General features: G+C 19.3%; 9 protein-coding genes and 1 long non-coding RNA gene across 15 annotated transcripts in view; 4 read left to right on the top strand and 6 right to left on the bottom strand.

Moving 5' to 3' along the window:
- LOC127290174 (tyrosine--tRNA ligase, cytoplasmic) overlaps positions 1 to 1,291 on the bottom strand; it is a 12,091-nt gene extending 10,800 nt beyond the window's left edge. Inside the window, exon 1 of one of the 2 annotated variants that reach the window (XM_051318603.1) lies at positions 1,179 to 1,291. Coding sequence is in view for 1 of the 2 variants with exons in the window: in XM_051318602.1 (XP_051174559.1) it covers positions 298 to 372 (75 nt within the window). In the remaining variant the exon portion in view is untranslated. Of the gene's footprint in view, positions 1 to 297; positions 388 to 1,178 lie in introns of those variants that run through there. The other variant, XM_051318602.1, reaches the window with a different exon arrangement.
- Positions 1,292 to 1,426: 135 nt separating this feature from the next.
- On the top strand, positions 1,427 to 13,760 carry LOC127290181 (uncharacterized). The gene is made up of 4 exons (XM_051318613.1): positions 1,427 to 1,701; positions 1,818 to 1,928; positions 12,507 to 12,681; positions 12,908 to 13,760. Exons 1-4 carry the CDS (start codon positions 1,694 to 1,696, stop codon positions 13,406 to 13,408), a joined length of 795 nt encoding a protein of 264 aa, XP_051174570.1. The 5' UTR covers positions 1,427 to 1,693; the 3' UTR covers positions 13,409 to 13,760.
- On the bottom strand, positions 13,652 to 24,558 carry LOC127290170 (activating signal cointegrator 1 complex subunit 2). The gene is made up of 13 exons (XM_051318596.1): positions 24,313 to 24,558; positions 23,619 to 23,696; positions 23,373 to 23,533; positions 22,618 to 23,002; positions 18,813 to 19,024; positions 18,263 to 18,448; positions 17,963 to 18,115; positions 17,384 to 17,654; positions 16,999 to 17,121; positions 16,586 to 16,707; positions 14,425 to 14,623; positions 14,032 to 14,227; positions 13,652 to 13,833 (listed from the first exon to the last, which is right to left on the bottom strand). Exons 1-13 carry the CDS (start codon positions 24,346 to 24,348, stop codon positions 13,694 to 13,696), a joined length of 2,262 nt encoding a protein of 753 aa, XP_051174553.1. The 5' UTR covers positions 24,349 to 24,558; the 3' UTR covers positions 13,652 to 13,693.
- An 88-nt stretch (positions 24,559 to 24,646) lies between these two features.
- Positions 24,647 to 28,086, top strand: LOC127290178 (repetitive organellar protein-like). Its single transcript, XM_051318607.1, has 2 exons — positions 24,647 to 25,938; positions 27,594 to 28,086. Exons 1-2 carry the CDS (start codon positions 24,784 to 24,786, stop codon positions 27,885 to 27,887), a joined length of 1,449 nt encoding a protein of 482 aa, XP_051174564.1. The 5' UTR covers positions 24,647 to 24,783; the 3' UTR covers positions 27,888 to 28,086.
- A 1,939-nt stretch (positions 28,087 to 30,025) lies between these two features.
- LOC127290166 (vacuolar protein sorting-associated protein 11 homolog) lies at positions 30,026 to 48,734 on the bottom strand. Its single transcript, XM_051318590.1, has 16 exons — positions 48,569 to 48,734; positions 48,367 to 48,435; positions 46,199 to 46,372; positions 45,571 to 45,767; positions 42,639 to 42,897; positions 42,140 to 42,294; positions 41,788 to 42,021; positions 41,191 to 41,491; positions 40,688 to 40,876; positions 36,052 to 36,171; positions 35,838 to 35,959; positions 35,215 to 35,427; positions 34,789 to 34,961; positions 34,154 to 34,451; positions 30,655 to 30,977; positions 30,026 to 30,560 (listed from the first exon to the last, which is right to left on the bottom strand). Exons 1-16 carry the CDS (start codon positions 48,581 to 48,583, stop codon positions 30,190 to 30,192), a joined length of 3,213 nt encoding a protein of 1,070 aa, XP_051174547.1. The 5' UTR covers positions 48,584 to 48,734; the 3' UTR covers positions 30,026 to 30,189.
- A 1,327-nt stretch (positions 48,735 to 50,061) lies between these two features.
- LOC127290160 (probable serine/threonine-protein kinase DDB_G0282963) lies at positions 50,062 to 85,640 on the bottom strand. Its single transcript, XM_051318576.1, has 10 exons — positions 85,477 to 85,640; positions 84,228 to 84,326; positions 80,244 to 80,833; positions 76,068 to 76,178; positions 63,562 to 67,649; positions 60,010 to 60,153; positions 58,962 to 59,575; positions 58,506 to 58,874; positions 56,868 to 57,082; positions 50,062 to 52,534 (listed from the first exon to the last, which is right to left on the bottom strand). The coding sequence occupies exons 2-10, from the start codon at positions 84,283 to 84,285 to the stop codon at positions 52,328 to 52,330; spliced, it is 6,396 nt and encodes a 2,131-aa protein (XP_051174533.1). The 5' UTR covers positions 84,286 to 84,326; positions 85,477 to 85,640; the 3' UTR covers positions 50,062 to 52,327.
- LOC127290189 (uncharacterized) lies at positions 68,636 to 75,621 on the top strand. The gene is made up of 3 exons (XR_007844269.1): positions 68,636 to 70,975; positions 73,409 to 73,980; positions 74,124 to 75,621. It is a non-coding gene; the product is annotated as an uncharacterized LOC127290189 (long non-coding RNA).
- On the top strand, positions 84,548 to 94,553 carry LOC127290179 (dynein axonemal assembly factor 3). 3 transcript variants are annotated; one of them, XM_051318610.1, is made up of 6 exons: positions 84,548 to 84,968; positions 89,755 to 89,944; positions 91,484 to 91,654; positions 93,082 to 93,261; positions 93,633 to 93,867; positions 94,133 to 94,553. In XM_051318610.1, the coding sequence occupies exons 1-6, from the start codon at positions 84,749 to 84,751 to the stop codon at positions 94,430 to 94,432; spliced, it is 1,296 nt and encodes a 431-aa protein (XP_051174567.1). In that variant the 5' UTR covers positions 84,548 to 84,748; the 3' UTR covers positions 94,433 to 94,553. The 3 variants fall into 3 exon arrangements, with proteins under 3 accessions (XP_051174567.1, XP_051174568.1, XP_051174565.1); XM_051318608.1 differs by lacking the exon at positions 84,548 to 84,968 and adding an exon at positions 88,627 to 89,017; XM_051318611.1 differs by lacking the exons at positions 84,548 to 84,968; positions 91,484 to 91,654 and adding an exon at positions 88,619 to 89,017.
- Positions 94,554 to 94,750: 197 nt separating this feature from the next.
- LOC127290167 (sushi, von Willebrand factor type A, EGF and pentraxin domain-containing protein 1-like) lies at positions 94,751 to 114,421 on the bottom strand. Of its 3 annotated transcripts, XM_051318591.1 has the most exons (18): positions 114,254 to 114,421; positions 112,650 to 112,814; positions 112,201 to 112,347; positions 111,473 to 111,637; positions 110,897 to 111,064; positions 105,986 to 106,150; positions 105,772 to 105,909; positions 105,535 to 105,696; positions 105,054 to 105,251; positions 102,094 to 102,291; positions 101,910 to 101,951; positions 101,564 to 101,701; positions 101,329 to 101,490; positions 100,885 to 101,043; positions 100,485 to 100,637; positions 99,975 to 100,133; positions 95,546 to 95,704; positions 94,751 to 94,959 (listed from the first exon to the last, which is right to left on the bottom strand). In XM_051318591.1, exons 1-18 carry the CDS (start codon positions 114,333 to 114,335, stop codon positions 94,880 to 94,882), a joined length of 2,640 nt encoding a protein of 879 aa, XP_051174548.1. In that variant the 5' UTR covers positions 114,336 to 114,421; the 3' UTR covers positions 94,751 to 94,879. The 3 variants fall into 3 exon arrangements, with proteins under 3 accessions (XP_051174548.1, XP_051174550.1, XP_051174549.1); XM_051318593.1 differs by lacking the exon at positions 102,094 to 102,291; XM_051318592.1 differs by lacking the exon at positions 112,201 to 112,347.
- Positions 114,422 to 119,239: 4,818 nt separating this feature from the next.
- On the bottom strand, positions 119,240 to 138,145 carry LOC127290062 (histone deacetylase complex subunit SAP130-A). Its single transcript, XM_051318446.1, has 10 exons — positions 137,969 to 138,145; positions 136,174 to 136,479; positions 133,141 to 133,373; positions 132,391 to 132,766; positions 131,560 to 131,763; positions 127,720 to 128,062; positions 127,434 to 127,580; positions 124,538 to 125,005; positions 123,952 to 124,145; positions 119,240 to 119,696 (listed from the first exon to the last, which is right to left on the bottom strand). The coding sequence occupies exons 2-10, from the start codon at positions 136,468 to 136,470 to the stop codon at positions 119,448 to 119,450; spliced, it is 2,511 nt and encodes an 836-aa protein (XP_051174403.1). The 5' UTR covers positions 136,471 to 136,479; positions 137,969 to 138,145; the 3' UTR covers positions 119,240 to 119,447.
- Between the last annotated feature and the right edge of the window lie 6,034 nt (positions 138,146 to 144,179).

The following is a 144,179-nucleotide window of genomic DNA, read 5'->3' as shown; positions in this document are numbered from 1 at the left end:
TTCAAAACAAACTAAAATTTAACTATTTTCAAAATTAATATTCAAAATCAAATAAAATTCAATTTTTTTTTCAAAATAACATAAAATTCAATTATTTTTTAAAAAATTGAAATTCAAAATCAATGAAAATTCAAATATTTTCAACAATTTCAATTTGAAAATCAACTAAAAATCATTTATTTTCCAAATGTGAATTGAAATTCAGTTATTTTCAAAATTTTATATTTTTATATATTTATATTTTTTCTAAATAAATAAAATAAATAAAATAAATAAATAAGTAATTTAAAAATTTACCTTCGTACAAAGTTTTTTATTTTCCGTTAAAAATTGACGAAAAATATTTTTTCTCACAATTCGTAAAAATAACATATTCTCAAAAAATTTAATATTAAATTTAATACAAATTAGAAATTACAAATTTTTAGTAATATATTTTTTAATTAATTTAATTTAATTAGTTAATTATATTTATTTTGACTAGAAAATATCCTTCCTCCAAAATTAATTATAAAAATTTGATACAATAATAAAAAGTAATAATAATAACAGTAATTATAATTAATAATAATAATAATAGTAATAATAATTAATAATAATAATAGTAATAATAATTAATATTAATAATAATAATAATAAAAATTATTATTTTATCATTAAGATAATTATCTATTAAAAGTAAATTCAAATTTAAATTGTCTTTAACGGAGATTTTTCTAGGAAAAAAAAGCGAAAAATACAAAAAAATAAAATAATTAAAAGTACATAAAGTTTAATTGTAAAAAATAAATTTGAACCTGCGGTGTTATTAAAAAAAAAAACAAAAAAAACTTTTCTAATTATTTCTATTTATCTTTCTATTAAAAACGCATTATTACTATTTCATAACAACAATTAGATATTTTAGACAAGTTTTAATATATATAAATATTTCTTTAAAACAATATATATTTATATATAATTAAAATCTGTCAGAAACATGTGTTACAATTTTAAAAAATGTCATCATCAATTTCTGTATAAAATTTAAAGAAAATATAGAATGAAAATTATATTTATATAATTATTTGTTTTTTTCGAAATTTTTAATAAAATTCACCAATATTCCATTAAAGACAATTTTCTTTTAGTATTTTTTTTTTTTTTTCATTAAAAAATATATATAAATAAAAACTAACCTCTTTATAACCTCTTGCTAGCTAGCTGATCGGAAGTTTGAGAAAACCGGAAACAAACCCTCGTGCCCTCTGGTTGAAATAATTTTTATTAACATCTGTCAAAAAAAAAAATAAACGTCAGAAAAAAAACAAGTATTTATTTTTTTTATTTTTACTTATACATTATATGAAAGTTAATTAAAATTGTTAAAAGTTTATTTATTTTTTGTTCTAGAATTTTGTCAATTTATCAAAAACGCAAAAAAAAGTGTTAATAGTATTTTTGTTGTTAAAATTTTTATAAATAATTGTATATCGTAATTTTGTATATAAATAATCGCTATGGCGGTAAATAAATATTTCGTATAAATAATAATAGAATTTAGTGTAAATAATAGTATTTTTCATTATATTTTAAACCAATTGTTATCAATTTACAAAAAAAATTTATTTAAACACTACGTGGATATTAAAAACAAAAAAAAAAAATTATATAATTTATTAGAAAAAAGTGAGGTTAGAATTTTAGTTTCACGATGACATGGTAAGTAAATTTTATTAATTTTTAAAAAAATAGAATCCGCCTTTCAAAATATTCGCCTTAGGTATATAAAAAAAATAATTACTGCTTTTTTTTAATTTTGGAAAATTAATTTAAAGGCGTCAAAAGAGAAATTATCTTTTATCCACTCAAAGACCGAGCAGTGCTTCTCCTCTTATTTCTGCGACAGATGACGCAGATTTGGATTTTTCAGTTCAAAAATTAATCTAGTAAGTTAACTATTTTAATTTTCATTAATTCGAAACAAAATTTCCTTTTTTTTTTTTTGACTATTTACGATAAGTAATATAATTTTTTTCCAGTGAAATATTTGTTTGTTTTTTTTTAATATAAATCAAAAATTATTTTGATACTCTTATAAAGTACTTTTTAAATTAAAAATAATTGAATTTCAGGAGAGTTATAATTGGAATTATTAAATTTCAAAAAATTTTGAAATAGGAAATTTTAGAAGTTTTTAAATTGAAATTTTGAAAAATAATTGAATTTTAATTGATTTTTAATTGAAATTTTGAAAAATAATTGAATTTTAGTTGATTTTGAATTGAAAATTTGAAAAATAATTGAATTTCAGTTTATTTTGAATTTAAATTTTTGAAAAAAATTGAACTTTAATTAATTCAGAATTTAAAAACTTTGAAAATAATTGAATTTCAATTAATTTGGAATTGAAAATTTTGGAAAATAATTGAATTTTAGGTAATTGTGAATTGAAATTTTGAAAAATAATTGCATTTTAGTTGATTTTGAATAGAAAATTTTTTAAATAATTGAATTTCAATTGTAACTTCGAAAATAATTGAATTCTAGTTTATTGTAAATTGAAATTTTTGCAAATAATAGAATTTTGGTTGAGTTTAAATTGAAAATTTTTAAAATAATTGAATTTTAGTTAAAATTTTAGAAAATAATTGAATTTCAATTAAAATTTTGGAAAATAATTAAATTTTAGATGATTTTGAATTGAAAATTTTGGAAAATAATTGAATTTTAGTTGTTTTTCAATTTGAATTTTGGAAAATAATTTAATTTTAATTGATTTTTAATTGAAATTTTGGAAAATAATTGAATTTTAGTTGAATTTAAATTGAAAATTTTAGTTTTTTTCAATTTTAAATTTTTGAAAATAATTGAATTTTTTCAATTGAAATTTTGAAAAATAATTGTATTTTAATTGATTTTTAATTGAAATTTTTGAAAATAATTGAATTTTAGTTAATTTTGAATTAAAATTTTGAATAATAATAGAATTTCATTTAACCCCTTCGTGCCCAGGCAAAACTGAGCATATAAAAAAACGAAACTAAAGTGGTTCCTATAGTTTTTGGGGTCGCTGATTACGAATCTGGTGTTAGTTTTTGAAAATTCAAAATGGCGGATCCAATATGGCGGACGAAAAATCAAAATTGTTCGGATTCGCTTAAAAATGGTCACTCGGGGATTTTCGTGGTCGCTGATTACGAATCCGATATTAGTTTCTCAAAATTCAAAATGGCGGATCCAATATGGCGGACGAAAAAATTAAAATTGTTCGGATTTGCTTGAAAATTGTCACTCGATTTTCGGGGTCGCTGATTACGAATCCGATACTAGTTTTTCAAAATTCAAAATGGCGGATCCAATATGGCGGACGAAAAATCAAAATTGTTCGGATTCGCTTGAAAATGGTCACTGGGGGGTTTTCGGGGTCGCTGATTACGAATTTGGTATTAGTTTCTCAAAATTCAAAATGGCGGATCCAATATGGCGGATGAAAAATCAAAATTGTTTGGATTCGCATGAAAATGGTTACTCGGGGGTTTTCGGGGTCGCTGATTACGAAGCCGATATTAGTTTTTCAAAATGACGGATGCAATGTGATTGACGTATTTTTAAAAGTTATTAACAAAAAAAATCCAACGCACTTCTTGCGGAACCTCAAGGGTGGTGTGGAAGGCCGTTACAGACATAAAAAAATAAACTTCTATTGCTGTTATACTTTTAACTTATTTTAATTTGTTTAATTTAAATTAGTTTCAATCGATTGTTAACGATTATTAAAAATTGATCTGCAACATTGGAATTAAGACTCAATTTTTGAAAACTAATACCAAATTCGTAATCAGCGACCCCGAAAACCCCCCAGTGACCATTTTCAAACGAATCCGAACAATTTTGATTTTTCGTCCGCCATATTGGATCCGCCATTTTGAATTTTGAGAAACTAATACCAAATTCGTAATCAGCGACCCCGAAAACCCCCCAGTGACCATTTTCAAGCGAATCCGAACAATTTTGATTTTTCGTCCGCCATATTGGATCCGCCATTTTGAATTTTGAAAAACTAGTATCGGATTCGTAATCAGCGACCCCGAAAACCCCCGAGTGACAATTTTCAAGCAAATCCGAACAATTTTAATTTTTTCGTCCGCCATATTGGATCCGCCATTTTGAATTTTCAAAAACTAACACCGGATTCGTATTCAGCGACCCCAAAAACCCCCGAGTGACCATTTTCAAGCGAATCCGAACAATTTTAATTTTTTCGTCCGCCATATTGGATCCGCCATTTTGAATTTTCAAAAACTAACACCGGATTCGTATTCAGCGACCCCAAAAACCCCCGAGTGACCATTTTCAAGCGAATCCGAACAATTTTGATTTTTCGTCCGCCATATTGGATCCGCCATTTTGAATTTTGAAAAACTAGTATCGGATTCGTAATCAGCGACCCCGAAAACCCCCGAGTGACAATTTTCAAGCAAATCCGAACAATTTTAATTTTTTCGTCCGCCATATTGGATCCGCCATTTTGAATTTTCAAAAACTAACACCGGATTCGTATTCAGCGACCCCAAAAACCCCCGAGTAACCAGTTTCAAGCGAATCTAAAATGTTTTAAAAATTCGTCATTTTTCATAATTATTTATATTTTTTTCTGAACAATATAAATTTTTAAACAAAATGTGAGTTCCATTTTTTGAAAGCTCTATCCTTCCTGAAAAAAATGCACCAAGTTTGAATAAAAAATATTTAATCTGTTTAGAGTTCTGGAGGTTTTTGTAGGTGGGACATATATGTCCCATGGGCACGAAAGGGTTAATTTTGGATATTAATTTTGGAAAATAATTGAATTTTATTTGATTTTGAATTGAAATTTAGGAAAATAATTGAATTTTAGTTGATTTTGAATTAAAAATTTTGTAAATAATTGAATTTTAATTGAAATATTGGATAATAATTTAATTTAAATTCATTTTTGATTGAAAATTTGGAAAATTAATTTTGAATAGAAAATTTTGGAAAATAATTGAATTTAAGTTGATTTCAAATTGAAATTTTTTAAAATAATTGAATTTCAATTGAAATTTTAGAAAATAATTGAATTTCAGTTCATTTTGAATTAAAAATTTTGGGAAATAATTGAATTTTAATTAAAATTTTGGATAATAATTTAATTTAAATTCATTTTTGATTGATTTGATTTCAAATTGCAAATTTTTGGAAAATAATTGAATTTCAATTGAACTTTTTGGAAAATAATTGAATTTTAGTTGATTTTGAATTGAAATTTTTGAAAATAATTGAATTTTATTTTTTTTAAATAATTGAATTTTTGTTGATTTTGAATTGAAATTTTGGAAAATAATTGATTTTGAATTGAAAATTTTGGGAAATAATTGAATTTTAATTGAAATTTTGGAAAATAATTGATTTTAAATTGAAAATTTTGGAAAATAATTGAATTTCAATTAAAATTTTTCAAAATAATTGAATTTTAATTGTATTTGAAATGAAATTTTGGAAAAGAATTGAATTTTAATTAAAATTTTGGAAAATAATTAAATTTTAGATGATTTTGAATTGAAAATTTTGGAAAATAATTGAATTTTAGTTGTTTTTCAATTTGAATTTTGGAAAATAATTTAATTTTAATTGATTTTTAATTGAAATTTTGGAAAATAATTGAATTTTAGTTGAATTTAAATTGAAAATTTTAGTTTTTTTCAATTTTAAATTTTGGAAAATAATTGAATTTTTTCAATTGAAATTTTGAAAAATAATTGTATTTTAATTGATTTTTAATTGAAATTTTTGAAAATAATTGAATTTTAGTTAATTTTGAATTAAAATTTTGAATAATAATAGAATTTCATTTAATTTTGGATATTAATTTTGGAAAATAATTGAATTTTATTTGATTTTGAATTGAAATTTAGGAAAATAATTGAATTTTAGTTGATTTTGAATTAAAAATTTTGTAAATAATTGAATTTTAATTGAAATATTGGATAATAATTTAATTTAAATTCATTTTTGATTGAAAATTTGGAAAATTAATTTTGAATAGAAAATTTTGGAAAATAATTGAATTTAAGTTGATTTCAAATTGAAATTTTTTAAAATAATTGAATTTCAATTGAAATTTTAGAAAATAATTGAATTTCAGTTCATTTTGAATTAAAAATTTTGGGAAATAATTGAATTTTAATTAAAATTTTGGATAATAATTTAATTTAAATTCATTTTTGATTGATTTGATTTCAAATTGCAAATTTTTGGAAAATAATTGAATTTCAATTGAACTTTTTGGAAAATAATTGAATTTTAGTTGATTTTGAATTGAAATTTTTGAAAATAATTGAATTTTATTTTTTTTAAATAATTGAATTTTTGTTGATTTTGAATTGAAATTTTGGAAAATAATTGATTTTGAATTGAAAATTTTGGGAAATAATTGAATTTTAATTGAAATTTTGGAAAATAATTGATTTTAAATTGAAAATTTTGGAAAATAATTGAATTTCAATTAAAATTTTTCAAAATAATTGAATTTTAATTGTATTTGAAATGAAATTTTGGAAAAGAATTGAATTTTAATTAAAATTTTGGAAAATAATTAAATTTTAGATGATTTTGAATTGAAAATTTTGGAAAATAATTGAATTTTAGTTGTTTTTCAATTTGAATTTTGGAAAATAATTTAATTTTAATTGATTTTTAATTGAAATTTTGGAAAATAATTGAATTTTAGTTGAATTTAAATTGAAAATTTTAGTTTTTTTCAATTTTAAATTTTGGAAAATAATTGAATTTTTTCAATTGAAATTTTGAAAAATAATTGTATTTTAATTGATTTTTAATTGAAATTTTTGAAAATAATTGAATTTTAGTTAATTTTGAATTAAAATTTTGAATAATAATAGAATTTCATTTAATTTTGGATATTAATTTTGGAAAATAATTGAATTTTATTTGATTTTGAATTGAAATTTAGGAAAATAATTGAATTTTAGTTGATTTTGAATTAAAAATTTTGTAAATAATTGAATTTTAATTGAAATATTGGATAATAATTTAATTTAAATTCATTTTTGATTGAAAATTTGGAAAATTAATTTTGAATAGAAAATTTTGGAAAATAATTGAATTTAAGTTGATTTCAAATTGAAATTTTTTAAAATAATTGAATTTCAATTGAAATTTTAGAAAATAATTGAATTTCAGTTCATTTTGAATTAAAAATTTTGGGAAATAATTGAATTTTAATTAAAATTTTGGATAATAATTTAATTTAAATTCATTTTTGATTGATTTGATTTCAAATTGCAAATTTTTGGAAAATAATTGAATTTCAATTGAACTTTTTGGAAAATAATTGAATTTTAGTTGATTTTGAATTGAAATTTTTGAAAATAATTGAATTTTATTTTTTTTAAATAATTGAATTTTTGTTGATTTTGAATTGAAATTTTGGAAAATAATTGATTTTGAATTGAAAATTTTGGGAAATAATTGAATTTTAATTGAAATTTTGGAAAATAATTGATTTTAAATTGAAAATTTTGGAAAATAATTGAATTTCAATTAAAATTTTTCAAAATAATTGAATTTTAATTGTATTTGAAATGAAATTTTGGAAAAGAATTGAATTTTAATTAAAATTTTGGAAAATAATTAAATTTTAGATGATTTTGAATTGAAAATTTTGGAAAATAATTGAATTTTAGTTGTTTTTCAATTTGAATTTTGGAAAATAATTTAATTTTAATTGATTTTTAATTGAAATTTTGGAAAATAATTGAATTTTAGTTGAATTTAAATTGAAAATTTTAGTTTTTTTCAATTTTAAATTTTGGAAAATAATTGAATTTTTTCAATTGAAATTTTGAAAAATAATTGTATTTTAATTGATTTTTAATTGAAATTTTTGAAAATAATTGAATTTTTGTGAATTTTAAATAGAAAATTTTTTTGGAAAATAATTGAATTTTAGTAGATTTTGAATTGATATTATGGAAAATAATTGAAATTAGTTTATTTGAAATTGAAATTTTTAAAAAATAATTGAAATTCAATTAAAATTTTGGAAAATAATTGAATTTTAGTTGATTTTGAATTGAAATTTTTGAAAATAATTGAATTTTAGTTAATTTTGAATTAAAATTTTGAATAATAATAGAATTTCATTTAATTTTGGATATTAATTTTGGAAAATAATTGAATTTTATTTGATTTTGAATTGAAATTTAGGAAAATAATTGAATTTTAGTTGATTTTGAATTAAAAATTTTGTAAATAATTGAATTTTAATTGAAATATTGGATAATAATTTAATTTAAATTCATTTTTGATTGAAAATTTGGAAAATTAATTTTGAATAGAAAATTTTGGAAAATAATTGAATTTAAGTTGATTTCAAATTGAAATTTTTTAAAATAATTGAATTTCAATTGAAATTTTAGAAAATAATTGAATTTCAGTTCATTTTGAATTAAAAATTTTGGGAAATAATTGAATTTTAATTAAAATTTTGGATAATAATTTAATTTAAATTCATTTTTGATTGATTTGATTTCAAATTGCAAATTTTTGGAAAATAATTGAATTTCAATTGAACTTTTTGGAAAATAATTGAATTTTAGTTGATTTTGAATTGAAATTTTTGAAAATAATTGAATTTTATTTTTTTTAAATAATTGAATTTTTGTTGATTTTGAATTGAAATTTTGGAAAATAATTGATTTTGAATTGAAAATTTTGGGAAATAATTGAATTTTAATTGAAATTTTGGAAAATAATTGATTTTAAATTGAAAATTTTGGAAAATAATTGAATTTCAATTAAAATTTTTCAAAATAATTGAATTTTAATTGTATTTGAAATGAAATTTTGGAAAAGAATTGAATTTTAATTAAAATTTTGGAAAATAATTAAATTTTAGATGATTTTGAATTGAAAATTTTGGAAAATAATTGAATTTTAGTTGTTTTTCAATTTGAATTTTGGAAAATAATTTAATTTTAATTGATTTTTAATTGAAATTTTGGAAAATAATTGAATTTTAGTTGAATTTAAATTGAAAATTTTAGTTTTTTTCAATTTTAAATTTTGGAAAATAATTGAATTTTTTCAATTGAAATTTTGAAAAATAATTGTATTTTAATTGATTTTTAATTGAAATTTTTGAAAATAATTGAATTTTAGTTAATTTTGAATTAAAATTTTGAATAATAATAGAATTTCATTTAATTTTGGATATTAATTTTGGAAAATAATTGAATTTTATTTGATTTTGAATTGAAATTTAGGAAAATAATTGAATTTTAGTTGATTTTGAATTAAAAATTTTGTAAATAATTGAATTTTAATTGAAATATTGGATAATAATTTAATTTAAATTCATTTTTGATTGAAAATTTGGAAAATTAATTTTGAATAGAAAATTTTGGAAAATAATTGAATTTAAGTTGATTTCAAATTGAAATTTTTTAAAATAATTGAATTTCAATTGAAATTTTAGAAAATAATTGAATTTCAGTTCATTTTGAATTAAAAATTTTGGGAAATAATTGAATTTTAATTAAAATTTTGGATAATAATTTAATTTAAATTCATTTTTGATTGATTTGATTTCAAATTGCAAATTTTTGGAAAATAATTGAATTTCAATTGAACTTTTTGGAAAATAATTGAATTTTAGTTGATTTTGAATTGAAATTTTTGAAAATAATTGAATTTTATTTTTTTTAAATAATTGAATTTTTGTTGATTTTGAATTGAAATTTTGGAAAATAATTGATTTTGAATTGAAAATTTTGGGAAATAATTGAATTTTAATTGAAATTTTGGAAAATAATTGATTTTAAATTGAAAATTTTGGAAAATAATTGAATTTCAATTAAAATTTTTCAAAATAATTGAATTTTAATTGTATTTGAAATGAAATTTTGGAAAAGAATTGAATTTTAATTAAAATTTTGGAAAATAATTAAATTTTAGATGATTTTGAATTGAAAATTTTGGAAAATAATTGAATTTTAGTTGTTTTTCAATTTGAATTTTGGAAAATAATTGAATTTTAATTGAAATTTTGGAAAATAATTGAATTTTAGTTGAATTTAAATTGAAAATTTTAGTTTTTTTCAATTTTAAATTTTGGAAAATAATTGAATTTTTTCAATTGAAATTTTGAAAAATAATTGTATTTTAATTGATTTTTAATTGAAATTTTTGAAAATAATTGAATTTTTGTGAATTTTAAATAGAAAATTTTTTTGGAAAATAATTGAATTTTAGTAGATTTTGAATTGATATTATGGAAAATAATTGAAATTAGTTTATTTGAAATTGAAATTTTTAAAAAATAATTGAAATTCAATTAAAATTTTGGAAAATAATTGAATTTTAGTTGATTTTGAATTGAAATTTTTGAAAATAATTGAATTTTATTTTTTTTAAATAATTGAATTTTTGTTGATTTTGAATTGAAATTTTGGAAAATAATTGATTTTGAATTGAAAATTTTGGGAAATAATTGAATTTTAATTGAAATTTTGGAAAATAATTGATTTTAAATTGAAAATTTTGGAAAATAATTGAATTTCAATTAAAATTTTTCAAAATAATTGAATTTTAATTGTATTTGAAATGAAATTTTGGAAAAGAATTGAATTTTAATTAAAATTTTGGAAAATAATTAAATTTTAGATGATTTTGAATTGAAAATTTTGGAAAATAATTGAATTTTAGTTGTTTTTCAATTTGAATTTTGGAAAATAATTGAATTTTAATTGAAATTTTGGAAAATAATTGAATTTTAGTTGAATTTAAATTGAAAATTTTAGTTTTTTTCAATTTTAAATTTTGGAAAATAATTGAATTTTTTCAATTGAAATTTTGAAAAATAATTGTATTTTAATTGATTTTTAATTGAAATTTTTGAAAATAATTGAATTTTTGTGAATTTTAAATAGAAAATTTTTTTGGAAAATAATTGAATTTTAGTAGATTTTGAATTGATATTATGGAAAATAATTGAAATTAGTTTATTTGAAATTGAAATTTTTAAAAAATAATTGAAATTCAATTAAAATTTTGGAAAATAATTGAATTTTAGTTGATTTTGAATTGAAATTTTTGAAAATAATTGAATTTTATTTTTTTTAAATAATTGAATTTTTGTTGATTTTGAATTGAAATTTTGGAAAATAATTGATTTTGAATTGAAAATTTTGGGAAATAATTGAATTTTAATTGAAATTTTGGAAAATAATTGATTTTAAATTGAAAATTTTGGAAAATAATTGAATTTCAATTAAAATTTTTCAAAATAATTGAATTTTAATTGTATTTGAAATGAAATTTTGGAAAAGAATTGAATTTTAATTAAAATTTTGGAAAATAATTAAATTTTAGATGATTTTGAATTGAAAATTTTGGAAAATAATTGAATTTTAGTTGTTTTTCAATTTGAATTTTGGAAAATAATTGAAATTGAATTGTTTATTTGAAATTGAAATTTTTTTAAAATAATTGAAATTCAATTAAAATATTGGAAAATAATTGAACTTAAAAAAAATTTTAGATTGTAAATTTTAGAAATAATTGAATTTCAATTGTTATTAAATTCAAATTTTAAAAAATAATTTGTATTTTAATTGAAATTTTTTTAAATAATTGAATTTGTGTATTGAGTTTCATTAAAATTATTAAAAATAATAATTTAATTTCGAAAAAATTGAAAATTTTCTTAATTTTATTTTTTTTTTTTTTCCTAATAATATAAATAAAATTTCTAAATTTTAATTGAAATTTTTGAAAATAATTGAATTTTAGTTCAATTTGAAATGAATTTTTTTTTTTTTGAAAATAATTCAATAATAATTAAAAATCTTCGAAAATTTAATTTGTTTCTAAAATTTCCTATCTCAAATTTTTTTTGAAATTTAATAATTCCTATTATAACTCTCCTGAAATTCAATTTATTTTTAATTTATTCTTCCGAAAATTCAAATATCTGAAACCATTTTTCGCTTAAAAATATTTCAAATTATTGTATTTTTGTCCTCAATTTCTAATAAATTTTTTTATTGAAATCATCAAAATTTTTTAATTAAAAATCCCTTGAAATTCAATTAATTTCAAAAATCTCAGGTGTAAATCTTTGAAAATTCAATTACTTTTAAAAAATGTTATCTAAAAATATTTCATATATATATATATATATATTTTTTTTTTGAGTTCTGTAAAATTTAATTATTGTTTGAAAATTAACGAAATTTTTGGAAATTCAAATATTTCTAAAAAAAAAAAATTAACTTTAACTCTTCCAAAATTATTATTATTAAAAAAAAAATTGTATTTAAAAATCTGTAAAACTTTTTTTATTAAAATAAAAAAAATCGACTTTTTTTTTAAATATAAATCGACTAAAACGAGTTTTTTTTGTGCCGAGGCCTGTAATATTAAAAATAAAAATAAATACAAATTAATATAAAAAAAAAAAAATAAAAATTTCTTTTTAGCATTGAAGATATTGTGAGAAAAATGATTAAAGAGATGAAAAATTATTTATCAGCAATTGAAAATCTCGACAATGCCGATCGTCATTTAACAACAAATTTAAGTAGTTACGATCTTGTTCACGTAAGCGACGATTTTCGAAAAATAGTCCAAGATTATCATTCCGTCACTACTGATGTAATTTTTAATTTTTATTATATTTTTTTCTCAACATAAAATGCAAAAATAAATTCTAAAAATCAATATTGTTAGAATTTTTGATTTAAGTCGAATTTTATTTATTATTATTTTAATAATAATCAAAATTCTACGAAAAATTCTAAAAAATTAAAAAAAAAATTTTTAGAACTTATTTATTGTTTTGGATTTTATTTGAGAAAAATATCTTCTTTTCTTTTTACAGATTGGCAAAAGTGTACAAAAAATGATACCACTCTGCAAGGAAACATTTATTGAACCTTTGAAAAAATTACGCGAAGAATTTTCAATAATTGCCGGTGAATTAGCAAAACGTGAGGAATTAGTGACAAATTGGAAGGCATGTTATTTACGTTTAAAAAAAACCCAAGAGAAAAAAGATAAAACAGCAAGTTATATTGCCCGTTTAGAGAAGGATAAAGATTTAGTTGAATTTGCAGGAAAAAAATTAAAATCATTTCACAATGAATTACAAATGGAATTGAAATCATTTTTAAATAAACGTCTCAATTATATTCGTCCATCAATTCATGCATTAATAATGATACAACTTGATCATTATGGTAGTATGACAAATGCATTTAAACAACCAAATTCTATTTTAACAATGACAGAGACAAAAATTTCCAATGATGATGAATTTCAACAATTAATAACAATGCAAGTTAATCGAATAAAAGCATTGACTATCGTTAAAGATCATTAATTCTAAGAAAAATTTTTTTAAATGAAATTTAAATTTAAAATTTATATTTTAAATTGAATTTTTAATTTATTTATTGAAATAAATAAATTAGTTTAAAAAATTTTTTTTTTTTTTTTTATTACATTAGAAAAAAAAATTCTCTATTTGTACAAAAAAAAAATTAATTTTTATATTTGGATTTTCAACTGAAATTACTAGATTTCTAGAAAAAAAAATTTTTGTGCTAATTGTATACTGTTCGTGTTTGTTTGTTTGTTTGTTTTTTTTTTTTTTCTTTTTTTTTTCTTACGAGGGAATCATTCCCTGTCTTCGTTTCCATTGTGAACCAACTCGACGATTATGATTTGCTCGTGTTGATTTATTTGTATTTTTATGATCTCGATTTATAACGACATTCTTCTCTTGTCCTTGTCCCTTTGCATTCCCTAAACAAATAAAATTTTTTTATTTTATCGCCAAATAATAATTATATATTTTCAATAAAATAATAAATAAACTAAAAATAAATGCTGTTAATTTTCTTTTCTACTCAATACTTAATAATAAATAAAAAAAAAATTTGTGATTTTAATAGAAAAATTGCATAAAAAAAGAAAATGAATTATTTATAAATAAAAACTAACCAACGACATCTTTTTGTTGTGAACCACCTCTTCCGCCGCGTTTTGAAAAATATCGTTGTTCAGCTTTTGCTCGTAATTCGGCAGGATTTTGAACAAAATAATCACGACTTGTTTGCGCTTCCGTTAATTCTTCATTTTCATCATCATCATCATCATCTTCGTAAATCTCATCATCTCTTCCCTTTCTAAGTAATACCTATTTAAAAAAAAAACATTTTTTTTTTTTAATATTAAATTAAGAAAATAAATATTATTATTATTTTATTATTTAATATTAGAACAATAAACGAATAATAAATAAAAATACAAAAAAATTTCTCTAATTATAGAAAAAATAAATTAAATAATTTAAAAAAAAAAAAAAAGAAATAATAATTGAGAAAAAAAAAATACTCTTGGTGTTGTAAAAGGACGATCCATTTCTAAAGTATCATCCTGTGCTGTTTCGCCAATATCATGACTATCGTAAGTATCGTCATATTCATCGTCGTATTCATAAGAAACAAGATTATATTTACTGTAAATGTGATTGACTTTTTTTATATCATTTTTGTCATTTAACATTTCATTTACATCTTTATATTTATCTTTTCTGAAACATAAAAGAAATAAAAATTAATTCAATTTTTTTTATTTTTTTAAATCTCGTCTTTATATTTATTTTTCCTGAAAAAAAAAAGAAAAGAAATTTAAATTTAATTTATTAATTATTATTATATATAATAATAAAATGCTTGGTCTGTCCTTCTGTCCTAACTTGAAGTTGGCCTTTTCTGATTTCACGTGTTTTTTTTTTTTTTTTTTTAATTGTAATCTTATGCCGTGTCAAATTTGGACAATTCTTTTTCTCATTTTTGCCAAAGTTGTATAATTGTGTTTCCAAATTTCGGAATAAGTTTCTTTAAAATTCCAAATTCGAAAATTCAATTCACGAAGCTCAAGTACACAACGTTTACCAACGAAATTTTTTTAAAACTTGTATATTCATTCAAAAATTGTATACAAATAGAAAAAATTTATGATGAGAAAAAAGATGCGCCAGGAAATTTCGTACAAGATAGTAATTTGAAAAAAATTTATTTTTCAAAATTAATTTTTAAGGTACCAGGGGCAAACGAATATCTATTAAATATTAATTATAAAAACACAGGCCTCGAATCAACTTAAAGACACAAAAAAGTCGTTTTAGTCGATTTATATTCCCAAAAAAAAGTGGATTTTTTTTTTATTTTAACAAAAATATTTCACAGATTTTTAAATAAAAATTATTTTTTTTTAATAATTATCCATTTCGAAGGGTTAAAGTTGAAATTTTTAGAAATAATTAAATTTCAAAAGATATATTGTTAATTTTCAAACAATTATTAAATTTTACAGAACTAAAAATAATTTATCAAACAAATTTTTGGAAAACATTTTTTAAATTTAATTGAATTTTCAAAGATTTAAAATTGAGATTTTTGAAATTAATTGAAACTTTAAGTGATTTTTAATTAAAATTTTAGATGATTTCACTAAAAATTTATTAGAAAATGCGGACAAAATACAATAATTTGAAAATCATTTTTAATTGAAAAATGGTTTCAGATAGTTGAATTTTCAAAGAATATTATTAAAATACTTAAAAATAATTGAATTTCCTTAGAGTTATAATTAAAATTATTAAATTTCAAAAAAAAATTTCGATGGAAAATTTTAGAAATAATTAAATTTTAGACGCCTTTAAATTCAAATTATTGAAAATTCAATTAATTTTGAATTCAAATTTTTGAGAATAATGAAATTTTATTTGATTTCAAATTGAAAATTTTGGAAAATAATTGAATTTTAATTGAAATTTTAGAAAATAATTGAATTTTAGTTAATTTTCAATTAAAAATTTTGGAAAATAATTAAATTTTATTTCATTTTAAATTGAAAACTTGGTAAATAATTAAATTTTAAATTGAAAATTTTTGATAATTATTGGATTTTTAATTGATTTTGAATTAAAATTTCGGATAATAATTGAATTTTAGTTTATTTTGAATTGAAATTTTCAAAAAATAATTCAATTTTATTGTGATATTTTTTTTCTTTTAAATTATAAACAATTGTTAAATTTCATAAAAAATTTTAATTGAAAAATAATTTTGATATAATTGAATTTGTGATGTATTTCATTAAAATTATTAAAAATAATTAATTTAGTGAAAAATCATTTTAGTTGAAAATTTGTTAAATAATTGAATTGAAAAAGATCTGAAGAAGATATAAATTTTATACTAAAAAAATGTATTTTATTTACATTTTTTTTTCAAATGTAAAAAAAATGTCGCATTTTATTAAAATAAGTCGATAAAAGTCGTATTTTTTTTGAAAAAAGTCGGAAAAAGTCGTATAATTCGAGGCCTGTAAACATATAATTTTCATTATTATCATTTAATATGTAATAATATTCTAATAAATTAAATTATTATTGATAATATTAATCTTTAATTTCTTTATATAATAAACAATTAAATACTCAATTTGGCGCGTTTAATTTTGCTAGTTAATATATTAAAATTAATACCTCTTTCCTCTGTGAATTCTTGACATGTCGATTTTATCATTTGTCATAATATCGAATTCATCATTATCGAAAACATTCAGTCTTTGTGCTCCAAATGCTGAATCAACAGCGGCCGCGGCTTCCTAAAAATTTAATTAGAATTAGAATTTTAATTAGAAGTAATTAACGAATTTTCGAATTTTCAAATTAAAACTTAAAAGAATTAGAATTTCGATTATTTCCATAATTTCAAATTTTCTATCAAAAAATTCATTTTTTTTTTTAATTTTATTTTTAATTCAACAAAAAAATTCAATTTAGAAAATTTTTTAATGCGAATAAGTAAAAAAAAAAAGAAGGGGGAGAAATTTGTTTACGAATTTAAAGAAATAAATTAATTAAAATTATTCAAAGAAATAAATTAAATTAAATACCTCAGGATCGGGTGGAATGTAAGGTAAAGAGAAATCTAATTCTTTCAAATCCGACGGAAGTGTTTCTTCTAAAACTGCATTTATCACTCTTGTACTGTCGTAATTATAATGTTTTAAACATCTCTAAAAAAAAAACATGTACATAATTAATTTATAATAATTATATTTTGTTTTATGATATTTATAATCTAAATTTATATTATATTTTTATTTTTAATTGTTGTAATATGTTCTATTCTATTTATTTCTATTCTATTCTATTCTATTCTATTCTATTTATTTCTATTCTATTCTATTCTATTTCTATTCTATTCTATTTATGTTATAAAATTATAATTTTATATTTCCATTGGATTTAGAAATTGAAAAAAAAAAAAATTCTCACCTCAATAAAACCATCACCCAAATGACAGAGAATTTCTTTTACTTCAGACATAAGACGAACTAATTCTTCTTCGTTTGGTTTAATTTTTTCCTGTTCTCTCGAATCGAAATTTTCAATTTCCAATTGTTGTTGCTGATGTTGTTGTTGTTGTTGTGGAGGATTAATTCCCGAACAACTCGCCACAGCATCTTTATAACTATTATTTACACTTTTCTCATCGACAATTGTCGCATGAATTGAATTTAAAATAAAATCACATTTTATTGTATCTCTGAATATATAAATTTATTTAAGGAAAATAAATTTTTCGATTTCATTGTATAAATTAATAATTTATTTAAAAATTTTAATTACTAATTTATTTAAAACTTTTAATTATTAATTTATTTAAAAATTTTAATTAATAATTTATTGAAAACTTTAATTAATAATTTATTTAATAATTTAATTGATAATTTATTGAAAACTTTAATTAATAATTTATTTAATAATTTAATTGATAATTTATCAAACTAAATTCTCAAAAAAAAAAAAATTATTTCTTTCTTTTTTTCTCTTCACCAAAAAAAAAAAGGATACACTTCGGGGCAAATTTGTGAAAGAATTTCCAAATCAACATCAATTGGATAAAATCGATGATAGTCGGTTATAAATTCTTTTTCTGATATTGCATTAGTCACGTGATCCAAATAATTTTCCACACGTTTTTTCATATCAATTTCTAATTCAATTCTAATCGATACGAAAAAAAAGAGAATTATAATATAAAATTATTTCTAATAAATATACTATTTAATATTTAATTATTTTCGAATGATTGTTTTTTTTTTTTTTTTTTTTTTTTGGTAATTTTAAATAATAATAAAAAAAAATACTCACCCTGTTTCGAGAATATCGGCAATATTTTTATAAATAATTATTCGATAGAGTTTTAAAAGTTCAACTCTACTAACATCAAGCCTGTGTTTTAGTTCAATATATTTTATCATTTTATCCTCTCGCATTGCAAGTGAATCCAATTTTTCGTACATTTTTGGAATTGTATTTGAATAAACCGTTACAATTCTAAAATTAAAAGCAAAATAAAAATTATAAGAAATAGAATTTGACAATTTTTTATTTTTTAATTCTGTTTAGATTGTAAAATAAAACAAAATAAAATTCAAAATATTTCAATAATTAAGATTCTTTTTTGTCCCAAAAAAAAAAAAAAAAAAATTGCCATTAATTAGAATATTATTAAAATAATTCAAAATAATTAAGATTCTTTTTTGGCCCCCCAAAAAATTTGTTAATAGAATATTATTAAAATATTGCATTTTTTTAAATGTAAAATTTAATTTACTAATTTTTTTTTAGTAAAATTAAATTTTTTTTAACTACTAATTTTTTATTTAAATTTTTTTTTTTTTTCTTTTTTTTTACATACTTGGTCATAAAATTAGACGTTTGAAAAAGTTCCGTTGCCGGTGGATAATTTTCCAAAAAAATTGTCAAATTCGAAGAAACATCCAAAATATGAACTATCAAATCTTCGAGAATTGTTAGAGAAATTTCTTTTGATTGTTTTTTTACTCCTTCCGTCAATAAAATTACATCGTTTGGCGTTTCTTCAAATCTTCTTTCGAGATTTGAAAAAACCTGAAATATAGAAAAATAAAATATTTTCAAAAATTATTTTATTAAATTAATAAATATTTATTAATCAAAGTGTCTAAAAACTGCTAGGAAAAATATTCTCTAAATTTTCCCTGACCTAAATTACACTAAAAAAATTTTTTATTTTCATTAAATAAAATTTATTTTGATACAATTAAATCATTTACCAGTCTATTATCCATTAATTTAATATTTATTTGAAACAGATAAATAATGTTTTGTAAAAAATCAAATATTTAAGTGAAATAAATAAACAAATTTGGGAACGTACAAATATTTTCAATATTTAATTTAAAAGAATTTTTACGACGTTAAATTTTAAATTATCAAATTTTTATTTAGTAAAATTATATAAAGCAGATTTTCTAGTATATTGAATTTCAAATTAATACAATTTCAAATTTAACGGAATTTATGTCAAGAAAAATTGCATAAAGAAACAATTTTTTTTTAACAGAATTGTTATTTTTAGTAAATTTTGATTTATCAAAATATTTACTTAATAGAATTGTCATTGAATAAATCCACAATTAACAGAATTTCTATTTAACAAAATTTTTAATTAACTAAAGTTTTTATTGAAGAAAATTTTAATTCTAACTAATTCCTGTTTAACAGAATTCTCATTTAAGAAAAATTTTTTTCTCTTTTTTTTTTTGTTAATTTTTATAGACATAAATTTCGTTAAAATTGAAATTATATTAATTTAAAATTTTTAAAAAAAGGATCAGAAAAAGAGTTCAGCTTTATAATAGTTCTGCTAAATAGAAATTAAATCGAATTTTAGTTAAATGTAATTTGAAAATTTTGCAATAATACAAATTCCACTTTATACAATTTTCAAAAAATAAAAAATTCGATAATTTAATATTCGACGCCGTGAAAAATTTTTATAAATTAAATGTCGGTATTAGCATTAAATAATAAATTTCAATTCAAAATCAACTAAAATTCAATGATTTTCAAAAAAAAAAAAAATTCATTTCAAATTCAACTAAAATTCAATTATTTTCAAAACAATTTCAATTAAAATTTGTAATTTTATTTATATTATTATAAAGAAGAAAAAAAAATAAAATAAAGAAAATTTTCAATTTTTTTCGAAATTAAATTATTATTTTTAATAATTTTAATGAAACTCAATACACAAATTCAATTATTTTAAATTATTTTTCAATTAAAATTTATATGAAATTTAATAATTGTTTATAATTTAAAGAAAAATTGGCAAATAAAAATTACTATAAATTTTTAATTCAAAATCACTTGAAATTTAATTATATACAAAAAAAATTTCAATTATTTTTAATGATTTTTATAATATTCTTCGAAAATTCAATTTTCTGAAAGCAATTTTTCAATTAAAAACTTTTGGAAAACAATATTTATTTTTATTATTTTTATTTTTTTATTTTTATGTGATTTCTAATAAATTCTTTATCACTAGAAATTTTACTTATAATTACTTTTTGAAATTTAACACAATCTTTTGAAATTCAATTATTTTCAAAAAATTTCAAATTAAAATGTTTTAAAAAATTAATTATTTCTAAAACTTTTCAATATAAAATTTTTTGAAATTCAATTATTTTCGAATTTTTCTATTTTAAATTAACTAAAATTGAAATTCAATTATTTTTAAAATTTTCCATCTAAAATTTTTTGAAATTCAATTATTTTAAAATTTTTCAATTTAAAGGAAACTAAAATTCAATTATTTTCCAAATTTTTCAATTCAAAATCAACTAAAATTCAATTATTTTGCAAAACTTTGATTGAAATTCAATTATTTTCATAATTTTCAATTCCAAATTAACAAAAATTAACTTATTTTCCAAAATGTCAACTAAAATTCAAATATTTTCAAAAATTTCAATTCAAATGAAATTCAATTATTTTTCAAAATTTTCAACTAAAATTCAATTATTTTTCAAATTTTCAATCCAAAATAAACTAAAATTCAATTATTTTCCAAAATTTCAATTCAAAATCTACTAAAATTCAATTATTTTCAAAGTTTTCTATTCAAAATTAACAAAAATTCAATTATTTTAAAAAATTTCAATTCAAAATCAACTAAATTAATTTTTAAATTTTTCTATTTAAAATTAACTAAAATTCAATTATTTTCCAAAATTTTAATTAAATTTCAATTATTTTTAAAAAATTTCAATTTTAAATAAACTAATTTCAATTATTTTCCAAAATTTCAATTCAAAATCTACTAAAATTCATTTATTTTCAAAATTTTCAATTCAAAATTAACAAAAATTGAATTATTTTAAAAAATTTCAATTCAAAATCTACTAAATTAATTTTTTAATTTTTCTATTTAAAATTAACTAAAATTCAATTATTTTCTAAAATTTTAAATGAAATTCAATTATTTTCTAAAATTTCAATTGAAATTCAATAATTTTTCAAATTTTTAATTCAAAGTCAACCAAAATTCAATTATTGTCTGAAATTTAACATTATCTTTTGAAATTCAATTATTTTTAAAATTTTCCATCTAAAATTTTTTGAAATTCAATTATTTAAAAAATTATCTATTTAAAATTAACTAAAATCCAATTATTTTCCAAATTTTCAATTCAAAATCAACTAAAATTCAATTATTTTGCAAAACTTCAATTGAAATTTAATTATTTTCAAAATTTTCAATTCCAAATTAATTAATGTTAAATTATTTTCAATGTTTTAAATTCTGAATTAATTAAAGTTCAATTTTTTTCAAAAAAAATTTTAATTCAAAATAAACTGAAATTCAATTATTTTTCAAAATTTTCAAATAAAATTAAATTATTTTTCAAATTTTCAATCCAAAATCAACTAAAATTCAATTATTTTCCAAAATTTCAATTAAAAAACAACTAAAATTCAATTATTTTCCAAAATTTCAATTTAAAAATTTCTAAAATTTCCCATTTGAAATTCTTTGAAATTTATTAATTCCAATTATAACCGTCCTGAAATTCAATTATTTTTAATTTAAAAAGTACTTTATAAGAGTTCTGCTATAAATAGAAATTAAATCGAAATTTAGTTAAATGTAAATTGAAAATTTTGCAATAATATAAATTTCACTTTATACAAATTTTCAAAAATAGAAATTCAATAATTTAATATTCGACGCCGTGAAAAATTTTTATAAATTAAATGTGAATATTAGCATTAAAATAATAAATTATTTGTATTAATGAATAATTTACTTTATTTGAAGTTGAAATCGCTAAAATAAAATTGTATCAAAATAATTTTTGATTTATATTAAAAAACTAAATATTTCACTGGAAAAAAATGAATTAATTGTTAAAAAATCATTTATTCGATTCAATAAATAGTAGTAAATAATTATTTACTTAATTAATGAATAATAATTTATTAATAAATAAAATAAATAAATAAAATTATTATATATTTATTAATTTATTAAATATTAATAAAATTATTATATATTTATTAAAATAATAATAATAATATAATAACAATAATAATAATAATAATAATAATAATAATATTTGTTTAAAAATAACATTATTTAAAAGAGAAAATTTTGCTTTTTTTTTCCTCACCTGAACGAAAAATGAAATGGCTCTTTTAAAATCATCCCGATAAAGTGGTTGAAGAATAAATAAAGTTTTTAATAATTTATCAATTGTTTTTTTATTCTCTCTGCCATATTGTTGACATAAATCGAGAATAATTGGTACTGTGAATATAAAATTATCGTACAATAAATTTCCATGATACAAACGTGTCATAAATTCCTCAGAACTTTCTTTATTTGTCACAAGTCTTGCAAATATTAGCAAAACATAATGTCGCAATTTATTTAATATTTCACGAACATCATGACTATTTGGAAAATCATCTAATGCATAATAAGGTGGTGCCTCTTGAAGAAATGATATTAACATTTCCATTATTGATGTATTGTGTATAATATTTGACCAAAATCTAAATAAAAAAAATAAATAAAAAAAAATTGTATTATTTTAATTAAATTCGATTTTTTGATTATTAGAAAATAAATTTATTTTAAAAATTCAAAAAAATTGTTATTAAAAAAAAAAACGAAAAATTATTAAATTCACACGAATTTAAGAAAAATAATTAAAATAATAATATTCAGAGAGTAAAAAAAAAAAGAAATTTATTTTTTATTCGAAAAATAATTAAACTAATAATATTTAGAGAGTAAAAAAAAAAAAGAAATTTATTTTTTTATTCAAAAAATAATAATTCTTTAAAAAATTTATTTTCTATTTATTTAAAAAAATTGTTTTTTTTTTTTTTTTACTTATTTATTTAAAATTAATAAATGTACCTAAAATACGGGAGTTTGAGTAACCAAATTAAATCATCAATAATATAATTAACAATTTCCATCCAATGTTCTTTGGCGCCGACAATTTCATGATCATTGGAATCATTGAAAATTGGCGCTTCATAGTATAAAAAATAACGATCCACAACCCATCGTTTATTCTATAAAATATATATTGTATTTATTTTTTCTTTTTAAAACTGAACTTTCTAAAATAGTTTTTAGAAAATTTTTTTTTTTTTTTACCAATGCCGATACAAGTTCTGGAATTCCTTCATTTTTTAATGTAAGCTGCAAATCCTCCAGTGGTTTGCACTCAGGATTCTTAAAAATTAATAAAATAATTCGTAAAAATAGAAACAAAAAAAAAAAAAAAAAAAAAAGAAAATCTTAATTCAAATTTTGCCAGGAAAAATTAAATTTTTTGAATTAAATTTCAAAAAAAAATTTATTACAAATATTAATTACAATAAACAAATAACAATTATATATATAATTTTTAGATTTTAAAAAGGAAATTTTCGTTAATTTTTAGTTTTTTTTTTTATTTATTTAATAATTCTTTAAAAATAGTGTTTCGAAAATATATAATTTATTTAAGTAGGGAAAATATTTTAAATTACCAATAATGTACATGGAGAAATAAATAAAATATAATTTAAATATACGATATTTAGCAAAATATATATGCGAAATATGACAACCTAACCTCAATTTTTCCATATTTCGTATATTGTCAAAACGATTCAATAAATTTATTATAGAAATTAATAATTACAAAATTCCGATTCTCGAAGAGTATTTACTTAAATTATCCTTCCCCCCTCGATAAATATTTATTCCAATTGTTTATTCGAACATAACCTCAATTTTTCGAATATTGAATATCGAATTTATATATATTAAATATATACATATATATTGAATAACAGACACTTACTTGAAAAAATCCAGGGCTCATTGAATCATTTTCCATAATTATATATATTTAATAAATATCACCTGTTAATAAAAAATACGATAATTTTCCCCGCACTAAATAAAAGACCGAAAACACATTTCGATCATCTTTTTTGGCACTTTTATATATATATATATTTTCGAAATCAAAAAAAAAAAATATTTTCCTACATAATTAAATTCTTCTTAATTTGAAAAAAAAAACACCAATAATTATATATTTAAATAATATAATAATAATTCCAGTAATTATAATCAGCTGTTTATTCTAGTTGTACAATATTCCAAAAGGGGGCCGAATTTTTTAAGGTTAGGTTCGTCAGTTGTTGTTTACGTTCGCGTCAGTGAAACTTTTTTTTAATCATTTTTTGCAAACAAACTTTAATTTTAAATTAAAAAAAAAAAATTACATTTCGTTAATTTAAAAAAAAATTCTTTTTTTTCTTTCGCAATGGCCGAGGGCGGGAAATTTATTATTCGTCCGAAAGTTCGATTTTGTCAATGGGAAAACGACGACGACGATGATAATGACAATCAGGAACTTGAATCTTATTTAAATAAACCGACAATTAAAAATATTGTGACAATTGAAAAACCTTATAAAATTATTGATGATAGAAAAATAAAATCAAGGGAAAATTCACCATTAGATGATAATTATTTAAATGATAATGAAAATTATAAAAATAGTGATAATAGTGAAAATTGTGAAAATTATGAAAATAGTTCGAAAATTTCTCAAAAAAATTCCATTCATGATGAATTTAATAATTATACACCATCTTTTGATGATTCTTCTTTTTCGTCATGGTTAAAAAGTGAAATTTCCCATAATCCAAAAATAATACAAGTCGATGTTCACGCTGAGGATTTAATTGAAAATAATCCACTTAATGATGATGAGAAAAATCCATTTTTCAATAAAAAAGAACATTTATTTCGCGATAATTTAAATTTAAGTGAAACAAAAATTTTTGACGAGGAAAAAAATGAAAATTCCAAATTTGAAATGAAAAATTTATCTAAAATTGAAGAAAATTCTTTATCATTGGATAAAATTTCAAATACACAATTATTAAAAATTCCCGAGAATTTGAAAATTAATGAAAAAAAATTAAAAACAAAACTTGATAAGAAACAATTAAATTCAATAAATCGTTTAACAAAAGTAAAATCGCCAAAAAAAAAAAATTTACCCGAATTAACGAAATTTTGCACAGCAAGACCATTGGGATTTATTCAAAGAAGTTCAAAAAAACCAATAAAAGTTGCGGGTATAATGCCATGTTTAAAGGCAAAAATTATGGCTAATGGAAAAATTTCGCCAATTAAAAAAAATGTTTTACGCAATATTCAAGTGAAGGGGAAAAAAAATTTAATTTCTAATAATAATAATAATAATTTACAAATGAAAAAGGAATTGAATTTTAATTTATTAAAAAAAAATGAGGAAATAATAATGGAACAAAATATAGAGAAATTATCGAAACCAAAATATAATTCAATTATGAATACAATTAATAAATTGAAACAAGTGCAAAAGGAAAATATTGTCACTGATGTTGAACATTTGCCGCCAATTTATAAGAGTTTAGTTAATGGAAAGGTGAATAAAAATTAATTTAATTTTCTTTTTAACATGAAATTTTTGTGTATATTTTGTCATTTATAATGAAAGTTTCAATTATTATTATTATTTTTTTTATTTATTTCTATTTTAATAATAATTTTAATTATTTTTTTTTTTAATTAAAAATTGTTTAGATTTAAAAAGTTTTTAATTTTTCAACATTCAAAAAAAGAAAATTTTATAGTTTTTATTTTTTATTTTCAAATTTTAAAATTTCAAATTAGAAAAATTCAAATTTTTAATTTTTAATTTTCAAATTTCAAAATTTCAAATAAGAAAAATTCAAATTTTTAATTTTTAAGATCCAAAAGTTCAAATTAGAAAAATTCAAATTTCAAAATTTCAAATTAGAAAAATTCAAATTTTATTTTTAACTTTCAAATTTCAAATTTCAAATTAGAAAATTTCAAAATTTCAAGTTAGAAAATTTCAAATTAGAAAAATTCAAATTTTATTTTTAACTTTACAAATTCAAATTTCAAATTAGAAAAATTCAAATCTTCAATTTTTAATTTTCAAATTTCAAATTAGAAAAATTCAAATTTTAAATTTCAAATTAAAAAAATTCAAATTTTATTTTTAACTTTCAAATTTCAAATTTCAAATTAAAAAAATTCAAATTTTTAATTTTCAAATTTCCAATTTCAAAATAAAAAAATTCAAATTTTATTTTTAACTTTCAAATTTCAAATTAAAAAAATTCAAATTTTATTTTTAACTTTCAAATTTCAAAATTTCAAATTAGAAAATTTCAAAATTCAAATTTTTAATTTTCAAATTTCCAATTTCAAATTTAAAAAATTTAAATTTTATTTTTAACTTTCAAATTTCAAATTTCAAATCAGAAAATTTCAATTTTAAAATCAGAAAATTTCAAATTTTTAATTTTGAAATTTCAAATTTTTAATTTTTAATTTTCAAATTTCAAATTAAAAAAATTCAAATTTTTAATTTTCAAATTTCAAATTAAAAAATTTAAAATTTAAAATTTGTAATTTTTAATTTTCAAATTTCAAATTTCAAATTAAAAAAATTTAAATTTTTAATTTTCAAATTTCAAATTTCAAATTAAAAAAATTCAAATTTTATTTTTAACTTTCAAATTTCAAATTAGAAAATTTCAAATTTTAAATTAGAAAAATTCAAATTATATTTTTTACTTTCAAATTTTAAATTTCAAATTAGAAAATTTCAAAATTTCAAATTAGAAAAATTCAAATTTTCAATTTTTAATTTTCAAATTTCAAATTAAAAAAATTCAAATTTTAAATTTCAATTTTTTAATTTTCAAATTTCAAATTAGAAAAATTCAAATTTTATTTTTAACTTTCAAATTTCTAATTTCAAATTAGAAAATTTCAAAATTTCAAAGTTTCAAGTTAGAAAATTTCAAATTAGAAAATTTCAAAATTTCAAATTAGAAAATTTCAAAATTTCAAATTAGAACAATTCAAATTTTTAATTTTCAAATTTCAAATTTGTAATTTTTAATTTCCAAATTTAAAATTTGTAATTTTTAATTTTCAAATTTAAAATTTTTAATTAAAAAATTTCAAATTAGAAAACAGAAGTAAATTGAAAGAAATTAATTTAAAAAAAAGGAGGAAATGAAAAAAAAATTTATTTTATAGGTCGCAAGTTCCTTGGATTTTCCGCCGGATGAGGCAATTTTCAAAAATTTAATAAATCTCTCAATAGACGAAACACAATTGCCAATGAGAATAACAAGAAGCAAAGATCCTGAACCACGACAACGTGATGCTGTGCCAAAATTATCCGATTTTTTTCAACCAAAATATGCCGATGAATATTGCACGGCAGTTTGTGCAAAACCAAGAAATCCCGAGCAATTTGAAAATTGGAATGCATTTCGTATTAGTGACAAAATTCGCAGTTGGAAATGGAATATGGACTTTGTTCATTAATGAAAAAAAAAAAAAAAAAAACATAAACAAAAAAATTAGCTCAACAAAAATTATCAAAGAAGAAAAAGTATTTTTTTTTTTTAAATAATCTCCTTTTTTTTTGCTAAATAATGTGTAAATTAAATTTTTTAAGATACTTTTCTTTTTTTTCTATAACTGTACAATTTTTTATAGTAAATTTTTCTAGAAAAAAAATAAATTGCGTTACTTTCTTTTTTGAAAAATAGATTTAGATATAATTATTTTTTTTTTTTAAGAAGAATTTTTAGATTTTGAATTCAAATTTAATAGATTTTCCGTTTTTTTTTTTTTTTTTTTTTTTTGAAGAATTTTTACTAAACGAAAATTTTGGCTATATCGAATTTTTAATTTAGTAAATTTTTAGCTAAGGAATTTTTGTTTCGCACAATTTTTGAAATTGACGAATCTCGATTTATTTATTTTTTTTTTTGATAATTGTATTTTATTATTATTTCTGAAATTTTTAATTTAAAACTCTTTCTAAACATTTAATAATTTCAATTATATTATTAAATCTATTAAAAATCAACTAAAATTCAATTATTTTCTAAAATATCAACTAAAATTAACTTATTTTCCAAATTTTCAATTGAAAATCAACTAAAATTAAATTATTTTCCAAAATTACAATTGAAATTCACTTATTTATTCAAATTTTCAATTCAAAATCAACTAAAATTCAATTTTTTTGCAAAACTTCAATTGAAATTTAATTATTTTCAAAATTTTCAATTCCAAATTAATAAAAATTAAATTATTTTAAAAGTTTTAAAATCTGAATTAATTAAAGTTCAATTTTTTTCAAAAATTTAAATTCAAAATAAACTGAAATTCAATTATTTTTCACAATTTTCAACTAAAATTCAATTATTTTCAAAATTTCAATTAAAAAGGTTTAAAAAATTAATTATTTCTAAAATTTTCCATCCACAATTTTTTAAAAATTTAATTATTTTCAAATTTTTCTATTTTAAATTAACTAAAATTAAAATTCAATTATTTTTAAAATTTTCCATTTAAAATTTTTTGAAATTCAATTTTTTAAAAATTTTTCTATTTAAAATTAACTAAAATTTAATTATTATCAAAATTTTCAATTGAAAATCAACTAAAATTCAATTATTGTCAAAAATTTAAATTCACAATAAACTACAATTCAATTATTTTAATTGTAGATGATTTTGAATAGAAATTTGGAAAAATAATTGAATTTTAGTTGATTTTGAATAGAAAATTTTTTAAATAATTGAATTTCAATTGTAACTTCGAAAATAATTGAATTCTAGTTTATTATAAATTGAATTTTTTGCAAATAATATAATTTTGGATGAGTTTAAATGGAAAATTTTTAAAATAATTGAATTTTTTGAATTGAAAATTTGGAAATAAATTGAATTTTAGTTAATTTTGATTTGAAATTTTGGAAAATAATTGATTTTGAATTAAAAATTTTGGAAATTAATTGAATTTCAATTAAAATTTTTCAAAATAATTGAATTTCAGTTTATTTTGAATTGAAAATTTTTGGAAATAATTGAATTTTAATTAAAATTTTGGATAATAATTTAATGTAAGTTCATTTACGATTGAAAATTTAAATAATTAATTTTGAATCGAAATTTTAGAAAATAATCGAATTTTATATCATTTTAAATTGAAAACTTGGTAAATAATTAAATTTTAAATTGAAAATTTTGGATAATTATTGGATTTTTAATTGATTTTGAATTGAAATTTTGGAAAATAATTGAATTTCAATTAATATTAAATTGAAACTTTGGAAAGTAATTGAATTTTAGTTGATTTTAAATTGCAAATTTTGGAAAATAATTGAATTTCAATTGAAATTTTTGGAAAATAATTGAATTTTAGTTGATTTTGAATTGAAATTTTGGAAAATAAATAAATTTTAGTTGATTTTCAATTGAAATTTTAGGAAAATAATTGATTTTAAATCGAAAATTTGGAAAATAATTTAATTTTAGTTGACTTTAAATTGAAAATTTAGGAAAATATTTGAATTTTAGTTGATTTTGAATTTCTATTAAAATACTTCAAAAAAAAATGAATTCTAATAAATAATAATAATAATTTAAAAATTCTAAAAAAGAAAATACTAAATTCATAATTTTTTTTTATAAGCTTTATACAATATTTCATATACATATTATTCATTAAAATATTTACAAATTAAAAAATATTTTTTTTTTAAAAGCTAAATACTAACCTATTAATAATAGTAATATATTACTATATATAGTATTTAAAAAAAAAAATCCCCTTAACTGGCAAATGGATTTAAATTTTTATCATAATCATCATCAATATCGTTTTTAAATGGATTTTTATCATCGCCATCATCTTCAGCGAAGGGATTTTTTGCCTCATCATAATCGTCATCTTTAAATGGATTATTTGATGGTATAAGCGGTGTTTTTGGTGGTATAAAATTTTTTTGAACTGGCGACAATTTTGGCGATGTACTATTCATTATTTTTGCCTCACGTATTTGTATTGGCGATGCTTTTAATGATGACGACATTCCACCACTTCCACTTATATTTGCCTCCAATGACGATGAATAAATATCCGGTTTTGTCATTGCACGTAAATAATCATTATTATCGACAATTCGTCGATTTTCTGATTTTACTGTTCAAGAAAAAAAAATCTTTTTATTTTCCCAAAAAAAAAAAAATTAAACAAGAATTTTTCATTTAAAAAAAAAAAGATTTCACACACATACCAAGTGTTGAATTTTTTCCCTCATTTAAACGTATTTTAGCCTCGGCTCCAGGTCCATAAATATCATAGGGATTTATTTTTTCTTCAACTAATTGAAAATTTGTTTTCTCATCTGCCGTAATGACGGTTAATTTTTTAAAAACACCACGTCCAAAATAATCGGCAACCAATGAAAATGGATCCTCAGCACGATCCAATAGACTGTGAAATGTCTCATGAAGATCGCGTGATTGCTCCTGAGCTTTTATTATATCCAACCATTTTTTATTGTCCGGCAAACAAGCTGGACATTCATTTTCATTCTCGGAGAAGCTTTGAAAGCAACTGTTTTTCAAAAAAAAAAAAAGAATTTTTTAATTAGAAATTTAAAGAATTTTATTAAAAATATTTTTTTTCAATTCTTATTAAATAAAATAAATTTGTGGCAAAAATTTGGTAAAAATTTAAATAAAAAAAGGAATTTTTAAAATTGACGAATCTCGATTCTTTTTTTTTTTTTGATAATTGTTTTTTATTGTTATTTCTGAAATTTTTAATTTAAAACTCTTGTTAAAAATTTAATAATTTCAATTATATTATTATATCTATTCAAAATCAACTAAAATTCAATTATTTTGAAATAATTCAATTGAAATTGAATTATTTTCCAAATTTCAATTGAAATTCAATTATTTAAAAAAAAAGTTAAATATCCAAAATTAACTAAAATTAAATTATTTTAAAAATTTTCAATTCAAAATAAACTTTAAATTCAATTATTTTCCAAAATTTCAATTCAAAATCAACTAAAATTTAATTATTTTCCAAAATTTTCAATTAAAATTCAATTATATTTAAATCATTTCTATTAAAAATTAATAATTTTACAAAAATTTTTTATGTTTTCAATTCAAAATCAACTTCGATTTAAATTCAATTATATTCAAATTTTCCATTCAAAATCATCTAAAATTTAATTATTTTCCAAAATTGTAATTTGAAATTCAATTACTTTCAAAATTTTCAATTTAAAATCAACTAATTTCAATTATTTTCAAAATATTCTATCCAAAATTAACAAAAATTCATTTATTTTCCAAAATTTCAATTCAAAATCAACTAAAATTCACTTATTTTCCAAATTTTCAATTCCAACTCAACTAAAATTCAATTATTTTCAAAATTTTCAATTCAAAATCAACTAAAATGTAATTATTTTCCAAAATTTTCAATTAAAATTCAATTATATTTAAATCATTTCTATTGAAATTTAATTAATTCAATTATTATTTAAATTTTCAATTCAAAATCAACTAAAATTCACTTATTTTCCAAATTTTCAATTCCAAATCAACTAAAATTCAATTATTTTCCAAATTTTCAATTCAAAATCAACTAAAATTCAATTATTTTCAAAAATTACAATTGAAATTCACTTATTTTTCCAATTTTTCAATTCAAAAACAACTAAAATTCAATTATTTTTCAAAATTTCCAACTAAAATTCAATTATTTTCAAAATTTTCGATTCCAAATTAATTAAAATTAAATTATTTTGAAAGTTTTAAATTCTGAATTAATTAAAGTTCAATTTTTTTCAAAAATTTCAATTAAAATTCAATTATTTTAAAAATTTTCAATTCAAAATCAACTAAAATTCATTTATTTTCCTAAATTTCAATTCAAAATCAACTAAAATTTAATTTTTTTCCAAAATTTAAATTGAAAATCAACTAAAATTCAATTATTTTCCAAAAATTTCAATTTAAAAGGTTTTAAAAATTAATTATTTTTAAAATTTTCCATCTAAAATTTTTTGAAATTCAATTATTTTAAAATTTTTCTATTTAGAATTAACTAAAATTCAATTATTTTCAAAATTTTTAATTCAAAATCAACTAAAATTCAATTATTGTCAAAAATTTCCATTCACAATAAACAATTTTGAATAGAAAATATTTTAAATAATTGAATTTAAATTGTAATTTCGAAAATAATTGAATTGTAGTTTATTATGAATTGAAATTTTTGTAAATAATAGAATTTTGGTTGAGTTTGAACTGAAAATTTATAAAATAATTGATTTCGAATTAAAATTTTTGATAATAATTTAATTTTAGTTGATTTTGAATTGAAATTTTGGAAAATAATTGAATTTTAGTTGAATTGAAAATTTTAAAAATAATTGAATTTTAGTTGTTTTTTAATTTGAATTTTGGAAAATAATTATATTTTAATTGATTTTTAATTGAAATTTTCGAAAATAATTGAATTTCAGTTTATTTTGAATTGAAATTTTAGAAAATAATTTATTTTGAATTGGAAATTTTGTTAAATAGTTGATTTTAAATTGAAGATTTTGGAAAATAATTGAATTATAGTTAATTTTCAATTAAAAATTTTGAAAATTATTAAATTTTAATTGAAAATAATTGAATTTTATTTAGTTTTAAATATAAATATTTGAAAATAATTGGATTTATAATTAAAAATTTTGAGAATAAATCAATTTTAGTCGATTTTGGATTTAAAATTTTGTAAATAATTGAACTTTAGTTGATTTTGGATTGAAAATTTTGAAAATAATTGAATTTTTTTTGATTTTCAATTGAAATTTTGAAAAATTGTTGAATTTTGGTTGAGTTTGAATTGAAAATTTTGGAAAATAATTGAATTTCAAATGAAATTCTGGAAAATAATTGAAATTTAGTTGAATTTCAATTGAAATTTTAGAAAATAATTGAATTTTAGTAGATTTTGAATTGAAAATTTTGTGAAATAATTGAATTTCAATTAAAACATTTTAAAATAATTGAATTTCAGTTAATTTTGAATTAAAAATTTGGGGAAATAATTGAATTTTAATTAAAATTTTGGAAAATAATTGAATTTTAATTGATTTTTAATTGAAATTTTGGAAAATAATTGAATTTTAGTTGAATTTGTATTGAAAATTTTAGTTTTTTTAAATTTAAAATTTTGTAATATAATTGAATTTTTTCAATTGAAATTTTGAATAATAATTGAATTTTAATTGATTTTTTAATGAAATTTTTGACAATAATTGAATTTGAATTGAATTTTAATTGAAAATTTTTAAATTTAATTTTAGTTTTTTCAATTTTAAATTTTGGAAAATAATTGAATTTTTTTCAATTGAAATTTTGAAAAATTGAATTTTAATTGATTTTTAATTGAAATTTTTGACAATAATTGAAGTTTAATTGATTTTGCATTGAAAATAATTGAATTTCAATTGTCATTTTGAAAAATAATTGAATTTTTGTTAATTTTGGATTGAAAATTTAGAAAATAATTGAATTTTAGTTTGAAATTATAATGAATTTTTTTTGAAAATAATTGAATTTTAGTTGAATTTGAATTGAAAATTTTGAAATTTAATTTTAGGTTTTTTCAATTTTAAATTTTGGAAAATAATTGAAATTTGTGGCAAAAATTTGGTAAAAATTCAAAAATTCAAAAAAAAAGGAAGGAAAATTTGATATTGATAAAATACAAACTGTTGATGATACGAATGCTGGCACATAAAATGAACGGATGGCAATTCAAGATCTTGATTACATGCGCTGCATCTTGAACTTTGAAATATAATTGTACTGCTTTTAATTTTGTCAATTTCCTGTTTTAATTCCTCAGTGTCGAGTCGATATTTTTCCGTTAATTTTGTATCGGCTTGAGTTTGTTCATGTTCAGTACGTAAAACACTGCTTAAATATGGACGAACATCGCCCAATGAACATGTCAACGATGTTGAAAGTGCATCGATAACCATCAATGGTGACATTAATTTTTCTTCAGCTAGAATAAATTTTAATTCAATTATTCAATTATTATTTAAAAATTAATTAACCCTCTTTCTTTTTTTTTTTTTTTTTTTTTTTGCATTGTCAATTATTTTTAGAAAAATAAAATATATTTTTAAAAAATAATATTCGATTTTTACTTTCAATATTTTTTTCATTTAAAAAAATTGATATTCAATTTTTATTTTCGATAAAATCGAAGAAAAGGTAATTAATCTTTTTTTTTAAACATAGCTATGGTTTTGGAAAAAACGAATATTTATTTTAAAAAAACATTTTAATTAAGAAAGAAAACAATTTTTAAATAATAATTTTTCTTTTATTTAACTTACCAATGTGTTCGAGAATATCGGCCAGTAATTTTGGAGGAGCTTTTTTATTTCTCGCCACACTCCATAAGGCTTGTACCCATAAATTTGGATCCTGACGACCAAATCTATTACAAGTTGATAAAACTTGTTCACTGTCACCTTCTCTCAAATGATATTGAAGCACTTCTTGATATCTAAGAATAATAATTATTTCAAACAAAAAAAAAAAGAAAAGAGGAAAATTCTTATTTATACGAATAATAATTCAAAAATAATTTCTTTTTTTTAAAATTGAATTCGTTAAAATAAAAATTAAAAATTAAAATTGTCTTCAATATAATAATAATAATAATATTTATAATAGTAATAATAATAATAATATTTATAATAGTAATAATAATAATAATAATAATAATAATAATAATAATAGTAATTTCAAAAACTTACAATTTTCGTTCCTCGTAGAGATAAAGTATTCCTCGTCGAAAATTATGTTGATGACAAAGAATTAAAATTTGATCCTTATCGTAGCAGGCATTTGAATTTTGCAATAAACGAACGACTTTTTGTTCATATTGTAATTTTGAAATTTCATCATTTAACGCTGACCATACGTGTAAATAATGTTCCACTAATGTATTATAAACAAGTGTGCTCCATCTATAATTTTTTTTTTTTTTTTTTTTTAGAAAATTAAATAATAAAATTTTTTTTTTTATTTTTTCGTAACTAAATTATCAAAATTTGCGAATAGTAAAATTTTTTCTATTTTTTCGTAACTAAATTATCATTATTATAATTTCTATTTTTATTTTTGTAACTTAATTATCAATTTACGAATAGTGAAAATTTCTCAATTTATTTTTTTGGTATTACAATTAACAATTTTCTAATAATGAAAATTTTACAATTTTTTTTTCTTTTCTTTTTTTTTTTGGTACTAAATTAATAATTTTTGAATAATAAAAATTTTCCAACTTTTTTCTTCTGTACTAAATTATCAATTTACGAATAATAATAATAATAATAATAATAATAATAATAATTATAAAAATTTTTTTGACACCAACTTGCCATCATTCTTGACCAAATGCTCCAAAAATTCAACAAGACGCTCGGAATTATTTAGAAAAAGATGAATAAAATCCTCTGGATTTGCTCTATCAACATGCTCCATGGAATCTATACTAATCTGAATAAAAAGAAAGAAAAAAAAACAGTATTTTTTAAAAAGAATTTTTTTTTTCTATTTTCAAAAAAAAATTTTCTCAAAATTAATAATACCTTGTCCTGAATTTTATTTGATGATTTATAATTAGTACAAAGGGATTTTAAAAATTGTGTCGCCTCATTTGGAACGTTATCAATTAAAATATTTCCATATTTTTTCATATTTAATTCGGCCTAAAATAGTAAATTTCAAAATTAATAATAAATAATAATAAAATATTAAAAATAATAAAAAAAAATATATAATTCTTCGGTATTCTTTGGTAAAAATAAAATAAAAACAATAATAATAACTAGCAAAATTAAAAGCGCGCCAAATTGAGTATTTAATTGTTTGTTATAAAGAAATTAAAGATTAATATTATCAAATAATAATTTAATTTATTAGAATATGAATAATAATAATTTATTAGAATAATTTATTAGAATATTATGATAATAATGAAAATTATATGTTTACAAGCCTCAAATTATACGACTTTTTCCGACTTTTTTCAAAAAAATACGACTTTTATCGACTTATTTTAATAAAATGCGACATTTTTTTTTGACATTTGAAAAAAAATGTAAATAAAATACATTTTTTTAGTATAAAATGTAGATCTTCTTCAGATCTTTTTCAAATTCAATTATTTAACACATTTTCAACTAAAATAATTCTTCACTAAATTAATTATTTTTTATAATTTTAATGAAATACATCACAAATTTAATTATATCAAAATTAATTTTCAATTAAAATTTTTTATGAAATTTAACAATTGTTTATAATTTAAAAACAAAAAAAAATATCACAATAAAATTGAATTATTTTTTGAAAAATTTCAATTCAAAATAAACTAAAATTCAATAATTACCCAAAATTTTAATTCAAAATCGATTAAAAATCCAATAATTATCCAAAATTTTCAATTTTACAATTTAATTATTTACCAAGTTTTCAATTTAAAATGAAATAAAATTCAATTATTTTCTAAAATTTCTATTCAAAATTAATTATCCAAAGTTTCAATCAAAAATGAACTTAAATTTAATTATTATCCAAAATTTTAATTAAAATTCAATTATTTCCCCAAATTTTTAATTCAAAATTAACTGAAATTCAATTATTTTAAAATGTTTTAATTGAAATTCAATTATTTTCCTAAATTTTTAATTCAAATAAAATTTCATTATTCTCAAAAATTTGAATTCAAAATTAATTGAATTTTCAATAATTTGAATTTAAAAGCATCTAAAATTTAATTAATTTCCATAATTTTCAATTAAAATTCAATTATTTTCAAATTTTTTCTATTTAAAATTAATTAAAATTGAATTATTTTTTAATAATTCAATTGAAAATTAACTTCAATTAAAATTCAATTCCAAATATACTAAAATTCAATTATTTTCCAAAATTATCAATTAAATTTAAATTATTTTCAAAATTTCAATTAAAATTCAATTAAATTTGCAATTTAAAATCAACTAAAATTGAATTATTTTCAAAATTATCAATTTAAAATCAATTATTTTCCTAAATTTTCAATCAAAAATGAACTTAAATTATTATCCAAAATTTCAATTAAAATTCAATTATTTCCAAAAATTTTCAATTCAACATGAACTGAAATTCAATTATTTTGTAAAATTTTAATTGAAATTCAATTATTTTCCAAAATATTTTATTCAAAATTAACTGAAATTCAATTATTTTAAAAAGTTTTAATTAAAATTGAAATAATTTTGCAAAATTTTTAATTTAAAATCATTTATTTTAAAAATTTTCAATTTAAAATCAACTAAAATTCAACTATTTTCCTAAATTTCAATTCAAAATAAAATAAAATTCAATTATTTTCCAAAATTTCAATTCAAAATCAATTAAAAATCCAATAATTATCCAAAATTTTTAATTTAAAATTTAATTATATACCAAGTTTTCAATTTAAAATGAAATAAAACTCGATTATTATCTAAAATTTCGATTTAAAATTAATTATTTAAATTTTCAATCAAAAATGAACTTAAATTTAATTATTATCCAAAATTTTAATTAAAATTCAATTATTTCCCCAAATTTTTAATTCAAAATTAACTGAAATTCAATTATTTTAAAATGTTTTAATTGAAATTCAATTATTTTCCTAAATTTTTAATTCAAAATCAATTATTTTCCAAAATTTCAATTCAAAATTAACTAAAATTCAATTATTTTCTAAAATTTCAATTAAAATTCAATTATTTTAAAAATTTTCAATTCAAAATCAACTAAAATTCATTTATTTTCCTAAATTTCAATTCAAAATCAACTAAAATTTAATTTTTTTCCAAAATTTAAATTGAAAATCAACTAAAATTCAATTATTTTCCAAAAATTTCAATTGAAATTAAATTATTTTCCTAAATTTGCAATTTAAAATCAACTAAAATTCAATTACTTTCCAAAGTTTCAATTTAATATTAATTGAAATTCATTTATTTTCCAAAATTTCAATTCAAAATCAATTAAAATTCAATTATTTTCAAAATTATCAATTTAAAATCAATTATTTTCCTAAATTTTCAATCAAAAATGAACTTAAATTATTATCCAAAATTTCAATTAAAATTCAATTATTTCCAAAAATTTTCAATTCAACATGAACTGAAATTCAATTATTTTGTAAAATTTTAATTGAAATTCAATTATTTTCCAAAATATTTTATTCAAAATTAACTGAAATTCAATTATTTTAAAAAGTTTTAATTAAAATTGAAATAATTTTGCAAAATTTTTAATTTAAAATCATTTATTTTAAAAATTTTCAATTTAAAATCAACTAAAATTCAACTATTTTCCTAAATTTCAATTCAAAATAAAATAAAATTCAATTATTTTCCAAAATTTCAATTCAAAATCAATTAAAAATCCAATAATTATCCAAAATTTTTAATTTCAAATTTAATTATATACCAAGTTTGCAATTTAAAATGAAATAAAATTCGATTATTTTCTAAAATTTCGATTTAAAATTAATTATTTAAATTTTCAATCAAAAATGAACTTAAATTTAATTATTATCCAAAATTTTAATTAAAATTCAATTATTTCCCTAAATTTTTAATTCAAAATTAACTGAAATTCAATTATTTTAAAATGTTTTAATTGAAATTCAATTATTTTCCTAAATTTTTAATTCAAAATCAATTATTTTCCAAAATTTCAATTCAAAATTAACTAAAATTCAATTTTTTTCTAAAATTTCAATTAAAATTCAATTATTTTAAAAATTTTCAATTCAAAATCAACTAAAATTCATTTATTTTCCTAAATTTCAATTCAAAATCAACTAAAATTTAATTTTTTTCCAAAATTTAAATTGAAAATCAACTAAAATTCAATTATTTTCCAAAAATTTCAATTGAAATTAAATTATTTTCCAAAATTTGCAATTTAAAATCAACTAAAATTCAATTACTTTCCAAAGTTTCAATTTAATATTAATTGAAATTCATTTATTTTCCAAAATTTCAATTCAAAATCAATTAAAATTCAATTATTTTGATAAATTTTAATTGAAATTCAATTATTTTCTAAAATTTCTATTCAAAATTAATTATCCAAATTTTCAATAAAAAATGAACTTCAATTAAATTATTATCCAAAATTTTAATTAAAATTCAATTAATTCCCAAAAATTTTCAATTTGAAATCAAATAAAATTTCATTATTCTCAAAAATTTGAATTCAAAATTAATTGAGTTTTCAATAATTTGAAATTAAAAGCATCTAAAATTTAATTATTTCTAAAATTTTCCATGGAAATTTTTTTTTTTGAAATTTAATAATTTCAATTATAACTCTAAGAAAATTCAATTATTTTTAACTATTTTAATAATATTATTTGAAAATTCAACTATCTGAAACCATTTTTCAATTAAAAATGATTTTCAAAATTATTGTATTTTGTCCGCATTTTCTAATAAATTTTTAGTGAAATCATCTAAAATTTTAATTAAAAATCACTTAAAGTTTCAATTAATTTCAAAAATCTCAATTTTAAATCTTTAAAAATTCAATTAAATTTAAAAAATGTTTTCCAAAAATTGTTTGATGAATTATTTTTAGTTCTGTAAAATTTAATAATTGTTTGAAAATTAACAATGTCTTTTGAAATTTAATTATTTCTAAAAATTTCAACTTTAACCCTTCGAAAAGGATTATTATTAAAAAAAAAATAATTTTTATTTAAAAATCTGTAAAATATTTTTGTTAAAATAAAAAACAAATCCACTGTTTTTTGGAATATAAATCGACTAAAACGACTTTTTGTGTCTTTAAATTGATTCGAGGCCTGTGTTTTTATAATTAATATTTAATAGATATTCGTTGGCCCCTGGTACCTTAAAAATTAATTTTGAAAAATAAATTTTTTTCAAATTACTATCTTGTACGAAATTTCCTGGCGCATCTTTTTTGCTCATCATAAATTTTTTCTATTTGTATACAATTTTTGCATCAATATACAACTTTAAAAAAAATTTCGTCGGTAAACTTTGTGTACTTCAGCTTTGTGAATTGAATTTTCAAATTTGGAATTTTAAAGAAACTTATTTCGAAATTTGAAAACACAATTATACAACTTTGTCAAAAATGAGAAAAAGAATTAAATTACTAATATTTTTATGCAATAAAAAAGAAATTCTCGAATAAATTTTGATTTACCTCATCAAAGTTTAATGTTGACATATATTCTAATGCTTTTTTATATTCAGCCTTGTCCTCTATTTGAATTCTCAAATACCATTCGTGTTTCAAGTGTTTTTGCGCCAATAATAAAGCATCTTCCGACGATGCTTGACGACAAACTTTTATTGCAATTTCAACATCGAAATCAACTTCACGATCTTTTGTCTGCAAAGAAGAAGAAAATGGGAATTTAAGACAAAAAAAAAACAAAAAAAAAAAAAAAAAAAATCAACAAAAACGAAATAAACAAAAAACTAATTTCTACGAAAATTTCTTTAAAATAATTTGAGTTTAATTTATTTTGAAAAATTTTGCAACAAATAATTATGTTTTAATAAAAAAAATTTTTAAATGGTAAATAAATATGTTTTAGTAAATAATTTTAAATGGTAAATAAATATGTTTTAGTAAATAATTTTAAATGGTAAATAAATATGTTTTAGTAAATATTTTAAAAAATGTAAATATTAAATTCTCACCATAATAAATTCCTTTAATTTATCGGTATGATTGAGTTTTGTATAACAATTCAACAATAATGTTGTATGATCCTCAGTTGCTTGTCCTTGTTTATGAAGGGCTTGCAAATATGTCGTTAAATTATCAATATGCTGTGAATCTAAAAATTTTCTTATCACATACGATGGCTCAAGACGGCCAATTGTTTTTATATATTGTTCAATTGCTCCATTATGATCGCCTTTTGAATAAAGATGATCGCCATATTGACGGAATATGTCCACCAATCCTTCAGCGTCGTAATGTTGATTTTTCGCTATTCTATTTGATAATTATTGAAATTCATTTCATTTCCATAAATAATTAAATAAATTCCAATAATGAAAATAATTTTCAAAAATTCCAATAATTGCAATAATTTAAAAAATTCAAATAATTGCAATAATTAACTAAATTTAATAATGGAAATAAAAATAAATTCCAATAATGGAAATAATTAAATAAATTCCAATAATGAAAATAATTAAACAATTTCCAATAATGGAAATAATTAAATAAATTCCAATAATGAAAATAATTAAATAAATTCCAATAAAAAAGAAAAAAAAATGTATTACCGTATGGAAACATCGTAAAGATTTTTTTTAAAAAGAAGCGAAAGTTTTGATTGTAAATCCTTTTCGTCTAAATGATAAAGTTTATTGTCACCGCTGAGAATAAAAAATCCTCCCCATTCGGATAAAACTGCCTGAACCGAGAGCATTGACGCCGAAAATACAATAAATTTATTTTGTATATCAAGAACAGTTATCATGTGTTTATCAGCTCCAGGTGGAATTGGTTCTATTGTACTTCAAAAAAATTAAAAATTATTATATTAAAAAATAATTTTCAATTCAATAATTAGTAGAAATAATAGAAATAATAAATATAAATTCTTAAAACCAAAAAAAAAGGGGCAATTTTTACCTTGGCTTTGCAGAAATTGTCGTCGATGTTCTTGGAACATTTGCCGCTTCTTTTGCAATAATTACCAAATAACTTCGAAACCATTCCAACATTATTTTTTGTCCCTCAACGGCATAACAAGGTCCACGACCATCGGGCGTATAACAATAAATTGCCTTAGAAAATTTGGGAAAAAAAAAAACAAAAACAAAAAATAGTTGATTAATTTTCGTTTTTTTTTCTGCTAATTTAAAACAAAAATTGTTATTTATATTAAAAACAAAAATTGGTTTTTATATTAAAAAAAATTATTTTTTATATTAAAAAAAAAAATGTTTTTTATATTTAAAAAAAAAATGTTTTCTATATTTAAAAAAAAATGTTTTTTATATTTAAAAATATATATTTTTTTTAAATTACCAAAAACATTTGTTTCTCTAAATTAAAAAAAAAAAAAAAGAAATTTTATTTTAAATTTAAAAAACATTTTTTTCGAATATATCATATTTTTTTTTTCTACCTCGGTTCGTCCAATCATAAAATGACTGTCCTGCTTTGATTCAGCGAGAATACTACATTTTCTCGCGCAGCCCATACTGTCCAATGTTGATTTAATTTCTTTATCTTTAATAGTGATATTATAAAGAAAAACACTGCTCGTTGTAACGACAAATAAATAATTTTGTTTTCCCATTAATTTTATTGCTAATCCCGTTATCGATGTGTTTGTATCTTTCAAAACGCGTATTTTATTTTTACGCTCACGCGTTAAATCACCTCTGGAAAAAAAAAAATGAAAATTTTCAAAATTAAAAAAAAAAAAAAAAACATTCATTTCATATAGATATTACAAAATTTTTAATTTTTAAATTCAAAATTACAATTCAAATTGAATTTCTAAATAAAAATTTTCCTATATAATTAAAAGTAAAATTCGTAAATTAAAAATTACTATAATTATAAAAGTAAATTTTTAACTTAAAAATTATTATATTTAAAAATAAATTTCTAAATTAAAAACTACTATAATTAAAAGTAAATTTCTAAATTATAAATTACTACAATTAAAAAGAGGCCTTGGATAGATATTATGGCTGAAGAAAAGTAGTTTAAATCGATTTATATTCGAAAAAAATTCGATTTTTTCAATTTTAAGAAAATTTAATTTGTTAATAAATATTTTACTTTAAATAACAAATGTTATTAGATATTAAATGCATTTTATTAATTCTGTAATAAGAATAATTCTATAAGAACATTATTCAGAATTATTAGAAATAATTGAATTTTAGTAGATTTTGAATTGAATTTTAATCGAAGTTGATTTTGAATTGAAATATTAAAAAATAATTCAATTTTAATTAATTTTAAACAGAAATAATTTGAAAATAATTGAATTTTAATTGAAAATTTTGGAAAATAATTAAATATCAGTTGATTTTAAATTGAAATTTTGGAAAATTAATGAATTTTTGTTAATTTTGGATAGAAAATTTTGAAAAAAATTGAAATTAGTTGATTTTAAATTGAAAATTTTAAAAATATTTTAATTTCAATTAAAATTTTAAAAAATAATTGTATTTTAGTTAAACTTTAGTTGATTTTGAATTTAAATTTTGGAAAATAATTGAATTTCCATCGAAGTTTTGAAAAATAATTGAATTTTAGTTGATTTTGAATGGAAAAGTTGGAAAATAATTGAATTTTAGTTAATTAAAAATAGAAAAATTTTGAAAGTAATTGAATTTCAATTACAATTTTGGAAAATAATTAAATTTTAAATTGAAAATTTTGGATAATTATTGGATTTTTAATTGATTTTGAATTGAAATTTTGGAAAATAATTGAATTTCAATTAATATTAAATTGAAACTTTGGAAAGTAATTGAATTTTAGTTGATTTTAAATTGCAAATTTTGGAAAATAATTGAATTTCAATTGAAATTTTTGGAAAATAATTGAATTTTAGTTGATTTTCAATTGAAATTTAGGAAAATAATTGAATTTTATTTGATTTTGAATTGAAATTTAGGAAAATAATTGAATTTTAGTTGATTTTGAATTAAAGTTTTGGAAAATAATTGATATTGAATTGAAAATTTTAGAAAATAATTCAATTTCAATTGAATTTTTAAATTCAAATTATTGAAAATTGAATAATGAAATTTTATTTGATTATAAATTTAGAAAATAATTGAATTTCAATTCATTTTGAATTGAAAATTTTGGGAAATAATTGAATTTTAATTGAAATTTTAGATAATAATTTAATTTAAGTTCATTTTTGATTGAAAATTTGGATAATTAATTTTGAATAGAAATTTTATAGAAAATAATTGAATTTTATTTCATTTTAAATTGAAAACTTGGTAAATAATTAAATTTTTAATTGAAAATTTTTGATAATTATTGGATTTTTAATTGATTTTGAATTAAAATTTCGGGTAATAATTGAATTTTAGTTTATTTTGAATGGAAAATTTTGAAAATAATTGAAATTTAATTAATAATTTTGGAAAATAATTGAATTTTAGTAGATTTAGAATTGAATTTCAATCGAAGTTGATTTTGAATTGAATTATTAAAAAATAATTGAATTTTAATTAATTTTAAATAGAAAAAAATTTGAAAATAATTGAATTTTAGTTGATTTTAAATTAACATGTTTAGAGATAATTTAATTTTAAATTATTTAAGATGGAAAATTTTCAAATTAAATTTCAAGGGATATTGAATTAAAAATTTTTTGGAAAATAATTGAAGTTAATTGATTTTAAATTGAAAGTTTTTATAATATGTGAATTTCTATTAAAATTTTGGAAAATAATTTTCATTTAGTTAAATTTTTGTTTGATTTTGAATTTAAATTTTAGTAGAATAATTGAAATTTAATTTGATTTTGAATTAAAATTTTTAGAGATAATTGAATTTCAAAAAAATTTTATATGAAAAATTTTAGAAACAATTATTGTTTAGAATCTTTTAAATTGAAATTTTTCGAAAATAATTAAATTTCAAATGATTGTGTTAAATTTTAGACAATAATTATAATATGTGAAATTTCTAGTGATTTCTGTTGATGAAGAATTTATTAGAAATCACTTTAAAAAAAATTGAATTCCAAAATTTTTTTTTTTTATTGAAAATTGCTTTCAGATAATTGAATTTTCAAAGAATATTATAAAAATCATTAAAAATAATTGAAATTTTTTGGCAAATAATTAAATTTTAAGTGATTTTGAATTAAAAATTTACGGTAATTTTGATTTGCTAATTTTTCTTTAAATTATAAACAATTATTAAATTTCATATAAAAATTTTTAATTGCAAAATAGTTTAAAATAATTGAATTTGTGATGAATTTTATTAAAAAGTAATTAATTTAGTGAAGAAATTTAGTTAAATTAAATAATAAATAAAAAAAAAAAATAATTAAATTTTTTTTTCTCCACCTGTAAAGCATAATTGATCCATCTTCAAATCCAACGGCCATAAATGTGAGACTTGAATGAACGCACAATGAACTCACTGGAACGGCACGATAACTTGGAATTGCACGGCTTATTCTCACACAAGTTGGAAAACCTTGTTTATCTTTTTTTGCTAAATTCCATACTTTTATTGTTGGATTACAACCTGGTTCATCTTCCTAAAAAAAAAAAAAACAAAAATTCGTAGAAAATAAAATAGAAAATAAATTTTATTCAATTAAAATATATTAATTATTTTTTGTGAATAAAAATAATATTTAATATTTGCAAAAATTAAATTATGCTAATTATGCAAATTAAAATTAAAATAAATTGTATTTATTTATATTATTTTATTTTGTATTTATTTTTTTATTTTATTTTGTATTTATTTTTTTATTTTCAATTCATTTTATTTTATTTACTATTTCTATATTTATTTATTTAGAATAATTAATATTTATTTAATAAAATTTAATAAATATATTTAGATATTTAAAGTGTATTTATTTATTTAGATTAATTGGTATTTATTTTTTATTTTTTGTATTTATTTATTGAGAATAGAACTAATACTAATTTTTATTAAAATAATGTTTTTTTTACTAACGCCAATTGTAAAGAGAAATGTGGAATGTTGAACTTGTTGAGCAAGAGATAAAGTTGTTTCATAGGCACGAAAAGTCAAAATTTCAAATGATCTATTAACTAAATGGACATTTCCAAAATTATCTCCAAAAACTAAATTTCCATTTCCACTTGTTGCGGCTGTTATTCGAGAACCCTGAAATATTTAAAAATTGTTATAATTTAGAAAAAAATAAGGACACAAAAAAAAAACGAAAAATACGAAAAAAAAATTCCTGACTCTGATAAATATAGAATTAAATAAATAATTTACATTTCCAAAAATTTTGAATAAAATAAATAATTTATTTCCAAAAATTTAGAATAAAATAAATAATTTACATTTCCAAAAATTTTGAATAAAATAAATAATTTATTTCCAAAAATTTAGAATAAAATAAATAATTTACATTTACAAAAATTTGGAATAATCCAAAAATTTAGAATAAAATAAATAATTTACATTTCCAAAAATTTAGAATAAAATAAATAATTTACATTTACAAAAATTTGGAATAATCCAAAAATTTAGAATAAAATAAATAATTTACATTTCCAAAAAATTTTGAATAAAATAAATAATTTATTTCCCAAATTTATTTCCAAAAATTTAGAATAAAATAAATAATTTACATTTCCAAAAATTTAGAATAAAATAAATAATTTACATTTACAAAAATTTGGAATAATATAATCCAAAAATTTAGAATAAAATAAATAATTTATTTCCAAAAATTTAGAAAAAAATATTTATTTCCAAAATTTATTTCCAAAAATTTAGAATAAAATAAATAATTTACATTTCCAAAAATTTTGAATAAAATAAATAATTTATTTCCAAAAATTTAGAATAAAATAAATAATTTATTTCCAAAAATTTAGAATAAAATAAATAATTTACATTTCCAAAAATTTTGAATAAAATAAATAATTTATTTCCAAAAATTTAGAATAAAATAAATAATTTACATTTACAAAAATTTGGAATAATCCAAAAATTTAGAATAAAATAAATAATTTACATTTCCAAAAATTTAGAATAAAATAAATAATTTACATTTACAAAAATTTGGAATAATCCAAAAATTTAGAATAAAATAAATAATTTACATTTCCAAAAAATTTTGAATAAAATAAATAATTTATTTCCCAAATTTATTTCCAAAAATTTAGAATAAAATAAATAATTTACATTTCCAAAAATTTAGAATAAAATAAATAATTTACATTTACAAAAATTTGGAATAATATAATCCAAAAATTTAGAATAAAATAAATAATTTACATTTCCAAAAAATTTTGAATAAAATAAATAATTTATTTCCAAAAATTTAGAAAAAAATATTTATTTCCAAAATTTATTTCCAAAAATTTAGAATAAAATAAATAATTTACATTTACAAAAATTTGGAATAATATAATCCAAAAATTTAGAATAAAATAAATAATTTACATTTCCAAAAAATTTTGAATAAAATAAATAATTTATTTCCAAAAATTTAGAAAAAAATATTTATTTCCAAAATTTATTTCCAAAAATTTAGAATAAAATAAATAATTTACATTTCCAAAAATTTTGAATAAAATAAATAATTTATTTCCAAAAATTTAGAATAAAATAAATAATTTATTTCCAAAAATTTAGAATAAAATAAATAATTTACATTTACAAAAATTTGGAATAATCCAAAAATTTAGAATAAAATAAATAATTTACATTTCCAAAAATTTTGAATAAAATAAATAATTTATTTCCAAAAATTTACATTTTGGAATAATCCAAAAATTTACAATAAAAAAATAAATTAATTTACTAATTATAGAATAAAATAATTTTTTTCAATAGAAAATAAAGCCAATAACAAAAATAGTACAAAAGAAAAAACCAAAAAATACGAAAAAAAATTCCTCTCTCTAATAATTATTGAATTAAATAAATAATTTACTTCCCAAAAATATAGAATAAAATAATTTTTTTGCATTAAAAAATAAAGCAAAGAACAAAAATAGGGCAAAAAAAAATTAAAAAATAGTTTAAAACGTTTAAAATTACGAGCAAAAAAAAAAAAAAAACAAAAAGAAAATTATAATCCATTAAACACAACAGATAAATCGGAAAAAGAATAAATAATTTAATTATTAAATACTCACTGCGAGAACCTGCGCTATTTTCCCTGAATCAACTTCTTTTTTCAGATCGAAAAAATTAAATCGGCGCCACTAATAAATAAATAAATTAAAAAAAAAAAGAAAAAAACAAAGAAAATATTTATAGGTTAGAATTCATTTAATTAATTATAAAAATTGTTTTTAATTTCTTTAATACAATAATATAGTAATTAAATTTATTAACCTCTAAGAACGCCATTGTTTAGAATTATTTCACTGTTTTTTCATTTGTAAATTATTAATAACAATAATAATAATAATAACAATAAAAGACACACTATTTTTGACGTTGGGCGAGACGAGCTTTTTTTCCGAGCTGTCATTTGTCGACGATTGTGAAGTTGGCAGCGGGTAAATGGAGCTTTTTTTGGAGTAACGTGAAGTTGGTACAACTTCTCAAATGTGACGCGCATTCAAAATTTATTTCATTTTACAATAATTTCTCTACAAGCGGTAATTTTGAAAATTTATAAATTCAAAAAAAAAAAATATATAAATAAGATAATAATTTAGTTATCAAAATAAAAAAATTAAGTAAAACAAATTAATTAATAAAGTAAATTCACAAAAATAGAAACTAAAATTCCAAATCAAAAATTTTTTTTTACAAAAAAAAAAACAAAAATTAGTTTTTTCTAAATTTTTATTTGGAAAATAAAACGAAATTCAAAATAAAAAAATTAATTAAAAAAGTAAATTCACAAAATTAGAAACTAAAATTCCAAATAAAAATTTAAAAATAAAAAAAATATTTTGTAATTTTATTTATTTATTTATAATTTACCTTTAATTTTTGAAATAAATAGAAATTAATTTTAACAAAAATTTAATTAATTAAATACTTTAAAGACAAAAAATAGTTTTTTTTAAAAATTTTTATTTGGAAAATAAAACGAAATTCAAAATAAAAAAATTAATTAAAAAAGTAAATTCACAAAAATAGAAACTAAAATTCCAAATCAAAATTTTTTTTTACAAAAAAAAATATTTTGTAATTTTATTTATTTATTTGTAATTTACCGTTAATTTTTGAAATAAATAGCAATTAATTTTAACAAAAATTTAATTAATTAAATACTTTAAAGACAAAAATTTAATTATAATTAAATACTTTAAAGACAAAAAATAGTTCTTTTTTTTAAATTTTTATTTGAAAAATAAAACGAAATTCAAAATTTAATGTCAAGATATTTATTTACGATAGAATATGATTTTTCGTTTCAAAAAAAAAAAAAAAAAAAGGAATTCTTTCTCAATCCACTTTAAATACATATTTTCATACTAAATAATATTCTGGCACAAAATTTAACAATACTATATTAGAAAAAGTACAATTTTATTTATTTTTTTTTTTTTTTTTTGTTAACGAAAACTATTTACAATTTGAAAAATGTTAGACTTATTATAATTATTAAAATAATATAATATATAAATATTTGACATATCAAATAAAAGTGCACTTTGAATTTTTCAACAATTTTTCTTTTTTTTCCTACGCGTGTGTACAAAAAGCATTTTTAATTTACAAATTTTTATTTTTTTTACGTTTTAATTTTTTTTTTTTTTTTAATTTCACTATTTTATTATTATTATAATATTAATAACATCTTCTGTTACTGATTTTTTTTTTGTTTTTTTTTTTTTACGAGGGAAGTGGAAAATCTGCATAACCCTGGAGGCCTTCTTCCAAATCAGATACCTGGAGTTTATTTTCATTAAAAAAAATTTTTTTATCCGAAACATTTTTTTTTTCCAAATCTATATGAAAAATAAGAAAATAAGTATTTTTTGTATTTTTTTATTTAATGAAAATAAAGGAAGTTATGATTTTTTTTTTTTGAAATTTAACGTCAACGAAGAAAGTGTTTTTTTTTTGGAACATTTTTTTAATCTATTGTAATTATAAATTAAAAATTATGCTATATATATATGAAATTTATTCATTTTTTCTCAAATTTTTCAAATATATGCTCAAAAATAACGTCCCTATAACAGAAGCAACAAAAAAAAAAAAAAAAAAAAAAATTGAAATTAAACTTATAAAGTGAGTTTTCTAAAAAGGAGACACTTTCGATTTTTAATTCCCTTCTTGGTGTAGCAGATTTTTTTACATCCTACGAAAAAAAAAAAAAAAAAAAAAAAAATTTCAATTTTACATTTCAAGTAACGAGGGTTTTCTAAAACTTATTTCTATTTTTCGAATAAGCGAATATTATTATTATTATTATTAACAATATTAGTTAATTATTAATAATTTTTAACAATTAATAATTTATTAACAATTATATTTAATATTAATTAATTATTAATCATAATAATAAATTATTATTATTTAATAAAAATTAATAATTATTAATAAAAAATTTTTTAAACAATTTTGGGAAATTTGCTTAAAGAAATTTTGGAACAATTATTATTATTATTTAATAAAAATTAATAATTATTAATAAAAAATTTTTAAAAAAATTTTGGGAAATTTGCTTAAAGAAAATTTGGAACAATTATTATTATTATTATTATTATTTAGATATTAATTATTAATAATTAACAATAATTGTTGATAATATTTTTAATAATAAAAATTTTAAATATTATATAGTAATACTTTTTAAAAAAGAAAAACTTTATACAATATTGCTCTAAAGAATTTCATTATTTTTATGAATCTCATCGATTCAAAAAATTGTGGAAGACCAATGGACAATCGTCAAATATTTAAAAAAAAAAAAAAAAAAACAATTTACCTTAAAATCTAAGAATTTTAAAAATATTTTTAAATTATTATTATTGCTTTCTCTGTAGAGAAAGTATTTTAATATATAGTTTTAAAAAAAAAAAAATTGTAATACTAGTTAACAAATTACAAGTAACTTGAGTCGTCTTCCAAAAATTAATCAGCGGAGCCTTTTCTTTTCCAGTCTTTAATAATCTAGGAATTATCTATTATTATTAATCGCAGTCTTTATCGATTACAACTATTTTGTTTTTGTTTTTTTTTTTTTCAAATCCGTAAAATTGAATTTTGAAAAAAAAATTTTTAATTTATAATTTTGAGCACGGAATTCATTATCACAATTTTTTATTTTTTTTTTTTTTAATATTTCTTTCTTTTTTTTCTTTTTTTTTTTTTTTTTAAAGAAAAAAATGAGAATTCCGCTTTCTTAATTCCCAAGGAAACTCGGTATGAAAGCTTCTTCTTATCTAACCCTGTAAATTGCTCCTAGTATTAAATTGGACTCGATTTTTACATCCCAAAAAGCACAATTTTCTTTGCACTTATATATAAAATTTTATATATATATATATATCAAAATAATAATTGCCAAAAAAAATTTGTGAATATTTCAGCAAATATTAATAATTATTAAATTAATAATAGAGTAGTATTATAATTATTATTAAATATAAGATTGTAACTGGCCTAAATATTAAAGAAAAAAATTGTGCTTTTATGGAGTAATGATTGTACATTGCCTATTTATAAGGAATAAATATCATCATTTGGTTAATAACACGATTCTTAAAATGAAATCAAAGGAAAAATGTCTATTCCTTCTTTTTTTTACTTTTTTTTTTCTTTCTTTCTTTTTTTTTTGTACAGGCACAGATTGGACGGTCGTCTAAAAAAACGCGCTTTGCCTCTACGCGATTGGCAAAAAAAAAGAAAAAAAAAAGTGAATCTCGTGATTCCTTATATTTCTAAATTAACTAAATTGTTATTTAGTTAATTGTTATCATTTTCAAGAAATAATTAATTATTATTTATTTATTTAATTAATAGTCGTGTGTGTAAAGCTTTTTTCAAATTCATGTGTAAAACTTTCAAAATTTAACCATTATTTATATATAATTTAACTAATTTTCTTTTTTTTACCTTTTTTTTTTTAATTCTTTTCTTTTTACATTCTCTTCTCATCTCGTTTTTTTTTGTTTTTGTAAAAATTTAACTATTTTTGTTATTACGATTTCGTAGAATTGATGAAGCGTCCGATAGTGAATATGTACCGGGCTCAAAAACTGGTGGATATTCAAGGCCAGGATAATCTGGCGGCGGAGAAGTTGGAGGCGGAATATAAGGCAGTGTCGGTGGTGATGTGAAATTTCTCGAGTTTGTTGAACGTTTCTGACATCCAGGATGATTGGTTGGACACTGTGGAGTAAATTTATTTATTTATTTATTTTTAAATCAAGGTAAATAATTAACTGTATTCTTTTAATTATTACTAGCAAAATTTAACGCGCGCCAAATTTTGTATTTAATTGTTAGTTATAAAGAAATTAAAGATTAATATTATCAAATAATAATTTAATTTATTAGAATATTATTACATATTAAATGATAATAATGAAAATTATATGTTTACAGGTCTCGGATTATATACGAATTTTTCCGACTTTTTATCAAAAATACGACTTTTATCGATTTATTTTAATAAAATGCGACATTTTTTTTTTTTTACATTTCAAAAGAAAATGTAAATAAAATACATTTTTTTTTTAGTATAAAATGTAGATCTTCTTCAGATCTTCTTCAATTCAATTAATTAACAAATTTTCAACTAAAATGATTCTTCACTAAATTAATTTATTTTTAATAATTTTAATGAAATACATCACAAATTCAAATTCTATCAAAATTATTTTTCAATTAAAATTTTTTATAAAATTAAACAATTGTTTATAATTTAAAACAAAAAAAATATCACAAATAAAATTGAATTATTTTTTGAAAAATTTCAATTCAAAATAAATTAAAATTCAATTATTATCCGAAATTTTAATTCAAAATCAATTAAAAATCCAATAATTATCAAAAATTTTCAATTTAAAATTTAATTATTTACCAAGTTTTCAATTTAAAATGAAATAAAATTTAATTATTTTCTAAAATTTCTATTCAAAATTAATTATTTAAATTTTCAATCAAAAATAAACTTTAATTAAATTATTATCCAAAATTTCAATTAAAATTCAATTATTTACCAAAATTTTCAATTAAAATTCAATTATTTACCAAAATTTTCAATTCAATATGAACTGAAATTCAATTATTTTCCAAATTTAAAATCAAATAAAATTTCATTATTCTCAAAAATTTGAATTCAAAATTAATTGAATTTTCAATTATTTTGAAAAATTTTAATTGAAATTGAATTATTATCTAAAATTTTCAATTCAAAATCAATTATTTTCCAAAATTTCGATTCAAAATCAACTAAAATTCAATTATTTTCTAAAATTTTCAATTCAAAATGAACAAAAATTCAATTATTTTCCAAAATTTCAATTGAAAATTAACTAAAATTCAATTATTTTCTAAAATTTCAATTATTTCCCAAAATTTTCAATTCAAAATGAACTAAAATTCAATTATTTTCTAAATTTAAAATTAAAATTAATTTATTTTGAAAATTTTCCATTAAAATTCAATTATTTTCAAATTTTCTATTCAAAATCATCTAAAATTTAATTATTTTCCAAAATTGTAATTGAAATTCAATTATTTTCAAAATTTTCAACTTAAAATCAACTAAAATTAAATAATTTTCTAAATTTTCAATTAAAATTCAATTATTTTCAAAATTTTTAATCCAAAATAAACTAAAATTTAATTATTTCCAAAATTTCAATTCAAAATCAACTAAAATTCAATTATTTTTAAAAATTCCAATTATTTCCCAAAATTTTCAATTAAAAATGAACTGAAATTCAATTATTTTCTAAATTTAAAATTAAAATTAATTTATTTTGAAAATTTTCCATTAAAATTCAATTATTTTCAAATTTTCTATTCAAAATCATCTAAAATTTAATTATTTTCCAAAATTGTAATTGAAATTCAATTATTTTCAAAATTTTCAACTTAAAATCAACTAAAATTAAATAATTTTCTAAATTTTCAATTAAAATTCAATTATTTTCAAAATTTTTAATCCAAAATAAACTAAAATTTAATTATTTCCAAAATTTCAATTCAAAATCAACTAAAATTCAATTATTTTTAAAAATTCCAATTATTTCCCAAAATTTTCAATTAAAAATGAACTGAAATTCAATTATTTTCTAAATTTAAAATTAAAATTAATTTTTTTTCTATATTTGAAATTAAAATTAATTTATTTTGAAAATTTTCAAAAAAATTCAATTCTTTTCAAACTCGTGTATTCAAAATCAACTAAAATTCAATTATTTTAAAAAATTTCAATTCGAACTAAACTGAAATTGAAATATTTTCAAAAATTTTAATTGAAATTCATTTATTTTGAAAATTTTCCATTACAATTTAATTATTTTCAATTTTTCCATTCAAAATCATCTAAAATTTAATTATTTTCCAAATTTGTAATTGATATTCAATTATTTTCCAAAATTTTCAATTTAAAATCAACTAAAATTCAATTATTTTCAAAATTTTTAATCCAAAATAAATTAAAATTTAATTATTTCCAAAATTTCAATTCAAAATCAACTAAAATTCAATTATTTTTAAAAATTCCAATTATTTCCCAAAATTTTCAATTAAAATGAACTGAAATTCAATTATTTTCTAAATTTAAAATTAAAATTAATTTATTTAATTGAAATTTTAATTTTAATTTTAATTGAAATTCATTAATTTTGAAAATTTTCCATTAAAATTCAATTATTTTCAAATTTTCCATTCAAAATCATCTAAAATTTAATTATTTTCCAAAATTGTAATTGAAATTCAATTATTTTCAAAATTTTCAATTTAAAATCAACTAAAATTCAATAATTTTCTAAATTTTCAATTAAAATTCAATTATTTTCCAAAATATTCAATTCAAAATCAACTAAAATTCAATTATTTTCAAAATTTTTAATCCAAAATAAACTAAAATTTAATTATTTCCAAAATTTCAATTTAAAATTAACTAAAATTCAATTATTTTTCAAAACTTCGATTGAAATTCAATTATTTTCCAAAATTTAAATTCAAAATCCACGAAAATTTAATTAAAATACAATTATTTTTCAAAATTTTTAATTGAAATTCAATTATTTTCAAAATTTTCTATTTAAAATTAACTAAAATTTCAATTATTTTTCAAAATTTAAGTTCAATTCAATGAAAAATATAATTTTTAAAAATTTTAATATGAATTTGTAAAAAACGGACAAAAATTTTATTTATTTTCAAAGATTTTTGAGCAAATTTCTCATAAATTCTATTATTTCTAAAAAATATTTTATTATCATTCAAAAATACCTTTATCTTCTAAAAATTCAATAAAATATCAAAGATTTAATTATTTTCCAATATTTTGATTATAATTTGTGAAAAACTTATTTTTTAAAATAATTTCAGTAAAAAATAGGCAAAAATTTAATAATTTTCCAAAATTTCAATAAAAATCACAAAAATTTAATTATTTTGAATTATTTTCAATTTAAATATCTATTAAAAATTCAATTATTTGAAATTGAAAAAAAATAATATTAAATACTTATTTTAATAATATTCTTTGAAAATTCAACTATCTGAAACCATTTTCCAATCAAAAATGATTTTCAAATTATTGTATTTTGTCTGGATTTTCTAATAAATTTTTAGTGAAATCATGTAAAATTTTAATTAAAAATCACTTAAAGTTTCAATTAATTTCAAAAATCTCAATTTTAAATCTTTGAAAATTCAATTAAATTTTTAAAAATGTTTTCCAAAAATTGTTTGATAAATTATTTTTAGTTCTGTAAAATTTAATAATTGTTTGAAAATTAACAATATATCTTTTGAAATTTAATTATTTCTAAAAATTTCAACTTTAACCCTTCGAAAAGGATTATTATTAAAAAAAAAATAATTTTTATTTAAAAATCTGTAAAATATTTTTGTTAAAATAAAAAACAAATCCACTTTTTTTTGGAATATAAATCGACTAAAACGACTTTTTTGTGTCTTTAAGTTGATTCGAGGCCTGTGTTTTTATAATTAATATTTAATAGGTATTCGTTGGCCCCTGGTACATTAAAAATTAATTTTGAAAAATAAATTTTTTTCAAATTACTATCTTGTACGAAATTTCCTCGCCCATCTTTTTTCTCATCATAAATTTTTTCTATTTGTATACAATTTTTGAATCAATATACAAGTTTAAAAAAAATTTCGTTGGTAAACGTTTTGTACTTGAGCTTCGTGAATTGAATTTTCGAATTTGGAATTTTAAAGAAACTTATTCCGAAATTTTGAAACACAATTATACAAGTTTGGCAAAAATGAGAAAAAGAATTGTCCAAATTTGACACGGCATAAGATTACTATTAAAAAAAAAAAAAAAAAACACGTGAAATCAGAAAAGGCCAACTTCAAGTTAGGACAGAAGGACAGACCAAGCATTTTATTATTATATAATAATTATATTATAATATTATTTGAAAATAAGTCGGAAAAAAATTGTATTTTCGAAAAAAATGTCGTATAATCCGATTTTTTTAAAATTAAATTAAATAAATATTCATACCTTGGATCCGTGAGCAGCTGGAGCATCGGGACTCCAATCGCTAACAGAACTAACGGAACTGTAACTTTGACTTAAAGTTTGTGATTGGCTTGCACTTCCAGAGCTCAACGATTGACTAATTCCAGAATCTCCGGGACTTTGGCTTCCCGATCTTTTAATTTTTGGTTGCGTTGACGATTTATCTCGAAACAATGCTCGATGAAGTCGTGGCGATCCTAGAAACAGATTTTTTAATTAAATTTATCAATTCTTTTTAATTTTTTTTTTTACAATTTTTTTTTTTTTTTTTGAGAAAAATACAAAAAACTTTGGTGCAAATAGAATAAAGAAATAATAATAATAAAAAAAAAAAAAGTACAGAATAATAAAATAAAAAAAATATAAAATACAAAAATATGAAATAAAAAAAAAATACAGAAATACAAATTAAAAAAATACAAAATGAAATTAATTTTAATTATTGAAAAAAAAAAAAAAAAACAAAAGATTATTTGTTATTATTTTTCTCACCCTCATTAGGAAGTGTTTTTTTCATTTTTTTCAAATTTTATTCTTTCTTTATGAAAAATAAAAAAAAAAAAAAAATAGTAAAAACAAAAAATAATTTATAATAAAAAAAAAGAGAGAGAAATAAAAAATGTTTATAATTAATTTTATCACAAATTTTGAAGAAAAATCCACATTCACGGAAATTTTTCACATCCAAACAGTTAAAAGTTTTCGAAAATAGTAAACAACAACAATGAAATTAATAGACATTCAGGAGCGTATTTTGAAAATTTTTTCTAAGATGGTTTAAATATTTAAAATCAATAAATTAATAATAAAGATAAAACAAAAAATTGTAATATTAATAGAATTTTAATTGATTTGGAATTAAAATTTTCGACAATAATTGAATTTTAGTTGATTTTGAAATGAAATTTTGGAAAATAATTGAATTTTAGTTGAATTTCAATTGAAAATTTTGAAAATAACAATTTTTGTTGATTTTGGATTGAAAATTTTGTAAAATATTTGAATTTTAATGGAAATTTTTTATAATAATTGAATTTTTATTTATTTTAAATAGAAAAATTTGAAAATAATTGAATTTTAATTAAGTTTGAATTGAAATTTTGGAAAATAATTGAATTTTAGTTAATTTTATGATTAAAATTTTTTAAAATAATTGAATTTCAATTGAAATTTCTGAAAATAATTGAAATTTAATTGATTTTGGATTTAAAATTTTGTAAATAATTGAATTTTAGTTGACATCGAATTGAAAATTTTTTTAAAATAATTGAATTTTAATTGAAATTTTTGAAATTAATTGAAATTTAATAGATTTTGAATTTCAAATGTAGAAAATGCAGATAATAGAATTTTAGTTGATTTTCAATTGAAAATGTTAAAAATAACTGAATTTTAATTGATTTTAAATTGAAAATCCTGATTATAATTGAATTTAAATTGATGTAGAATTCAAGTTTTGGAAAAGAATTGCGTTTATAATTAAAAAAAAAAAAAAAAAAAAAAAAAAAAAAAAAAAAAAAAAATTAATAATAAAGATAAAAAGAAAAAAAAAATTGTAATTTAAATTTTTTTCTAAAATTAAATTAAATGAAAAAAAAAAAAAAAATTGAAAAAACAAACCAAGAATTGTTTTTTGCGTTTCCTTTGGAATTTCAAGTGCAATTGGCTTCTGTGGACTTTTATTGGTGAAAAAATTTTTCAATTTATTTTTCTTTTGTACATCATCATTTTTATCAAGATGCATTTCAAATGCAGCTCTCATTCCCTCTTGTTCAAATGGTGTATTAAAAATTGGCGGCGGTTGATATTGTCCAACGTGTTTTAATTTATTTTTATCAAATTTCATTAATTTTTTCTCATTATTTTTTTCACGTCGACAATCGGCCAAATTGAAACTTCCATTTCGGCTCACTGATATTGTTTTTTGCATTTTAAATGTATCTGATGTTGAATTTAATGATGCTAAATCTCCACTCGATCCAGAATAAACTGTGTGAAAAAGTAAATTACAAATTTAGAAAAAAAAAAAAAGTTTTTTTTTTTAATAATTTATTAAAATATATATATATATATTACCGTCATTTTTTGCAATTCTTCGTGAAAAATCCAAATCCATAGAATTATTTCTCTCGGCACGAAATTCATTGCCAATAAATTCACAACCATAATTCGCTGGATTTATTTGTCCATGAGCTCCTGTTCTTGGTGAATTTGTTGTTGTTGTTGTTGTTGTTAATCTATTTTGTTGTTCATTGATACGATTATCTTGTCTACTATCGTAATATGGATCCTCAATTATTTTTTTCTTTCTCATACAATTTAATGTTCTTGGCGTTGAATTTTTTGCTTCGCATGAATCACGTGTTTTTTCACTAGAACGACGTTCAAATGTATAATTTTGTGTTTGCATTAAATATGAATTGCCGCCATTTGTCAATGAATTTTCATCATAATTTTTTGGAAATCCATAAATAACGCCATTATTATTTGGAATATCGCGTACAAAATTCATTCTTCCATTTTCAAAATTGTCAAATGTACGATGTTGAATGTGTACATGATCGCTTGTTAATGGAGTAAAACGTGGCGATGGTGTGCCACGTTGATGATCTTCATCTTGACGCGAGAGCATAAATTCCTCGAGTGTTATAAATCCTTGGAGTTCATCATTTCGTCTTGATCTTGGAAATCTGTTTATTTATTTATTATATTATTTACTTATTTATTTATTTACAATAAATTCCCCTACGATGATTATAAATTTTTAATTTTATTAATTGGAAAAAAAAAAATTTATTTCATTCAAATACTCAATTATTTGACTATAATTATCAAATAAATATATTTAATTGAATAAAAATAATTTTTATTTAAATTAAATAAATTTTATTTAAATAAAAAAAATTTTTTCTATTTATAAACAAATATAATTTAATTGATGCGAATAATAATTACTTTAATAGAAATAAATAGAAAAAATGGAAAAAAAAAAAATATTTGCTAATAGTCAAGTAATCGAGTATTTGAATAAAAAATAAATTTTTTTTTTTGTAATGTAAAATATGTAAAAATTTTTTAACGTTAATTTGCAAATAAATAAAAATAAATAAAATAATAATTTTACCTGTCTGAAGTGCGTCGATAATCGCCCATATCTTGACTGCTACTTGGAACATCATTTGCACTTCGTGATGCGTTTAATCCATAAAATGTACTTCCCGACACTGTTACTGGCAATTCTGGTGAATGTGAAACCAAATCTTGTTTTCTAAAATGAATCAAATTTTCAATTATTAAAATTTGGAATTTAATACAAAAGAAAAAAAAACAAAAATAAATAAAATAATAATAATTTTTATTAATATTAATTAACTTTTGCCAGATATAAAAATATTTTTCTTTTTCATTAATCAAAAAAATAACAAAAAAATTAACAGCAGTAATTTTTTTTTGTTCAAAGTAATTTTTATTAATTGTATTTTGTACACAATTTTTTGTGTAAGTTATTTTTTCTTTTTAATATAATTTTTATTTAAAATAATTTTTCGCTCAAAGTACTAATTTTGAATTGTAATTTTTTTTTAAAATAATTTTTTGCTCAAAGTAATAATTTTAATTGTAATTTTTTTTTTAAATAATTTTTATTCAAAATAATTCTTTTTCTAGATACTTAACGATAAATTACAAATAAATAAAAAACAATTTTATTTCAAGTTTCTTTTTTTTTCTATGTAATTTTTTTTTTTTTTTTTTTGTAAATTTCAAGCCTTCGATTGACATTAAAGCATAAAAAAAGTCGTTTTCGTCGATTTATATTAAAAAAAAAAGTCAATTTATTTTATTTTAATAAATTAAATTTTCGAATTAAAAATTTTGTCACAGTTTTATTGTTTTTGATGGTCAACAAAATTTTAGGCAATATTCAATCAAGTTTTAAAGATTTTTAAATAATATTTTTTTTTTAAAATATTAATAATTTTGGAAGATGTTAATGCTGAAATTTTTAAAAAATAATTGAATTTCAAAAAAATTTTATTAATTTTCAGACAATAATTAAATTTTACAGAACTAAAAATAATATTTCAAATAATTTTTGGATAACATTTTTGAAAAGTAATTGAAATTTCAAAGATTTACAAATTTTAATATATGAAAATAATTGAATTTAAATTGAAATTTTTTAATATAATTGAATTTTAATTGAATTTGAATTGAAATTTTGAAAAATAATTGAATTTTAATTGATTTTGAATTGAAATTTTGGAAAATAATTGAATTTTCATTGATTTGGAATTGAAATTTTGGAAAATAATTGAATGTATGTTGATTTAAAATTAAAATTTTTTAAAATAATTGAATTTAAATTCATTTGGAATTATAATTCTGGAAAATAATTTGTATTTTGATTTATTTTGAATTAAAATTTTCAAATATACTTGAATTTTGGTTGATTCTGAATAGAAAATCTTGAAAATAATTCAATTTCAATTTCAATATTTCAAAACAATTAAATTTTTGTCCGTGTTTTACTAATTTAAATTAAATTTTAAATAATTAAATTTTTGATAAATTTATATTGTAATTTTGAAAAAATAATTGAATTTTAGTTAATTTTGAATTGATATATTGAAAATAACAGAATTTTAAATTATTTTAAATTGAAAATTTGACAAATAACTGAATTTTAAGTTAATTTTGAAATGATTTATTTTTAAATAATAAAATATTTATTAATTTTGAATTGAAAATTTAAAAAAAAATTGAATTTCATTTTATTTTGAATTGACAATAATTAAATTTCAATTGAATTATGGTTGATTTTGAATTAAAAATAATTAAATTTCAATTAAACTTTTGTAATTAATTGAATTTTAATTAATTTGGAATTGAAATTTTTGAAAATAATTGAATTTCAATGGATTTTGAATTAAAATTTTTGAAAATAATTAAATTTTAGTTGATTTTGAATTGAAATACTTTAAAATAATTAAATTTTATTTTATTTTATTTTGAATGGAAAATAATTAAATTTTATTTGATTTCGAATTAAAATAATTAAATTTCAATTGAAATTTTGGATAATTGAATTTTAAATGATTTGGAAATGAATATTTTAAAAATAATAGAATTGCAATTAAAATTTTAGAAAATAATTGAATTTTAGTTGATTTTGAATTGAAAATTTTGAAAATAATTGAACTTAAATTGAAATTTTAAAAATTAATTGAATTTTAGTTGAATTTCAATTGAAATTTTGGAAAATAATTGAATTTTTTGTTAATTTTGTATTGAAAATTTTGAAAATAATTGAATTTTAATTGAAAATTTAGAAAATAATTGAATTTTAGTTGATTTTGAATTGAAAATTTTGAAAATAATTGAACTTAAATTGAAATTTTAAAAATTAATTGAATTTTAGTTGAATTTCAATTGAAATTTTGGAAAATAATTGAATTTTTTGTTAATTTTGTATTGAAAATTTTGAAAATAATTTAATTTTGGTTGATTCTGGATTGAAAATTATGAAAATAATTGAATTTTAGTTGATCTTCAATTGAAAATTTTAAAAATTAATTGAATTTTAGTTGAATTTCAATTGAAATTTTGGAAAATAATTGAATTTTTTGTTAATTTTGTATTGAAAATTTTGAAAATAATTTAATTTTGGTTTATTCTGGATTGAAAATTATGAAAATAATTGAATTTTAGTTGATCTTCAATTGAAAATTTTGAAAATAATTGAATTTTAGTTGATTTTGAATTGAAAATTTTGGAAAATAATTGAATTTTAATTGAAAATTTAGAAAATAGTTGAATTTTAATGGATTTTGAATTAAAATTTTTGAAAATAATTGAATTTTAGTTGATTTTGATTTGAAATACTTGAAAATAATTGAGTTTTATTTTATTTTGAATGGAAAAAAATTAAATTTTAAATGATTTGGAAATGAATATTTTAAAAATAATAGAATTTCAATTAAAATTTTGGAATATAATTGAATTTTAATTGATTTTGAATTGAAATTTTGGAAATAATTAAATTTTAGTTTATTTTGGATTAAAAATTTTGAAAATAATTGAATTTTAGTTGATTTTGAATTGAAAATTTTGAAAATAATTGATTTTTAATTGAAAATTTTGAAAATAATTTAATTTTGGTTGATTCTGGATTGAAAATTATGAAAATAATTGAATTTCAGTTGATTTTGGATTGAAATTTTGGAAAAGTAATTGAATTTTAGCAGATTTTGTATTGAAATTTTGGAAAATACATAATAGAATTTTAGTTGTTTTTGAATTTAAAATGTTAAAAATAACTGAATTTTGGTTGATTTTGAATTGAGATTTTGTAATTAATTGAATTTTAATTGATTTGGAAATGAATATTTTAAAAATAATAGAATTTCAATTAAAATTTTGGAAAATAATTGGATTTTAATTGAATTTGAATATAAAATTTTGAAAATAATTGTATTTTAGTTGATTATGAATTGAAATTTTTTGCAAATAATTGAAATTCATTGGATACTGAATTGAAATTTTTAGAAAATAATTGAATTTTTTAATTAAAATTTTGATTTATTTTGTAGTTATTTTTTCCAAAATTAATTATTATTATTTTTTTTTTTGGGGGGGGGGAATTATTATTTGAAAATAATATTCTCATTATCCTTACCTTGGTGTTGAACTCGGTAGTACTCGTCGATAACTTCTAAATTGTGCTGTTGGTACCGGTACATTTTGACTTTTGCCCAAAAATTTCAAATACTTTCTATCTAAACTTGCTCCAGTTGGTAAATTTTGTTCCTTATAATTATCACCTTTTTTGCCAATTTTTTTCAACGAACCAAAACCCTTATTGCCACTGCTGCTGCTGCTGCTGTTGTTACTACTACTATTACTATTCTCCTTACTCTCATTTGTTGCCTTCAATAATTTTCTATTCATTTCCCCATCGCTCTCATCAGTTTCACTAAACAATCCACTTGATCTATCCATAGGATCAGCGCCAATTGTTGTTTTACTAACAGCATCCAACCAAATTAATAGCGAATCCTCAGTGTCAGCGGCAAAATAAAAAACTGTACCCGTATGATAAATTTTAAATGCATATTTTCTTGATTTCACCTCTTGTGCTTGCGATGCAGTAAAACCAGCCAATGCAATTAAACAATCGGCTTTTATTGAATCTTGTAATTTAAAACGAAATAAAGATGCACCCTTTAATACAAACCATGCTTTTGCCCATGCACCGCCAGCGCCACGCGAACGATAAATTAACCAACCCTCTAAATCAACAGGTGATAATTCTTTAACACTAATATTACGCCTCTTAGCAAGTGCAATATTACGTTTACGTGAATTTTTTGGACTTGTTAAAATTTTACTTGCCGATGCATTAAATCCAATACTACGTGCAGCAACCATCATTGCACGATTCATAACACCGCGATCTTTTTCCAATGTACGCGGTTTTTCTGTGATAAATTTCGAACAACATGCACCATCAGTGGAATCAATTTGTAAATCTCTTGTGTCCATTAAACGCGAATCCAATGTTCTTGATTCAAAATATTTTCCATCAAACTGTCCCATTCGTGATATTGTTCTTGATTCATTGCTTAATCGCGAATCTAATGTTCGTGATTCGCCAAAAATTCGTGAATCATAATTTTTTCCATCATGAGAAATTCGCGAATCATTCATTGAATTTCGTGAATCATTTGAGGCACGTGATTCATTACTAATTCGTGAATCAATTGTTCGCGATTCATTGCTAATTCGTGAATCAATTGTTCGCGATTCATTGCTAATTCGTGAATCAATTGTTCGCGATTCATTGCTAATTCGTGAATCAATTGTTCGCGATTCGTTGAAAATTCGCGAATTGGAATTTTTCAATTCATTGGAAATTCGTAAATCATAATTTCTCGATTCGTTAGAAATTCGCGAATCAATTGTTCTCGATTCATTGCTAATTCGTGATTCCAAATTTCTCGAATCGTTGCTAATTCGTGATTCCAAATTCCTCGATTCATTGCCAATTCGTGATTCTAAATTCCTCGATTCGTTGCTAATTCGTGATTCCAAATTCCTCGATTCGTTGCTAATTCGTGATTCCAAATTTCGCGATTCATTGCCAATTCGTGATTCCAAATTTCGCGATTCATTGCCAATTCGTGATTCCAAATTTCGCGATTCGTTGCCAATTCGTGATTCCAAATTTCGCGATTCATTGCCAATTCGTGATTCCAAATTCTTCGATTCGTTGGAAAATCGCGAATTAGAATTTTTCAATTCGTTAGAAATTCGCGAATTAAAATTTCGAGATTCATTGCTAATTCGCGAATCAATTGTTCTTGATTCATTGCTAATTCGTGATTCCAAATTTTTCGATTCATTGCTAATTCGTGATTCGTTGCCAATTCGTGATTCGAAATTTCTTGATTCGTTGCTAATTCGCGAATTAGAATTTTGTGAATCATTAAAAATTTGCAAATCAAAATTTGTCAATTCATTGGAAATTTGTGAATCATATAATAATTTTGAATCAATTGTTGATGAATTAGAAAATTTATCAGTAAATAATTGATATTTTTCATCATATTTTTCATCTGAATTAAAATCATAAATTTCTGAATAACCATAAGAATCGATTGTTGAATTTTTTAAATCCAATGAATTATCATGAAATTCCATTGTTCTTTTTTTCTCATTATTATGAAAATATTCTTCATTTTCCTTTAATTTTTGTTGTTGTTGTTGTTCTTCTTCTTCCTCTTCTTCTTCTTTTTTTGTTGATTCTAATTCGTCAAATTCATTTTTTCTTCTATCGGGTATTTTTGGTTTTTCTTGATTATTTTTTATTAAATTCAATGATTTTGAAAAATATTTACGTGGCGGTGGTTCAGGTGGACAAAGTTTTTTTTGTTTTACAATAAAAGAATTTTTTTTTAATGGAAAATTATCAATTTTTTCCTGATTTTTTATTTCTTTTTCAATTATTTTCAATTTTTGTTCTTTATTATTTGTTAATAATTCAATTTTTTTTTTACTATTATCATCGAAATTTTCAATTTTATTTTCATCTAAATTTTCAATTTTATTTTCATGAATATTTTCAATTTCAATTTTTTTTTTACTATTTTCTTCAAAATTTTCAATTCGATTTTCCATAGTAATTTCAATTTTTCTTTTACTATTTTCAATTTTATTATCTTTGTAAATTTCAATTTGATTTTTATTATTTTCAAAAAAATTTTCAATTTGATTTTCTCTATTTTCTTCAAAAATTTCAATTTGATTTTTATTATTTTCCTGAATATTGTCAATTTTTTTAGGGTTATTTTCCATTTTTATTTCTTTATTATCAATTCTTTTTACATTAATTTCTGTCGTGTTTTCATTTTTATTTAAAATAATAAAATCATCTTTTTGAATAATTACTTTTGGCGGTGAATATTTTTCATTTTTTATCACCTCATTTTTTGCACAACAAGAAGAAGAAGAAGAAGAAGAAGAAGAAGTAGAAGATTTTTCACATTTTGGTGAAAATATTTTTTCACTTGATTTCATTAAATGTTTTTCAATATCATTAATTTTTTTCACAACACTACCAACAATTATTTTCACTTCCTCCTGAATGGGAAAATTATCATTGGCTTTTTTTCCAAAATTTTCCTCTATTTCAAAATTAAAATCATAGGCCGGAGTACTGTGACTTTTTTCCAATTCACCACGACGTGGTTCTTCTTTTTCATTTTTCATTTTGTTTCTTTCTTTTTCATTTTCCGTTTTGTTTCTTTCTTTTTCATTTTCCATTTTGTTTTTTTCTTTTTCATTTTCCATTTCGTTTTTTTCTTTTAGTTTTAGTTTTTGTTTTTCATTTTCTATTTCTTTTTCATTATTATCATCTCCTTTAAAATTCGAATCCAATGAATTTCTTTCAAAAGGCACATTATTATCACAATTATTATCAATAACTTTGTCATTATGCTCATTAAATTGAACTCGTCTCTCGTCAATTTTTCCATGCCTCTTTATTTCAATACCAAGACATGTTTGCGGTCTTAAATTATTATTATTACTATTATTACTATTATTACTATTACTATTATTATTATTACTATTATTACTATTCGATTGAACATTATTTAATCCATGTGCGCATGATGCTGCCTTATCGCGCAATTGAAACGTTGAATTGTGCTCATTTTTTAATTCACGCCAAAAACGTTCAATATCAATACTATGTTTTGTCGTTGGACTTGCGCCCGTTATTGTTGCACGTCGTTGTACTAAATTACGTGGTTTTGCCAAATAAAGACGTGACGATAATGTGGGTTCAATTTCCAAATCAGAATCACCACTACTATCATCGGTTGTCATTATCATCATATCAACAGTGTCAATAATTGTTGGCTGTAATTTATGTTCAAGATTAATTTCTTTTGGAATTTCTTTTTCTTGTTGATATTGTTGATGTTGTTGATGTTGTTGTTGTTGTTGTTGTTTTGGTAATGGCATTGTAAAATCAGGAATTGTTAATAATTCAGGACGTGGCGATGGTAAATTATGATGCCAACGTGATGCGTATGGTGTTTTTTTATTACTTGGTAAACGATAGGGTTTTATGTAAATTTGTCCATAAACTTTTGTATGACGTGGTCGTCGTTTTAATGTTAATAAAACTTCAGCTGGACTCTCGCGAAATAATTCAAGAACATTTTTTCTCTCCCATCCTACAACTGTTTGATAATTGACCTGTAAAAAGAGTTTTTTTTTTTTAATTTGTTTGTTCCTTCTTTTTGTATTTTTTTTTTTGCAATTTATTGAATAAAAAAAAAACAGTAAAAACCTATTTTATATGTTATTAAATTATTATTAATTAATTTTATAATTAAATTAAAAATAAATAATTAATTATTAAATTACAAAAATATAATAATAATAATAGTAATATTAATTATTATTATAATAATAAGTGATAATAATAATTATAATAATTATAACAATAATAATAATAATAATATTAATAGCAGGCCTCGGATCGACTTTAAGACACAAGAAATAAAGTCGTTTTATATATTTTACGTTATTTATTTTTTTTATTTTTATTTTAAATAACGTAAAATATATAAATATATTAAGAGGAAATATTTGGCCTAATAACTTACAAAATTTAATTCCTCAATTATAAATATTACTATTAAAGTCATTTTAGTCGATTTATATTCGAAAAAAAGGCAAAAAAAAGTCGATTTTTTCAATTTTAACAAAATTTAATTGGTTAATAAATATTTTACTTTAAATAACTAATGTTATTTGATATTAAATTCATTTTTATTAATTCTATAATAAGAATAATTATAAAAGAACAATATTAAAGAATTATTAGAAATAATTGAATTTCAAAAAGATTTTGTTGATTTTTAGAGAATAATTAAATTTTACAGAATTAAACAAGTTGTAAATTCAGATGTTCATTACATGAACATTTTGCTTCCTCTTTACGATCAGTAAAAAAATTTGCTTCCTCGTGGAGAAAGCAAAGTTTTATTGCTAAAATGTGAATTTCTGATTTTTTAACTTTCATTAATTCTTTAAATTTACCTCAAATGTATACTTTATATATATCGATCGATTCGTCTTGACGTAAGAAATACGATTTTATTATATATAACCTTAAATTTTTCCATTTAAAAATTTTTTCTATTAAAAAAAAATTTTTGGAAAAAAGACGATAAAAATTTTTTTTGAGGTATTTTTAAAAATCCTTTGTTCAGATTTGAGATATTAATATGATAAATGAGCCTACCAAATTTTATCTAAATCCATTAAAACCTGTTAAAGTTATCTTCTAAACAAAAAAGGGATCCACACACACACACACATACATACAACCGGACAATTGATCAGAATCTCATATAACACGTTTCTATAAAGAAAAAAATTTGTTTTCGCCACTTTGAAAAGTTTTATAAACGAAAGGACTACAAAGTTTCCTCCACGAGGAAGCAAAAATAGTCAAAAAGTTTCGAACAAAAAATGTATAGCGCACTTTTTGATTGGTCCAGCGGAGGCTGAGCTACACTCAGATAAATTTTTTAAAAAATTTTGAAAAATTAAATTTGCGAGATAATTAATCGGGAATAACGCCAAAGTCTTAACCCGGGAGTCTCGAACAAAAAATGTATTGCGCACTTTTTGATTGGTCCAGCGGATGCTGAGCTACACTCAAAAATAATTTGGAAAAATTTTCAAAAAATTAAATTCGCTAGATAATCTTTCGGGAATACCGCCATAGTGATTAGAAGAAAGTTCTGAACAAAAAATGTATGGCGCACTTTTTGATTGGTCCTGCGGATGCTGAGCTACGCTCAAAAATATTTTGGAAAAATTTTCGAAAAATTAAATTCGCGAGATAATCGCTCCCGAATACCAGCAATAAAATAGGGAAAAAGTTTCGAACAAAAAATGAATGGCGGACTTTTTGATTGGTCCAGTGGAGGATGAGCTACACTCAGATAAATTTTTTAAAAAATTTTGAAAAATTAAATTTGCGAGATAATTAATCGGGAATACCGCCAAAGTCTTAACCCGGGAGTCTCGAACAAAAAATGTATGGCGCACTTTTTGATTGGTCCAGCGGATGCTGAGCTACACTCAGATAAATTTTTTAAAAAATTTTGAAAAATTAAACTTGCGAGATAATTAATCGGGAATAACGCCAAAGTCTTAATCCGGGAGTCTCGAACAAAAAATGTATTGCGCACTTTTTGATTGGTCCAGCGGATGCTGAGGTACGCTCAAAAATATTTTGGAAAAATTTTCGAAAAATTAAATTCGCGAGATAATCGTTGGGTAATACCACCAATAAATTAGGGAAAAAGTTTCGAACAAAAAATGTATGGCGGACTTTTTGATTGGTCCAGAGGAGGCTGAGCTACACTCAGATAAATTTTTTAAAAAATTTTGAAAAATTAAATTTGAGAGATAATTAATCGGGAATAACGCCAAAGCCTTAACCCGGGAGTTTCGAACAAAAAATGTATTGCGCACTATTTGATTGGTCCAGCGGATGCTGAGCTACGCTCAAAAATATTTTGGAAAAATTTTCGAAAAATTAAATTTGCGAGATAATTAATCGGGAATACCGCCAAAGTCTTAACCCGGGAGTCTCGAACAAAAAATGTATGGCGCACTTTTTGATTGGTCCAGCGGAGGCTGAGCTACACTCAGATAAATTTTTTAAAAAATTTTGAAAAATTAAATTTGAGAGATAATTAATCGGGAATAACGCCAAAGCCTTAACCCGGGAGTTTCGAACAAAAAATGTATGGCGCACTTTTTGATTGGTCCAGCGGATGCTGAGCTACACTCAGATAAATTTTTTAAAAAATTTTGAAAAATTAAATTTGCGAGATAATTAATCGGGAATAACGCCAAAGTCTTAATCCGGGAGTCTCGAACAAAAAATGTATTGCGCACTTTTTGATTGGTCCAGCGGATGCTGAGGTACGCTCAAAAATATTTTGGAAAAATTTTCGAAAAATTAAATTCGCGAGATAATCGTTGGGTAATACCACCAATAAATTAGGGAAAAAGTTTCGAACAAAAAATGTATGGCGGACTATTTGATTGGTCCAGCGGATGCTGAGCTACACTCAAAAATAATTTGGAAAAATTTTCAAAAAATTAAATTCGCTAGATAATCTTTCGGGAATACCGCCATAGTGATTAGAAGAAAGTTCTGAACAAAAAATGTATGGCGCACTTTTTGATTGGTCCTGCGGATGCTGAGCTACGCTCAAAAATATTTTGGAAAAATTTTCGAAAAATTAAATTCGCGAGATAATCGCTCCCGAATACCAGCAATAAAATAGGGAAAAAGTCTCGAACAAAAAATGTATGGCGCACTTTTTGATTGGTCCAGCGGATGCTGAGCTACACTCAGATAAATTTTTTAAAAAATTTTGAAAAATTAAATTTGCGAGATAATTAATCGGGAATAACGCCAAAGTCTTAATCCGGGAGTCTCGAACAAAAAATGTATTGCGCACTTTTTGATTGGTCCAGCGGATGCTGAGGTACGCTCAAAAATATTTTGGAAAAATTTTCGAAAAATTAAATTCGCGAGATAATCGTTGGGTAATACCACCAATAAATTAGGGAAAAAGTTTCGAACAAAAAATGTATGGCGGACTTTTTGATTGGTCCAGAGGAGGCTGAGCTACACTCAGATAAATTTTTTAAAAAATTTTGAAAAATTAAATTTGAGAGATAATTAATCGGGAATAACGCCAAAGCCTTAACCCGGGAGTTTCGAACAAAAAATGTATTGCGCACTATTTGATTGGTCCAGCGGATGCTGAGCTACGCTCAAAAATATTTTGGAAAAATTTTCGAAAAATTAAATTTGCGAGATAATTAATCGGGAATACCGCGAAAGTCTTAACCCGGGAGTCTCGAACAAAAAATGTATAGCGCACTTTTCGATTGGTCCAGCGGATGCTGAGCTACACTCAGATAAATTTTTTAAAAAATTTTGAAAAATTAAATTTGCGAGATAATTAATCGAGAATACCGCAAAAGTCTTAACCCGGGAGTCTCAAACAAAAAATGTATGGCTTACTTTTTGATTGGTCCAGCGGAGGCTGAGCTACACTCAGATAAATTTTTTAAAAAATTTTGAAAAATTAAATTTGAGAGATAATTAATCGGGAATAACGCCAAAGCCTTAACCCGGGAGTTTCGAACAAAAAATGTATTGCGCACTATTTGATTGGTCCAGCGGATGCTGAGCTACGCTCAAAAATATTTTGGAAAAATTTTCGAAAAATTAAATTCGCTAGATAATCTTTCGGGAATACCGCCATAGTGATTAGAAGAAAGTTCTGAACAAAAAATGTATGGCCCACTTTTTGATTGGTCCAGCGGAGGCTGAGCTACACTCAGATAAATTTTTTAAAAAATTTTTAAAAAATTACATTTGCGAGATAATTAATCGGGAATAACGCCAAAGTCTTAACCCGGGAGTTTCGAACAAAAAATGTATTGCGCACTTTTTGATTGGTCCAGCGGAGGCTGAGCTACAATCAGATAAATTTTTTAAAAAATTTTGAAAAATTAAATTTGAGAGATAATTAATCGGGAATAACGCCAAAGCCTTAACCCGGGAGTTTCGAACAAAAAATGTATTGCGCACTATTTGATTGGTCCAGCGGATGCTGAGCTACGCTCAAAAATATTTTGGAAAAATTTTCGAAAAATTAAATTCGCTAGATAATCTTTCGGGAATACCGCCATAGTGATTAGAAGAAAGTTCTGAACAAAAAATGTATGGCCCACTTTTTTATTGGTCCAGCGGAGGCTGAGCTACACTCAGATAAATTTTTTAAAAAATTTTTAAAAAATTACATTTGCGAGATAATTAATCGGGAATAACGCCAAAGTCTTAACCCGGGAGTTTCGAACAAAAAATATATTGCGCACTTTTTGATTGGTCCAGCGGATGCTGAGCTACGCTCAAAAATATTTTGGAAAAATTTTCGAAAAATTAAATTCGCGAGATAATCTTTCGGGAATACCGCCATAGTAATAAGAAGAAAGTTCTGAACAAAAAATGTATGGCGCACTTTTTGATTAGTCCAGCGGATGCTGAGCTACACTCAAAAATAGTTTGGAAAAATTTTCGAAAAATTAAATTTGCGAGATAATTAATCGGGAATACCGCCAAAGTCTTAACCCGGGAGTCTCGAACAAAAAATGTATGGCGCACTTTTTGATTGGTCCAGCGGATGCTGAGCTACACTCAGATAAATTTTTTAAAAAATTTTGAAAAATTAAATTTGCGAGATAATTAATCGAGAATACCGCCAAAGTCTTAACCCGGGAGTTTCGAACAAAAAATGTATTGCGCACTTTTTGATTGGTCCAGCGGATGCTGAGCTACGATCAAAAATATTTTGGAAAAATTTTCGAAAAATTAAATTCGCGGGATAATCGTTCGGGAATACCACCAATAATTTAGGGAAAAAGTTTCGAACAAAAAATGTATGGCGCACTTTTTGATTGGTCCAGCGGATGCTGAGCTACGCTCAAAAATATTTTGGAAAAATTTTCGAAAAATTAAATTCGCGAGATAATCGCTCCCGAATACCAGCAATAAAATAGGGAAAAAGTTTCGAACAAAAAATGAATGGCGGACTTTTTGATTGGTCCAGTGGAGGATGAGCTACACTCAGATAAATTTTTTAAAAAATTTTGAAAAATTAAATTTGCGAGATAATTAATCGAGAATACCGCCAAAGTCTTAACCCGGGAGTCTCAAACAAAAAATGTATGGCTTACTTTTTGATTGGTCCAGCGGAGGCTGAGCTACACTCAGATAAATTTTTTAAAAAATTTTGAAAAATTAAATTTGCGAGATAATTAATCGGGAATAACGCCAAAGTCTTAATCCGGGAGTCTCGAACAAAAAATGTATGGCGGACTTTTTAATTGGTCCAGCGGAGGCTGAGCTACACTCAGATAAATTTTTTAAAAAATTTTGAAAAATTAAATTTGCGAGATAATTAATCGGGAATAACGCCAAAGTCTTAACCCGGGAGTCTCGAACAAAAAATGTATTGCGCACTTTTTGATTGGTCCAGCGGATGCTGAGCTACACTCAGAAAAATTTTTTAAAAAATTTTGAAAAATTAAATTTGCGAGATAATTAATCGGGAATACCGCCAAAGTCTTAACCCGGGATTCTCGAACAAAAAATGTATGGCGCACTTTTTGATTGGTCCAGCGGATGCTGAGCTACACTCAGATAAATTTTTTAAAAAATTTTGAGAAATTAAATTTGCGAGATAATTAATCGAGAATACCGCCAAAGTCTTAACCCGGGAGTCTCAAACAAAAAATGTATGGCTTACTTTTTGATTGGTCCAGCGGAGGCTGAGCTACACTCAGATAAATTTTTTAAAAAATTTTGAAAAATTAAATTTGCGAGATAATTAATCGGGAATAACGCCAAAGTCTTAATCCGGGAGTCTCGAACAAAAAATGTATTGCGCACTTTTTGATTGGTCCAGCGGATGCTGAGGTACGCTCAAAAATATTTTGGAAAAATTTTCGAAAAATTAAATTCGCGAGATAATCGTTGGGTAATACCACCAATAAATTAGGGAAAAAGTTTCGAACAAAAAATGTATGGCGGACTTTTTAATTGGTCCAGCGGAGGCTGAGCTACACTCAGATAAATTTTTTAAAAAATTTTGAAAAATTAAATTTGCGAGATAATTAATCGGGAATAACGCCAAAGTCTTAACCCGGGAGTCTCGAACAAAAAATGTATTGCGCACTTTTTGATTGGTCCAGCGGATGCTGAGCTACACTCAGAAAAATTTTTTAAAAAATTTTGAAAAATTAAATTTGCGAGATAGTTAATCGGGAATACCGCCATAGTGATTAGAAGAAAGTTCTGAACAAAAAATGTATGGCGCACTTTTTGATTGGTCCAGCGGATGCTGAGCTACACTCAAAAATAATTTGGAAAAATTTTCAAAAAATTAAATTCGCTAGATAATCTTTCGGGAATACCGCCATAGTGATTAGAAGAAAGTTCTGAACAAAAAATGTATGGCGCACTTTTTGATTGGTCCTGCGGATGCTGAGCTACGCTCAAAAATATTTTGGAAAAATTTTCGAAAAATTAAATTCGCGAGATAATCGCTCCCGAATACCAGCAATAAAATAGGGAAAAAGTTTCGAACAAAAAATGAATGGCGGACTTTTTGATTGGTCCAGTGGAGGATGAGCTACACTCAGATAAATTTTTTAAAAAATTTTGAAAAATTAAATTTGCGAGATAATTAATCGGGAATACCGCCAAAGTCTTAACCCGGGAGTCTCGAACAAAAAATGTATGGCGCACTTTTTGATTGGTCCAGCGGATGCTGAGCTACACTCAGATAAATTTTTTAAAAAATTTTGAGAAATTAAATTTGCGAGATAATTAATCGAGAATACCGCCAAAGTCTTAACCCGGGAGTCTCAAACAAAAAATGTATGGCTTACTTTTTGATTGGTCCAGCGGAGGCTGAGCTACACTCAGATAAATTTTTTAAAAAATTTTGAAAAATTAAATTTGCGAGTTAATTAATCGGGAATAACGCCAAAGTCTTAATCCGGGAGTCTCGAACAAAAAATGTATTGCGCACTTTTTGATTGGTCCAGCGGATGCTGAGGTACGCTCAAAAATATTTTGGAAAAATTTTCGAAAAATTAAATTCGCGAGATAATCGTTGGGTAATACCACCAATAAATTAGGGAAAAAGTTTCGAACAAAAAATGTATGGCGGACTTTTTGATTGGTCCAGCGGAGGCTGAGCTACACTCAGATAAATTTTTTAAAAAATTTTGAAAAATTAAATTTGCGAGATAATTAATCGAGAATACCGCCAAAGTCTTAACCCGGGAGTTTCGAACAAAAAATGTATTGCGCACTTTTTGATTGGTCCAGCGGATGCTGAGCTACGATCAAAAATATTTTGGAAAAATTTTCGAAAAATTAAATTCGCTAGATAATCTTTCGGGAATACCGCCATAGTGATTAGAAGAAAGTTCTGAACAAAAAATGTATGGCGCACTTTTTGATTAGTCCAGCGGATGCTGAGCTACACTCAAAAATAGTTTGGAAAAATTTTCGAAAAATTAAAGAATTTTAGTTAAAAATTTGTTAAATAATTGAAATAAAGAAGATCGGAAGAAGATCTGCATTGTATACTAAAAAAAAAATGTATTTTGTTTAAAATTTTTTTTTAAATGTAAAGAAAAGACGAAAAAATAGCATTTTATTACAATAAGTTGAAAAATATCGTATTTTTGAAAAAAAAAGTCAAAAAAAGCCAAAAATTCATATAATCCGAGGCCTGTAATAGTAATAATAATAATAATTATTATTATTATTATATTAATAATAATTATTATAATTATTATAATTATTATAATAATTATAATTATTATAATTATTATAATTATTATAATAATTATAATAGTAATAATTAATAAAAATTAATTTCCAAGCAAAAAATATTTTCCTGAGAGAAAAAATTTTGATTACAAATTAAAATTATTGTTTTTTAAACAGTAATTAGAACAAAAAAATGTATTTTTTTTTTTTTTAAATACCTGAACGATTTCGTCGCCCTCTTCCATTTTGCCACATTGATGTGCGGCTGATCCGAATTTAATCTCAGCAATTTGATGTGCTCCATGAAAAGACGGAAGAATACAAAAACCCTTTAAAAGAGAATGAGAATTTTATTTAGAGAAAAATTTTTCAAGTGAACTGAATATAGAAATGACAATTATTGTCGAGAGTAGTTATCTCTCTTTCGTTTTTTTTTTCTCTCACTCTCTCCCGAGAGAATGTTATCGAAAACGGAAATTGCAATCACGTTCCATGTATTTTAATTTTTAAGATTTAGAATTTTTTTTTTTTTTCTTTTAAATTAATGAAAAAAATTAAATAAGTCCATAGAAAAAAAAAAATTGATATACATAATTTTTATATTATAAATAAAAAATAAAAAATAATTAAAATACAAAAAATAAAATAAATAAATAATAAATAATAATAAAAAAAATTGAATATATATACTTAAACTAAAAAGAAATTATTTTTAAAAAAAAGTAAATCATCCATTCTTTCTTAAAATTAAATTAATCACAACATAAATAAATTATTAATAAATAAATTGCAAAATTAGTTGTAGTAATATTTCAATAAAATAAAAATTAAAAAGTCAGAACAATTATTAATATTTTATAATTATATAATTGACTCAAAAAATTAATTAACAATGGAATAAACTTTTCACGCGCGCGTATAGTTTGCTAATGACATCAATTATTACTTTGGGTTTAATTTTTTTTTTCGAAATGTCAAAGGTTGTTTTTAAAAATATCTCGAGAAAAATTGATTTTCTCATTTTTTTTTTTTTTTTTTTTTTTTACCAAAAGGTCAGTAATATCGATTCTTTAATGGATATAAATTTTATTAAAACTAATTTTAAATAAAGAAAAAAAAAATACATTTCAAATCAAACAGGCAAATCATCGTCAAAATTTGAAAATCAATTGTAAGAATTTTTCGACTTTTTTTTTATTCAAAATTTATTTTAATGAAATGTGAATTTTTGTTTCGACTTTTACAAAAAATTTTTTTTAATAAAATACAAAATTAAAAAATACTTTTAGATAATTGAATTTTCAAAGGATATTATAAATAATGTAAAAATAATTCAATTTCAAGAGTTATAGTAGAAAATTAGTTGTATTTTTGAAAAAAAAAAAAAAAGTATTAAAATCCAAGACCTGGAAATAAAATCAATAAAAAAAATTTTTTTTTTTAACAAATCAACGCCGGGTCTTTTTTTCAATGTCGCTAAATCCAAATTTGCCGATTGAAAATAATTGAATTTTAGTTGATTTTGAATTGAAATTTTTGAAAAAAATTAAATTTTTATTAATTAAGAATTGAAAATTTTTAAAATAATTGAATTTTAGTTGATATTGAATTGAAAATTTTCAAAATAATTCAATTTTTAGAAAATAATTGAATTTCAATTGATAATTTGTATTGAAAATTTTAAAAATAATTGAAATTAGTTGATATAAATTGAAATTTTTTTAAATAATTGAATTTCATTTAAAGATTTGGAAAATAATTGAATTTTAGTTGAAATTTTGGGAAATAATTTAATTTTAATTGAAATTTTAAATTGAAAATTTTAAAAATAATTGAAATTAGTTGATTTTAAATTGAAAATTTTGAAAATAGTTGAATTTTAGTTGATTTTTAGATGTAAATTTTGAAAATAATTGAAAATTAGATGATTTTAAATTGAAATTTTTCAATATATTGAATTTTAATTGAAAATTTTGGAAAATAATTAAATATCAGTTGATTTTAAATTGAAATTTTGGAAAATAAATGAATTTTTGTTAATTTTGGATAGAAAATTTTGAAAATAATTGAAATTAGTTGATTTTAAATTGAAAACTTTGAAAATATTTTAATTTCAATTAAAATTTTAAAAAATAATTGTATTTTAGTTAAATTTTAGTTGATTTTGAATTTAAATTTTGGAAAATAATTGAATTTCCATCGAAGTTTTGAAAAATAATTGAATTTTAGTTGATTTTGAATGGAAAATTTGGAAAATAATTGAATTTTAGTTAATTAAAAATAGAAAAATTTTGAAAGTAATTGAATTTCAATTACAATTTTGGAAAATAAATGAATTTTAGTTGATTTTCAATTGAAATTTAGGAAAATAATTGATTTTAAATCGAAAATTTGGAAAATAATGGAATTTTAGTTGACTTTAAATTAAAAATTTTTGAAAATAATTGAATTTTAGTTGATTTTCAATTGAAATTTTGGAAAATAATTGAATTTTTATTGGTTTTTAATTGAAATTTTGGAAAATAATTGAAATTAGTTGATTTTTAATTAAAAATAATTGAATTTAGATTGACATTTTTGTAAATAATTTAATTTTTGTTGATTTTGAATTAAATTGAAAATTTTGAAAATATTGAATTTTTAGAAAATAATTGAATTTCATTTAAAAGTTTGGAAAATAATTGTATTTTAGTTAAATTTAATTGATTTTGAATTTAAATTTGGAAAATAATTGAATTTTAGTTGATTTTGAATTCAAAAGTTAGAAAATAATTGAATTTTGGTTGATATTGATTTGAAAATTTTGAAAATACTTGAATTTTTAGAAAACAATTGAATTCTAATTGAAATTTTGGATTGAGAATTTTTAAAAATAATTGAAATTTGTTGATATTAAATTGAAAATTTTCTAAATAATTGAATTTCATTTAATGTTTTGGAAAATAATTGAATTTTAGTTGAAATTTTGGGAAATAATTGAATTTTAATTGAAATTTTAAATTGGAAGTTTTGAAAATAATTGAAAATAATTGATTTTAAATCGAAAATTTTTAAAATAAATTAATTACATTTAAAATTTTGTGAAATAATTGAATTTTAGTTAATTTTTAGTTGATTTTGAATTTAAATTTTGGAAAATAACTGAATTTTAGTTGATTTTGAATTGAAAATCTTGAATATAATTGAATTTTAATTGATGTGGAATTTAAGTTTTGGAAAAGAATTGAGTTTTAATTGATTTTGAATTGAAATTTTGGAAAATAATTAAATTTTAGATAATTTTGAATTAAAATTTTTCAAAATAATTGCATTTTAGTTGATTTTGAATTGAAAATTTTGAAAATACTTGAATTTTTAGAAAACAATTGAATTTTAATTGAAATTTTAAAAATAATTCAATTTTAAGTTGATTTTGAAATGATTTATTTGTAAATAATAAAATATTTATTAATTTTGAATTGAAAATTTTGAAAAAAATTGAATTTCATTTTATTTTAAATTGAAAATAATTAAATTTCAATTGAATTTTAGTTGATTTTGAATTAAAAATTATTAAATTTTAATTGAAATTTTGTAATTAATTGAATTTTAATAGATTTTGATTTGAAATTTTGGAAAATAATTCAATTTTAGTTGATGTTGAATTGAAATTTTTAAAAATAAGTGAATTTTAATTGATTTTGAAATTAAATTTTGGAAAATAACTGAATTTTAGTTGATTTTGAATTGAAAATCTTGAATATAATTGAATTTTAATTGATGTGGAATTTAAGTTTTGGAAAAGAATTGAGTTTTAATTGATTTTGTATTGAAATTTTGGAAAATAATTAAATTTTAGATAATTTTGAATTAAAATTTTTCAAAATAATTGCATTTTAGTTGATTTTGAATTGAAAATTTTGAAAATACTTGAATTTTTAGAAAACAATTGAATTTTAATTGAAATTTTAAAAATAATTCAATTTTAAGTTGATTTTGAAATGATTTATTTGTAAATAATAAAATATTTATTAATTTTGAATTGAAAATTTTGAAAAAAATTGAATTTCATTTTATTTTAAATTGAAAATAATTAAATTTCAATTGAATTTTAGTTGATTTTGAATTAAAAATTATTAAATTTTAATTGAAATTTTGTAATTAATTGAATTTTAATAGATTTTGATTTGAAATTTTGGAAAATAATTCAATTTTAGTTGATGTTGAATTGAAAATTTTGAAATAATTGAATTTTTAGGATATAATTGAATTTTAATTGAAAATTTGAATTGAAAAATGTTGAAAATAACTGAAATAAGTTTCTTTATAAATTTGAGAAATTTTTAAATAATTAAATTTCATTTAAAAATTTTGGAATATAATAATTGTATAAAAAAAATTTTTTTTTTTTTTACCAAATCATCGCCGGGTCTTTTTTTCAATGTCGCCAAATCCAAACTCGCCGGTTGTAATATCATTGGATCGGCAATATCCTGTACAATATAATCGGCCAATTTTGCCATTTGTCCGCATGTTGTGCGTATTTCTTCAATTGGCTTCTCAGCAAAACGATCACGTTGTGCGCACGTTGCCATTTCCAATGAAAGTTTGAGCAATTCACCTTTTTTATCATTGTACTCAAGTTGTCCGCTAAATGGCGGACGATCTAACCAACAAACAAGTGGTTTAACTGCTGAGACAATTGTCGCAACATCGGCCAATGTTTGCGTTGAAACTGGTTGTAAATCAGTTTGTCTTGATAATTCATTAAATAATGAATGAGTGAGACATGAGAGACGTAATGAAAGTAATTGTAAATTTTCACGATCCAATTCATAATGAAAATTTCTTAAATATTCAACAGCCTCGAGTATTGTTTCTTGATGACCAAGTTTTATTACTCCAAGATGATCAAGATCCTCGGGCCTCAAATTGAGCAATTGTTGGCCATTTACGTTGTGATTTGAAAAACTGTGCACATAAGGCAATACAGAATTGTCCAAACCTAAAAAAAAGAGAAAGAGAGAGAGAGAGAGAGATAAATTTTTTATTACAAGATTTTTTTTTTATTTTTCATTTACATGATTTTGAAATTTTTTTTTTTAGAACGCATTATTTCATAAAAAAATTATTAGAATTTTAATTTTTTAACAATTTTAATAAAACTGAAATTATTTTTTACACGAATTTTTATTTTTCTAATTTAAAAAATTGTGAGAAATTCTATTTTTTTTTTTAAGAATTTTTTATTCTAGTTCGGCTAATGTCCAATTTCGGACAAATAAAAATTCGATGCTTTTGAATATTCTATCAAATAAAAATTCGGTGGATAAAAATTGTGCTCAACTTCAATTATTTAATTAAAAAGTTTTGTAATTTTCAATATTATTGTTTAATTTTTGAAATTTATCAAATTTCTCAGAAGATTTTTAAATAGAAAATTTTGTAAATTTAAAATAATGTAAATTTTTGTCAATAAATTGAATTTTAGAGAATTAAAAATTAATTCAAATATTTCCTCAAAAAGACTGTAATTGCAATGAAATTTAAAAAGAAATTAATTTTTAGAAGTTTTAAAATTGAAAACTTTCGAAAATAATTTGAATTTTAGTTGATTTCGAAATGAAATTTTTGAAAAAAATTGAATTTTAGATGATTTTGAATTGCAAATTTGATAAATAATTGAATTTTAGTTGAAATTTTGTAAAATAATGAAATTTTAGATAATTTTGAATTAAAATTTTTCGAAATAAATGAATTTTAATTGATTTTTAATTGAAATTTTGAAAATAATTAAATTTTAGATGACTTTGGATTAAAAATTTTCAAAATAATTGAATTTGAATTGAAATTTCTGAAAATAATTGAAATTCAAGTTGATTTTGGATTTTAAATTTTGTAAATAATTGAAATTTAGTTGATTTTGGATTTTAAATTTTGTAAATAATTGAATTTTAGTTGATTTTGGATTAAAAATTTTGAAAATAATTGAATTTCAATTGAAATTTTGGAAATAATTGAATTTTAGTTGATTTTGGATTGAAAAATTTTAAAATAATTGAATTTTATTTAAAATTTTGGAAAATAATTGAATTTTAGTTAAATTTAATTGATTTTGAATTTAATTTTCGAAAATAATTGAATTTTATTTAATTCTGAATTCAAAATTTAGAAAATAATTGAATTTTGGTTGATTTTGATTTGAAAATTTAAAAAATAATTGAATTTTAAGAAAATAATTGAATTTTTATTGAAAATTTTGGAAGTAATTAAAATTAGTTGATTTTAAATTGAAAATTTTTAAAATAATTAAATTTCATTTAAAATTTTGGAAAATAATTGTATTTTAGTTAAATTTAATTAAATTTTAATTGAAATTTTTTCTTGAAAAATTTGAAAATAATTGAATTTTAGAAGATTTTGTTAATTTTTAGACAATAATTTAATTTTACAAAAGTAAAAATAATATATCAAATAATTTTAGACAACATTTTTTAAAATATAATTGAATTTCATAAGATTTATAATTGAAATTGTTAAATTTCAAAAAAATGTTAGATAGGAAATTTTAGAAATAATTAAATTTTATAAGCATTCATATTGAAATTTTTGCAAATAATTTAATTTTACTTTATTTTTGTATGTAAATTTTGAAGATAATTGAATATTAGATGATTTTGAATTAAAATTTTCAAAATAATTGAATTTTAATTGAAATTTTGAAAAATAATTGAAATTAGTTGATTTTAAAATTAAAATTTTGGAAAATAATTGAATTTTAATTAAAATATTGGAAAAAAAATTAAATTTTAGATGATTTTGAATTAAAATTTTGAAAAATAATTGAATTTTAATTGAAATTTTGGGATATAATTGAATTTTAATTAAAATTTTGAAAAATTACTGAATTTTATTTTATTTTGGATACAAATTTAGAAAATAATTGAATTTTATTTTTATGTTAAATTAAAATTTTTAAAAGTAATTGAATTTCAATTGATTTTGAATTGAAATTTTGGAAAATAATTGAATTTCAATTAATGTTAAATTGAAATTTTGGAATGTAATTGAATTTTACTTGATTTTGAATTAAAATTTTAGAAAATAATTTAATTTCAATTGAAATTTTTGGAAAATAATTGAATTTTAGTTGATTTTCAATTGAAATTTTTGAAAATAATTGAATTTTCATTAATTTTGAATTGAAAATTTTGGAAAATAATTGAATTTTGGTTTAGTTTGTTGAATTTTCCGAAGAATAAATTAAAAATAATTGATGTTCAAGAGAGTTAAAATTGGAATTATTAAATTTTAAAAAATTTCAGATGGGAAATGTTAGAAATAATGAAATTTTAGAAGTAATTAAATTTTAGATGTATGTAAATTTAAATTTTGTAAAATAATTGAATTTTAGTTGATTTTGGATTGAAAATTTAAATAATAATTGAATTTTAGTGGAGTTTGTAATTTTCAATTATTGTCTAAATTGTAGTTCTAATTTTTTGAATTAATCAAATTTCCTGAGATTTTTAATCAAAAAAATTTTTTTGTAAATTTAAATTACCGAAAATTTTTTTTTCTCAATAAATTTGATTTTTTTTTTTTTTTGAGAAAAATTAATTTTTAATATTATTCCTTAAAAAAACCATTGTAATTTGCATATACGAAATTTTTTCAAGAAATTTTATTTTCTCAAATATATTTTAAAATTGAAAAAAAAATTTCTAAGAAATTATTTATAAAAAAAATATTTTCTATAGAAACGTAAACGAAAACGATTTTCAAGTTTAAGGTTAGAATAGTAAAAAGCAAGTTTTGAAAAAAAAAAAATAGTTCAAGGTCACATTTAAAAACTCATCGTAAAAAAATGCAAAAAATTAGGTTATGTTTGTCAAAAATCAAATATACCAAATTACGAATATATTTTTTTTTTTTTTTTACTTCTTTTCAGAAAAAATAATTTTCAAAGAATTCTTTTTAGAAATTTTGAATTTAATTTCACTGCATCAATCATGAATTAAATGCAAAATTATTAATTATTGAAAATTATCTTCAAAGAAAACACTTTCACTTTTCGTTAAGTAAAAAAAAAAAAAGTACACGAGAAAAAAAACAAAAGAATGCAATGTTGAATGGTTATTTTATGAATGATTTGAAATTTATGAATCACACATCCACTTGAAATTGATCTATGCGTAGTATATGATGATTAAAAAGGGTGGGGGCGTATATCACAGGAAATGAATTTTTCCCACGGAGAAAAACACTGTGAAGTTATTTTGAGATTGTTTTGTTTTTTTTTTTACAGGGCGTTTAAATAAACGTATACACTCATTATACATACGATCAATGAAAACGTAAAAAAAATAGAGAGAATAAAATTTTTTTTTTTTCCCCACCTTTCAACCATTCACAAACTTGATCTGTTTTCCATTCGGCCACATTAACATACGCCATGACCCGCGTTTCAAGTCATGACTCCACTATTACTGAGGCTTCTGCAGAGAAGAGAAAATTCATGAACACATATATATAAGAGAGAGAAGATCTTTTGTGATCGCCAACCTATTATTTTACTTTTTCAACCGATAAAATAGCGTCTTTATTCTCAGCCGATAATGTATAGATATGACTCGCAAGTAGGAAATCTACATTACCAACTGAAGAAAAATCACGACCTTGATATGTCAGTATTTTTTTTTTTTAATTAATTTTTGAATGTAAATATTTTTAAAATATGAAATTTATATTCAAGTATGTTTCTCTTGATACTCGATCAAGTTTTATCGTCAGTTTATCGTGATATTTTATTATTTATCATTATTTATTATCTATATTACCAACAGTTACAATATTTCACTGAGAAATAAATATTTATTTATTTTTTTTTTTTTTAACGCATAAAAATTAATTTTTAAATATGGACACATTTTTTAATGGTCCTTTGGGACAAATTGCCGGTATTGCTTTGGAGAAATTAAGAAATAATAATAATTCTCCACGACGACCATCGGAATTGGAAACAATTCAATCAAAATATGAGACACTTGAAGCACATTTTTTAGGTGTAACACGTGTTTTGAAACCGGCAATTAATTTATTAATTGAAAGTAAATCAGCAGATCGTGTAAATAAATCTGGTAAGTAATTTTATATATATATATATATTTTTTTTAATTTTTAATCAATTATTTATAAAATTCAAATCGATTTTATTATTCATTGTATTTTTAAGTTTTTCGATTAATTTTCCCTTTTATTTTTTTTTTTTTTTAATTTAAATTTTAATAATATTTTAATTTAATTTTCAAAAATTAATTTATTTAAATTCTACACAAATAGAATCGCAAAATTTGTCATCGTCAATTAATTATTATACACCACAAAAACAAAATAATTGTTGTCCTTGTAAAGGAAGATTCAATAATAATAATAATAATAATAATACTTTGCGAAAAGAGAAACAGTTTTCTAATCAGGTATGTAATTTTATTTATATTTATTTATTACAAAAAATTTGAAAAATCTGTTATATAATTTGCATTAAATTTAACATAAAAAATGAAAATTAATTAATTTAAATGAAAGTGTACATATATATATATAACATAACCTTAAAATGAATGTTTTAAAAATAAATTAACATACCTTGAAATTAAATAAATTTATTAATGTAGTTTAACAGAAAATATTTAAACATTAATTTTTTATAATATAGATTATTTTGTTTAATTTAATTAAATTTAAGTGTAAAATATCGAAAGAAAAAAAAACATTTTTGTAACATTGGCACATAGGAACATAGTAACACAAGAACACAGTAAGTCCATTGTATAGGGTAACTGGGTGAGTTTCTATGTTTCAAAATGCTAAAAAACCGACTGAAAATCACTCGAGTACTAGCTTGTTCCTTTGTGATAACAGATGGCGCATAGAAACTTCCGTAATTTTGTATATATTATTTTTTTAATATTTAACAAAAAAAAATAAATAAATTCTTATTTCTAAAATAGAAAATAATTAATTTAGGTTAATTTTTTTTTATTTGGTATTTTATTAAACAAATAAATTAGAAAATTGAAATAGAATTTTTTTCCACTATTTTAATTAATTAATTTCTATTTTTTAAAAAGAAATTTAAATTTAATTTCAATTTAAATTTAAAGAAACTAATTTCAAAAATAAATTTAAAAAAAATTAAATTATTAAATACCACAAATATTAATAATAATAATAATAATAATAATAATTGTTAATTTAACTTTTGCCAGAAATTTTCTGGAATTGAAAAAAAATCATTTTTTAATTAAATAAATAAATTAGAAAATTAAAATAATATCGAAAAATTTTTTTTTACTAGTTTTTACAAAATTAATTAAAAGTAATTAATTTAAAAAATTTGTTTAATAAATTATTAATTAAAAAATTAATTTTAGAAATTAATTAAAAAATTAATTTTAGAAATTAATTAAAAAATTAATTGTAGAAATTAATTTGACGAATTAATTTTTTAGCAAATTATAGTAAAAAATTTGTTTAATAAATTATTAAAAAAAAAAAAATAATAAATAAATTTTAAAAATTTATGTGACAAATTAATTTTAAAAATTTAATTTTAGAAATTTATTTGACAAATTAATTTTAGAAATTATTTTAAAAAATTTATTTTACAAATTAATTTCACAAATTATCCACTTTTAGAAATTATTTGAAAAAATTAGTTTAAGAAAATTATTTGAGAAAAAATTAGTTTTGATAAATTATAAAAAAAAAAAACAATTAAAAAAAAACAATTTTAGAAAATGTTTGAAAAAATTAGTTTAAGAAATTATTCGAATAAGTTAATTTAAAAAAAAAAAAATTTCACTAGTTTTAACAAAATTAATTAAAGTAATTAATTTAAAAAATTAATTTCAGAAATGAATTTTTAACAAAATTAATTTTAAAAATTAATTCAAAAAAATTTGTTTAATAAATTATTAATTAAAAAATTAATTTTATTAAATTAATTTAACAAATTATATTTTTTAGAAATTATTGTAAAAAATTTGTTTAATAAATTATTATTCAAAAAAAAAAAAATTAATTTTAGAAATTTATGTGAAAAATTAATTTTTGAAATTAATTTTAGAAATTTATGTGACAAATTAATTTTAGAAATTATTTTTAAAAATTTGTTTAATAAATTATTTTAAAAAATTTATTTTACAAATTAACTTCACAAATTACCCACTTTTGGAAATAATTTGAAAAAATTAGTTTAAAAAAATTATTTGAGAAAAAATTAGTTTTGATAAATTATTTAAAAAAAAAAACAATTAATTTTAGAAAATGTTTGAGAAAATTAGTTTAAAAAATTATTTGAAAAAAGTTAATTTAAAAAATTAATTAAGGAAACTAATTTCAGAAATAAATTAAAAAAAAATTAACTTATTAAATACCACAAATAATAATAATTATAATAATTGCTAATTTAACTTTTGTCATGAATTTTCTGGAATTGAAAAAAAAAAATTTTTATTAAATAAATAAATTAGAAAATTGAAATAATGTAGAAAATATTTTTTACTAGTTTTTACAAAATTAATTGAAAGTAATTAAATTAAAAAATTAATTTAAAAAAATTTGTTTAATAAATTATTAATTAAAAAATTAATTTTATAAATTAATTTGACAAATTATATTTTTTAGAAATTATTGTAAAAAATTTGTTTAATAAATTAAAAAGAAAAAAATTAATTTTAATTAATTAATTTTTAATATTAGAAATTTATGTGACAAATTAATTTTTGAAATTAATTTTAGAAATTTATGTGACAAATTAATTTTTGAAATTAATTTTAGAAAATATTTGAAAAAAAAATTAGTTTAAGAAATTATTCGAAAAAAATTAATTAAAAAAAAAAAAAAATTAGTTGAATAAATTATAAAAAATTAATTTTAGAAATTTTCCAAATTTTTTCTCCCCGCAGGAATTTTCAGAAGTAACAAATAATAATCCATGGAAAATGTGTGACGCTTGTTATGTGGTTTCAAAATTTTTAATACCCACAAGTTGTGATCATGAGATTTGTCAAAAATGTGTAAAAAATGGCAAAGATTGTCAAAAATGTTTAAAATCAGTGAAAAATATTAAGCGCGAAAAATAATTAAAAAATTTACTTATTGTTTTATTTTTACTTTTTAAAAATGTTACGAATTTTTTTTTCTGTTATTATTTTTTTTTTTGTTTTAGATTTTTATATAACTATAATTATTAGGATTTAAATTTTTTTTTTTAATTAAAAATTACGTTTATTAAATATGTGTAAATTTAAAATACAAATTTTTATAATTTATTTATTATTTTTGTTTTTTTTTTTGTATATTTTATTACTATTTTTTGTAAATCATTCCTATTTTTTATGTTTTCGAAAAAAAAAATATATATTAATTCAAATTTTTGTATTAATTTGTTATATTTTTAGTTTTTTTTTAAATTATTTATTTGTTATATTTATTATTAATATAATTTTTATAATTTTAATTAATTTTTGTTATTAATTTTCATTTATTAAAAAAATTATTTATAATAATAATTTATTTAAATTTATTATTATTTTTTATTTTTTATTTTTATTTCTATTATTTATTTATTTAATTTATTTAATTATTTTTTTATTAATTTATTTTTTTTATTTATTTTTTTGTTATTATTAGTTAATTTTTTTTTTATTATTATTATTAATTAAAAATGGGAAAATTAAATTTTTTTGCCAAATATTTATTATTCATCGATCTGTTACCATGGAAATAAACATAGTTACGAAACTAAAAAAAAAATAATAATAAAACCGTATAAGAAAGAATTTTATTCAAAACGTGGTACTATTGAATTTTTGACAATTAAAGAGTAAAAAAAAAAGAATTGTAATAATTAATTTGCAAAAAAGAAAAAAAAATTTTTGTAATATGTGGTGGGGAATTAGTCCTCCTTTGGATCTTCAAGAAGAAATAAAAAAAACGGATTCTAATGATTTATTGGAATTTTTAATTGTTGGTGAATCTGACGCAAGACACGTAATTAAAACAATATCCTCATTATATAAACATCCAAGAAGAAAATTGAAATTTCATATTATTGAAGCTACAATCGAACAAATCAATAGATCAATTCTTTTTTTGAGCACTTGTTTAGAAACAAATTTAGGTAAATTTTTTAGTTATTTTTATTTTTCTATTAGTTCATATAAAATTTTTTTCTAATGTTTATTATTATGTTTTATTTTACTTTATATATATTTTATTTTATTTTTTATAATTTATTTTATTTTGTTTTATTTTTTATAATTTATTTCATTTTGTTTTATTTTTTTAAATTTATTTTATTTTATATATTTTTTGTAATTATAATTTTATTTTGTTTTATTTTATTTTACTTATTTTTTGTATTTTATTTTTTTTTTAAATTTTATTTATTTTATAAAAATAATTTATTTTATTTTGTTTTATTTTTTGTAATTTATTTTATTTTATATATTTTTTGTAATTAATTTTATTTTGTTTTATTTTACTTATTTTTTGTATTTTATTTTTTTTTTAAATTCTTATTTATTTATAAAAATAATTTATTTTATTTTGTTTTATTTTTTGTAATTAATTTTATTTTACTTATATTTTTTGTAATTAATTTTATTTTACTTATTTTTTGTATTTTATTTTATTTTATATTATTTTTATTTATATTTTTTCTATTCTATTTTGTTTTATTTTAACTTTGATTTATTTTTAGATTAATTTAATTTTATTTTTATTTATTTTTAAATGTTTTTAATTATTTATTGCAAAAAAAAAAAAATTAACAAAAATTGAAATTGGAGAAAAATTAAAATTTTTTTAAAAAAAAAAAAAAAGAAAATAATAAAAAAAATTGATTTTTTTTTACAGGTTTACAAGAAGCGACTTGTTATTATTTAGATATTTTGGGAAATACACTATTGAGATCAGCAACGGCAAAATTTTTAATTCAACGTGCAAAAAAATTGTCTCAAATACCAACAAAAAATATTCAATGTCCTTGGTTGAATTTAGAATTTTTGAGACATCGCGACAAAGATCAAATTGAATCCATTTTTAGGTGAGACAAAAAAAAAGAAAAAAAAAAATTTTTTTCCCTATCAATTTATGTTAAAAATTATATTCTAATTTAAATTCTTTTTTTGAAATTCAATTATTTAAAATATTTTTCAATTAATAATAATAATTATAATAGTAATAATAATAATTATAATAGTACCCGTGTGGAAAAAGCCACGATCTTGCCCTCAAGAGTTCGGGGCCCCCGGCGGGGGCCCATGAGGGCTGATCCATATGGCGAATCCATGAGGGGCACCGTAGGGGCCCCGCATGGATCGCCCTCATGATCGATTAGCAAAATTTTCTAAGTCCAAAATTCAAATATTTTTTATCACCAAAAAATTAATGTTTATAATGATTCAGAACCACGAAAAACGCGTTTTTAATAAAAATATATTTACACTTTTTTGAAAATAACACTCACACTTATGGCAAAATAGATGAGGGCCACCGTAGGGGCCCGCATGGATCGCCCTCATGATCGATTAGCAAAATTTTCTAAGTCCAAAAATCAAATATTTTTTTATCAACAAAAAATGAATGTTTCCAATGATTCAAAACAACGAAAAACGCGTTTTTAATAAAAATATATTTACACTTTTTTGAAAATTCGCCTGAGATGATTCATGATAATAATCATAAAGCATATAATTAATTATATTTTATAAATTGCATTTGATTGGAAAATATAATTTAATATCTTAACTTTAACTAAATGATGTTAAGCACTTTTCTTTGTTAGGTATTTTTCAAGTTTAAATAGCATCAAGAAGTTAGCATTCGTTTTGAAGTAGCGTGCGTAGCGTAGTTGGTAAAGCGTTAGACTCATAGTCCGTAGGTCGTAGGTTCGATTCCCCCCATGCGTTAGATTTATTTATTTCTCAGGTTTGCGTTTAATCATTAATTCTATGTATGAATTAATTGAAAAATGAAAATATCGGTTAATAGTATGCATAAATTACATATTTTTTAATTTTTTAATTAATTAATTTATTATTACTTTTAATTATATCCGACAGTTAATTAATTAGAACGTTAATTAATAAATTCAATTTGAGTAAGAATTTAATTTAAAATTGAATAATTATTAAATAAATATGTTATTTATTCATAACTTAAGCTTATTTATTATTAATTAACTTTTATTATTAATATTATTGATTAAAAAACATTATGGCAAACTTGAGGGCAAGATGAGGGCAAACGTGAGGGCCCATAAGGGCGCCCGTAGGGGCACCCTCATGGATCGCCCATGCGGGCGCCCTCATCGATGAGCATGTCGTTTCCATGAGGGGCCCCTATGGATCATCCATATGCGCCCCTCATGGCATGAGGGCGATCCATAAGGGCCCCCGCTGGGGGCCCACATCACTTTTCCACACGGGTAATAATAATTATTATAATAGTAATAATAATTATAATTATAGTAATAATAATAATAATAATAATAATAATAATAATAATAATAAAAATTTGGAATAATTATTTTTTCTTTATTGAATGAAAAAAAAAGAAAATATATATTTTTTTTTTTTACAAGATTTTGGGAACGAGCAACACGCGAAGTTCTTCCAATCACTCAATATTGGGACAAAAGATTGAGAAAATCACTTGAATCACGATACGATTATCGTGATGGTCTCTTCGATTGGGATTTTCATATGATTTTAAAAAATAGAAATACTCCAAATTTAACACATCAAGAATATCGGTTATTATTATATATATATACATATATTATATATTTTCTGTTTATTATTTTTTTTTTTAAATTCTAATATTAAATTTCTTCATTTATTTTACCATTTTTTTTTTTATAATTATTATTATATTGATTAAACATAATTTAAATGGAAAATATATTTTTTTTTTCTACAAAAAAAATTACGAAAATATATTTTTTTTCTACAAAAAAAAAAAAAAAAAAAATGACAAAATAACAAAAAAATATATTTTTTTCTATAAAAAAAATTACAAAATTACAAAAAGATATTTTGTTCTAATAAATAAAAAATGACAAAATAACAAAAAAATATATTTTTTTCTAAAAAAAAAAAAATTACAAAATAAAAAAATACTTTTTTTTTTACAAAAACAATTACAAAATTACAAAAAAAAATTAATAAATTAGAAAAAAATTACAAAAAAATTACAAAAAAATGACAAAATTACAAAAAAAAAAAATATTTTGGATGAAAATAAAAATAACAAAAAAGTGTTATTTTATTTTGTAATTGTTTTTATAGAAAAAAATATATTTTTTTTGTTATTTTGTAATTTTTTATTTATCAGAAAAAAATATTATTTTTTGTTATTTTGTAATTTTTTATTTATTAGAAAAAAATATTTTTTTGTTATTTTGTAATTTTTTATTTATAGAACAAAATATTTTTTTGTAATTTTGTAATTTTTTTTACAGTAAAAAAAATATTTTTTTTTTACAAAAACAATTACAAAATTACAAAAAAAAAATTAATAAATTAGAAAAAAATTACAAAAAAAAAATATTTTGGATGAAAATAAAAATAACAAAAAAATATTTTTTTTTCTATAAAAAAAAATTACAAAATTACAAAAAAATATTTTATTCTATAAATAAAAAATTACAAAATAACAAAAAAATATTTTTTTTTCTAATAAATAAAAAGTAACAAAAAAATAACAAAAAAATATATTTTTTTCTATAAAAAAAATTACAAAATAAAAAAAATCCTTTTTTTTTCCACAAAAACAATTACAAAATTTAAAAAAAAAATTATTAAATTAGAAAAAAAATTAGAAAAAAAATTACAAAATTACAAAAAAAAAATTTTGTGTATGAAAATAAAAATAACAAAAAAATATTTTTTTTTCTATAAAAAAAAATTACAAAATTACAAAAAAATATTTTATTCTATAAATAAAAAGTTACAAAATAACAAAAAAATATTTTTTTTTCTAATAAATAAAAAGTAATAAAAAAATAACAAAAAAATATATTTTTTTCTATAAAAAAAATTACAAAATAAAAAAAATCCTTTTTTTTCCACAAAAACAATTACAAAATTAAAAAAAAAAATTATTAAATTAGAAAAAAAATTACAAAATTACAAAAAAAAAATTTTGTGTATGAAAATAAAAATAAAAAAAAAAATGTAGATTTTGGAGAGAAAATGGAATAGCCTTCACTTGGATTGAAGGCGAACCATCAAGAAGTAATCCAACATTAATTAGCAACATTATTCCCGAAGGAAAAGGATTTCTTCATTTCGCCTATTTAGGTGATATCAAAAATGGACCATTTTTTACATGGGCCCTTAACGAGGATTATACAAACAAGTATTTATTGTTAATTTTTCGTTATTTAATTAACAATTATTATTAATAATAATAATAATAATAATAATAACTATTATTAATAATTATCATAATAAATAATTACAATTTATTCAATAATTATTATATTATTAATAATATTTATAATTATTATTAAAATTAAAATAATAATTATAATAATAATAATAATAAAAATTATTATATTCTTATTCTTATTATTAATTATTATATTATATTTATTATTTCGATTCCAATAAATCGAAAAATGAAAACTAAAAAAAAACTATTACCTGAAATTTAAAAAGAAAAATTAGTTTTTTTCTTTTTTTTTGTAAATGAAGAAATTTCCATTTTTTTCATTTTTTTTTTTTTAGAAAATTGAGATCCACAGACGTCGCTGAAAAAGAAGTGATGAGATCAATTTACGAAATTAGAGAAAAGGCGCCAATGTGTGAAGAAATATTTTCAGCACACAGAGATTCGACAATTTTAACTGGAACAATTGTCACTGAAATGCCATCCAATGAAATAGAACAAGAATCATGGAGCAATGATAAATTTAAAATTGAAACAATCAATTTAGAATGGATCGCAATTCCTGAAATCGAAGTAAGTGAACAAAAAACAAAAAAAAAAAAAATTATATTATATTATTCAAAAAACAAATTATAAAATAAAATAACAATAATAATAATACTGATAATAAATAATATTTTATAATAATTAATAATATAATAATAATAATAAAATAATAAGAATGGTATTCCTACGACTATATTCATTGGTACAAATAAAAAAAAATAATAATAATTAAGTATATAATAATTGGAAAAATATTAACATTTTCTTGTTTTTTTTTTTTTTTCATTTGCAGATTATTTTTCATCCAATTGAAAAATTGAATCGTTTCATGGAAAAAGAAGAATTTCATGAAAAATTTTCATTAATTTTTCTCGCTCACAATATGACGAAACAAATATCAAATCTTGTTCCTTTATTAAAAAGAAATTGTCCATTTATTGTTGAATCGAGAAAATTTTTAATTGAATTAAAAAATGAAAATTTAACAGAATTTTCTGCTGAATTGCAAAATATTGCCAATGAAAATGGCTTGAGAAATGTGAATAATTTTGATTCACAAAAACAAATGTTTGCTCGATTTTTGAAGACTTGATCAAAGAAAAAAAAAAAAGGAAAAAAAGAGAAAAGTTTTTTTCTATAAATTTTTATTTTTTTTTTTTTTTTACTTGTACCAAAAAATTTTAGAAAATTAGAATAAAAATTTATTTCAATTATTTTTATCCAAATTATATATATATATATATTTTTTTTTTTAGAATTGTTTGTGTAAATCCTGAAAATTGAAATAGTTAATTAACATTTTTAATAGGATTAGGAAAAAGATTTTTTTTTTTTTTACATTTAAAAATTGTTTTTTTTTTTGTTTTTCTTTTTTTGTATTTATATAAATGTCTTCTTAAAATTAATTCGGTCAGTTTCGTTATTGTCATTATTTAAAAAAGAAAAAAAAATTGACATATTTACAAAAATATATATAAAAGTAACTTTGTACATTTTTTTTTTTTTTTGTTATAATATTAAAAGAATATAATAATTTCTTTTAATGAATTTGACAATTATATTTTAATAAATCTTTTTTCTCAACTTGGATACCATAGGTTTGAACTGCTTCGCACAAAGCTGTAAAAAGAAGAAATCGTTTTTTTTTTTTTTTTTTTTTTTTAAAAAGCAACGAAACAAAAAACTCTAAAGAAAAAAAAAACCTTTTTTATTTTATATATTTTAATCGTAAATTTATTTATTTATTTCTAAAAACGACTTTTTTTTTGCTTCTTAAAGTCGATCCGAGGCCGGAATTATTGAATAATAATTAGCTTTTTTTTTAAAAAAAATATTTTTTTGTAGAGAAAAATTTCAATGTTCACAATATATTTTTGAAGAAAATTTCTTTTTTAATTACAATTTTTGTTGAAGAAAAAATGGAAAAAAATTACAATAATTTTTGTTTCATAATTTCTTCGGTTAATGATATATTCTTAAAAAAATTTATGTAAAATTTTTTCTACATTAAATTTAAAGGGAGATTGTAGTTCTTTTTTTTTAAATTCAAAAAAGAAAAAAGAAAAAAGAAAATAAAAAAAAAATAAAAATAAAAAAGAAACAAAAAATTAAACATAAAATTAAAAAAATCGAAAAATAAAAAAGAAAATTGAAAAAATAAAAAACAAAGTAAAAAAATAAAAAAGAAAATAATAAAATTACTTACGAGTACAAGTTGGAACTGATGTATTCCATTGTCCAGCGTTACATTTAATTTCCTGTGAACCAATGAGTACATAACCAGAGTTACATTGTACTCGAACAACAGTGAAATCCTTATTCATTTTTGCCACTCCATTATTTATATGAAGAGGTTGGCAAGCAGCTAAAAATAAAAAAAAAAACAAAATTAAATTATTAAACATTAAAAATTTAATTTACTCTAACGGTCAGGGAAAAGTCAGGGAATTTCTTTAATTTTCTGGAATTTTTTATAAATAAATTATTAAAGTAACTATAAGTTTAAAAAAAAAAAAAAAATTTTACTTTTTTTCCCCAAAGCAAATGCAAATTAAAAAGTTGTCCTTCACACTCAATTATTAAGCATGTGAAAATATATTCATTAAGTAAATAATTATTTACTACTATTTATTGAATAAATGAAATTTTTAAACTTGTATAACAATTAATTAATTTTTTTGCAGTGAAATATTTGGTTTTTTAATATAAATCAAAAATTATTTGAATTTTATTTTAGCGGTTTTAACTTCAAATAAAGTAAATTATTCATTAATACGAATAATTTATTATTTAATTGCTAATACCGAAATTTAATTTATAAAAAATTTTACACCGTCGAATATTAAATTATCGAATTTCTATTTTTGAAAATTGTATAAAGTGGAATTTATATTATTGCAAAATTTTCAATTTACATTTAACTAAAATTCGATTTAATTTCTATTTAGCAAAACTCTTATAATTTTCTTATAGTTTTTAAAATTTTAATTTAATATAATTTCAATTTAACGAAATTTATGTCTGGAAAAATTGACAAAAAGAAACTAAGTAGAATTTTTCTTAAATGAGAAAATTCTGTTAAATAAAAATTAGTTGGAATTAAAATTTTCTTTAATAAAAAACTTTGGTTAATAAAGAATTTTGTTATATAGAAATTCTGTTAATTGTGGATTTAATCAATGACAATTCTTATTAAGTAAATATTTTGATAAATCAAAATTTACTAAAATAAAAATTCTGTTAAAAAAATTTTTTCTTTATGAAAATTTTTTTTTTTTTTTTTTTTTTTATTAATATAAATTCCGTTAAATTTGAAATTGTATTAATTTAAAAAATTTGATATACTACAAAATCTGCCTGATTTAAGTAATTTATTTGAATTAAAATTTTTCATAGTTTTTAATTTTTTATGGTGAAAAAAAAATTACACGCAATACTTTACAATTTTAATTTTTGAAATTAATTCAAATTCAAGTGATTTTTAATTTATTATTTTTTTTAATGATTTCACTAAAAAATTTATTAGAAATTGAAAACAATAATACAATAATTTCAAAACTTTTTGAGCGAAAAATATTTTCAGATAAAAAATAATTGAATTTCAGAAGAGTTATAATTGGAATTAATAAATTTCAAAAAATTTTCAGATGGGAAATTTTAGAAGCTTTTAAATTGAAATTTTTAAAAACAATTGAATTTTAGTTGAAATTTTAGAAAATAATTAAATTCTAGTTGACATTTTGGAAAATAATTGAATTTTAGTTGATTTTGGATTGAAAATATTGAAAATAATTGAATTTCAATTGATATTTTGAAAAAAAAGGAAATTTTATATAATTTTGAATTAAAATTTTTCAAAATAATTGAATATTAATTGATTTTTAATTGAAATTTTGGAAAATAATTGAATTTTTGTTAATTTTAAATTGAAAATTTTAAAAATAATTAGGTTTTACTTAATTTTGGATTGAAAATTTCGAAAAGAATTGAATTCAATTGAAATTTTCAAAAATAATTAAATTTTTGATAATTTTAGGTTGAAAATTTTGAAAATAATTCAATTTTAGTTGATATTGAATTGAAATTTTAAAAAAAAATTAAATTTTGGTTGAGGTTGAATGGCAAAATTTTTAAAATAATTGAATTTTAGTTGATTTTGAATTGAAATTTTGGAAAATAATTGATTTTGAATTGAAAATGTGGAAAATAATTGATTTTAAATCGAAAATTTTAAAAATAATTGAATTTTAGTTGATTTTAAATAGCAAATTTTGAAAATAATTGAATTTTAGTAGATTTTAAATTGAAAATTTGTAAAATAATTGAAATTCAGTTTAAATTTTGGAAAATAATTGTATTTTAGTTAAAATTGTAGTTGATTTTGGATTGAAACTGTTGAAAATAATAGAATTTTAGTTGATTTTAAATTGCAAATTTTGTAAATAATTGAATTTCAATTGAAATTTTAGAAAATTTAGTCTAGAAATTAATTTAGTTTAGAAATTTTTGTCTATTTGGAATTGAAATTTTGGAAAATAAATGAATTTTAGTTGATTTTGAATTGAAATTTTTTTAAATAATTGAATTTTAATTAAAATTTTAGAAAATAATTGAATTTTAATTAAAATTTTAGAAAATAATTGAATTTTAGTTGATTTTGAACTGAAATTTTGAAAAATAATTGAATTTTAGTTAATTTTGGATTGAAAATTCAGAAAAGAATTGAATTCAATTGAAATTTTGGTAAACAATTAAATTTTTGATAATTTTAGATTGAAAATTTGGAAAATAATTGAATTTTAGTTGATATTGAATTGAAATTTTTAAAAACAATTGAATTTTGGTTGAGGTCGAATGGAAAATTTTTAAAATAATTGAATTTTAGATGATATTGAATTGAAATTTTTAAAAACAATTGAATTTTGGTTGAGGTTGAATGGAAAATTTTTAAAATAATTGAATTTTAGTTGATTTTGAATTGAAATTTTGGAAAATAATTGAATTTTAGTTAATTTTTGATTAAAAAAATACAGAAAAGAATTGAATTCAATTGAAATTTTGGTAAACAATTAAATTTTTGATAATTTTAGATTGAAAATTTTGAAAATAATTGAATTTTAATTGATTTTGAATTGAAAATTTTGAAAATAATTAAATTTTAGTTGATATTGAATTGAAATTTTTAAAAACAATTGAATTTTGGTTGAGTTTGAATGGAAAATTTTAAAAATAATTGAGTTTCAGTTGATTTTGTATTGAAAATTTTGAAAATAATTGAATTGAATTGAATTAATTAAATTTTAGTTGATTTTAGATATTAATTTTGAAAATAATTGAATTTTATTTTATTTTTAATAGAAAAATTTGAAAATAATTGAATTTTAATTAAAATTTTAGAAAATAATTGAATTTTAGTTGAATTTAAATTTAAATTTTTGGAAATAATTGAATTTTAATTGAGTTTGAATTGAAATTTTGGAAAATAATTAAATTGTACATAATTTTGGATTAAAATTTTTAAAAATAATTGAATTTCAATTGACATTTTGGAAAATAATTGAATTATTGTTAATTTTGGGATTGAAAATTTTGAAAATAATTGAATTTTGGTTGATTTTTAATTGAAACTTTTGAAAATAATTGAATTTTACTTGAATTTAAAATGAATTTTTTGAAATTAATCGAATTTTAGTTGACTTTGAATTGAAATTTATTATTCAATACTAATACCCACATTTAAATTAATAAAAATTTTAACGGCGTCGAATTTTAAATTGTCGAATTTCAATTTAGCAAAATTGTATAATCTGGAATTTATATTATGCAAAATTTTCAATTTACATTTAACTAAAATTCGATTTAATTTCTATTTATCAGAACTCTTATAAAGCATTTTTTCTAATACTTTTTTTTAAAAAAATTTTAAATTAATATAATTTTAATTTAACGAAATTTATGTCTTGAAAAATTGACAAAAAAAAAAGGAACTAAGTAGAATTTTTCTCAAATGAGAAAATTCTGTTAAATAAGAATTAGTTGGAATTAAAATTTTTTTTAATAAAAACTTTAGTTAATTAAGAATTTTGTTAAATAGAAATTCTGTTAATTGTGGATTTATTCAATGAAAATTTTTATTAAGTAAATATTTTGAAAAAACGAAATTTACTAAAATAACAATTCTGTTAAAAAAAATTGTTCTTTATATGCAATTTTTCGTGACATAAATTCTGTTAAATTTGAAATTGTATTAATTTGAAATTCAATTTAGTAGAAATTCTGTTTTATATAATTTTATTAAATAAAAATTCGATAATTTAAAATTTGACGTCGTAAAAATTCTTTTAAATTAAATATTGAGAATATTTGTACGTTACCAAATATTTGTTTATTTATTTCACTTAAATATTTGATTTTTTACGAAACATTATTTATTTGGTTTCAAATAAATATATGAAATTAGTGAATAATAGACGGGTAAATGATTTAATTGTATCAAAATAAATTTTATTTGATAAAAATAAAATTTTTTTTTAGTGTAATTTAAGTCAGGGAAAAGTGAGTGAAAAGTAAGAGAAATTTTTTTTTTTCTAGCAGTTGTTAGAAATCCTGATAAAGTAATGAAAATAAATAATTACCAACGCAAACTGGAGCAGGCTTAGACCATTGTCCATAACTGCAGGAAATTTCACTGCTTCCTATTAATTCAAAGCCAGCATTACAGCCGAATTGAAAGATTTGTTTATTTTCATCTATTTGATAAAATCCATTTTCAATTTGTAACGCAGGACAATTAGCTGTGGAGAAAGAAAAGTAAAAAATTAAAAATATATATTTTTGATTTAAGAATAATAAATTTTTTTTTTTTTTGTAATTATTCCCAATACAATAATTTTTTTTTTTTTTTGTAAACTTATTGAATTAAAATATTCTTTTTTTTTGTTAATTAATTAATTAATTTTTTTTCAAAATTCAATAAAGTTTTAAAATTCAATTATTGTTTTGCAAAATACAATTATTTTGTAAATTAAATTATTTTTCAAAAAAAAAAAAAAAAAAATATTTTCTTTTTTTGTTAATTTATAAGAAAGAAAAATTATAATTTTTGAAAATTAAAAAAACCAAAAAAAAAAGATAAAAATACTTACGAATACAAACTGGAGTGTCTGCCATCCATTGTCCATTATTGCAAACAGTTTCTTCTGCTCCCAACAAATAAAAACCGGGATTGCAACTAAATGTTGTTGATTCTTTATTAAATGTTGCTTTACCATTCATTAATGTAATTTCTTTGCAGAGAGCTGTAAAATTAAATTATATTCAAATTATTTTTATATTCCCAAAAAAAAAAAATTCAATTTAATTTACTATTTTTATGTATAATTATAAGAGTTGTTAAAAAAAAAATTATTCTTAAATTAAAAATTCACTTTTTTTCCAATTATTTAAAAATTAATTAAAAAATTTTTTTTTTTTTTGAGTCATTTCTAAAATTATTCGAATAAATAAATTGTAATATTTGTATTCTTAAAAAAAAAAAAAACTTACGAATGCACACAGGGATTGGATTAATCCAATGTCCATTGACGCAAGTCGATTCAGTTGATCCCTGAAGTTGGAATCCATCACAACAACCAAAATGTGCAATATTTGATTGATTATTACTTTCAACCCATCCATTTTTAATAAAAAGAGTTTGACAAACAGCTAAAATAACATATATAAATTTTATTTATTTTTATTTCTATAACAAATTCAAAAATATATAATATAAAATTTAATGAAAATGACCGTAAAATAAAAATTCGATAGCGAAAATAATTATTTTATTTATTAAATAAAATATTTTTAATAAAAAAAAAAAAATTTATTTACCAAAAAAAGGTAATTATATATTTTAATAAATATAATTTATTATCACCATCAATAATTTGGAATTAATTTTTTTTTTTTTTTTTAATTTCTAAATTAAAAAATTCTAATAATACTTACGAACACATTGTGGTATATAGGGAATTGGTTCTCCATTCAAAAGGAAACCTTTCTGTTTATCAACAAGTTGAAACATATCATTACATTTGTATACCAATTCATAACCAGTGGATACAATTTTTACACCAACATGTCCATTTTCAAGTACCAAATCATTGGTAGCTATAGAAAAAAAAATTATATTCCACTATTTTAATAATTTCAAAAAAAAAAAAATAAATAAAAAAATACTTACGAACACAAATTGGAACTGCTGCATTGGGTAAATTTTGAGCAATTGGATTTCCATACAAAGTAAATCCAAAATTACATGTAAATGTTATTGTTCCATCAATATTCATTACTCCCTTTCCATTGGGAATGGTTTTAATTGCTAAATTCAAAAAAAAAAAAAATACATTAAAACTTTTGATATTATCTTCTTTATTCAAAAAAAAATATATTGTTAATAAATTTGAATTTTATAAACAAAATTTAATAAATACATTTAATAAATTAATAATAATTATTATAATATTATATTATTATTTGTATTATGTTTAATTATAAAAATTTGTAATAATTTATTAACATTAACGTACCTTTTTGATTAACATCAATATCTTGTGTACTGGGATTGGCAGCTGTAATAATTTCGAAAAAAAAAAAGTTAAGACATATAAATTTCTTTTTCTTAAAAAAAAAATATTATTTATTTAATAATTAATTAAATATTTATTTATTTGTATACTTTTTTTTAAAATGAAATTTTTTATTTCTACTCACGAAGACAAAGGGGAACTGGTGCTGTCCATTGATTATTAATAAAACGAATTTGTTGTTCTCCATGCAATTTAAATCCATCGTTACATTGGAATGTGTAGGTATATCCATTATCAGAAATTTGGAAAATTCCATTATTCAAATGAATACCAGTTGCAATATTAATAACGACAACATGTGTATTGGGAGTTTTATTCTCGGCTGTAAAAAATTAAAAATTGAAATTCAATTATTACCCAAAATTTGCAATTTAAAATCAACCAAAATTCAATTATTTTTAAAATTTTTAATCCAAAATCAAGTAAAATTCAATTACTTTACGAGCGTTTCAATTTAATATTAATTGAAATTTAATTATTTGCCAAATTTCAATTCAAAATCAACTAAAATTCAATAATTTTCCAAAATTTCAATTGAAATTCAATTATTTTTAAAATTTCCAATCCAAAAACCAACTAAAATTTAATTATTTACAAACTTTTCAATCCAAAATCAATTAAAATGCAACTATTTTTAAAATTTTAAATCCATAATTAACAAAAATTCAATATTTTTCAAAAATTTCAATTCAAAATCAATTAAAATTGAATTATTTTCAAAATTTTCAATTCAAAATCAATTAAAATTGAATTATTTTCAAAATTTTCAATTCAAATTCAACTAAAATTCAATTTTTTTTTTAAATTCTCAATTCTTAATTAATAAAAATTCCTTTTTTTTAAAAAAATTTCAATTCAAAATCAACTAAAATTCAATTATTTTCCAAATTTTTCAATTGAAAATCAACTAAAATTCAATTATTTTCAATTGAAATTCAATTATATTCCAAAATTTGCAATTTAAGATTAACTAAAATTCAATTATTTTCAAAATTTGAAATTTAAAATTAACCAAAATTCAATTATTTTTAAAATTTTCAATTCAAAATCAAGTAAAATTCAATTACTTTCCAAAGTTTCAATTTAATATTAATTGAAATTTAATTATTTTCCAAATTTCATTTCAAAATCAACTAAAATTCAATAATTTTCCAAAATTTCAATTGAAATTCAATTATTTTAAAAATTTTCAATTCAAAAACAAATGAAATTCAATAATTTTCCAAAATTTCAATTGAAATTCAATTATTTTAAAAATTTTCAATTCAAAAACAAATGAAATTCAATTACTTTCAAAAATTTTAAATTTAACATCAAAATAAAATTCAATTATTTTCTAAATTTGTATCCAAAATAAAATAACATTTAGTTATTTTTTAAAATTTCAATTAAAATTCAATTATTTTGAAAAATTTTAATTAATAATCAATTGAAATTCAATTATTTTGAAAAATTTTAATTCAAAATCATCTAATATTCAATTATCTTCAAAATTTATATACAAAAATAAAGTAAAATTAAATTATTATCAAAAATTTTAATATGAAAGCTTATAAAATTTTATTATTTATAAAATATCTCATCCAAATTTTTTTTTTAAATTTAATAATTTCAATTATAACTCTCCTGAAATTCAATTATATTTTAAAAAATGTTGTCTAAAATTATTTGATAAATTATTTTTAGTTTTGTAAAATTAAATTATTTTCTGAAAATTAACAAAATCTTCTGAAATTCAATTATATTCAAAATTTTCCATCCCATATTTCAATTAAAATTCAATTATTTTCCAAAATTTTAATTAAAATTCAATTATTTTTCAAAATTTCAATTAAAATTCAATTATTTTCTAAAATTTCAATTAAAAATAAACTAATTTCATTTATTTTTCAAAATTTCAATTAAAATTCAATTATTTTCTAAAATTTCAATTAAAAATAAACTAATTACAATTATTTTTCAAAATTTCAATTAAAATTCAATTATTATCTAAAATTTTAATTAAAATTCAATTATTTGTCAAAATTTTAATTCAAAATCATTTTATATTCAATTAGTTTTAACAAAAATTCAATTATTTTCCAAACATTCCAATTGAAATTCAATTCTTTTCCAAAATTTGCAATTTAAAATCAACCAAAATTCAATTATTTTCAAAATTTTCAATTCAAAATCAACTAAAATTCAATTATTTTCTAAAATTTCAATTAAAATTCAATTATTTTAAAAATTTTCAATTGAAAATCAACTAAAATTCAATTATTTTCAATTTTAATTCAATTACTTTCCAAAATTTCAATTGAAATTCAATTATTTTAAAAATTTCCAATCCAAAATCAACTAAAATTTTAATTATTTACAAACTTTTCAATCCAAAATCAACTAAAATGCAACTATTTTCAAAATTTTAAATCCATAATTAACAAAAATTCAATTTTTTTCAAAAATTTCAAATTCAAAATCAATTAAAATTCAATTATTTTCTAAAATTTCAATTAAAAATAAACTAATTTCAATTATTTTTCAAAATTTACATCCAAAAATGAAATAAAATTAAATTATTATCAAAAATTTCACAATAAAAAATTATAAAATTAAATTATTTTTAAAATTTCCTATGCAAAATTTTTTTTTAAATTTAATAATTTCAATTATAACTCTCCTGAAAGTCAATTACATTTTTAAAAAAATGTGGTCTAAAATTATTTGATAAATTATTTTTAGTTTTGTAAAATTAAATAAATTCCCTGACTTATTTCTGACCGTTAGACACCCTGAATAATAATAATAATAATAATAATAATAAAATAATATTAATAATAATAATAATAATAATAATAATAATAATAATAATAATAATAATAATAACTTAAATATTTAAATTTAAAATATTAAAATAATATTCAATAAAATATTTAAGTAAATTACAAAGTTATTGAATAAAATATAATTGAATTACAGAATAAATGAATTTTAAATTTAAATCTCGAATCAACTTTAAAGTACAATAAACAAATTTTATTAATTGAATTTAAAAATTAATTAATTGAAAAAAGAAAAAAAAAATTTTTTTTTTCAACTCACGAAGACAAAGGGGAACAGCCGCTGTCCATTTATTGTTAATGAAACGAATTTGTTGTTCTCCATGCAATTTAAATCCATCGTTACATTGGAATGTGTAGGTATATCCATTATCAGAAATTTGGAAAATTCCATTATTCAAATGAATACCATTTGGAATTTTAATATCGATGACTTGTGTATCGGGAGTTTTATTCTTGGCTGTAAAATTTCAAAAAAGTATAATTAAATTTCAAGAGATTATTGTTTAAAATTTTTTTTAAATTATTTCTCATACTCAAGAATCTATTAGAAATTAAAGGCAAAAATTGAATTTTTAGTTTTAGTCAAAAATTACTTTTTTTTATTCAATAAAAATGTAAAATAAAGAATTTTGCCAAATAAAAATTCATCAGTATATTTAGAATAAATAAATAAATTAAAAAAAAAAAAAAAAATTCTAAATTAAAAAAAAAAAGAATTAAAAAATTCTAATAATACTTACGAACACATTGTGGTTTATTGATAATTTCTTGTTTTGTCAAAATCATATTTTTCTCATCACCGACAAGTTGATACATATCATTGCATTTGTATACCAATTGATAACCAGTGGAAACAATTGTTACATCAACTTTTCCATTTTCAAGTACCAAATCATTGGTAGCTATAGAAAAAAAAAATTATATTCCACTATTTTAATAATGTCAAAAAAAAAAAAAATAAATAAAAAAATACTTACAAATGCAAAATGGAACTGCTGCATTGGGTAAATTTTGAGCAATTGGATTTCCGTACAAAATGAATCCAAAATTGCATGTAAATGTTATTGTTCCATCAATATTCATTATTCCCTTTCCATTGGGGATGGTTTTAATTGCTAAAATTAAAAACAAAGTGAATTTTAAGTTATTTTTATACAATTGAATTAAAAAAAAAAAAAGATTTCAACTCACGAAGGCAAAGAGGAACAGGTGCTGTCCATTGATTGTTGATGAAACGAATTTCTTGTTCTCCATGCAATTTAAATCCATCGTTACATTGGAATGTATATTTACGTCCATTGTCAGAAGCATTGATTATTCCATTATCTAAATTTACATTATGCTGGATTTCCGATTCTGAAAGTAATTGTAGAAATTAAAAAAAAAATACAATTTTTACATTTAATAAACATTTTAAAATATTATTTTATTTACACTAAATTTTTATTGATTTACTAGGAAAATTAAACGCGCGCAAGAGCGCCAAATTGAGTACTTAATTGTTCGTTATAAAGAAATTAAAAATTAATATTATCAATAATAATTTAATTTATTAGAATATTATTACATATTAAATGATAATAATGAAAATTATATGTTTTACAGGCCTCCGATTATATACGACTTTTTTTTCAAAAATACGACTTTTATCGACTTATTTTAATAAAATGCGACATTTTTTTTTACATTTGAAAAAAAATGTAAATAAAATACATTTTTTTTTAGTATAAAATGTAGATCTTCTTCAGATCTTCTTCAATTCAATTATTTAACAAATTTTCAACTAAAATGATTCTTCACTAACTTAATTATTTTTAATTAATTTTAATGAAATACATCACAAATTCGATTATATCAAAATTATTTTTCAATTCAAATTTTTATGAAATTTAACAATTCCCGTGTGGAAAAGTGATGTGGGCCCCCAGCGGGGGCCCTTATGGATCGCCCTCATGCCATGAGGGCCGCATATGGATGATCCATAGGGGCCCCTCATGGAAACGACATGCTCATCGATGAGGGCGCCCGCATGGGCGATCCATGAGGGTGCCCCTACGGGCGCCCTTATGGGCCCTCACGTTTGCCCTCATCTTGCCCTCAAGTTTGCCATAATGTTTTTTAATCAATAATATTAATAATAAAAGTTAATTAATAATAAATAAGCTTAAGTTATGAATAAATAACATATTTATTTAATAATTATTCAATTTTAAATTAAATTCTTACTCAAATTGAATTTATTAATTAACGTTCTAATTAATTAACTGTCGGATATAATTAAAAGTAATAATAAATTAATTAATTAAAAAATTAAAAAATATTTAATTTATGCATACTATTAACGGATATTTTCATTTTTCAATTAATTCATACATAGAATTAATGATTAAACGCAAACCTGAGAAATAAATAAATCTAACGCATGGGGGGAATCGAACCTACGACCTACGGACTATGAGTCTAACGCTTTACCAACTACGCTACGTACGCTACTTCAAAACGAATGCTAACTTCTTGATGCTATTTAAACTTCAAAAATACCTAACAAAGAAAAGTGCTTAACATCATTTAGTTAAAGTTAAGATATTAAATTATATTTTCCAATCAAATGCAATTTATAAAATATAATTAATTATATGCTTTATGATTATTATCATCAATCATCTCAGGTGAATTTTCAAAAAAGTGTAAATATATTTTTATTAAAAACGCGTTTTTCGTTGTTTTGAATCATTGGAAACATTCATTTTTTGTTGATGAAAAAATATTTGACTTTTGGACTTAGAAAATTTTGCTAATCGATCATGAGGGCGATCCATGCGGGGCCCCTACGGTGCCCCTCATGGATTCGCCATAAGTGTGAGTGTTATTTTCAAAAAAAGTGAAAATATATTTTAATTAAAAACGCGTTTTTCATTGTTGTGAATCATTATAAACATTAATTTTTTGGTGATAAAAAAATATTTGACTTTTGGACTTAGAAAATTTTGCTAATCGATCATGAGGGCGATCCATGCGGGGCCCCTCATGGATTCGCCATATGGATCAGCCCTCATGGGCCCCCGCCGGGGGCCCCGAACTCTTGAGGGCAAGATCGTGGCTTTTTCCACACGGGTTGTTTATAATTTAAAACAAAAAAAATATCACAATAAAATTGAATTATTTTTTGAAAAATTTCAATTCAAAATAAACTAAAATTCAATTATTACCCGAAATTTTAATTCAAAATCAAATTAAAAATCCAATAATTATCCAAAATTTTCAATTTAAAATTTAATTATTTACCAAGTTTTCAATTTAAAATGAAATAAAATTCAATTATTTTCTAAAATTTCTATTCAAAATTAATTATCCAAATTTTCAATAAAAAATGAACTTAAATTAAATTATTATCTAAAATTTCAATTAAAATCCAATTATTTCCCAAAATTTTCAATTCAAAATGAACTGAAATTCAATTATTTTTAAAATTTTCAATTCAAAATCAACTAAATTCAATAATTTTTGAAAATTTCAATTTAAAATTTACTATAATCAAATAATTTTCGAAAATTTCAATTCAAAATTTACTACAATCCAATAATTTTTGAAAATTTCAATTCAAAATCAAATAAAATTCAACTAATGTACAATTATTATTTTCCAAAATTTAAACTGAAATTAAATTATTTTCCAAATTTTCAATTCAAAATCAAATAAAATTCAATTATTTCCCAAAATTTTCAATTCAAAATCAATTAAAATTCAATTATTTTGAAGAATTTTAATTGAAATCCAATTATTTTCCAAAATTTTCAATTCAAAATCAATTATTTTCCAAAATTTCAATTGAAAATCAACTAAAATTCAATTATTTTCCAAAATTACAATTGAAATTCAATTATTTTTAAAATTTTCAATCCAAAATCAACTAAAATTCAATTATTTTTCAAAATTACAATTGAAATTCAATTATTTTTAAAATTTTCAATCCAAAATCAACTAAAATTCCATTATTTTCAAAATTTTTAATCCAAAATCAAGTAAAATTCAATTACATTCCAAAGTTTCAATTTAATATTAATTGAAATTCAATTATTTTTCAAATTTCAATTGAAAATCAAATAAAATTCAATAATTTTCCAAAATTACAATTGAAATTCAATTATTTTTAAAATTTTCAATCCAAAATCAACTAAAATTCAATTATTTTCAAAATTTTAAATCCAAAATTGACAAAAATTCAATTATTATCGAAAATGTCAATAGAAATTTAATTATTTTCAAAATTTTCAATTCAAAATAAACTAAAATTCAATTATGTTCCAAAATTTCAATTGAAATTCAATTATTTTTAAAATTTTTAATCCAAAATTGACAAAAATTCAATTATTTTCCAAAATGTCAATAGAAATTCAATTATTTTCAAAATTTTCAATTCAAAATAAACTAAAATGCAATTATGTTCCAAAATTTCAATTGAAATTCAATTATTTTTAAAATTTTTAATCCAAAATCAACTAAAATTCAACTATTTTTAAAATTTTAAATCCAAAATTAACAAAAATTCATTTTTTTTTTAAATTTCTTTTTAAAATCAACTAAAATTGAATTATTTTCAAAATTTCCAATTCAAATTTAACTAAAATTAAATTTTTTAAAAAATTTTCAATTCTTAATTAATAAAAATTCCATTTTTTTCAAAAATTTCAATTCAAAATCACCTAAAATTCAATTATTTTCACAATTTAAATTCAAAATCAACTAAAAATTCAATTATTTTAATTTTAATTAAAATTCAATTATTTTTAAAATTTTCAAATCCAAAATCAACTAAAATTTAATTATTTACAAACTTTTCAATCCAAAATCAACTAAAATTCAATTATTTTCAAAATTTTAAATCCAAAATTAACAAAAATTTAATTTTTTTAAAAAATTTCAATTCAAAATCAATTAAATTTGAATTATTTTCAAAATTTCCAATTCAAATTCAACTAAAATTAAATTTTTTTAAAAATTTTCAATTCTTAATAAAAATTCCATTTTTTTCAAAAATTTCAATTCAAAATCGACTAAAATTCAATTATTTTCCCAATTTAAATTTAAAATCAACTAAAAATTAACTAAAATTCAATTATTTTCCTAAATTTCAATTGAAATTTAATTATTTCCCAAAAATTTTTAAACTAAAATCAAATAAAATTTCATTATTCTCAAAAATTTGAATTCAAAATTAATTGAATTTTCAATAATTTGAATTTAAAAGCATCTAAAATTTAATTCTTTCTAAAATTATCCATCGAAATTTTTTTTTTGAAATTTAATAATTTCAATTATAACTCTAAGGAAATTCAATTATATTTAACTGTTTTAATAATATTCTTTGAAAATTCAACTATCTGATACCATTTTTCAATTAAAAATGATTTTCAAATTATTATATTTTGTCCGCTTTTTCTAATAAAGTTTTAGTGAAATCATCTAAAATTTTAAATCTTTGAAAATCCACTTTTTTTTGGAATATAAATCGACTAAAACGACTTTTTTGTGTCTTTAAGTTGATTCGAGGCCTGTGTTTTTATAATTAATATTTAATAGATATTCGTTGGCCCCTGGTACCTTAAAAATAAATTTTTAAAAATATTTTTTTTTCAAATTACTATCTTGTACGAAATTTCCTGGCGCATCTTTTTTCTCATCATAAATTTTTTCTATTTGTATACAATTTTTGAATGAATATACAAGTTTGAAAAAAATTTTCGTTGGTAAACGTTGTGTACTTGAGCTTCGTGAATTGAATTTTCGAATTTGAAATTTTAAAGAAACTTATTTCGAAATTTTGAAACACAATTATACAAGTTTGGCAAAAATGAGAAAAAGAATTGTCCAAATTTGACACGGCATAAGATTACAATTAAAAAAAAAAAAAAAGCACGTGAAATCAGAAAAGGCCAACTTCAAGTTAGGACAGAAGGACAGACCAAGCATTTTATTATTATATAATTTTCAAATTAATAGAGAGATAAATTTTTTTTTTTTTTTTTGATAATAACTTTTTTTCATATAAATTCGAAAATAATTAATTTTTTATTGTTAAATAATAAATAAAATACTACTTACTGATACACTTTACAACATCAGGTGTATAAGTTGAAAATACTTTGGCACCAATAAGAATGTATTCACTATTGCAATCAGCAACATAAAATTCACCAGATTTTGTGATAATTCCATTTTCCAAATTAATATTAACATTAATTGCCTCAGTTTCGTTTATATTTTGTTTTGCTATTTATTTGAAAATACAAAAAAAAATTAATTTTTATAAATATACTTTATGTGAGAAAATTTTTTTAATTCGAATTTAAATTACAAAAAGTTTTCATTAAATTTTTTTAATTACTCTTTTTTACTTTTAATTCTTTTAATTTAATTAGTAATTGATTAAAAATTCTATTTTGTATTTCTGTTTGGTAAATTAATTAATTAAAAAATTCTACTTTTTTGTTTTTAATTTAATAAATATTAAATTAATTAAAAATTCAATTTTGTATTTTATTTTTTAATTTAATAAAGAAATTAATTAAAAATTCAATTTTGTTTAAAACAAGTAAAAAAAAATATCGTAGACTATTTTTAGATTCAAATTTTTGAAAATTGAATTTGTTTTTTTTTTTTTTTTTTTGAAATACTTACGAATACATGAGGGTGAAGTACCAAACCATCGATTACTTAGAAAAATCATTTGATTTTTTCCAGAAATTTGATATCCCTCATTGCATACATAATAACATATAAGAGTGTGGCCATTTTTAAAAAATTTTTTAACACCATTATCGATATCTATTAAGCCATAATTAGCTAGAGAACAAAAAAAAATTATCACAATTAATGAATTTTCATTTATATTAAGTGTGAGAAAAAAAAAATTGATAAAAAAATATATTTAATTACAATTTTTAAAAAGTAGATAAAACAAATATTAATTAACATTTTTAGAATTAGATAACAAATATTGATTAACATTTTTAGAATTAGATAACAAATATTGATTAACATTTTTAGAATTAGATAACAAATATTGATTAACATTTTTAAAGTAGATAAAAAAAAAAAACATTAATTACACATTTTCAAAATTTGATTTACAAAAACATTAACGTTAAAAAAAATTATTAAAAAAAAAAACAATTACCATTTTCAAAATTTGATTAAAAAAACATTAATTAATTAAAAATTAATTAAATGAATTATTATTCATTAACATTCTTTACTGGATTACTAATAAATAAATTAATTTATATTTGTTTATTTTAATCCCATTTCTGTTCAAATAAATAAAATAAAAAATAAATAATTAATTAAATTGAATAATATTCAATTGTAAATAATAATAAAAAAAAAATGTAAAAAAAAATTCATACTTTTATTAACACAAGTTGGCCAAATTGATTCAAGAGTAATTATTTTTTCTCCCACAAGTTCGAATCCAGCTTTACATTCGGCAAGTAATTTTTTATCATCGATTAAAGTGACAAATCCATTTTCTATTGTTTTTACAATATTTTCATCTGTATTCAATTTTTATATATTAATAAAGTATTAAAATATTTTACAATCACAAATTTATTAAATAGAATAATTTTTGTTTCTCTTTCTATTCAGATTTTTTTTTTTTTATTTTATACATTTTTTTTTTGTACTTTGTAATTTAACTAATAAACGCAAAGAAAATAAAAAATAAGATATCGAAAAAAAAATAATATAAAAAAAATTTGTAATTGAAAATAAAAAATTAAAAAATATAATTGAAAGATATATTAAAAATATTTTATTGAAAAAAAAATATATATATATATATATTTTTCCTTACTAGCGCAGGAAGGATTTGGATTGCTCCATTGTCCATTGTAACATGTTGAAATTGTTTTGCCAACGGGAATAAATCCATTACCACAATTGAAGCTGAATTTTTGAATTCCATTAATTTGGATGTTCCTTACATTTCCATTTTGCACTGACAAAGATTGACAATTGTCTGGAAAGTAATAATTAAAAATTTTTTTTGTTATTAATCAAAAAAATAAAATTGCGTAATTTTAGTTCTTTTTTTTTCAAATTTTAAATCTCTATTTTTTACGATTTTTTTATACTGTAAATTTTTTTAAAATATATTTTATTTTTAAAATAAAAAAAAAAATAATAAAATTTGAAAACAAAAAAAAAAATTCACAAAATAAAACAAACTAATAAAAAATTTTGAATTAAAAAAAAAATTATTTTTATTATTTTAGAAAATAAATATAAATAAATGTATTAGAATAATAAATGCAATGGAAATTTTGAGTTAACTAGACACGTAAACAAAATTATAAATTACTTTTTCCAAATATCATAAAAGATAAAATTTTGCAGGAAAATCCGCACCTAATCCTTAAAAATACACAATTATGACGCAGGCATTGGAGCGATGAATAGAAAAATATTTGGCGCCGTATAATCTTTTGTATAATAAATAATACCTTCCTTAATATGTTTATAATCGCCCTTAAATTTATGATTTTAAAATCTTTGGTCAAAACATATATATACAATATTTATTTTGCGTCTCGACTGTTCAAAAATAATAAAATTCGAAAATATCTTTCGAAAGCAAGGCAAAAACTTTCTCTTTAATTCATAAATAGTTAAAAATAAATAAATAAATAAATTTGTAATTTACAAAAAAATTTATAATAAATAAATAGAAAATTTTGTTTATTTCTTTTTAATTTTTTATCATTATTGTTAACACTATTTATTATTATTATTATTATTATTATTATTATTATAAATCGCAAAAAAATTTTCATAAAATAAAGAAAAAAATTTTTTATTTACAGTAAATAAAATAAAAATAGAAAAGTTTTTTCTGGAAAAAAATTTTTTTATTTACAGTAAATAAAAGAAAAATAGAAACTTTGTTTCTGAAAAAAAATTTTTTTATTTACAGTAAATAAAAGAAAAATAGAAAATTTGTTTCTAGAAAAAAATTTTTTTATTTACAGTAAATAAAATAAAAAAATTTTATTCTAGAAAAAAAAATTTTTATTTATAATAAATAAAATAAAAATTGAAAATTTGTTTCTAGAAAAAAAATTTTTATTTACAATAAATAAAATAAAATTAGAAAATTTGTTTCTAGAAAAAATTTTTTTTTTTTTTTACAGTAAATAAAATAAAAATAGAAAATTTGTTTCTAGAAAAAAAATTAGGAACGATAAAATTTCACTAATTTGAAAAGAAATGAAAAAAATAAATTATTAAATAAATAGAAAATAAAATTTAAAAAAAAATTAATAGAAAATTAAAAAAAAAAAATGAAATAGAAAAAATAAAATTAAAATAAATAAAAAACAAAAAAGAAAAAAATAGAAAAAATTTGTAATATTAAAAAGAAAAAGAAAGAATAATACTTTTTGTTTTGTAAAAACTCACTTTCATTGTTGATGATTGTTTGTGCCAAATTTTGTTGCACAATTGCAATGATGAAAAGGGTGAACACTGACGAGAAAGCCATTTCTCTAGCGATGTTCCTTCAGCAAAAGATGAAGAGGAAATGCGAGGGAATAATGGTCAAAATGGATCCTTATATACACTTTCAAGGGGGATGTCATTAAGCACATATATATATATTTATATATATACTAGAGGGGCTACGCCCCCCTGCGCGCTTCGCGCGCCAACCCCCTATTTTTGGCGGGAAATACAGAGAGAGATGAGGGAAGGGTCATTTAGGTCATTTTTGATGGAGGAGGTGAAATGAGAGGAGGGAGGGGGACTTGCGGCTATATTCAGAGCCTTAAAACGAACATAACCTCAAAATTAGGTCATTTCTGGCGGGGGAGGGGACTTGCGGCTATATTCAGAGTCTTGAAACGAACATAACCTCAAAATTTAGGTCATTTTTGACGGAGGAGGGGAAATGAGAGGAGGGAGGCGGACTTGCGGCTAAATTCAGAGCCTTAAAACGAACATAACCTCAAAATTTAGGAGGGGGGACTCCCCCCTCCTAGGTCAAGAATTCTTGAAACAGCGGCGGCGGCGGAGGCGGCGGCGGCGATATCTTTTTGTAATATAAGAAGATGTATATATATAATTAAGAAATTTTAAAATAGACACTACACTAATTTATATAATTAAGACACAAAAATTTACAAAAATTAATTTCAAATTAATAAATAAATGGAATAATTAAACATTTACAAAATAAAATATAAGAATTAAGATTAAAAAAAAAAAAACATAAAAAAAATTTAATTCAACTTTCTGTTTTTAGAAAATTTATAATATAATAAGTTTCTTTAAAATTCCAAATTCGAAAATTCAATTCACGAAGCTGAAGTACACAACGTTTACCAACGACATTTTTTTTAAAGTTGTATATTCATTCAAAAATTGTATACAAATACAAAAAATTTATGATGAGCAAAAAAGATGCGCCAGGAAATTTCGTACAAAATAGTAATTTGAAAAAAATTTATTTTTCAAAATTAATTTTTAAGGTACCAGGGGCCAACGAATATCTATTAAATTTTAATTATAAAAACACAGGCCTCGAATCAATTTAAAGACACAAAAAAGTCGTTTTAGTCGATTTATATTCCAAAAAAAAAGTGGATTTGTTTTTTATTTTAACAAAAATATTTTACAGATTTTTAAATAAAAAATTTTTTTTTTTTAATAATTATCCATTTCGAAGGGTTAAAGTTGAAATTTTTATAAATAATTAAATTTCAAAAGATATTGTTAATTTTCAAAAACAATTATTAAATTTTACAGAACTAAAAATAATTTATCAAAACAATTTTTGGAAAACATTTTTTAAATTTAATTGAATTTTCAAAGATTTAAAATTGAGATTTTTGAAATTAATTGAAACTTTAAGTGATTTTTAATTAAAATTTTAGATGATTTCACTAAAAATTTATTAGAAAATGCGAAAAAAATATAATAATTTGAAAATCATTTTTAATTAAAAAATGGTTTCAGATAGTTGAATTTTCAAAGAATATTATTAAAATAGTTAAAAATACATTGAATTTCCTTAGAGTTATAATTGAAATTATTAAATTTCAAAAAATAATAATTTCGATGGAAAATTTTAGAAATAATTAAATTTTAGATGCTTTTAAATTCAAATTATTGAAAATTCAATTAATTTTGAATTCAAATTTTTGAGAATAATGAAATTTTATTTGATTTTAAATTGAAAATTTTTGGGAAATAATTGAATTTTATTTGAAATTTTGAATAATAATTTAATTAAAGTTCATTTTTGATTGAAAATTTGGATAATTAATTTTGAATAGAAATTTTAGAAAATAATTGAATTTCAATTAAAATTTTTCAAAATAATTGAATTTTAATTGATTATGAATTGAAAGTTTGGAAAATAATTGAATTTCAATTAATATTAAATTTAAACTTTTTAAATAATTGAATATTACTTGATTTTGGATTGAAATTTTTGGAAAATAATTAAATTTTAGTTGATTTTCAATTGAAATTTTGGAAAATAATTGAATTTCAATTAATATTAAATTGAAACTTTGGAAAGTAATTGAATTTTACTTGATTTTGGATTAAAAATTTTGAAAATAATGGAATTTTAGTTGATTTTGGATTGAAAATTTTAAAAATAATTGAATTTCAATTGTAATTTTGAAAAATAATTGAATTTTAGTTGATTTTGGATTGAAAATTTTAAAAATAATTGAATTTCAATTGTAATTTTGGAAAATAATTAAATTTTAGTTGATTTTCAATTGAAATTTTGAAAAATAATTGATTTTGAATTGAAAATTTTGGAAAATAATTGAATTTCAATTAAAATTCTTCAAAATAATTGAATTTTAATTGATTTTGAATTGAAAATTTTGGGAAATAATTGAATTTTATTTGATTTTGAATTGAAAATTTAGAAAATAATTTAATTTCAGTTTAAATTTTGGAAAATAATAATTGTACATTAGTTGAATTTTATTTGATTTTGAATTGAAATTTTCGAAAATTACTGAATTTTATTTCATTTTGAATGCGATTTTAGAAAAAAATTGAATTTTAATTTGATTTTAAATTAATAATATTGAAAATAATGAAATTTTAAATGAGATTTTGAAGAATAATTGAATTTTAGTTAATTTTGAAAATAATTGATTTTAAATTGAAATTTTAAAAACAATTTAATTTTAGTTGATTTTGAATTGAAAATTTTGATAATAATTAAAATTTAGTAAATTTTGAATTGAAAATTTGGAAAATAATTGAATTTCAATTTAAATTTTAAAAATAATTGAATTTTTATTGATATAAATTAAAAATTTTGAAAATAATTGAATTTTATTTGACGTTGAATAGAAATTTTGGGAAATAATTGAATTTTAGTTAATTTTCAATTGAAATTTTCTAAAATAATTGAATTTTAGTTGATTTTGAATTGAAAATTTTTAAAATAATTAAATTTTAATTGAAATTTTAGAAAATAATTGAATTTTCTTTCATTTTAAATTAAAAACTTGGTAAATAATTAAATTTTAAATTGAAAATTTTTGGATAATTATTGGATTTTTAATTGATTTTGAATTAAAATTTCGGGTAATAATTGAATTTTAGTTTATTTTGAATTGAAATTTTTCCAAAAATAATTCAATTTTATTGTGATATTTTTTTTGTTTTAAATTATAAACAATTGTTAAATTTCATAAAAATTTTAATTGAAAAATAATTTTGATATAATTTGAATTTGTGATGTATTTCATTAAAATTATTAAAAATAATTAATTTAGTGAAGAATCATTTTAGTTGAAAATTTGTTAAATAATTGAATTGAAGAAGATCTGAAGAAGATATAAATTTTATACTAAAAAAATGTATTTTATTTACATTTTTTTCAAATGTAAAAAAAAATGTCGCATTTTATTAAAATAAGTCGATAAAAGTCGTATTTTGGAAAAAAGTCGGAAAAAGTCGTATAATCCGAGGCCTGTAAACATATATAATTTTCATTATTATCATTTAATATGTAATAATATTCTAATAAGATAAATTATTATTGATAATATTAATCTTTAATTTCTTTATAACAAACAATTAAATACTCAATTTGGCGCGTTTAATTTTGCTTATTTAATAAATAATTATTTAGCTATATATGGAAAAATTTGGATTTTTATAAAAAGAAACTGAAAACGAAGAAATCTAAAAGTAAAGAAAATTAAAACGAAAAAAACTAAAAACAAAAAGAAAAAAAAAGAAAACTATAACTAAAATAAAATTAGAAAATTAAATTATATAATAATAATTATAAATATAAAATATTTAAAGATTATATTGCGAAAAAGGTGACAAAAATGCGATCAAAAAAAAACCTGTTTTTATTTTACATCAAAAATCAATTTGAAAAAAAAAAAATCAAAATCTTATTGGGAAACAGAAATAATAGAAAATAAATAAAAAAAAAAAATGAAATAAAATAAAAATATCTTTTAAACTATTTTTAATTATATTTGAAAGAAAAATCATTTTCACATATTTACTTAATGGATAAAATCTTTAGTTTATTGTGCGTTGGCAATTAAAATCAAATTTAACGCCAAACAGCCTCTGAAAAAAACAACAACAAAAAAATAAAAATAAAAATACTTTGATAAAAATAATAATTATACAGCAAAATATTAACTAAATTTCAAATTATATTTTGGGAATTACCATTTTTTTCTTACGACTTTTGAAAAATAAAATTTCAATTCAAAATATATATTGTTTTTTTTCAAAATAGAATTAAAAATTTATTTTAACTTCTATTAAATAAAAGTATCGAATGTATTAAAAAAAATTTAGTAAAAAAAAAAAATTATATTTTATAATTGTAATAAAAAAATTATATTAAATGTTAATATAAATTCCCATTTTCCTAATATTAATAAATTTGTAGTAAAAAAAAAAAATTTGTATTACTTTCACCTGAAAAAAATATTCCAAATTAATATTTTATAAAAATCTTGGAATTAAAAATTGCTGTCAATTAAAATTGTTTAATTGCTAAATGAAAAAAAAATCTTAAAAAAATATCAATTTTCATTTTTTTAATATTTTAACAAAATTTTATTAAAAAAAAAAAAATTAGTAATATTTTCCATGATTTTTTTTACTATATTTAAAAATCCACAGTTATTAAAAAAAAAAAAAAGAAAACATTGTTTAGAAAATTAAAGATTAATAACATATAGAAAAATAATAATAATTATTATAATTTTTAAAAATAATAATTATTATTAATATTTTTATTATTATTAAATAAAAAAAATTAGTTTTTATATTATTATTTTATGAATTAATAAAAGTTACAAATTAAAAATGTCCTTTTTTTCGAAATAATTATACAAACAAAAAAGGAGACGTTTAGACAAAAAAAAAAAAAAATTAGTGAAACTTACAAAATTGTTTATTAATCTTTAAGATTTTTTTTTTAATATATATTTATATATATATATATAGATTCTGATAGATAAGAAATACGACCTTTTTTTTCTCAAAAGCATTCATTCACACTTCTTTTTTTCTTCCATTCAGTCTGTTTCCGTTTTTCTATTTTTCTGTATTTTATTCTTTTTTATTTTTTTTTGTTTCTTTATTTGTCGCGTTTTTTCTGGGCTCGTTTATTACCACAACGTTCCAAAATTCCGCGTACATGTCCTTGATGTTGAAAAATTGCAACCAATTGCGTTCGTGCCTCATTCATACCTTCGCTTATTAAACTACTTCTCTGCATGTTGCCTTTTATTAATTCATTTGCTCTTTCAATTCCATCGTCCTGTCTGCCTCGAACATTTTGTTGCGATTCCAATATTGCGAGTGTTGATTTTAATTTATCATGCACCTGAGGAAAAAAGGTACAAATAATAAAAAAAAAATAAAAAATGTCATCAAAAACGATTTTTTTCTATATTATGGAATTTTGTATATAAAACCAAAAAAAAAAAAAATCCCTACATAGAATTTTTTATTTGTTCAAATTATTATTTGATTAAATTTTCATAAAACTGATTTTTCTGCAGAATTTTTACATAACTGAAAAATCATTTAACAGAATTTCTAATTGATAGAATTTTCATTTTTACGAAACTAAAAATTGCCGAATAATAAACAATCGACAGAAAATTAAAGGGAAAATTTAATTATTTCGGATAATTTCAATTGAAATTCAATTATTTCGGATAATTTCAATTGAAATTCAATTATTTTCCAAAATTTCAATTCAAAATAAACTGAAATTCAATTATTTTCCAAAATTTCCATTCAAAATCAACTAAAATTCAATTATTTTCTAAAATTTTTCAATTCAAAATCAACTACAATTCAATGATTTTCCAAAATTTTAATTCAAATTAAATTATTTTCAAAATTGGCAGTTTAAAATCAACTAAATTTCAATTATATTCAAAATTTCTAATCCAAAATCAACTAAAATTTAACTAAAATACAATTATTTTCCAAAATTTAAACTAAAATTCAATTAATTTCCAAATTTTCATTTCAAATTCTACTAAAATTCAATTATTTTCTAAAATTTCAATTGAAATTCAACTAAATTTCAATTATTTTCCAGAATTTCATTTGAAATTCAATTATTTTCCAAAATTTTCAATTCAAACTCAACCAAAATTCAACAATTTTTCAAAATTTCAATTGAAAATCAAAAAAAATTCAATTATTTTCAAAATTTTCAATCCAAAATCAACTAAAATTCAATTATTTACAAAATTTTAAATCAAAAATCGACTAAAATTGATTTATTCTCAAAAGTTTTAATTATAAATCCAATTATTTTCAAATATTTATATTTAAAACTAAATAAAATTCAATTATTTTCAATTAAAATTCAATTATTTTCAATTAAAATTTAATAATTTTCAAAATTTTAAATTGAAAATTAACTATAATTCAATTATTTTCCAAAATCTTCAATTTAAAATCAACTATTTAACAAAATTTTCAATTCAAAATAAATTATTTTCTAAAATTTCAATTCAAAATAAACTGAAATTCAATTATTTTCAAAATTTTTAATTAAAAATTAACTAAAATTCAAATAATTTTCCAAAATTTTCAATTTAAAATCAATTATTTAACAAAATTTTCAATTCAAAATAAATTATTTTCTAAAATTTCAATTGAAAATAAACTAAAATTTAACTAAAATACAATTATTTTCCAAAATTTAAACTGAAATTCAATTATTTTCAAAATTTTCAATTCAAAATCAATTAAAATTTAATTATTTTCTAAAAGTCCTATTAGAATTCAATTATTTCCCAAATTTTCAATTCAAAATCATTTCAAATTCAATTATATTGTAAAATTTCAATTAAGATTTATCAAAAATTGAAATTTTTTTAAAAAGTTTCGTTTAATTTAGCCAAAAACTTTAATTTAAATTAGTAATACATTGGACAAAAAATTTAATTATTTTCAAAAATTTTTTGTCAAATTTTTACTAATTCAAATTAGAATTTTTAAAAATTAAATTTTTGGCATGAATTAAATAGAAATTTTGAAAAATTATTCCATTTTTTGATAAATTTTAATTGAAATTTTAGAAAATAATTGAATTTTAGTTAATTTTCAATTGAAAATTATTAAAATAATTGAATTTTACTTGATATTGAATTGAAATTTGGAAAATACTTGAATTTTAGTTGAGTTTGAATTGAAAATTTTGGAAAAAAAATTGGATTTTGAAATAAAAATTTTGAGAAAAATTGAATTTTAGTTGATTTTGGATTAAAAAATTTTGTAAATAATTGAATTTTAATTGAGTTTGAGTTGAAATTTTGGAAAATAAGTTAATTTTCGTTGATTTTGAATTGAAAAATTTTTAAATAATTTAATCACAATGTAAATTTTGGAAAATAATTGAATTTTAATTTATTTTGAATTAAAAATTTTTTAAATAATTGAATTTTAGTTGATTTTGAATTGAAAATTTTGTAAAATAATTGATTTTTAGTTTATTTTCAATTAAAAAAGTTTTAAATAATTGAATTTTAGTTAATTCAGAGTTGAAAATATTGAAAATAATTGACTTTTAGTTGATTTTGAATTGAAATTTTTGAAAATAATTCAATTTCAATTGATTTTGGATTGAACATTTTAAAAATATTTGAATTTTAGTTGATTATGATTTAATAATTTTCAAAATAATTGAATTTAAGTTGATTTTGAATTGAAAATTTTAAAAAATAATTGAATTTTAGTGAATTTTAAATTGAAATTTAAGAAATTAATTGAATTTCAAATAAAATTTTTAAAATAATTGAATTTTAGTTGATTTTTAATTGAAATTTTGGAAAATAATTGATTTTGAATTGAAAATTTTGGAAAATATTTGAAATTCAATAAAAATTTTGGTAAATAATTGTATTTTAGTTAAATTTTAGTTGATTTTGAATTGAAATTTTGAAAAACAATTGAAATTTAGTTGATTTTCAATTAAAATATTGGAAAATAATTGAATTTTAGTTGTTTTTCAAATTTAAAATTTTGCACAATAATTGAATTTTAGTGGATTTTGAATTTAAATTTTTGGAAAATAATTGAATTTTAGCAGATTTTGAATTGAAAATTTGTATAATAATTGAATTTTGTCTGAAATTTTTTAAAATAATTTAATTTTAGTTGATTTCAAATTGAAATTTTGAAAAATAATTGATTTTGAATTGAAAATTTTGGAAAATATTTGAAATTCAATAAAAATTTTGGTAAATAATTGTATTTTAGTTAAATTTTAGTTGATTTTGAATTGAAATTTTGAAAAACAATTGAAATTTAGTTGATTTTCAATTAAAATATTGGAAAATAATTGAATTTTAGTTGTTTTTCAAATTTAAAATTTTGCACAATAATTGAATTTTAGTGGATTTTGAATTTAAATTTTTGGAAAATAATTGAATTTTATCAGATTTTGAATTAAAAATTTGAAAAATAATTGAATTTTGTCTGAAATTTTTAAAAATAATTTAATTTTAGTTGATTTCAAATTGAAATTTTGGAAAATAATTGATTTTGAATTGAAAATTTTGGAAAATATTTGAAATTCAATAAAAATTTTGGTAAATAATTGTATTTTAGTTAAATTTTAGTTGATTTTGAATTGAAATTTTGAAAAACAATTGAAATTTAGTTGATTTTCAATTAAAATATTGGAAAATAATTGAATTTTAGTTGTTTTTCAAATTTAAAATTTTGCACAATAATTGAATTTTAGTGGATTTTGAATTTAAATTTTTGGAAAATAATTGAATTTTAGCAGATTTTGAATTGAAAATTTGTAAAATAATTGAATTTTGTCTGAAATTTTTTAAAATAATTTAATTTTAGTTGATTTCAAATTGAAATTTTGGAAAATAATTGATTTTGAATTGAAAATTTTGGAAAATAATTAAATTTCAGTATAAATTTTGAAAAATAATTGTACTTTAGTTGAATTTTAGTAGATTTTAAATTAAAAATTTCGAAAATAATTTAATTTCAGTTTAAATTTTGGAAAATAATTGTATTTTAGTTAAATTTTAGTTTATTTTGAATTGAAATTTCGAAAAATAATTGAATTTTAGTTGATTTTGGATTGAAATTTTAGAAAATAATTGAATTTTGGTTGATTTTCAATTGAAATTTTGTTTATTTTTCTCTCTATTGTTTATTCGTTAATTTTCAATTTCGTACAAATGAAAATTCTATCATTTAGAAATTCCACTAAATGATTTGTCAATTAATTAAAAATTTTGTTGAAAAATCGGTTTTATGAAAATTCAATCAAATAATAATTCGAACAAATGAAAATTCATCTGAAGAAATAAAATGAAAAATCCATGCAATGAAATTCTCAGAAAATAATTATTTCTTATAGAAAAAAAAAAAAAAAAAAAAAAAAAAACACAAAAATAAATCTAATAATAAAACGAAATAATAAATCTAATAATAAAATAAATAAAATAGAAAATAAAATAAATGTAAGTATAAAGAAAATTTTATATAAAGAATAAAATAAAAATATATTTTGTATTTAAAAAAAAAAAAAAAAAAAATTAAATTTAAAAAATTTTTTTGAACGTAATTTTCTAATATACACTTACTTCTTTCTCTATTTCTGCGAGATCCTCCATTTGCGCACTAAGATGATAAATTTTCCATCCATTTAATTTTTGTATAACTTGCTTTTGTTGCGCCAATTCGGCAACAGTCGGTCTTCTTTCCTCCCTTGGTCTCACATCGCTTGGCCTTCTATAATGATGTAATCTTCCACCCCATCTATTTTTCCAAGATGATCCTGTGTAATTTTCATAAACAATTAATTCATAATTTCTATTTTTAATATAATAATAATAATAATAATAATAATAATAATAATAATAATTTTCTTACTTTTCGAGGATTTTTTCTCATTTATAAAATTCACTGACTCCTTTAAATCATTTTTTTTTTTTTTTAATTTGTAAATGTATGTGACTTTTCCCGAATTTTTTTAAAAATATTTTTATTAAAGTCCCTGACTTTTTTTTTAAATTTATTAAAAATTCCCTTAGCTTTTCTAGGGCTTTTTTCTAATTTATAAAATTCCCTAACTCTTCCCTAAATTTTCCAAATTTATCAAAAAATTTCCAAATAGCGTGGCAAAATTTAATTTAAAAAAAAAAAAAAAAAAAAAAAAAACGCACTTACCTAACAAACTGGGAGTAGGTCGTGTTCGTACGGGCGTTGCTTCCGATTCCTGTTTAACTGGGAAATTAATTTTCTTTTCACTTGCATTTTTATCGCGTTCCTTTTCTTTTTCTTCTTTTTCCTTTTTAATTTTCTCCTCGGTTATAAATTGCATTTCCTCATCGGTGCCACGCGATTCAGTTAATTCAACACTTGACAATTGTTGTTTACGTGGTTTTTTTCGTGGTGACATTTCCACAGTTGTACCACCAAGATTAAGATTTAAATTCATATTGATATTCATATTGATACGCGTTTGTTCAAGTTCATCGTCAAGTCCTGGTGATGATGTTGCCGATACAGTCGTTGATCCTGAACTTTGACAACCGCCTGCATCGCGATCAATTCGCGGCGAACCCGGTGGACTGTTGCATGTCGCGTTTGTTAACGGTAAATTTGCTAGAACTGGTGTCAAATTTTTCGCTACTCCTGGAAGGAAGAAAAAAAAAAGTAATGAAATTTTTGACTTCATAATTATATCCAATAAAAATTATTATTAATTCGAATTTTCATTTTAAAGAATTTTATTAGAAATAATATTAGAAAATAAATCTATTGGAAATAATTATTTTTTTTAGTTTTTATTTTTTTTAACATTCTAATGTTTTTTTTTTTTTTTTTTTTTTTAAAGACGAATTTGCATTTTTCGAATTAAAATTTGACAAATAATGAATTTTTAAATAAAAATTTTTAGTTACCGAATTTTTGCAAGAATTTTTATTTTACAGTCATTTTTTTTTTTTTTTTTTTTTTTTTTTTTTTTTTTTTTTTTACAGAACTTTTTATTTACAGAGAATTTTCAAATTAACATAATTCTCATTCCAATCGAATTTTATTCTTATTCGAATTTTTAAATTGACAAAAATTACAATTCACCGAATTTTTATTTGTACAAATTTTTAATTATAAATCTTTGAAAATTCAATTATATTTCAATATTTTTTTATTTAATTACAATTTGTCGAAAACTTATTTATTTTTTTTTAAATATTAATGAAAATTTTGATAAAAATACAATTATTTCTAAAAAAAAAAATAAAAATAATTTGTTATCTGTAAAAGAAATTCTACTATTTTCAAAAAATTCAATAAAATTACAAAAATTCAGTTATATATCAAAATTGAAATTATAAAATTGGTCAAAAACTTTTTTTTATTTATTTTTAAAAAAATGTTTATTGTCTTTTGTTGTAAATTTTTTTTTTTTTGTTTTTAAATCTCAATAAAAATAAAAATTCAATTCAAAATAAACTAAAATTTAACTAAAATACAATTATTTTACAAAATTTAAACTGAAATTCAATTATTTTCCAAATTTTCAATTCAAAATCTAGTAAAATTCAATTATTTTCAAAAATATTCAATTCAAATTCAACTAACATTCAATTATTTTCAAAAATTTTAAATTTAAAATCAATAAAAAATTCAATTATTTTTTAAATTTTAAATTTAAATTCAATTATTTTCAAAATTTTCAATTTAAAATCAACTAAAAGTCAATTATTTTAGATAATTTAGAATTCACAATCTAGTAAAATTCAATAATTTTCCAAAATTTCAATTCAAAATCAATTATTTTCTAAAATTTCAAATAAAATTCAATTATTTTAAAAATTTTCAATTAAAAATAAACTAAAATTTAATTATTTTCCAAAATTTCACTTGAAAAACAACAAAAATTCAATTATTTTCCAAATTTCAATTCAATATCAAGTAAAATTCAGTTATTTTTAAAATTTTCAATTGAAAATTCACTAAAATTCAATTATTTTTTAAAATTTCAATTGAAATTCAATTATTTTCCAAAATTTCAATTCAAAATCAATTATTTTCCAAAATTTCCATTCAAAATCAACTAAAATTCCATTATTTTCCAAAAATTTCAATTCAAAATAAACTAAAATTTAACTAAAATACAATTATTTTCCAAAATTTAAATTGAAATTCAATTATTTTCAAATTTTGCAATTTGAAATCAACAAAAATTAAATTATTTTTCAAAATTTTCTATTGAGAATCAACTAAAATTCAATTATTTTCTAAAATTTCAATTAAAAAAAAAATAAAATTCAATTATTTTTCAAAATTAACTAAAATTCCATTATTTCTTAAAATTTAAATTGAAATTCAATTTTTTTCAAAATTTCAATTTAAAATCAAATAAAATTCAATTATTTTCCAAAATTGCAATTCAAAATCAACTGAAATTCAATTATTTTCAATATTTTCCATTCAGAATCAACTAAAATTCAATTATTTACAAAAATTTTAATTCAAAATCAACTAAAATTCAATTATATTCCAAAATTTTAATTGAAATTTATCAAAAATTTTAGTTTAATTCAGACAAAAATTTAATTTTCAAAAATTTTAATTCGAATTAGTAATAAATTGGGACAAAAAAATTATATTATTTTCTAAAATTGTAGTTCAAATCTGCCAAAAAAAAAATACAATTATTTCTAAAAAAAAAATATTTATTATAATTTAAAAATTCTACTATTTTTCAAAAATTAAATTATTTTTTAAAATTATAATTATATGTAATTGGTAAAAAAAAAAAAAAAAATGTAAACAAAAAAAAAGCCCCTCAATGAAAATTGGGCAAAATATTCAATTATTTTCCAAAATATTCAATAGAAATTCTAAAAAAGTAAATTATTTTTTTCAAAATTTTTAATTATATTTTATCGAAAATTATAAGGAATTATAAATTTTTTCCTTTTTTTTCTATAGCTAAGCCTACAGCGAATTAAGATGATAAATAATTGAATGATTATTAAATTTTTTTTTTGTTTTTTTTGTTTTTTGTCTTTTTAAATTAGAAGAAAAAATTTCAAAAATAAATTATCGTTACCTTTAGCTGGTGAATTGTCATGATCACGTTTTCTTAAAATACTTGGCCTCGGCGATGCATTTGGTTTGTGTTGAGGTTCCTCGTATCCTGATTCAACCAAAAGTCTCACGGGTTGCACAGTTGCTGGTCGGTATTGCGAATAAGTAGCTAAAATTTTCACAAAAAAAAAATATATATATATAATTTACGGAGGAAAATTTTTTGTAAATTTTCAATTAGTAATAAATAATAATAATAATAATTATTATTATTATTATTATCATTATTTGTCAATTATTATTCTTACCTAGAACGGGTGGAGGAGTATTGGTGACAATTGTGCTATTTGTCGAGGAACTAGTAGCACCAGTTGTAACAATTCTCAATGTTGATTGTTGAATTGCTTGTTTTGGTTGTAATGTTTGTGTGACATTTAATACTGGTGTTGTTTTAATTGTTGCCGATGTTGTGCGCGTTGGTGTCAATGGTAATGGATGCATTGAAATTCCAGTGATTCTTGCAACGGACGTTGGGCCAGGTTGTGTAACTCTCGTTACATTCGATGTATTTGCCGCTGTTGTTATTACACGTGAAACTTGTCCAAGTGTTGAGACAGACGCAACAGTTTGAACAACTCGCGGTATTGTTGGCTAAAAAGCAAAAAAATTATGTAAATTCATTTCTCAATTTTTATAATTCATTTCAATTTGTTTTCCACAATTTACTATTTAGTTATTATTTATTTATTAATACATTTCCCGCGGTTATTACTATTTACTATTAACATTTATTTTATTAGTTATACTAGCAAAATTAATCGCGCGAAAAATTGAGTATTTAATTGTTTGTTATAAAGAAATTAATATTATCAATAATAATTTAATTTATTAGAATATTATTACATATTAAATGATAATAATGAAAATTATATATGTTTACAGGCCTCGGATTATAGGACTTTTTCCGACTTTTTTCAAAAATACCACTTTTATCGACTTATTTTAATAAAATGCGACATTTTCTTTTTATATTTGAAAAAAAATGTAAATAAAATACATTTTTTTTAGCATAACATGTAGATCTTCTTCAATTCAATTATTTAACAAATTTTCAACTAAAATGACTCTTCACTAAATTAATTATTTTTAATAATTTTAATTAAATACATCACAAATTCAATTATATCAAAATTATTTTTCAATTAAAATTTTTATGAAATTTAACAATTGTTTATAATTTAAAACAAAAAAAATATAACAATAAAATTGAGTTATTTTTGGAAAAATTTCAATTCAAAATAAACTAAAATTCAATTATTACCCGAAATTTTAATTAAAAATCAAATTAAAAATCCAATAATTATCCAAAATTTTCAATTTAAAATTTAATTATTTACCAAGTTTTCAATTTAAAATGAAATAAAATTCAATTATTTTCTAAAATTTCGATTCAAAATTAATTATCCTTTTCGATTAAAAATGAACTTAAATTAAATTATTATCCAAAATTTCAATTAAAATTCAATTATTTCCCAAAATTTTCAATTCAAAATCAATGAAAATTCAATTATTTAAAAAAATTTCAATTTAAAGTCAACTAATTTTATTTGTTTTTCAAAATTTCAATTCACAATCACCAAAATTGAATTGTTTTCGAAAATTTCAATTCAAAATAAACTGAAATTCAATTATTTTCAAAATTTTTAATTGAAATTCAATTATTTTTAAATTTTTCAATTCAAAATCAACTAAAATTCAATTATTTTAAAAATTTTAAATTCTAAATTAATTTAAATTCAATTTTTTTTTTCTCAATAATTTCAATCCAAACTCAAATAAAATTCAATTATTTTTAAAATTTTCAATCCAAAATCTACCAAAATTCAATTATTTTTTAAAATGTCAATTTAAATTCAATTATTTTCAAAATTTTCAATCCAAAATTAACAAAAATTCAATTATTTTCTAAAATGTCCATTGAAATTAAATTATTTTCAAATTTTTTAATTCAAAATAAACTAAAATTTAATTATTTTCAAAATTTTCAATCCAAAATCAACTAAAATTCAAATTTTTTCAAAATTTTCAAACCAAAATCAAATAAAATTTAATTATTTTTCTAAATTTCAATTCAATGTCAACTAAATTTAAATTATTTTCAAAATTTTCAATTAAAATTCAATTATTTTCAAATTTATCAATTCAAAATCAACTAAAATTGTATTATTTTCAAAATTTGCAATTTAAAATCAACTAAAATTCAATTTTTTTTATAATTTGGAATTTAAAATCAACTAAAAAGTAATTATTTTCGAAATTTTCGATTTAACTTCAATTATTTTCCAAATTTTCAATTCAAAATCAATTATTTTCCAAAATTTCAAATCAAAATCAACTAAAATTCAATTATTTTCCAAAAATTTCAATTGAAATTCAATTATTTTCCAAAATTTGCCATTTAAAATCAACTAAAATTCAGTTATTTTCAAAATTTTCAATCCAAAATCAAGTAAAATTCAATTACTTTCCAAAGTTTCAATTTAATATTAATTGAAATTCAATTATTTTCCAAAATTTCAATTCAAAATCAATTAAAATTCATTTTTTTTTGGAAAAATTTCGAATTCAAATTCAATTATTTTCTAAAATTTCTATTCAAAATTAATTATCCAAATTTTCAATCAAAAATGAACTTCAATTAAATTATTATCCAAATTTTCATTTAAAATTCAATTATTTTCCAAAAATTTTCAATTAATAAAAATTCTATTTTTTTCAAAAATTTCAATTCAAAATCAACTAAAATTCAATTCTCTTCTAAATTTAAATTCAAAATCAACTAAAAATTAACTAAAATTCAATTATTTTCCAAAATTTCAATTGAAATTTAATTATTTCCCAAAAATTTTCAATTTAAAATCAAATAAAATTTCATTATTCTCAAAAATTTGAATTCAAAATTAATTAAATTTTCAATAATTTGAATTTAAAAGCATCTAAAATTTAATTATTTCTAAAATTTTCCATTGAAATTTTTTTTTTTTTTTGAATAATTTCAATTATAACTCTAAAGAAATTGAATTTTTTTTTTAACTATTTTAATAATATTCTTTGAAAATTCAACTATCTGAAAACATTTTTCAATAAAAATGATTTTCAAATTATTGTATTTTGTATTTTATTTATTTTTTTTTTATTTTCTAATAAATTTTTAGTGAAATCATGTAAAATTTTAATTAAAAATCACTTAAAGTTTCAATTAATTTCAAAAATCTCAATTTTAAATCTTTGAAAATTCAATTAAATTTAAAAAATATTTTCCAAAAATTATTTGATAAATTATTTTTAGTTCTGTAAAATTTAATAATTGTTTGAAAATTAACAATATCTTTTGAAATTTAAGTATTTCTTAAAATTTCAACTTTAACCCTTCGAAAAGGATTATTATTTTAAAAAAAAATTATTTAAAAATCTGTAAAATATTTTTGTTAAAATAAAAAACAAATCCACTTTTTTTTTGGAATATAAATCGACTAATACGACTTTTTTGTGTCATTAAGTTGATTCGAGGCCTGTGTTTTTATAATTAATATTTAATAGGTATTCGTTGACCCCTGGTACATTAAAAATAAATTTTTAAAAATTAATTTTTTTCAAATTACTATCTTGTACGAAATTTCCTGGCGCATCTTTTTTCTCATCATAAATTTTTTCTATTTGTATACAATTTTTGGAATGAATATACAAGTTTAAAAAAAATTTCGTTGGTAAACGTTGTGTACTTGAGCTTCGTGAATTGAATTTTCGAATTTGGAATTTTAAAGAAACTTATTCCGAAATTTTGAAACACAATTATACAACTTTGGCAAAAATGAGAAAAAGAATTGTCCAAATTTGACACGGCATAAGATTACTATTCAAAAAAAAAAAAAAAAACACGTGAAATCAGAAAAGCCCAACTTCAAGTTAGGACAGAAGGACAGACCAAGAATTTTATTATTATATAATAATAATTATTATTATTCCTTTTTTTATCGAGAAATAAAAATATTAAAATTCTGAAAATAATTGAGTTTAGAAAAAAAGAAAATTGAATTTAGAAAATAATTTAGACATAAATAGAAAAAATATAATAAAAAAAAAATTACCTGTTGTTGAGGAAGAACAATACGGCTGACGGTGGCGGGAACATTTGTAGTTACAGGAGTTGTACTGACTGTTACTTGTCTATTGATAACTGGCTGAACAGAAGCGACGCTTGTTATTCTGCTCGGAGCACCAATAACAGGCGCCGTTACAGCAATACGACTCACTGTTGTCGCTGTTGTTAGAGTCCTCGTTGTTTGTGTCAACTGTGTAAAAAATAGTAAAAAATAGTAAAAAATAGTAAAAAATAGTACAAATGTAATGAATAGTAAAAAGTAGTAAAAAAAATAGTTATTAATGAATAATAATTTTAAAAAAAGTACAAAAATTGGAAAAGACAGTAAACAAAAAAAAAAAAAAAATAGTAAAAATTGTACAAAAAAATAGTAAAACAATAATAAATAGTACAAAAATAGTACAAATGTAATCAATAGTAAAAAGTAGTAAAAAAAATAGTTATTAATGAATAATAATTTTAAAAAAAGTACAAAAATTGGAAAAGACAGTAAACAAAAAAAAAAAAAAATAGTAAAAATTGTACAAAAAAATAGTAAAACAATAATAAATAGTACAAAAATAGTACAAATGTAATTAATAGTAAAAAGTAGTAAAAAAAATAGTTATTAATGAATAATAATTTTAAAAAAAGTACAAAAATTGGAAAAGACAGTAAACAAAAAAAAAAAAAATAGTAAAAATTGTACAAAAAAATAGTAAAACAATAATAAATAGTACAAAAATAGTACAAATGTAATCAATAGTAAAAAGTAGTAAAAAAAATAGTTATTAATAAATAATTAATAATTAAGAAAAAAAAAACAGTAAATAAATACCTGAATTGGTTGGGGAATTGTTCTTGGTACTTGTGAAATTTGCGCAACACTTTCCTGTGGTGTTGTTGGCCTCGCTTGAGGCACATTTATTCTTGGCACAATATTATTATTCGTTTGAAGAACCGGAGCACGTAGTCTACAGGGTGCACCTGAAACACCAGGAACTGCAGTGACAACCGCTGCCTGAACTGCCTGAATCGGACGACCTGGTGTTGGAGTAACAATACGTGGTTGTTGACCACCGCTATAAACTGTTGTCGCCATTATTGGTCTCGTTACTCGTTGTACAATTGGTAAATTTGGATGTCTTTGCGGTGGAACATATAAATATGGCGTTTTTGCCGGCCACTGTTGACTGGCAACTGTTGTACTTAATCTAGATCAAATAAATAAATAAATACACCTTGCAATTTAATTTACCAAAAAAAAAAAAGAATCTAAAAAAACTAAAATAATAATATTTATTATTATTACAATAATTAATTATGAAATTAATAAATAATAATAAAAATTATTGTTGAATTAATTTTAAACATGTTTTCCGTTTGAATGCCTAGAAAAAAAACGATAATAAATTATATACAAAAAAAAAAAATACCAAAACTACATAAAAAATAATTATATAAACAAAATAATAAATTATACAGAAAAGTAAAAAAAAAAAAAATTGATAGTAAAATAGAATTACAGTAAAAAATTTGTTATATTTAAAATAGAAAAAGAAAAAAAGAAAAATTGTAAAAAATTTACCCGGGTGGTCGTGATATTGGTACAGTTTGACCTGTAGTCGATCTAACAATGGGAGTCGCGACAGTTGCTCTTGGCGATGAGATATTTGCCACAGCAGCTGGACCACGAGGAACGTGATAAGTCGCTGGAATGCTCGTCACAATTTGCTGCTGTTGCTCTTGAATTGGCGGCTGTGATTGACGTTCAACATTGCTTATCATATTTGGACTTATTATGCGAAGAGGGCTCATCAACTGTAAAAAGAAAAAAAAAAATTATTTCAATTTAATAATGTAAAAAATTTAAAAAAAAAAAAAATTGCTACCAATTTTTAACGATTAAAAAATAAATATTTTTATCGATTAAATAATGTAACAATTTTTTATCATCTATAGAATAAAAAAATAAAAACAAAAGAGCGAAATAAAAAAAAAAAAATTAATTAGAAAAAAATTGTTTACCAATTTTTATCTCATAGAGTAAAAACTAGAAATTAAATAGTAAAAAAAAAGTAAATACATGAGAAATAGTAAAAATAGTACAAAAATAGTAAAAATATAATTTATAGTAAAAAAAAGTAAATAATAAATTATTTATTAATAATAATAATAATTATTATTTATTATTATAAATTAAAAATAAAACAATTTTGGAATTAATTGCAAAAAAAAAGAATAAAAAATTTGTTGAAAATTTGAAAATCAGGCCTTTGGATAGACTTTAAGGCACAAGAAATAAAGTCGTTTTAGTCGATTTATATTCGAAAAACAGTCGAATACGACGATTTTTTTAATTTTGTACAAAATTTAATTGGTTAATAAATATTTTACTTAAAATAACTAATGTTATTTGATATTAAATTCATTTTTATTAATTCTATAATAAGAATAATTATAAAAGAACATTATTAAAGAATTATTAGAAATAATTGAATTTCAAAAAGATTTTGTTAATTTTCAGAGAATAAATAAATTTTACAGAATTAAAAATAATTTATGTTTTGGAAATAAAAAAATGATTTCACATAGTGGAATTTTCGAAAAATTGAATTTTAATTTTAATTGATTTTAAATTGAAATTTTTTAAAAATAACTGAATATCAATTGATATTGAATGCAAATTTTGGAAAATAATTGAATTTCCATTGAAGTTTTAAAAAATAATTGAATTTTAGTTGATTTCGAATTGAAAATTTAAGAAAATAATTGAATTTTAGTTAATTTTAAGTAGAAAAATTTGAAAATAATTGAATTTTAATTGAAAATTTTGAAAAATAATTGAATTTTAATTAATTCAGAATTTAAAATTTTGAAAATAAATTAATTTTAGTTGATTTTGAATTGAAATTTTAAAAAATAATTGAAATTAGTTGATTTTAAATTAAAATTTTTAAAAAATTGAATTTCAATTGAAAATTTTCGAAAATAATTGACTTTCAGTTAAATTTTAGTTAATTTTGAATTGAAATTTTTGAAAATAATTAAATTTTAGTTGATTTTGAATGGAAAATATTGAAAATAATTAATGATTGATTTTGAATTAAAAAATTTGAAAATAATTGAATTTCAATTGAAAATTTGAAAAATAATTTAATTTTAATTGATTTTCGATTGAAAATTTTGAAAGTATTTGAATTTGAATTGAAATTTGGAAAATAATTGAATTTTATTTGATTTTGAATTGAAATTTTCAATAATAATTGAATTTTAGTTGATTTTGAATGGAAAATATTGAAAATAATTGAATTTTAGTTGATTTTGAATTGAAAAATTTGAAAATAATTGAATTTCAATTGACATTTTGGAAAATAATTTAATTTTAATTGATTTTCGATTGAAAATTTTGAAAATATTTGAATTTGAATTGAAATTTTGAAAATAATTGAATTTTATTTCATTTTGAATTGAAATTTTCAATAATAATTGAAATTAGTTGATTTTAAATTAATAATTTTTAAAAATAATTGAATTTCAATTAAAATTGTGAAAAATAATTGTATTTTAATTAAATTTTAGTCGATTTTGAATTGAAATTTTTGAAAATAATTGAATTTTAGTTGATTTTAAATTGCAAATTTTGAAAATAATTGAATTTCATTTGAAATTTTAGAAAGTAATTGAATTTTAGTTAATTTTCAATTGAAATTTTGGAAAATAATTGAATTTTAGTTGATTTTGAATTGAAATTATTAAAAAGAATTGAATTTTAATTAATTCAGAATTAAAAATTTTTAAAATAATTAAATTTTAGTTGATTTTGAATTGAAATTTTTGAAAACAATTGAATTTTAGTTGATTTTAAATTGAAATTTTTAGAGATTTAGAGAATTTAAAAAAATTTTACATGTAAAATTTTAGAAATAATTAATTTTTAAAAACCTTTTAAATTGAAATTTTCGAAATAATTGGAATTTTAAAAGATTGTGTTAAATTTCAAAGAAAAAGTATAATAAGTAAAATTTCTAATCATTTCTGTTAATGAATAATTTATTAGAAATCACATTAAAAAAAAAAAAAAATTGAATTCCAAAAGTTTTTAATTTTAAAAATTTGCTTTCAGATAATTGAATTTTCAAAGAATATTATAAAAATCATTAAAAAAAGTAATTGAAATTTTTGCAAATAATTAAATTTCAAATGATTTTGAATGAAAAAATTTTTGGTAATTTTATTTGGTAATTTTTTTTTTTTTTTTTTTGAAATTATAAACAATTATTAAATTTAACTTAAAAATTTGAATTTGAAAAATAGTTTAACAAAAATTTGAATTTTTGTGGTGAATTTCATTAAAATTATTAAAAATAATTAATTTAGTGAAGAATTTTAGTTAAAAATTTGTTAAATAATTGAAATAAAGAAGATCTGAAGAATATCTGCATTATATACTGAAAAAACGTATTTTGTTTAAAATTTTTGTTTAAAAATGTAAAAAAAAGTCGAAAAATTCGCATTTGTTGTTTTATTAAAAATAAGTCGAAAAATGTTGTATTTTAAAATGAAAATCATATAATCCGAGGCCTGGAAAATGATTAAGTAAAAAAAAAATGAAACTTACAGTTGTCGTCAATTTATTTGAATCTGTCGACGAGACAATATTCGATGGTATACCAGTTTTTGCAATGGACAATTTTTGATTAAGATCAAGTGAAACTGATTTTCCAACAATTGTTCCAGATTGTCCAACATTGCCAATTATTGCCTGTGTCGATTGAATTGTTTGTATATTACTTTGTATAACATTTTGTGTGCTTTGCACTGTTTGTATTGTTGTTAAATTCTGAGCAATTGTTTGTACTGTCGCTTCAGGTTGACGTTTATCACTGCCTTCCCCTGAATTTGTATTCACATTCATTATTTATAACTGAAAAAAGAAAAAAAAGAAACAAAAAAATTCATTATTATATTTATATATAGAAAAATTTTAACGAAAAAAAAAATTCTTTTAAATAACAAAATTTATTACAAATAAAAAAACAAAAAAATTATATTCAATTTATATGAAATTTTTAAAACTTAGAAACCAAAAAACAAAAAATTCATTATAATAATAAGTATAATAAATAATTTATAAAAAAAAAAATAATATTAAATTTACTTTCCTTAAAAAAAAAAAAAAATTTCAGATCGTAATTTATGAGAATTATTTATAAATAACTTTTTAAAAATAAAAACAAATAATAAAAAAAAATAAAAAAATAATAAAAAAATAAAATAAAATAAAAATAATAAAACTAAATAAAAACAAATAATAAAAAAATAAAATAAAAAAAAATAATAAAAAAAAATAAATAAATAAAAGAAATAAAATAAAATAAAAATTTAATTTAATAAATTAATTAATTTTTTTTTATTTTTATAAAAATAAATCGAAAAAGTCGTATTTTTTTCCGAAAATTAATATAAATTATTATTTATTCAATAATAATAATTATAAAATTAATTAATTAATTATAATAATAATGTTTATAATAATAATAATAATAATAATAATAATAATAATAATAATAATAATAATAATAGTTAATCCTCGTTAAAAAAAATATAATTAATTCTCGTTATTTTTATTTATTAATAATTTATGTTTATCAATTTATATAAATTAAGTAAATATTAAGTAAAAATTAGTAAAAATAAAGAATTTTTATAAATTATTATTTATAACGCTTTAGTTATTAAAACAATAATAAAAAAATTTAAAAAAAAAATCCGCGAGATAAAGAAATAAAAAAAAAACAAATAAAAACAAAAAACATTTTTTAAATCGAACAATCGAATAAAATTTTGACACACTTATCGCATAAATATATATATATATATGTATATTGTTTATTTTTTCTTACCTTTTTTTTTTTTAAACAAAAAGCTTGTTTACATAACACATATGGAATAAAAAACTTTCCGGAAAAAAACAAAATAGATTTTACATAACCTATACAAACGAGCAAAAAATTTTTTTTTTCGATATTAAAACAAATCTTTTTTTAAAAAAAAAAAAAACAAAATAATTTCGAAACTAAAAGATTTGATTTAATATACGCATTTTATTTCAAAATGACAGAAATCTGTTAGAAATTTAATCGTATATGTTAAGAGAGTGAGTGAGAGATATTAAAAAGTGACAGTTTGAGGTTAAGAAACACGGGAAATAAATAAAAGAATAAAAAATATTGTTATTTGTAAAGAAATTCACTATAGTTAAAGGAAAATTATAAATAATATAAAACAATGTAATTAATAATAAGAGAGGGAATTTTATCAAGTTGCTTTTTTTCTTTTTTTTTATTTGTGATTGTCTTGTTGCCACTGTAGTGTATGTCAAAAACTTGTTTAAGATGAATTTTCATACTAACCTTTTATTATTAACAGCACTGATTATTAATAAGATTCTTCTAGGATCCAAATTGTTTATTTTTTTCATAAAATAGACGAATTTCATTGAATTTTTGAAAGAAAAATGAATTTTTCGAAAAAACACAACTTCCACACATATTCGTTTGCTCTGTCACAATTGGAATTTTTGGTTAATTAACACAGCGCACGCAAGATGGCGAACGATATTTGTTCTAACTATATATATATATATAAATTATTCAAATTATTTATTTTCTCTTAAAATAATTAAATATTTAATAGTTATTTTTTATTAAGAGATTTTTTTTTAGACATTTTTTCTTTTTTATTATTTTGCAAAAAAAAATTAGATAATACGATAATAAATTCTCCCTCTTAACTGCGCATGCATATATTAGTCAAATGAATACTTAAATATTTTTTTTTTATTTTTATTTTTTCGTTTTAATCTTTCTTTTTTTTTTTTGTATAATTAAAAAGTGAAAAATTCTAAATATTTAAAAATTAGTTCTTATATTGTATTAATATGAAGATAGGAGTTTTTTTTTTTTTTTTTAAATTCGGTTAATTAAAATTTGAAAAATAGTTTCTATATTGATTTGGGAAGTTATATGCAGGGCTGGCACACAAAAATGTCACTGTCGGTTAAAAAAAAAATGTTATCGACCGAGTTCTGTTAGAGTTACTTTTATTTTTTAGTTACTAGGAATAGTGACAGACTGACAATTGTATTTGATTTTTAGAAAAAACATTGTTTTATTATTTACATTATTTTTAGTAGAATTATAAATTAAATTTACTTGAATAATTTGTTAAATGTGTAAAATAATTTTGTATAGAATTATAAAAACTCGTCAAAGTGTTTTGAAAAAATAAGGTAAATATGAATATAATTATAATTATTATAGTAAATGTTAATTATATATTTATAATTGCTTTTTAGAGGTTATGTTATAAAATAATGTTTTCTGCTTTTTACGCTTTTTAATTAAATAATTGTGTGAAATATAAATAATAAAGTAATTAAAAATTAATATTTATAATAATTTAAATAATATACGGGGTGATTAAAATGTTTCAGACTTTTAAAACATTTTTTTTTTTTTTGGTTAATAATAAAAAAACGATGATATTCGGACAAATAGATTATAATAAATTTTCTCCAATGTTTCGCAATTAAAATGATTTCTTTTTCAGGGAGTTTAATAATTATTTTAATAATAATAATAATAATAATAATAATAATAATAATAATACCTAATAATAATAATAATAATAATAATAATAATAATAATAATAATAATAATAATAATAATAATAATAATATTTTTCAATCCTAAATAAATAAATAAAATAAAAATTAAAAAAATTACCAACAAATAAAATTTTAATAAAAAAATAAAAACAATAAAAAGACGAAAGATAATAAAAAAATTCAAAATATAATTAACAAAACTAAACATAAAATAAATTTGAAAAAATAAAATTTGATAGAAAATACAAAAAAAAAATAAAATAAAATAACAAAATTTGACAAAAAATTCGAAAAAAATATACGAAAAATTAAAAATAATATTAAAAATAATAAAATTTTACAATAATATACGAAAAAATAAATTAAAAAACAAAGAAACATATACAAAAATAATAAAAATATACACAGAAATAAAAAATCATTAATTAACTAAATATATAAAAAAAAAAATTAAAAATAAGAAAATAAAAACGAAAAAAGAAAAATTAAAAATAAATAAAATTTAGTACATTAATAAACAAATAATAAAAAAAAAATAAAAAAAAAATAAATAACTAAATAAACAAAATTTAATAAAAATACGAAAAAATTAAATAAAAAAAAAAAGTCAAACTTCATGATATAAAAATATTTTTCATAGAAAAAAGAAAAAAAAAATATAAAAAAATAATTTTTTATTGTATTTTTCCTAATTTTATTTTAATTAATTTAACAAATTATTTAGTAAATTTTTTTTTTAAATTAAATTTTTGTAAACATTAAACGACAATTTTAATTAAATAATTCTTCTATTTAATTAATAAATAATAATAATAATAATAATAATAATAATAATAATAATAAATAAAAAATTTATTTAGTAATTTTTTTTTAAACTAAATTTTTGTAAACAGTAAACGACAATTTTAATTAAATAATTCTTCTATTTTATAAATAAAAAATAATAATAATTAAATTTAATTTAATAAAAATTATACTGAAAAAAAATTTATTTGATTCAAGTAAATATTTATTTGATAAACAGTCAAGTAATTTGAATCAAATTAATTTTTTTTGTTTTATCAATTATTTTTGTTCTTTGTATTTTTTGTAAAAAAAGAAAAAAATTTCTAAACTTTCAGATATATAGTAAAAAAGAATTTTAATCAAAAATCCGTGTGTGAAAAAAAAATTCTAAAAAAAATTTTTTTCTATTTTTAGTCACATAAATTGTATATTAAAGTGATAATTTCACAGGATTTTGTAATATTAATTAAAAATTCACAGAGTCATTACAGTGATTATAAATATGTATATGAATTTTTTTTTTTTTTCAAAATGGAACAATAATGCTAAAGAACTTTCATTTTAATTTTTTTTTTTTTTCATTTCATATAATTTATATAGGTGAGAATGAAAAAAATAGTAATAATAATACATAAATAAATAAATAAATAAATAATACTAATATTAATAATATAATAATAATAATAATAATAATAATAATAATTTTGGACTTTATTTTTCGACCCACACTGTAAAAAGAAGGTACTAAAAGAGTATCGATTTTAGGTATCAAAATAGAACCAAATAACAATTTTGTACCTAAAGTCGGATCCTAAAAAGCCACTAAAGATTTTATGCAACAATAATAATAATAATAATAATAATAATAATAATAATAATAATAATAATAATAATAATAGTAACTGTTAATAATAATAACAATACTACACTCAAAAAAATAAGTAGTAGATTTGACTACTTTTTAACTACCCTGTGTAGTACAATAGGTCCTCAACTTAATTTTAAAAGTTGTATTAACTACTAAAAAGTAGTTAAAATAACTAAGAATGTAGTTGATATAATAAAATTTTGTTGAAATTCTAACTACATTTTTAAATTAATTCTACTGCTAATTTTTAACTTCTTAAGAAATAATTAAATTAACTACACAAACATTGTTAAACTAACTAAGAATGTAATTGTTTTAACTTCTTTTCACTTAACTATTATCCTAAGGTAGTTGAAGATTTCGGAAAAATTTTTTTCATTGTATACTAATAATAACAATAATAGTAATTATAAAAAAAATAAATTACCAATAAAAACAAAAAAATTTGAAGCATAGACGCATGTAGGTGTGATATGTGGACCTCTGAAAAAAAGAAAGAAAGAAAGAAAGAAAGAAAGAAAAAAAAACACATTGAACCGTTGTATTTGAGGTAAAATGCTGAAAGGAGATGGTGTAAAGATGGAGCAACCTTTCGCCTTGTGGTTATGTAAGGCCTCGGGCTGAGTGACCTTTAGTTCGTCCAAGGCATGCGGCATTTACGTATATTCAACCGTTTACGATTACGATGTATATATATATATATACGAGACTCTTCTTCTTCTTCTTCTTCACTTTAAAGAAGAGATGCTTCTTCTATATACCGACGATTCCAATCGTCCTCTCCTCTCTCTCTCTCTAGTCCCCTTAAATCTAACTGCGGCGATCAAGAGCGTGTTGCCTGCATTATCAGGAATGCCATGACGATTATAGATTGTCACTTACGCAATTGGAATTCCTCATCCTCTATATACTATATATATATATATGCCGCATGCACCTGAAAGACACTCCTAATCTTTTTAAATAAATGATAAATATTTCTAATCTTTTGTTATCAATTAAAAGGTGTTTAATTGACACCCGCACAACTTCCAAGAAAATTACATTCTTAAAATCAATTTACTTTTTTTTAGATTACAAAAGGCCTCAAAAATTTAGGTGCAGAAAAAATCTTTATTTGGAATAGCGATATGTTTCTCTAAAATAGCGAAAACTTTATCTTTTTTTTTTTAGTAAATTATATTCCAGGTGAACATTTTTTTCCGTAAATAGAATTTTATTTATTAATAATTCTTTTATCAATTTTTTCCTTTTTGTACACAGAAAATTAAAAAGCATTAAAATATGCTGCAACGCTTCTTATTTTAATCCATTTTGGTATATTAAAATATGCAAAATTGGATTAAAATAAGAAGCGTTGCAGCTTATTTTAATGGCTTTTAATTTTCTGTGTAATCGTGGATTAGCACTGCAAAAATTGACCGTTTTAAAAGTATAAAAAAAAAATTTTGTTTTAAGATTTTATGTCTAAAGCACCAAATAATGTGTTTTAAAGACGTTTTTTTTTTTTTTTTTTTTGATACTTTTTGAAAACGGCCAGTTTTTGCAGTGACAATTACAGGATTACAAAAAGGTGAAAAAAAAGAGATTGATAAAGAATTATTATTCAAAGTTCGAAAATTGAGAAATCAACTCGCGGATGACAGATAAAAAAAAAAAAAAAAAATTCTAGTAGTAACTTTTAAAACCATATAATTAAGTACCAGAAAATTTATCATTTTTTTTACGATCAATTTATTATTTTATTTTCTAATTTATTAACTCACAAATATATCCTTTCAAATAGGAATATAGTATTAGTGTTTATTGCAAAATAAATGATTACAAGTTATTTTTTTATTTTTTCTAGATTTCTACATCGGATTCGTCGGAGGAAAAAATTTTTAAAAAAAAGTTCCAAATCGTAATAATATATACTGAAACTGGAGTAACCAAATCGTAATTAAAATTCCATAGAACAAATCGTAATTAGAACTGCAACAATACTGTCCAAGGTAAAAAACCAAGTCACTTTTCCGTAAGGGTGAAATTCGTTTGATTTAATCTATCGATTTTCGAACTTATGGAAAAGTGACTTACTGGAATTTTTTACTTGCGGGACATAGAGTATTTTAATCTGACATCATCTCTCCTACCAGGTGGTAATTTTGCGCAGATATTTAATTTACCGACGTTTAGATAAATATGATACACTGATTTCTATATATATATATATATACTATAAATTAGTGTTATTATTATTTTTAAATAAACGTTGGTAAAATCAGCGCAAAATTACCACCTGTTAGGCCGGATGACGTCATATTAAAATATTCTGCAACAAAAGAAGATAGTACCAAGGGTGGATAAGGGCTCCAAACAAATGGGGACGGGTTTTACTGGGTCAGAGCTGGTAGTATTATATATATATATATATTTTTTTTTTTTTGAGTACCAACGCCACATAACCTTGGCATGCGGAAACAAAGGTATCTGTATACATATTTCCCAAATTACCCTAACCTATCACCGGAGAATTTATTATCGTTCCCTATCAAAAATGGTACTGCCGCGATACTGGTGTACTGTCCGATACTGGTATCAGTACCGCCAATACTTGTACAAGTACTGTTGGTATTGGTCGATACTGGTACCAGTACTGTTAGTATTGGTCGATACTGGTACCAGTACTGTTAGTATTGGTCGATACTGGTACCAGTACTGTCAGTCTGGGCGATACTAGTGCCAGTACTGGTCAATACTGTACCATTACTGGCCGATACTGGTATCAGTACCGCTAATACTGGTACCAGTACTGGCCGATACTGGTAACAGTACCGCCAATACTGGTACCAGTACTGACAGATACTGGTAACAGTACCGCTAATACTGGTACAAGTACTGTTAGTATTAATCGATACTGGTACCAGTACTGTCAGTCTGGGCGATACTAGTGCCAGTACTGGTCAATACTGTACCATTACTGGCCGATACTGGTATCAGTACCGCCAATACTGGTACCATTACTGGCCGATACTGGTATCAGTACTGCCAATACTGGTACCAGTACTGACCGATACTGGTAACAGTACCGCCAATACTGGTACAAGTACTGTTACTATTAATCGATACTGGTACCAGTACTGTCAGTCTGGGCGATACTAGTGCCAGTACTGGTCAATACTGATATCATTACTGTCCGATACTGATACCAGTACTGTCAGTATTAGCTTCAATATTAGTTTCTTTCCATTAAATTGACGAGTTGAATGAAAAAAGATTTTTCTTACGAAAAAAAAAAAAAAAAAAAATTAAAAATAGA

This window comes from Leptopilina boulardi, unplaced genomic scaffold, assembly GCF_019393585.1.
Source record: "Leptopilina boulardi isolate dan_hultmark-lab unplaced genomic scaffold, ZJU_Lbou_2.1 LbouV2_55, whole genome shotgun sequence".
Classification (NCBI taxonomy): Eukaryota; Metazoa; Arthropoda; class Insecta; order Hymenoptera; family Figitidae; genus Leptopilina; species Leptopilina boulardi.
This window is presented reverse-complemented; position numbering and strand designations above follow the sequence as displayed.

Excerpts from the sequence above, each read along its gene's own strand:
- LOC127290181 (XM_051318613.1), top strand. Across the intron at positions 1,929-12,506 it reads TCAGTTCAAAAATTAATCTA|CATTGAAGATATTGTGAGAA; the intron begins GTAAGTTAACTA and ends ATTTCTTTTTAG. Across the intron at positions 12,682-12,907 it reads ATCATTCCGTCACTACTGAT|ATTGGCAAAAGTGTACAAAA; the intron begins GTAATTTTTAAT and ends TTCTTTTTACAG.
- LOC127290170 (XM_051318596.1), bottom strand. The coding sequence starts at position 24,348 with ATGGAAAATGATTCAATGAGCCCTGGATTTTTTCAA. Across the intron at positions 23,003-23,372 it reads CTCAAACTCCCGTATTTTAG|ATTTTGGTCAAATATTATAC; the intron begins GTACATTTATTA and ends TTTTTTATTTAG. Across the intron at positions 19,025-22,617 it reads CCATTTCATTTTTCGTTCAG|GTTTTTTCAAATCTCGAAAG; the intron begins GTGAGGAAAAAA and ends TCTATATTTCAG.
- LOC127290178 (XM_051318607.1), top strand. The coding sequence starts at position 24,784 with ATGGCCGAGGGCGGGAAATTTATTATTCGTCCGAAAGTTCGATTTTGT. Across the intron at positions 25,939-27,593 it reads AGAGTTTAGTTAATGGAAAG|GTCGCAAGTTCCTTGGATTT; the intron begins GTGAATAAAAAT and ends TTTATTTTATAG.
- LOC127290166 (XM_051318590.1), bottom strand. Across the intron at positions 36,172-40,687 it reads CAACATTAAACTTTGATGAG|GCCGAATTAAATATGAAAAA; the intron begins GTAAATCAAAAT and ends TTACTATTTTAG. Across the intron at positions 30,978-34,153 it reads CAGCATTCGTATCATCAACA|TTGCTTTCAAAGCTTCTCCG; the intron begins GTTTGTATTTTA and ends TTTGAAAAACAG.
- LOC127290160 (XM_051318576.1), bottom strand. The coding sequence starts at position 84,285 with ATGGCGTATGTTAATGTGGCCGAATGGAAAACAGATCAAGTTTGTGAA. Across the intron at positions 80,834-84,227 it reads AGTTTGTGAATGGTTGAAAG|GTTTGGACAATTCTGTATTG; the intron begins GTGGGGAAAAAA and ends TCTTTTTTTTAG. Across the intron at positions 59,576-60,009 it reads TATCGACGCACTTCAGACAG|ATTTCCAAGATCAAGACGAA; the intron begins GTAAAATTATTA and ends ATAAATAAACAG.
- LOC127290179 (XM_051318608.1), top strand. The coding sequence starts at position 88,780 with ATGTGGTGGGGAATTAGTCCTCCTTTGGATCTTCAAGAAGAAATAAAA. Across the intron at positions 91,655-93,081 it reads TTAACACATCAAGAATATCG|ATTTTGGAGAGAAAATGGAA; the intron begins GTTATTATTATA and ends AAAAAAATGTAG. Across the intron at positions 93,868-94,132 it reads TCGCAATTCCTGAAATCGAA|ATTATTTTTCATCCAATTGA; the intron begins GTAAGTGAACAA and ends TTTCATTTGCAG.
- LOC127290167 (XM_051318591.1), bottom strand. The coding sequence starts at position 114,335 with ATGGCTTTCTCGTCAGTGTTCACCCTTTTCATCATTGCAATTGTGCAA. Across the intron at positions 111,065-111,472 it reads TACTTCACCCTCATGTATTC|CAAAACAAAATATAAACGAA; the intron begins GTAAGTATTTCA and ends TCAAATAAATAG. Across the intron at positions 101,044-101,328 it reads CTATATACCACAATGTGTTC|CTGTTTGTCAAACTCTTTTT; the intron begins GTAAGTATTATT and ends ATGTTATTTTAG.
- LOC127290062 (XM_051318446.1), bottom strand. The coding sequence starts at position 136,470 with ATGAATGTGAATACAAATTCAGGGGAAGGCAGTGATAAACGTCAACCT. Across the intron at positions 125,006-127,433 it reads TGACAATTCACCAGCTAAAG|GAGTAGCGAAAAATTTGACA; the intron begins GTAACGATAATT and ends TCTTCCTTCCAG. Across the intron at positions 124,146-124,537 it reads ACCTACTCCCAGTTTGTTAG|GATCATCTTGGAAAAATAGA; the intron begins GTAAGTGCGTTT and ends AAAATTACACAG.